The sequence below is a fragment of the Rhineura floridana genome, chromosome 8 (assembly GCF_030035675.1).
Source record: "Rhineura floridana isolate rRhiFlo1 chromosome 8, rRhiFlo1.hap2, whole genome shotgun sequence".
In the NCBI taxonomy this organism is placed as follows: domain Eukaryota; kingdom Metazoa; phylum Chordata; class Lepidosauria; order Squamata; family Rhineuridae; genus Rhineura; species Rhineura floridana.
In genome coordinates this window covers 9614947-9758084 of record NC_084487.1, presented here as the reverse complement: position 1 = coordinate 9758084, position 143138 = coordinate 9614947, and the positions used below count along the sequence as shown (strand labels likewise).

General features: G+C 43.7%; 5 protein-coding genes and 1 long non-coding RNA gene across 16 annotated transcripts; 3 read left to right on the top strand and 3 right to left on the bottom strand.

Moving 5' to 3' along the window:
* Nucleotides 1-9980: 9980 nt before the first annotated feature.
* Nucleotides 9981-19496, top strand: ZBTB45 (zinc finger and BTB domain containing 45). Of its 5 annotated transcripts, none has more exons than XM_061638166.1 (3): nucleotides 9981-10563; nucleotides 12456-14083; nucleotides 17460-19496. In XM_061638166.1, the coding sequence occupies exons 2-3, from the start codon at nucleotides 12562-12564 to the stop codon at nucleotides 18014-18016; spliced, it is 2079 nt and encodes a 692-aa protein (XP_061494150.1). In that variant the 5' UTR covers nucleotides 9981-10563; nucleotides 12456-12561; the 3' UTR covers nucleotides 18017-19496. The 5 variants fall into 5 exon arrangements, with proteins under 5 accessions (XP_061494150.1, XP_061494146.1, XP_061494149.1 ...); XM_061638162.1 differs by having other exon boundaries at nucleotides 9981-10618; XM_061638165.1 differs by lacking the exon at nucleotides 9981-10563 and adding an exon at nucleotides 10721-11069.
* A 22777-nt stretch (nucleotides 19497-42273) lies between these two features.
* LOC133363273 (zinc finger protein 22-like) lies at nucleotides 42274-52695 on the bottom strand. Of its 2 annotated transcripts, none has more exons than XM_061582664.1 (3): nucleotides 52312-52695; nucleotides 49421-49509; nucleotides 42274-43894 (listed from the first exon to the last, which is right to left on the bottom strand). In XM_061582664.1, the coding sequence occupies exons 2-3, from the start codon at nucleotides 49497-49499 to the stop codon at nucleotides 43209-43211; spliced, it is 765 nt and encodes a 254-aa protein (XP_061438648.1). In that variant the 5' UTR covers nucleotides 49500-49509; nucleotides 52312-52695; the 3' UTR covers nucleotides 42274-43208. The 2 variants fall into 2 exon arrangements, with proteins under 2 accessions (XP_061438648.1, XP_061438649.1); XM_061582665.1 differs by having other exon boundaries at nucleotides 52607-52695.
* A 182-nt stretch (nucleotides 52696-52877) lies between these two features.
* Nucleotides 52878-100580, top strand: LOC133390161 (ATP-binding cassette sub-family D member 2-like). 5 transcript variants are annotated; one of them, XM_061638156.1, is made up of 10 exons: nucleotides 52878-54106; nucleotides 56366-56546; nucleotides 60032-60153; nucleotides 67861-68029; nucleotides 72623-72717; nucleotides 78446-78591; nucleotides 89532-89677; nucleotides 93436-93520; nucleotides 95805-95930; nucleotides 96584-100580. In XM_061638156.1, exons 1-10 carry the CDS (start codon nucleotides 53123-53125, stop codon nucleotides 96792-96794), a joined length of 2265 nt encoding a protein of 754 aa, XP_061494140.1. In that variant the 5' UTR covers nucleotides 52878-53122; the 3' UTR covers nucleotides 96795-100580. The 5 variants fall into 5 exon arrangements, with proteins under 5 accessions (XP_061494140.1, XP_061494141.1, XP_061494143.1 ...); XM_061638159.1 differs by lacking the exon at nucleotides 52878-54106 and adding an exon at nucleotides 54243-54302; XM_061638158.1 differs by lacking the exon at nucleotides 52878-54106 and adding an exon at nucleotides 55644-55682.
* On the bottom strand, nucleotides 67841-83265 carry LOC133390162 (uncharacterized). The gene is made up of 3 exons (XR_009764325.1): nucleotides 83079-83265; nucleotides 79761-79837; nucleotides 67841-68687 (listed from the first exon to the last, which is right to left on the bottom strand). It is a non-coding gene; the product is annotated as an uncharacterized LOC133390162 (long non-coding RNA).
* Nucleotides 100581-107052: 6472 nt separating the features above from the next.
* On the top strand, nucleotides 107053-120509 carry LOC133390160 (growth hormone-inducible transmembrane protein-like). 2 transcript variants are annotated; one of them, XM_061638153.1, is made up of 9 exons: nucleotides 107053-107155; nucleotides 109311-109470; nucleotides 111083-111182; nucleotides 113122-113233; nucleotides 113371-113512; nucleotides 115801-115909; nucleotides 117936-118124; nucleotides 118958-119135; nucleotides 119771-120509. In XM_061638153.1, exons 2-9 carry the CDS (start codon nucleotides 109345-109347, stop codon nucleotides 119856-119858), a joined length of 1044 nt encoding a protein of 347 aa, XP_061494137.1. In that variant the 5' UTR covers nucleotides 107053-107155; nucleotides 109311-109344; the 3' UTR covers nucleotides 119859-120509. The 2 variants fall into 2 exon arrangements, with proteins under 2 accessions (XP_061494137.1, XP_061494139.1); XM_061638155.1 differs by lacking the exon at nucleotides 107053-107155 and adding an exon at nucleotides 107168-107282.
* Nucleotides 120510-134703: 14194 nt separating this feature from the next.
* LOC133363272 (endonuclease domain-containing 1 protein-like) lies at nucleotides 134704-138480 on the bottom strand. The gene is made up of 2 exons (XM_061582662.1): nucleotides 138196-138480; nucleotides 134704-135263 (listed from the first exon to the last, which is right to left on the bottom strand). The coding sequence occupies exons 1-2, from the start codon at nucleotides 138478-138480 to the stop codon at nucleotides 134718-134720; spliced, it is 831 nt and encodes a 276-aa protein (XP_061438646.1). The 3' UTR covers nucleotides 134704-134717.
* Nucleotides 138481-143138: the final 4658 nt, after the last annotated feature.

The window sequence follows — 143138 nt, the reverse complement described above, 5'->3', positions numbered from 1 at the left end:
TGCAGAGACCCAGAATTCTACATCTTTTATAGTATGGTTCCAGCAAACGACATGTGCACAGCCTGGAATAGTTTTCTCAATAGCATGCACAATGGCTGCTGCTCTGTCTGTGACTATCACAGTGGAATCATTGTTGATCTTGGGCACACGTTTTCCTATAAATAAAAAAACCTGCTCATGCACATTTGTTGTGCGCTTATCATGGATCAGTATGGCCAAAGGGATTGCTGGGTTCTCCTCAAAGAAAGCACACTGGAAAATTAAAGGTGACACATAGAAGTCTCCAAGCTGAAAGGTTGTGTCATAAGACAAAAGTGTGTTTGGCTTCAACATTATCAGCTCTTCAAATATGCTAATAATTTCTGGAAGTGCCAAAATTACAGACACTTGAGGGACAAGAGTGAATTCACATACAAACCCTTCCAGAGCATAGAGAAGCTCATACACACCATATAAATCATCTTGGCTGATTCTGTTTTTCTGTTTCTCATACTTTAGTTTAATTTTTATTTGTTGTGTATCTTTAGGCAGTATTACTTTCATATGTTCAGCTGAAACTATTGTTGTTGCTATTTTATGCTGGTAAACTTTGCACAGGCCAAAGTGTTTCTGCCCCATAGCTTCTGACAATACAGAAGGCATGGTACGTACATGACATCTCATGGGATATTTTTTCATATTTTCATGAGGCACAGATGGTTCAGGTCTCTCATCCTGTGCAAGGTAATGGACAATTACTCTGCCTACACTTCCATCAGGCACTTCATATGCGTATCTGTGAAACAACACTTGCTCTGCGTTAAATAGTCTTTAAAAGTATATCTTTCGTACCAGAGGATCCCCCCTTGGCAACAAATGCCTTCCTTTTTGAATCCATTTGTACTGATCACATCTCCAGTCATCTTTTTTATGTTTGTGGCCTTCGTAGCTATAGACAAACAGCTGCCCACATTTTAGCTTAGCAGCTGGGAGAGTTGATATTTTCCCTGCTACTGGGTTTTCCAAAATCTCAAGAGCTTCAAATGGTGAAAGTTGCTAAAACGTACGCATGTATACTACACTCATGGCTTCTCTGCTGTAGGGAATGAGAGAAGACACTACTTGCTGCCACTGAGCCACCTTCACAGTATAAATACAGCATACCTGGGCTGCTGCCTTTTTGGTCTGAAAAAAGAAGGGATCATCCTGTCTCTGCAGAGACCAACAGATCTTATAGTGCCCCTAGTGGGAAGAAGGGTAAACTGCAGCTATTCTCTAGCACCAAAAGCTATCTGTAGTTGCATTCAATACTAGTATAGCTTACTACAAAAACCTTGCTAGGAAAGAAAGACGACAATGTACTATATTGTTTTCATACACATACCTCATTAATCATTACTAGAGCTGCCAACTAAGTAATAATATTTACTGGAGCAATGTGTTTTGCAGTTAAATTTTCATACTATCAACATTTCATTCAGGATGTTTTGTGTAGATGACTGTATAATTTATAAATAAACACTACCGCTCGTTGGAATGAAAGGTCATCTTTAATATATATTACAGTAATATAAGAGAATCAAAGTATTCCCAAAAATACAGAAGTGTGCCCTTAACTTTCAGCAGTACCAATTTAAAGTTGACATCATCAAATGAAATTTGTCTCTGTTGTTAAATTAACTGAAGTTATATTTGGCTATATACCATTGAAAACAATTGGAGCGCATAGCACAAATCTTTGCTTGTGTGTATGCAAGTGAAAGTGGTTGCTGTGAAAGCTTGTGGCCCAGAGCATTGACTCATACAGTTATGCATGACTGGTGCATTTGATTGACTTGGCTGGTTCAGAAGTTGTTCTGGGCTCTGCTCAGAAAGATGTATTATTGCATGGAACATGGCTTATGTGGAAGTTTTGTGTCTTATTGCATGAATCCCATGTAGTCATGTGGCACTGGTGAATTTGGGAGGTCTGGCTCGCTGGGAAGTCGCTATTCCAGGCTGTTTTATGTAAAAGCGTATTATAGCCCAGAATGGGTATCGGAATGTGGTTTTTGTTGGAGGTTTGTGTCTTATTGCATGCATCCCATGTAGTCATGTGGGACTGGTAAATTTGGGAGGTCTGGCTCGCTGGGAAGTCGCAGTTCCTGGTTGTTTCATTCCGTTCCGGAGGGCATTTTGGTTGTTAAAGGGTTAATAAAAATCCCATCGGAATGGTTTTTGTTCCTGAATGTTGTTCTCAAGTGTCTCTAACACATCCCAGTGTTTTTGGCATCAATTTCTTTTATAAAGGGCCCATTCTGGCCTGTTCTGTTCCGGCTTTTACACCGTCCCCTTTTCAGATTAAAATTGATTGATTTGCTTCGGATTTAAGGGAGAAAGCAGCGACTTTCAGCCCAAGAGAAGGCAATGTCATGTAAATGCAGCGAATTTAACAGGCATGTGAGTAGCACCGATCTTGGAGTAAGTCCCCATGTGAACGAGCCCTTACTGCTAACTGTCAGTTAACCCTCTACTGCCTGCAGTCAACCAGAAAGAATTGACCTGATCAGGGCCCATCTAACAGAATCTTAAAGCGGTCATGTCTCTCATCTCTCAGAACCTGTCACCAAGCAACCACTGCCAAGTAGGCTTGCAACAGTGAACTAAAACAAAGCCTCATGGCAGTCACAGAAACATTTTTAAACACAAACATATACAGCATTTCTCCACACTGTTACTCAAACCAAAATTAGACCATCACACACACCCTTCTCTCTCACACACACACATGCACAAAAACACACACACAGGATTGCTTTAACCAGACCTGGTAAGTAAGGATCCCTCCCCCAGTGTCCATGCAAGAGGTTGTCACAATTATTTTCCCCAAGCAAATATGGTTATTGTAGCCCCAAACCATCCTCAAAATTGGGATAATCAGCCAAGTGGGTGTAGGAACCTTGTTTCAGGGCTGATTGCCTTCATTCGGTAATAAAATAAAAACTGTTTTCTCTTCTACATTTTTTAAATTGCTAGGCGTTGTTCAGTTGAATGTTGAAGATCAAAGAACACACTTTAGGGTTTAACCACAGGTTTTTTTTGGGGGGGGAGTCTTTATATATTGCAGCAATAGCCTTTAAAGTGGCACATAACGTATTTATGCATATTTAAGTTCAGGGACTGATCGCAGCGGCATCACTAAAAGGGGGCGGACCGCACCCGGGTGACACCATGAGAGGGGTGACACCCAGAGCCGCCCCGTCACGGGGCAGGGCACCGTTGCCCGGCAAAAGAGCCGAAAAGCGCTCTGGGTCGGCGTCGGAGCAGCCAACTCCTCCTCAGAGGCAGGCAGGCAGGCAGGCGGGCGGGCGAGACCAGGAGCAGCTTCGGCGGGGGCACGCAGTGAATCAGGTTGGGCGGCTTGGTGTCTATGACGTATCCTGTCTCCACCCCCAATGCCATATGGGCGGGAAGAAGGGGGGAGAAGACAGAGGCATCAGTCATGCTTATCCTGTTGGATTTGTTTTGCACAGTTTTGGCTGCAAGCCTGAATATCAGAAAGGGAGTCTGGCTGGCTGCTGGATCGGGTCAGTGGTCCATCTCGGCCAGCATCTTGTTCTCACAGTGGCCACCCAGATGCCCATTATGGGAAGCACTTCCTGGGGAGTACGCCTCTTTGAGTACAGCGAGACTTGCTTCTGAGTAAATTTGACCAGGATTGCACAATTTGGTCTGAAATATAAGCCCTTCCGAACGCTTCAAGTTGCAAATCCGTAAGCACACTACCTGGAGAGTAAATCCCATGGAATGTATGGGATTTTCTTTTGAGTAAACCGGCTCAGAAGTGCTCTGTTACAGCTCAGTGCCCATCGGCTCTGCAGGTTTCACAACAGCCCTGCAAAGTGTTCACTTAGGGATGTTTGCAGTTTGCAGGAAATCTCTGGGTCGGCTTGAATCTTTGCCATGACCTCAGTAAGTGACCTTAAAGCAATCTCCCTGCACCCTAGCGGCATCAACAGGCACACACATCCAAATCTGCAAAAGGGGGATAATTAAAGAGGCCTCCCTTACAGGACTGTTGTACACCATTTTAAGCTCGCAAGAAAGGTAAGGTATAAAATATGTTATGAATAAATAATAATTATTGTTAATGGTAGTGACATTACTGATGGTGGTGATGAGAACTATATTTTGCTTCTCTCACATTTGTCATTGTGTAAAGTGCTTTATGCTACAGTCTGTGTTGTTATTATCATTATACCTGCCTTTCACCCTGAGGTCCTAAGGTGGGTTACAACAGTTTAAAATACTTAATTGGAAACAACTAAAAACAACTTCAAATTGCACACACACTTAGGCTGCAATCCAATACACACTTACCTGGGAGTAAGTCCCATTAAACCCATGGAGCTTACTTCTGAGTAGACATGTATTGGATTGCAGCCTTAGTTGGGAGTAAGGACTATTGCACTGAAAGGGTGCATGTTGCTATGTGGGCACACGCATAGCTTTTAACAGAACAGTCCTATATCATTTGTTCAGCCCTTTCAGATGAGGCTGCTCAAGTTCTACTTTTCTGCCCGCTCCTACTCGGTCAAGAAAAGAACCCAGGCATCCTAGTGCTATCCTTTCAGTGGTAGAGACATCAAGGCTCCCTGCTCTAAGCAGTCTGAAGTCACCGATTCACATCATACATTTTAAAGCACATGACTTCTCCCAAAGAATCCTGGGAGCTGTAGTTTGCTAAGGGGGCTGAGAACTGTAGCTCTGAGAGGGCAAACTCCAGTTCCCACCAACATGTGGGGACCCAAAGGTTGGGAATGACTACATGGTGTGCATGTTGTAGCTTTAGTCTAAGCACTCATGTTGCATAAACACCAACATTTAAAGTGCATCACTCAGCATCCTGAACAAACTACACTTCCAGTATTCTTTCTCCTCTCACTGTGGCTGCATACATACCATGCATTTAAAGCACATGGGTTCCACCAAAGAATCCTGGGAGCTGTAGTTTACCCCTCAGAGCTACAATTCTCAGCACCCTTAATTTCCAGGATTCTTTGGGGAGAAAATGTGCTTCAGATGTATGGTGATACTACACTGTCTGTCCAGTGTAAATCTTCCCTCACCATGTACAGACAGGCCAGGGATTCTAGTTCCTCTTCGCCGTCAAACTCCACTACTCTTAGGCTGTGTACATGCCATATGTATCCTGGGAACTGTAGTTTGTTAAGGATGCTAGGAATTGTAGCTCTGTGAGGGGTAAACTACAGCTCCCAGGATTATTTGGGAAAGCCATGTGCATTAAATGTATGGTGGGTACACAGCCATAGCGAGATGAGAAAGGGACCCAGGAGCAGGGGTGTAGTCATCCAGGGTCCGAGGAGGTCTTAGACCCTTTACTGTTTGGGGAGCAGGGTCTCAGTAGGGTCTTCAACATCCTATGAGCTAAACAGCATGAAAGGGGAGTGTGTTAGCCACTGAGAAGAGTCTTCTAACATGCTTCCTTGTCCTTCCCTGCTGATTGGAGCCAAACAGGGTGAAAGGAGGTGTGTCAGCCACTGAGAAGACTCTTCTCAGTGGCTGACACACTCCCCTTTCATGCTGATTAGCTCCTAGGGAGATAAACGTGTAGACACTGAATGCAGTAATTCAAGCAATATCTCTGACTGTAAGAAAGGACAGTCAAACGAGGACAGCGATAGAGAAGCAGAAAGTGGCATTCGAGCCTGGCCAGATTATTCCAGAATCTTAGAAGGGGGTGTGTGCTGTGAGGGGTGCATGACTGTGACCATTTGAAGGGACTTTGCACTTCTGGATTTGTCACTACACGACTGCCCAGGAATCCAGATTCCCCTTCTGCCACTTAAGGCTGGGGCTGATGGGAGTTGGGGGTCTGGCAACATCCGGAGAACTGCAGACCTCCCCTGTCCTGTTGCAGGGAACAGCCTGTATTTCCAAAATGGATCAAAGTGTATGTCAGAAATCGTTTACTTCTAGCACATGAGTTGTGACTTTTGTTTACGAAATGGATGTTTTTGGAACTGTCCCCTTTCCAAAGTGTAAATTTCATAGAATCACAGGATGGTAGAGAGTTGGGAGGGCCTTATAAGGCCATCGAGTCCAACGCCCTGCTCAATGAAGGGTTCCGGATTAAAGCATACCTGACAGATCTCTGTCCAGCTGCCCTCTTGAAGGCCTCCAGGGTTGGAGAGCCCACCACCTCCCCAGTTCATTGGTCCCATTGTCACGTCGCTCTAACAGTTATGAAGTTTTTCCTGACGTTCAGTCGGAATCTGGCTTCCTGCAGCTTGAGCCCATTATTCTGTGTCCTGCACTCTGGGACGATCAAGAAGACATCCCAGCCCACCTTTCAATACTTGAAGAATGCTATCATACCTTGTATGGGAGGAGGTCCATGGGGGTGACACCATGAGTTACTGCACCGGGTGACACCAACCCTAGTGACGCCACTGCGTGTAATTTTTTTTTCTAAAAAAAGGGGGGTTAGACAGGACAGCATGCAAGTAACAGCGAGTTAACAGTTTCCGCATTCAAAACTGTACTGTTTGATTTAGGAGGAAGGTCTGAGGAGACAAGGTAAGTAATTGCAACCTGACCTGAGGGGCATTTCGCATGTCCCATATTTGAAAAAAATTCAAACCTGTTTTTTAAAAAGTGTCCAAACCTGCCTTATCAGCTCCACTTGCAACCATTAGTATTAACACTGGATTACACTGCAAGGTTGTTGTAAACCTGTTTTAGCCTCAGCCTGACTACCAACTTGCAATACTGACACGAGGCTACATTTGCAGGGCGTTCGTAAGTCCCTCTCCCAGCTTCAGCTTTCCAAACCAGCAGTATGGGGATAATGGACGGTACTGGTGTTGTAATGTGGATAAGCATGGCTATTCTTAAAACTGTTAGAATGTTTACAGATGCTTCCAAAATTATGTGTTCCACACGTTTAATTGTCCTGAGTGAAAAAGAGTAGGAGCATCTCTACTGCTCCCTTTGTTTCACGGGGTGCTGGTGGAGATGCTAGAGCCCAATTGGAATTAGCTAATGTTAAATCTTTTCCCAATGATTCTTAATTCTGTTCCGGAAGACATATTCTTCTATGACAACCCGGAAAAGATCTATACAAACGATGAGATGTCTCTCTAACCATTTTTTCTTATCTCTACTATGGGTTTGACCAGGGAGCACATAGACTTGAAAAAGTACAAGACATACTTCTGCTGTCTGAATAGTGGACTTCCTCGATACTTTTTGATGCATTTCTCCCTTTGCTAGCGGGTTACAAATGACGTCTGCCCGTATGGAAAATAAACAAAAATTCAGAATAATATGCTCTGACTGGGCAATAATATTTTCCCATCCCCAATGCTGTTTCCAACTCAAATATTATTATGTGGGGGAAATGTGGCAGGCAGTGTCTATACGACAACCTACACTGCAATCCAGTGTCATCCCAATGTTATAATTTAGAGAGAGGTGCCTACAGGCTACATGTCTTACGGCAACCTTGCCCTGCTTTCTAGCCCAGCGTTATCCTAATAGTCTAGGTCGCGAGGGGGTGTGGGGAGGGGGCTAGCGTGGGAGTGGCTTGTGACTACTATGTAATGTAGTCCAGTGTTCTTGATTGAGGTGGGGCTGGAGCAGGGAGTGACTCCTCAAATGTTGTCTAACATAGGCTCCACATACATTTAATTTGCACATGGCTTCCCCCAAAGAATCTTGGAAACTAGTTTATGCCTCACAGAACTACAATTCCCAACACCCTTAACAAACTATTATGCCCAGGATTCTTTGGGGGAAGTCATGTACTTTACATATGCAGCCATAGAGAGAACTAAGGTGGTACACGCTGCCAGCTGTTGTACTACAACTCCCATCAGCCCCAGCCAGCATGGCCAATGGTCAGAGATGGTGGGAGTTGTAGTCCAACAACAACTGGAGAACATCACGGCGGCCATGCGCAAGAGTCATGCGGCACTCTCGTGGACCACAGCCCGCCTTCAGCAGATGCAGGGAGCGTTGTCCGATGGGACAGACCTGGCTGGTGGCAGAGTGGAGATTGTAAATGGTCAGTGGGAAATAAAATGCAGGAAGTAGTGAAGGGATAATCATGTTTTTTAGAGTGGCCGCGTTCACAACAAAAAGATATTGGTGATGGCTCAGGCGCCACTGACAAGAAATATACAACTGCCGTCCCTTCGTCTAACTGGGAACTAAATGGTGCTTAAATGGCTCATTTATTGCTGATCTTTTAGTGATATGACTTGTTACTTTGGTATTATTTGTTAGTCATTTGGGGTCATTTCTTCTGAAAAAAGTGACTAATAAATGCAATTATTGTTATCAACAACAATTCACTCCTGCCAGAGGTGAGAAGGCAAGAGTAGCACTCAGGGACTTAATTGATTGGATGTTTTGTTTTCTTACTATGTTGTTGACTTACTTATGTATTTTTAATATTGTATTTTTACTCTAGTTGTAAATCTCTTCTGGACTGTTGCAGTGGGATGTGATATATAAATTTAGTAAACCAAACCTAACCTACTTGTGGCAGTGGGAAAACCTGTCTTTCCTATCTCAACACTGAGAGATCCGTCTCCATTTCTATGCATGCAATAGGATTTCACCTCTCACAGCCCTACCGCCTATTATAAGGACTGGCATTGTGCTAGTCTGTAAAAATATGATGCCACACAACATGACTGCAATTGTAAAAATGATTCAATATTTACTGTAATTGTAACATCTAATAAGCAAACTATAAATCCTGGTACCAAGAACTCTAGAACATGACAGCTGAAAGAAATAATTTCAGGATTAAATTCAAAGTGACTATTCAAGAACAATTTTTTTTCTGATTGTCAATATATAATCATTAGGGGCCTATCCAAGAAAAGTGGTTTGAAAACAGCACTCATAAACAGTCAGCAAATATAAACCATTGCAACTGGTACTAGACTGACTCAAGTCTACTTAACAGTATGACTAATTAAGTACATCAACATCTTTCCAACATGTCCTCTGCACTGTTTCATTCATTACTTATGAGCACTCATTGTTGCTCAGTTTGTTATTATGGGCAAAGACAAAATAAAGCATCATGATACTGCAATTTCAGTTTCTGATTTCTTAAAATATGGCAATTTTGTGAGCTTAACTACAGTTACAGGTGATTACAAAAGCAAAGATGTCTGAGGATAAAGAGGATCACTACCATTATTCTAATACCATTATAATGAAGTACATTATTATATTGAAGTACAATTTAAATGTGGCTGGGAAACCTTTACAGAAGTGTTGGTAGTTAAAATTCATTGATGTTTTATATGAGAACTGTTTATAAACATCCTTGCAGTCTCCCATTGCACTCAATGGATCTTATAGTAGACAGCACACTGAGGACTGCAGCCTTATTGTAGACATTCAACTATTTGGGAGACCAGGGTTCAAATCCCCACATAGCCATGAAGCTCACTGGGTGACCTTGGGCCAGTCACTGCCTCTCAGCCTCTTGAAAACCCTATTCATAGGGTTGCCATAAGTCGGAATCGACTTGAAGACAGTACATTGACATTTTTATAGTAATAAAGAAACTTAAGCATAAAGATATCACATACAGTAACATGAAGCACATCAGTCATTATTAGTTTTTTACAAAATGATTTAACAACGTTGTAACATATAAAATATGCAGTCAAAAGGAGGAATCATTTTACGTTTTCACAAATTTTAACTGAAAGGTTTAAGACAAAGACAGAATTAGGAATATGCTCAATAAAACAGAAGGGGAGAGGGAAACTATAAGGAGGAAAGGACGGCACCTTCCACCGTGGAACCACCGAGCACTGTTTTTCCAGCAACCTCAGCCCGTGATTCCTTTCAAGGAGGGCAAGGGTGGGAATTCCCACTGCTAGCTGCGAGTGGTGTCCCTTTAAGAGTACGGGAGCTTTCTCCAATTCTTACGGCCCCTAGAGGGCTGTCCTGTTCGTCCGCTCCGAGTCACCTGACTCTGAAGAAGCCACAAACATGCGAGGCCTGTGAGGAAAGAACAAGAGCTAGCAAAAGAAAAGAGAGCGCGCCGGGGGGTTGTGTATTACATGCATCAAAGCGCGGGTCCCGGGGCAACTGCCCCGCTTCCCGGTGCCTAGGGGCGGCTCTGGGTGTCACCCCCTCTGATGGTGTCACCCGCTGCTGTCAGCACCTCCTGCACACCCCTAGTGACGACGCCACTGCTTAAAACTGCGATAGTGTGTAAGCCATAACAACAACACAAACACATTCAGCAGCATCTGATCACTTTCTGCCTGTGGTTATTCAGAGCTTCGGCTAGAACAACGCGCCACCGACCCACCCACTGAAACAAGACACCCCCTCAGATCGTAGCAAAGGCCACTCTACTCAGTTGGCCCCCTCGCAAAACCAGGGGGCTCTATCGAACGTCGGGCACTCTTGTTGATAAGAACATAATTATAAAGAGCGGCGCAGAAATATTTCAAAGGAACGGAAATAACAAGAAGCGCCTGCCATTGACCTGCCAGGAGCGCCGCTAAGCACTAGAGAGCGCGTGTGACTCAAGCCTTTCGCGTGTGTGATTCTACCTTTCTCTCTATGGGCGAGCGGCGCCTCGCAGCGCTCTGCGGTGCGGAAGTAACGGGAGGAAGGGGACGTGTGCGGAAGGGGGTCACAGGGAGGGAAACCGGAGGTGGTGGGTAGTCCTGACGGGAGACCGGGGAGGTAGGTGACATGGGCCCCGCCCCCAGCTCTGGCACAGGCCATGCCCATTCGGCCCTTGCCACGCCCCCTTCGCTCCCGAATGCCCGTGTTCCCAGGTGGTGGAGGGAAGCCCGGACTCCTGGGTTCTCTTTGAACAGGGGTAGCTAGACTCAAGAGATCCGAGGTTACGGAATTGTGGAGCGGGTTGAGAGGCTGGGCGTATGCAATCATGAGAAAGACGAGAGTGCCTCTGAGCATGTGTAGAGTACATTTCAGCACCAATTAACACCACCGCCTTTACATATCTGGGGACAGGGCTTTGTGGTGTGAAGATGTAGCTTTTAGCCAAGCTTGAAGCCCAGCAGCCATTTTTTGCAGTGAGTGGGGAAGAGTTAATTGCTCCTGATAGAACTATGTGAGTGGCAGAAGTCCATTTTGGTTCCGATGTATTTTACTGCAGTGAGAAGTGATTCCTGATAAAACAGGGTGGCAGGGCCCAGCTGCAGCTTCTGGAGAAAAGAATCTTCTCTGCAGTTAGGACCTTTTGAACGGCCTCCAATCCGCCGGCTCCACTCCCCAATCCTTTCCTTGTGGTATTATACCATCATGAGCTGCTGGTAGTGGGATGTACAACACTTGGTTGTCTTTCTGTGTAGGATCAGGAGGGATATTCCTCTTGTTTTTCAACATAGAAAAGTGGAGGGGTGCGAGTGTGGCAGTCACTGAGGAAAAATCCACGCACTATCCTGCATTAGAGAAATTTGAAGTGGAGTTTGGCCGGCTCTCTTGTTATGCACACTACATAGATTCCACAGGGCCTGGAGTCAGTTGTATCTCCTGTTATGATTTCTGCTCAATGCTTTTGCATTTTGGTGAGACTGCTTTACCCTGGTACATCTTACTTTTGCAATACAGTTCTGTGGAAGAATCTGAACCAGTCTTGTCACCTGCTTTTTTAAAAACAAACTGGCTTATTTGGTCAAGCTATTTCATCCTCTGTTTATTTGGATGGTTTGCCCCACTGATCCCAGGTTAAGTGCTGGTCAGGGTACTGTTACTCAGCCCCTTGATAGGGCAGGCAATTTGTTTAAGTAAGTTAATATGTATGTTGCAATTTGCAGCAGCAGCACGTCTTCAAAAAAAAGAAGAGTAACAGAGGTTTTGAAATGGGAGGGCTATGGGAAGATTGAGATCTGGTGGTTTCCTTCATTTGTTTTATGACCCTCACTTACTTCCGAAGCCTCGTAAATCAGTCATAGATGGGTTGGAATGACAAAACCAGGACAGGAACATAAGAAGTTACTTTATAGGTCTAGCCGAGTATTGTCTACTCTGATGGGCAACAGCTCCCCAGGGTCTCAGGCAGAAGCCTTTCATAACATCTACTACCAGATTCTTTTTTAAAACTGGAGATGCTGGGGATTGAACCTGGGACCTTCTGCAAAGCATGTGCTGTGCCACTGAGCTACAGTCGCTCACCAGTGGAAGGATAACGTTTTATGTAGCTGCTTATCCAGTACATCATGGCAGTAGTGGTGATGATAGGTGTCTGCCTAACCTGGCCACAGCTGTAACCCTACATGAAGTTAATAGTAAGCTGCGCTTGGGATCGCACAACATAATTGTGTCACATAGCCCTGAAACAGTGAAGTAACTTGCATTAAAAGCTCATGCATAAAAACCTTGCAGTTACACAATGAACTAATGTGAACCATGCTGTACTATTGATTTGCTCATATTCCCCCCCCCATGTTGTGTTTCAGGATTTGTGCAAGAAGAATTTGTTGTTTGACTGGCCTGCTTGTGATGCAAGCTGTCCTGTTGAAGGATCTAGGGCTCCGGATGTCCCAGTGAGGGACACGGGACAGCATGGCTGAAGCTGTCCATTACATCCATCTTCAGAACTTCAGCAAGTCCCTTCTGGAGACTCTGAATGCGCAACGCCTGGGCGGACATTTCTGCGATGTGACAGTGCATATCCAGGAGGCCACACTGCGTGCCCACCGCTGTGTGTTGGCTGCAGGCAGCCCCTTCTTTCACGATAAGCTGCTGCTGGGCTACTCGGAGATTGAGGTGCCCCCTGTGGTCCCCAGTCAGGTAGTGCGCCAGCTGGTGGAATTCATGTACAGTGGCTCTCTGGTTGTGGCCCAGTCTGAAGCTCTGCAGATCCTCACGGCCGCCTCTATCCTGCAGATCAAGACAGTCATCGATGAATGCACCCAAATCATCTCTCAGAGCCGCAGCCCCAAGCCTCCCACTGTCCCACCTCCGGTAACCCTCTCACTTCCCAGGGTTCTCTCCACAAAACCCCAAGAACAGCCGCCCAAAGAGATCATTGGCAGCGTCTCACGGCCTGGAGACCTTGAAGCTTCCCACCTTGAACCTCCTAAGCTGCTCTGTGCTTCAGAGGTGCGCTACAAGCTGCGCGACCTGCTCTCTTCCCAGCACAGGGAAGCTCGGACAGCCACCTGTGAGGGGGGCATAAGTGACGGGGAGACGGGGGGACCGTACCTGCACCCCACTGAGGCAACTCCCAGCTGTCACAGCCGCAAGCAGCGCCAACCCGTGAGGCTTCAGCTGTCTGAGACGATGCCTGTTATCATCAAGGATGAGGAGGAGGGTGGCGGGGAAGGCCAGGAGGGGGGGGTGGAAGAAAGAGAGGCCAAGCTGAGCTGTTTCCCTGAATGTAGTGGGGGCGGAAGCTTCCCTGCTGGCTTCAGCGATGAGGCAGAAGCAAAGGATTCTGGGAACGCTGGCAGGGCCAGCAGGAAGGAGAGCCTCCACTTGGATTATGCCACTGCCGAGGGCCAGGATTTCTTTGGGAACCAGGATGTCTTTTCAGAGTCTTTCATCCCATCCTGGCAGGGGGAGGAAAGCGGCGAAGAAGCCGCAGCTTCCACCGCACGGGACAGGGAGAAGTTCCACTCGGATTGCAGCTTGGAGACATCCAACCTGAGGAGCTTGGCAGGCGAGTTCAAGCCGGACTTGGGTGGCCCCTCCTCCTCGGCATTTGCCCCTCGCAGCAATAGCGGCAGTGGGGGCTTGGCTTTTGTCTCCCCACTGGGCATCCAACGGGAGCTCAAGGCGGAGGTCAGCAGTGCCAACACAGCCGCCAGCACCACCAACATCTTCCAGTTCCACATGCCCCAGCCTGCTGGGGTGGCCCAGGGCTTTTACAGCATCCAGCAGCAGCAGCAGCAAGATGTGGGCGCCAGCAACATGGTGCAGCTCAGCCCCGGTGCCATCGTCACGGGCCCCCTGCACAGTGGCGAGCAGCAGAGCCAACAGCCAGGTCCCTCGCGCTGCGCAGAGCCCTCCTACCAGTGCAGCCATTGCCAGAAAACCTTCAGCTCCCGCAAAAACTACACCAAGCATATGTTCATCCATTCAGGTAATGGGGACCGTGAAGCTGAAACACCTGGGAGGCGATTGTTGGGGGTAGGGTAAGGTTGGGTCGAGTTGGGAGCTCTTTTCAGCTGGAGGAGGACCACATTCCCTTTGGAGCAACGTTCGGGGGGAGCTGCATACCAGTGTTGGGTGGGGCCAGAGGTAAAAACGGGTGGAGCTAGAAAGTGAATTTTTACCATTGTCCAAAGTAGACTTATTTCTATACACAGTTAAACCCTCCTTGCTGTGCTCCATCCAGGCAAGCAAGCAAAAAGCATCATCAGCGTTCAAGGACTTTTTCCAGTCAGGCAAAAGCACTCAGGGAGGGTGCAAAGCAGGGCCAGTGAGGGGTGTGGCCTGAGGAGAGGGTGTGGGCTGGGGAGAGTGGGTGTGGCCTGGGGAGAGTCCTAAGGCCTGGACAGAGAGGCCCAGAGTGCCACATTCAAAGCTTGGGCCAGAGGTTCCTCACCCCTGCTTCCAGGAACAGGGTGAGAGCAGAGCTTGGAAAAGTTATTTTTTTGAACTACGCCTCCCATCAGCCGAATCCAGTGGCCATGCTGGCTGGGGCTGATGGGAGTTGTAGTTCAAAAAAAGTAACTTTTCCAAGCTCTGGAGAGCAATGCAAGATCTTGAAAAACTCTCCCCTTTGACCCTTACCAAGTTGTTTGGTTGTTACCTGAAGAAGGTTAATATTGCAAAATGTGTTACAAGGTGGATAAAAACATAAGAAGAGCCTGCTGGAACAGGCCAATGGCACGTCTTGTCTAGCACTCTGTCCTCACAGTGGCCAACCAGATGCCCAGGGGAAGCCTGCATGCAGAACCTGAGCACAACAGCACTCTCTCCTCCTGCAGTTTCCAGCAACTAGTATTCAGAAACATGCTATCTCTGGCCGGAGCACAGACATCGTGGCTGGTAGCCCCTGAGAGCCTTATCCTCAATGAATGTGTCTAATCTTTTAAAGCCATCCAAAAGATCAGTGATGAGAGGGCACAAAAGAGCTATAGCTGGAAAATAACTTAAAAGTAAGGGTGGTTTTTTTGTTGCCATTGCTGATTTCATAGGAAATTGCCTTATACCGGGTCAGAATATGTGCCCATCTAGCTTGCCCTTGCTTTCTCCAACTGGCCGTGGCGCTTCACGATCTCATGGTCTTTCCCAACTCTTGCTATCTGAGACCCTTCTTTTTTCCCCTTTCTTTTTATTAATTGGAGTTGCCAGGGATCGAATCTGGGACCTTTTCTGCCTACAAAGCACTCACAGGTCCACACCATGTGTTTAAAGCACATCCAACACACATTTAAAGCACACGACTTCCCCCAAAGAATCATGGGAACTGTTTGTTAAGGATGCTGGGAATTTGTAGCTCTGTGAAAGGAGTTCCCAGAATTCTGTGGGGGAAGTCACGTGCTTTACATGTGCATTGGATCCGCATTAAATGAATGGTATAGATCTAAGTCTCTATTCCCCATGTGTCCCTGAAGTACTATGTATCAGAAAAGGATGGGCAGATGATCTCGTACTCGAAGCTCCTTCAGGCCGCCAGATTCAGCCACAGGCTTTCTTCCTTATGAAAGGTAGATGCTCAGGCAGAAAGACATATAGACGGAGACTTCAGACAGTACAGATAAACTTTGCTGTTTTATTCGGAGGGCTTCATTTTGGAGCAATGAACATATACCCCATGGTATCTGAAAAACACACAAGGCAGCTGTTAGGTTACATATTAAAATGAGATAATTAGCTTGCAGAAAGCAGGTTATGAACATTATTTGTGTATTTATATGTATTTTCTCCAAAGTGGCATACGTGGCTCTTCCCCTCCTGTAATCCCCACAACAACCATGTGAGGTAGGTTAGGTTGAGAAGCAGTGGCTGGCCCAAAGTCACCCAGTGAGCTTCATGGCTGAGTGGGGATTTGAACCCTGGTCTCCTGGGTCCTAGTCCAATACTCTAACCACTAGCTCTAGAGAGTGTTTTGTCAGTGTTCAGATGCCTAACGGTGAGATGACCTTCAGCCTAATCCAGACATTGCTTTTGTAAAGAGTTTGGGGGAAAAACGTCATATTCTTGAGCGAGAAGCCTGTACAGTATCTTCTGGTATGTTGGGAGTTGTAGTTCAGCAACATCTGGAGCACCAAAGGTTCCCTAAACCTGATGTAGGGCAAAGAGTCCACCTCTTTAATTCGCTGAAAGAAAGGTTTTAGGGAGGAAGTCCAGTTTTGCGTTTTCTTCCACAAATATACTTTTGATCAGTGCTGCAAAGGACAGCTTGTTGGTTTCTTCACAATAGTAGCTTCCGCAAGAACAGCTAATCCCTCTCCAGCAAACAGTATCCCCAAAGAAACAGACCATAGGTTTGCATGTGGCCGATGGAAAACTCCTAGCATCCCGCGTAAACCTTTCAACAAATAAAAGATCCGTTTTTAAAGACTGAAGCCAGGCTCTTACAGGACTTCAGTACCAAATGTAAGCATTCCTTTTCTTTGCAATGTGCAGGCTGTGGGTGCTGATGCTTCTGTAGCCAAAACAGCACCGCGCACATACAAGAAGGAGGTATCAGCAGGCTTGGGGAAACCCCTACTAGGTTTGCAGACGTACAAAAAATCTTTAGGAAAAGGAACCTTAAGGAGGGGGACAACCTCCAAAAACAGCCCATTGAGGACTGAGTAGGGTCAGTAGCCACGGGATGCTGACTTGATTGTTGGGGGGGGGAGAGAAAATGGGAGGAGGTGGTAGAGTGACTGGAATCCTGAACAGCAGCAATCCGCAGGGCCACGTTTTGTTGCAGGTCCCACTTATGACTGTGGCCTCATCTGCACCATACATTTAAAGTGCCATCTTACCACTTGAAACCGTCAGGGCTTCCTCCCGCAGAATCCTGGGTAGTTTATTAAGGGCGGTTAGGAGACTGCTCTTCCCCTCACAGAGCTGCAGTGCCCAGAGTGGTTTAACAATCAATCCTTTTCCCCCGAGGAACTCTGGGAACCATAGCTCTGTGAGGGGAGTAAGAGTCTGCTAACAACTCTCAGCACCCGTAACAAATTACAGTTCCCAGGATTCTTTGGGGGAAGCCATGACTTGTTCAAAGTAGTATAACAGTGCTTTAAATGTATGGTACAGATGGCATCTCTATACCAAAGGGATATAAAGAAAGACCTGCACTCGTATGCTAAGTATAAATCTAGAGGGGCCCAGCTCACAGTTTTTGGGCTGTTTGATTCATAGGTATCCTTTATGGACACCTTTCTGTATCCTCATCAAAGAAGAGATGTCCCTTCAGTCCAAGGCTGCAGGGCAGTTCCCCCCCCCCCCGAGTCCAGAATTCTGCGCTCTCTCTGTTGAACTGTTGTGTCTTTGACTCTTTCCCTCCACGACAGGCGAGAAACCCCACCAGTGCAGCATCTGTTGGCGCTCCTTCTCCCTGCGGGACTACCTGCTCAAGCACATGGTGACCCACACCGGGGTGCGGGCCTTCCAGTGCTCCATCTGCTGCAAGCGCTTCACCCAGAAGAGCTCCCTCAACGTCCACATGCGCACCCACCGCCCCGAACGCTTCCAGTGCTGCATCTGCAACAAGTACTTCTCCCACCGCACCCTGCTGGAGCGCCACATGACCACCCACACGGCATGGAAAGGTGGGCAGCCCGACACCCCAGGGGCCATTGCAGCCGTCACTGCTGCTACTGACTGGAAGGAGAAACCCACCACTACCACCGCTGCTGGAACCGAGGGTACCATTGCCGTTACTGCCGCGGCATGGAAGGCAGGGGAGCCGTCCACTGAGACTGCCATCGCTGCATGGAAAGCAGGGGACCAGGACCCTGGGGAAGGCAGTATGGTGGCCTGGAAGGGGGAAGCAACTGGGGAAGGGCCAGTTTCAGCCTGGAAAGGGGACCCAGGCTCAGAGGCAGCCATGCAGACTCATACAGCCTAGGGCTTTCCCCCTCCACCCCTCCTCTTTATGGATTTTCCTTGTCCTGCACTTGTTGCTCACAGAGGTGGTGACTGAATCACTGACTGCAGGAAGGTGTCTGTTCCAGCATCCTGCAAACTGGAAAGGCTGTCCATGAAAGGCTTAGATTTCTCCCACCGACAAGGCAGCCCTTTGTGGGCTGCCGTGTATGCAAGCCGAGCTGTGAGTTCTAAAATGGAGAGCCGAGGCGTTGCTAGGGGAACCCTTTCCACTGGGCCGTGGGATCTGCGGTCAGAGGAGGTGGCCGGGGACAGGGAAGGAGCTGCATTTACAATCCTGTTGTCACTTCTGTTCCCAGCCTGGCTGTAACTCACTGGCAGAGCCCAGCCTTTGCATGGAGGGAAAAAAAGGCATCGATTCAATCCCTGGCATCTCCAGTTACAGGATCTCAAGCAGCAGGACAGGGAAAGACCTTTGCTCGAGACTTTGGTGAGACCTGGCTGGTCTGAGCAGACCAGGGATGGGAGAGATGTGGCCCTCCAGATGTTGTTGGACTCCCAACAATTGTCAGGCCCAGCCAGTATGGCCAATGGTCAGGGATGACAGGAGCTGGAGTCCCGTAACATCTTGAGGGCCAAAGGTTCGCCCATCCCTGCAGTATACAGTACCAGGGCAGTTGGGCCAGTGGTGTGACCTAGGCTGAGGCAGCTTGATATCTCTATATTTCACCATAATAGCTAAATGCCCATGGTCGGAGGCAGGATGCCCGTGAATGCCATTTGCTGGGGGCTCCAGCAGAAGAGAACTGTTGCCATGCTGCCCTGCTTGTGCCCTGCCCATGGGCTTCCAGGGGCATTTGGCTGGGCACTGTGGAAGGTGGATGCGAGATGGATCGTTGGCCTGATCCAACTAGGTTGCTCTTATGAAGGATCTCAACAGTAAATGGGGAACTCTTTTTTGTTGTAGTTAAGATTTTTTTTTAATTAAGTGGGCAAGCTTGAGTATGTCATCCTTATAGCTTACCAGCCTTTCCCAACCAGTGTGCCTCCAGATGTTGTTGGACCACAACTCCCAGCAGCCTCAGCCAGCATTGCCAATGGCCAGGAAAGATGGGAGTTGTGGTCCAACAACATCTGGAGGCCCACTGGTTGGGAAAGGCTGGCTTATACTGTTACTGTCTTGCATTTCCAAAGTGGCTGGATTGCAGGAATGTTTTTCTCAAAAATGGATCAAAATATCCGAGCCCGTTCTGTCTTCTGTTTCTCCATCCGTTATTGGAAATAAAGCAGTATATGTGTCTGCGTCTGTTTCTCAGAACCGTAAGGGCTTTTGACGAGATTGCTGAAGAGGGGCCTCAGCTCAGCTGGAGGCAGATGGTTGCAGGTTCAACCCCTGGTACCTCCACTGGAACAAGATCAGGTGATGGATGGAGAAGGCCCTTCCCCTGCCACAGACCCTGGAGAGCCACTCCGAGCAGACAGTACTGGACTCGGTGGACAAGCCGTCTAATCTGAGATGAGACGGCTTCCTATAAACTTTGGATCTGATCCTCATTCGCAGTGGAGGCTGGTCCATTAGGGCAAATGGGGCACTGCCCCACCAACCGCGTTCTGCCCTCGGCAGGCCCCCACCTGCCTTCCATCTTACAACCAGTCCGGGGAGTGGTTCTGGCGGTCAGCATCCTCCTCCTCGGGCCACATCCACCCTATACCTTGAAAAGACTCATCCCACTTCAGCAGTCATGGCTTTGCCTCAAGAATCCTGGGAGCTGTAGTTTGTTAAGGGTGCTGAGAGTAATTGGGAGACCCCCTCTTCCCCTCACAGAGCTACAATTCCCAGAGTTCCTGGGAAGAAAAGTTGGTTGTTAAACCATTCTGAGAATTGTACGCATTTGTACACAGAAGATACACATTTTCCCCCTAGAGGACAAGCAGTATTAACTGGAGGTAGGCTGCAGATCGCTATGCAATTGGACACCTGGGCAGATCTCTTCCTGTGGGATGGCTTTCTCCCTCCTGTGCTTGGCAGAATCCGTCACCATTGAGAATAGTGGCTTGCCTAACATCGACTACTGTGCTCAGGGGTGAAGTGTGATTGGTACCAACTTGCCATGCCCGCTCCTCTCACATATGTCATAGCGCCATATATCTAAAAGATCAGGATTGCCAGTTGCCTAAGCTAACAGACGCAGCACCAGTCCCTTGAAAACCTACGTAGATATTCAGCAGATGCATCTTTTCCCTGTGTCTGCAGTTCCATGATGGCACATTCTGTTGGGATATACTAACAGCCTTGTACCCAGCTTGGCTTGGGAATTCTGAAACAAACAAAAAGTTTGAAAGGTTCAGTCCACCATCTTGATTCAAAATGGGGTCCAGTTGTATCCAAACGTATGAAAACCCGCTCCTTGACCTCAGGAACTGTAATTTGGTTATGATATCTTAGGTGTCCAAATGCATAGCGAACAAACAACTTATATATAGCAGATATATGAAAAGATGGTAGCTTTGCATGCAGAAGCTCCAAGATTCAATTTCCCAGCATCTCCAGGTAAGGCTTGGATATTCCGTGTGAAACCCTGTCAGCAATACTGAGCTAGATGGACTGAAGATCTGACTCTGTATAAGGCAGCTCCTATTTTCATGTTCATAACTGTTTTAAAAATAAGTCCAAGATCTATTATACCTTCATTAGTGGAAGTGAGGTTTGCATATCTCATTGTGTGTGTGTGTGAAGCTTAGCTCCACTTGAAGTCATGTCCTATTAGCTGGTAGTCATGTTTATCCCTTCTGTTTACTGAAAGCATCTCTGCCCACTAATAACTGTTGCAGCATAATTGTCTTGGGGAGCGTTAATGCTCACCTACCCCATAATTTGAAATTTCTGGAAATACATAGTCCTTGCATATTAAGCTGGTCGTAATTGCTTACCATGTTTAATGTCCCAAGAGCTTAGATTGCCCACTCGCTGTTTTAAGACTTGCTCTGCTTCCAATATTCATTTTTTTGCATCAAGAAAATCAGTTACACAGGCCCTGCGTCTCCTGGGAGCTAACCACCAGCCTCCAGCCATCTGCTCAGGCCTTGACAATGCACAATGCCTTTGCTTCAAAAGCAGAGCAGAGCGCAAGCGGGAGGAGATGTCTTGGCAACAAGCCTTCATGCGCCAGCTGCCTCGATGGTGTCTGGAGATGCACCTGTCGGAGTATAACTGGTCTCAAAAAAGTAGAAACTTTTAATAGCATCCAGCTTGGGCCACAACTGGCTGCCTCCCAGGTAGGAGGGGGTGATGTTGAACGCTCTCCTCCCTTGGAGCTTATTTACACTCTTAGGCTGAGAAATGACTGGAGATGCCTTTTTAATCAATCCCAAAGCAAGTTGCGACAATTAGAGCCCATTATCTACAGTTCTCCAGCAGGCCTGTTTCCCTTTGGTGGGATGTTACTACCGAGACGGCAAAGAGAAAAAAAGCTCTCGGGGATGTTAAGTAGCCTGTCCCCATGGAATCAAATCAAATCAAATATATTTATTACGGTCATAGACCAAAACACATACATACAGATTAATACACAGCAGTAACAATAGCAAAATACAATAAACATCTAAAACTCTAAAATTCTTAAAAAAGCAGTTAATCGATTAAAAAATTCAGTTAAAAATTAAGCTGCAAATGTCTCTACCTCGTGGTTATCAGAGATCTTCTACACAGAATAGCAGCAGAACAAACCTGGCAACCTTAGCTGTTACCGATGGGGAATGCTCAGATAGAAGATAATCTACATAAAAAGTTTCAGACCTACCAGGGAGATCTTGCAGAATGGGAGAAATCAGGTGAAGTCTAAGATCTCGGTAAAAAGGACAGAAGAGTAGTACATGTCCAATCGTTTCTACTTCTTCATTACCACACGGGCATAATCTATTTTTATAAGGTATTTTTTTATAACGCCCTTCCAGTAGAGCCGATGGGAGAATGTTAAACCTAGCCCACGTAAAGGCTCTTCTAAATCTGGGTAAGGTTAAAGTGTTCAGATAAGGAGCCATTACAAATGGCCTTGGATTATATCTGCGCTTAGTGATCAGCAGCAGATGACCCTGGAGATCTACATCTCGTATCCGTTGTGCTATGACTTCTTTAGCTTTTATATAACCCAAACTAATAATCATTGGCAGGGAAAATCCTAAACTTAATATTTTAGCATTGATCATCTTCTTCCACTTAGATTGGAAGGCATCCGAGAGTGTGAGTGGTGTCAGACCCACGGGGGTGAATATAATCTTCAGCCAGGAATTAATTCTATATGACCAAAAACGTGATTCAATAGTAGGGAGCCCTACCTCTAACCGGAGAATATTACTGGGGATACATCGAGGGGCAGCCAGCACAGCTCTAAGAAAGCTATTTTGTACTGCTTCAAGGGGAGAATAATTCTCATAGGTACTGGCTTGAGCCCCATACAATAGCTGAGGTATGATCTTCATAACAAATACCTTAATTGCTGCAGGAAGGTATTGACCGCCCCTATTATAATAAAAGGAGAGAAGAGCTCTCGTGGTTCTTTGGGCATTGGATATAGCAGCTTTTAAATGTGGGCCCCAGGATCCCTTAGAATGAAATATCACTCCCAGGTATTTAAAAACATCTACTTGGTCAATTGGGTGCTTCTGAATCCACCATAGATGTTTAGGCTTTTTGTTGGAAAATACCAAGACTTTTGTTTTGTCGTAGTTAATTGACAGAGACTCAGTATTGCAATAATTTGCAAGTGCTGCCAGAAGACGTCTCATGCCAACACTTGACCGTGATAGCAGGGCTATATCGTCCGCATACATAAGAATGGGTACAAACTTCTCATTCAGATTTGGTGAATGTGAATGCACCCTGTGCAGACTGCCTACTAGCGAGTTGATATATAGATTGAAAAGAAGGGGGGCTAGTATGCATCCCTGTTTTACCCCCTTATAAGTAAATATAGGTCTTGTTAGATGACCTGCCTTATTACACCTGACACGTAGACAGGTATTAGCATATAGGCCACGTATTAAACATAGTAATCTCTTATCAATATTAGTGGCCTCTAATTTCTCCCATAGCCGTTCCCTAGATATAGAGTCGAAGGCCGTCCTAAAGTCTATAAAGGATACATATAAGGAGCCTCCTGAATAGGCAGTATACTTATTGGCTAGATGCTGTAGAACAAAAATATGGTCTGACGTAGAACGCCCCGCTCTAAAGCCAGCTTGTTCCTCTGCTATATTATTGTCCTGATCGACCCATTCTTTTAGTTTGTCATAGAGATGGATGGCATAAAGATTACTAATAATGGTAAGTAGACTGATCGGCCTATAATTAGATGGATTATCTCTAGGGCCTTTTTTATGTATGGGAACTATTATTGCAAGGCCCCAATCCGGTGGAATTAAAGTTGACTGATCTATCATAGTAAATAGCACTGCTAATATTGGGGCCCACCAATCAGGATTTGCTTTGAAAACTTCTGCCGGTATATTATCTGCACCTGGGGCTTTATTAGATTTTAATTTAGCTATAAGAGAAATAATTTCCTTTGCGGAAACTGGTGACCAGGCTGGTAGGTCAGACCTAGTCAGTTTGGGCACGAGGGCAGAGTTCTGATTTTGCATATAGAGTTTAGCAAAATAGTTCTCCCAGGTAATAGCTGGAATGTGGCAATCTACATTGGAGTAATCAGTTGGCCATCCCTGGACAACCAGTTTCCAAAACAGAGATGAATCCTTTGATTTTGATGCATTGATCAAATGTTGCCAGTTATCCCTCAGGGCAAGTTTCTTTTTCTGGGCTATAAGTTGTTTAAAACATTTCTTTAATTCTAGATATTCTAAAAGTGAGGCATACGAATTATTGGTTTTATAGTTCTTATAAGCTGTTATTAAATATTTTTTCTTCTCTACACAATCAGAATCGAACCAAGGCTTTGATTTCGAAACCAAATTCAATAATTTGTGGCTGTGAGTAGGGAGCAGTGTATTTTGTAAAACAACAAAAAGTTGCTGAAAGGCCTGGAACGCAGCTGTGACTGAAGTTGCATTAAGCAAGAGTTCTCGAAGAGATTTGCACTGGCTGGCATTTAGTGTGTCTCTTAAATTTTTCTCTGTTTTGGGGAGCCATTTAATACGTGATGGGCGTATTTCCAAATCCGCATCTATAGTTGGCTCTAGATCCGCGTAGATTTGTTGGTTACTTTCCAGTCGGCTCTCAACCGAACACAGTGATACCGCCCGGAACAGGCCCTGGGATATAATAAAAAAGTCAATTGTTGAGCCTCCCCTGCTTGCATGATAGGTAAATTCTCCAGTATAATCTCCATTCACCCGACCATTCACCAGTATTAAGTTCATTTTAGTTAAAAGTTGCATAAGACAGAAACCCGCATAATTGATACCCTTGTCTCTCGAGCATCTATTTGGAATGGATGCAAGAGTATTCCCCAAAGGAGGTACCACATGGAATCTAGAATAGAGGGTTATATCATCCGGGCCAATTCTAGCATTAAAGTCCCCCGCTATAATTACCAATGCTTCAGGATGTTGTACTGACAGACTAAGTAAGTATTTACCAAGCTTTTCAATATTGGCTTTGGCTGATTTTTTTGTTTGAGCCGGAGGGAGATACACATTGACAAGAAGAAGAGTTGACCATGAAAATTTAATAATTAAGGAAGTTGCAAGCTCCTTAAGGGGATTCAATTTGATTATGGACGCATAAATTTTAGTAGATATAAGCGTACATAGGCCACCCTTGTATCTACCTCCTGTATTACTAGGTACAGCCTCTAAGCAGTGGGCAAAGAAACCATTTAAGCCTAAATCTCCTCTAAGCCACGTCTCTTGGAGGAAAATAATATCAACGGTTTTAAGAAAATTTACAAATGATGGATCAGATATTTTGTTTCTCCACCCAGCAATATTCCAAGATAAAATCTGGACATGCGAGCACATTTGCTTAAGATCGTGTCAGGGAAGAATGGTTTGATGCGATGATACAGCATCCTGACATGAGGCTGTAGAAAGTGGCAGGTCGGAGTCTTGCCAGCATTCAATTTTATCTAGTAGTGGATCATTTCTACTAACATTGGAAGTTATTGGGATCAGCTGTCTAGTTGGGTGACTCATAGACTTGGCAGGTTTTGGCGGGGAGCCCTCTTCATGAGGAGCAAGCCATCTCATAGCTGTCCACATAGCAGTAGTAATTTTGGAAGCATCACTAATGACAACATTTGAGGGCACCTTCATTGATGGAGAACTTTGTATCAAGGACGGAACTAGTAGGTTAATTTCTACTTCAGTTCGAATTGGGCCAACGTTATTTTTGACAGCAGGCTGTTCTAAGAGTGGATTCCCCGAAGGGATGGGCCCATCCACATAAGTTGCCGTAGGAGATTTATAGTCATAAGATTGGGCGTTTGCTTCGTCTCCAATCCTACCAGTCGTCGACATTCTTTCTAAAGTAGCTATTAGCTTATATATTCTTGCAAAGATGTCTGCTTGTATTTGCATAGGTAGAGTAGAAAATCTGTTAAGGAGTTTCTGTTCCTCTTCAACAAACTGCTCCTGATCCTCCTTTGTTTCCAATGCCACAGTGGGCAGCTCAGTAGATTCCACCATTTCCAGGTTTGGTCGAGCCAAAGCGCTTGGTAACCGAAATTGGGCTGACGTTAGTTCCGAGTTCAGATCAATAAGGTTATTATCCAAATTATACCCAGAATTTAGAGAGTGCTCCGGTATTCCAGCTTTGAGAGGCGGGGCTATCCGAAATGGCGGCGCTATATTCTCAAAAACTCTTACTATAGTAAGACTCTGCAACAGAAATAGGTCTTTATATTTAAACAAACGCATTGCTTTACCTGGGTCTATAAACGATACAATGGCACGTGCATTAATGTAGTTATAGAATAGGTAGTCTATATGAGATATATCATCCACAACAACCCTATTTGGAATGATATTCTCCAAAAGATTTTGAAGATGCGTCCTGCGCTCCTCTTGTGTAGCGCATCCAGCTGGTTTTGGATAATTAAGTATAGCTAGTTTAGAACGATTCAGAACAAGAGACCATTCCATATTTCTTATCTGTCTGGCAGGAGGTTTAGAGTCTTGAATCCTTATTGACCACGGATCTTGTAGGTCCAGTTGCTGGTTTTGTAGTATATTCTTGGGATATAGACGCAAGGGAGAGATTTCCAGAAGAGCTTGTGCAGGTTTTCCACTAATAGGCTGTTTCGGTTCTTTCTGAGGAGCTCTTTTCGGTTTTGTCTTTTTGGGCTGTTCCAGTAGAGGCTCAAGTAGTTTAAACAGCTTTTTAAAATTCATATTACATCTGCAGTGTCTTTTTAAGTTTTTAATATTTTTACTCTTCTTGGCCATTGGGGTAGCACACAGTCTCTTCCTCTTAATTGTAGCTCTCTTATTTTCTCTTCTTACAGGACATTTGGGTTGAACACTCTGTTTTATGACCAGTGTTAGAGGGGGGCTTGTAACTTTCTCTCCATGGTTTAGGCCTGTTTTTATAAATGCTTCCGTTAAGGTTGTTAAAAGCTGATTAGTTTCTGCTAGAAACATTAAAATCCTCTTCAAAATCGTCGTCATTTCAAAAAGCCAGAGTTCGTTTGGCTCTACATTTTTTATATTCCCAACAAATAGTTCTTTATCCATCTCCTCATCAGCTTCCATTTGATTAGACTGGGTCAGATCTTTCTTTTCACCATACTCTTCAGTTATGCTGGTAAACTGGGTAATACAGCATTTATTTTGTTCAGACTTCAAATTTTCCTGGGGTGAAGCCAAAACCCCCACATTTATTGCCTTCTCTGCCCAGTCTAATTCCTGAGCCAGATTTACAGTAGATGGATCAACATAATCTACATAGTCATAGTGCTTGTCTGAGCAGTTATTAATTCGCCCGGACCGGAGCAGCTTGACAGGGGAGTTCAGGAGGGGCTTCTGTAGCTTCTCTTATTTTTACTTTTACTGCTTCACGAGCTGTCTCATTAGTGAAATAGAACTGAGTAATTTTTGCCTGCTTAATTCGTGAGAGGTCTTTGGAAAGCTCACTTAAAGGTTCAATACCCAGCTCCTTGTATTTTTTCCTCGTTAGCACCATACTGGTTGTCAGCTAAAACTCCTACCTCTTTAAGCATTAATATGCTAAGTCATTCAATGGGGATATGCCAGGTCTATATCTACTCGCAATGAGAGATAGCAGTTGTTTCTCCTTAATTTATTTAAAGTTCGTAATAAAAGTTCATGAAGAAAAAATAAAGAGTGACTCACATAAAAGGGGTCTCTCTTACTGGCTCTCCTCAGCAAGCGCAGATCAAAGGAGCAGAAGGACGTAGAGATAAATCAATAACTAACGACAGAGGAGGAGAGGAAATACAAGAAAGACAGCTTTCCAAGTCTCGAAGGAAATGTAGTTGATGTAAAATTCTCAGCTGAGGCAAAACAGGTTGCTTAGCCTTGAGATAGGAACTCTAAAAGTTGATAGAAAGCGGAGCTCCAGGCTTAGCATCTTGCTAGGTCGCCATCTTGCCTCCGTCTCCTCCCCATGGAATGTTTTTGCGCTAGACACAGGTTCGAAGATGCAGGTCTTGCCTAGACTCAGGTACATTATGAAAAGCAAAGCGATTTGCAAAAGTGTTATGGAAGACAGAATGGGCAACACGCTGAGGGGAAATAGAAGGCCTCCATTTGTGTGCTGGGATGCCTTCCACTGGTATTTTATCATCTTATACGTAGCATATTTTCTGTAGTGCTTTCAACTGTTGAGAGAGCAATTTGCACACATTCTCACAATCCTTACAACCTTTTAGACAACCTTAGTTGCTTCAAAAGCACCGAGAATGTTTTTTCTGGTTGCATTTTGAAGCAACTCTGCCTTCAGCTGGACACACCACACTTCCCTGCTGCTGACTTCAGATCTTTCAGGACAGCCCATAGCAAAGTGTTGGGCCAGTCACTGTCTCTGCCTGAGTCTGCAGCAAAACTTTTCCATTGACCACACCTGGAGGGGCAACGAGTTGATCTACCAATCAGTAGTGAAAGCTATCTGAAACTGACTTTTTTAAAAAAAAAAAAACCACTTGAGCGGATCTTAGCAGTCTCAGAGTAAAAGGGGTGGGGTTTGACTAGCGTTGTGTGCCTGTTTTCAGAAGAGAGAGGTGGAGACACACTGAAACTGGCACAATGGTATGTCAAGATTTTTCTGTCATGCTCCGATTGTCGTGCTCCGATCTCCCCACATAAAACAAATTCACACACAGGTGTCTTCCAAGCAAAGACCTTATCTTGGAAGACAATCTTACTCAGCCACGAGTGATCGCCAATGAATGAATGAATGAATTATGTTGAACATCTCCCATCAGCCCCAGCCAGCATAGCCAGTGGTCAGGGATGATGGGAGATACCCCAACAACATCCAGAGGGTCACATGTTCCCCACCCCTGCATTAAAACATGGAGATTTTATTGAGTAACCTAGGTAAACGTCATGTGTCTGTTGACACTGCAGTCCTGTGCTCATTGACTTGGGAGTAAACCCCATAGGACTCAATAGGCTTACATTTGAGCAGATTTGCATAGGATTAATATCTTAATCAGATTATAACCTTAAAATATTCTTAATGGGGACGGGGGAGAAGTTAAAATAGTATTTTTTGTGGGACAAGATATTGTCATTTGAGTCCTTGAGAAGTATGATATGCCAGCAATAATTATATAAGAGAAGACATCAAAACCTTATGCAAAAACTGGGTTGTTTCCGTACATTCACTGCATACAATAAAATCCGGAAAGAGTTAGTATATAACCCTTTACTCTCTGAAACCTTCTCGCCATTCTTCAAGAAGAAAAATGCTGTGTAATATAAAATGTAGTACAATCTTACACCTACAGAAGTAGATGAATGATAAAATACATGTTCATTGTTTGTGTGGCTTTTTATTTCTTGGGGACACCACTTTAACAAGTTCATTAAGCCCTTGTTACAATCTGTCTGGAGGATGATGTAGAGCTTGACGGCGACCAAACAGCTATGCCTCCCCCTAGTGGGGATAATAGGAATGATCACAAAACAGGATTCATTGAGTGTATGTGATATCGAATTACACACTTGCTGTTGATCTGGTCTGCAGCTCTGTTTTCTGAAGGTGGAGACACACGACGCTAGTCAAACTCCATCCTTTTTCACTTCAAAACCAAGCATGCATTGCAAGCCTAATTTTACCAGGGGGAAGAGTAGGGGTAGAGGACCCTGTGGACCCAAAGGAAGGCCTCTGTGGGGCACATGTGCATCCACAGACACCATATTTCTGACCCCTGCACTGGAAGCATAAAGTTCCCTTAAAATAATTCTGTCCTTCCTTGCTTAACAGGAAAGGTTGCAGACTAGGTATCAGGGACTGTGCTGACTACTGCCACATGTGGCAAGTCCGTATCACTGCAGCTTCTCAGTAAAAAAACGGAGTCCACCAAGGCTGGCCATTGGTTCCAACTGGGCAGGAAGGAGTATAAGAGGGCTTCCTTGGCCAGTGGAACTTTACTTGACCAACAAGGTGTATTTCAATTTTGGTCGTGTGTTTCTTGCACTTTGACTTGGACTCCTAGGTCGTTCTCTGTGTCATGCCCCTGCTAGACGAGTCCTTGTCAGCGGAGGACCTGATGGTCCTCAAAGGGAACCATACACAGGAGCAGGTGGGCTCAGTCAGCAGGAGCAGCAGCAAGGCAGAACCAGGACTGTCAGGCCTTACTGCACCCTAATCTATCTCTGCTCCCTACAAAGAGCCTTTCCTCAAAAGCAGAGACGGAGGCTCAGCTGAGCCATTTCCAAGCCCAAGAAAGTGCAGGAGCAGGTAGGAGCCAGGAGCCAGAGCACTCGCTTGAAAGCTAAGACCTTCTTGAGAGTAACAGTCTACTTGTGAGGGCCAGCTCCCAGGTTAGCTCGGGTGACCAACAGCCATGGGGCTTAGAAAGCTCTGGAACAAATCCCTTATTTGAGCTCCTTGATGCACCTTATTGTGAACCCAGCTTCAGCTTCCCTATGTGTGACATAGCAGACTGTTGTTGGACTTTGTCTTTCTTGTTGACCCACCACCACTTGACTTTGGACTAGGAGCTGACCTCACTCTCTGGATCGTCCTGTGGGTGGACTCTGGCTCTTGGCATCTTTATCCCCTTAAGCAGGACACTCTGGCTTGCCTTCTGGCGCCGATTGCACTTTGGCCCTGGCTTCTCGTTCCAGACTGCTGCCCATGGCCCAGCCCTGACACCCAGCAAACCACTGCACAGTCACTCTGACTCTGACTTCTTCTGACTTCTAAGAGCTTGTGGCCTTCCAGATGCTGTTGGACTCAACTCCCATCAGTCTTGCCAGCATGGCCAATAGTCAGGTAGCCCAGACGTAATCCAGCAACATCTGGAGGGTCGTAGGTTACAAAGCCCTGTCTAAGCCACTAGGGCAAGGCAGGAAATAAAAACACACCCATTAAGTGTATGATTATCTCTCTCTCATACCCACACACCAGAGACAATAGTTCCCTCCTCTTTTCCCAACATGCCATATGCACCACTTTTTTGTTGTTGTTGTTGTTCCTGGCCTTGTTCTTGCCATTTGAGGATGCCCGGTTAAAACTGTATTCGCTGCTCAGAGTTGTCATTCTTTAGGTTTCAGCTCCCTCCACAGGAACTTTACTCTAGAAGTTACATTTCTATATGGGGAATGGCTGCATCTTGCCTCTAGTATACGTGCATGTCCATTGGTTGCATATGGACCTCAAAGCACCATGCAGCATACTTCCCACCATGTTTACTCTCCAGATGAGTATATGAGGGGTGGTAGGTTCTCGCTCGATGGAGGTCTTTAAGCACAGGCGGAACAGCTGTTTATAGGGGATGCTCCAGCTCTGGATTTCTGCACTGATGTGGGTTGAACTAGATTGGGGGTGGGGGTGGCCCATTTTCTTCAAACCACAACCACATGGCGTAAACCTGACATCATATGTGGCATCAGGTGTGGAGCAGGTAAAGATGTGACTACGAAGGAACAATCAGGAGCTTAAAGTGAGTTCCTAGTTGTTCCTTTGCAAGCAGGGCTTTCTGACAGCACCAATCAGCTGATTAGTGTTGACAGAAAGTCCTACCGGGATCAGCTGTACTAAGGAATTCTCACATGCTGATTAGCAGTTACAGTGCGCCCTTTTGAACTCTGAGAGGTGGATGGCCAGTTGGCTCATGGGTGTGTGTGGGAGGGACTTTAAGAGTATGGCCCACTGGCTGGATCCAGTTCCCCACTGCTGGACTATCGTACAAAAGTTAAGTCACATCCATTGCATCTGGCCCTACCCACTGCTGGCATGCATCCCCTGGAAGGTTGCCCATGAGAGAGAATACATCCCTTGGGCTGACAGAGGTTCTCCACCCCTGACTTGAGTGGTATCCCAAATCCACCATCTGAGATAGCCACCTTATCTTACCTCCCAGTAGAGCTGTCTCCAACCTCTGGTGCTTCTAGCAGTGCCTGGTCCTGATCACGTGAACAGCAGTGACCAAATGCATGGAGGCGGCCTAAGATCTGAGCCATGTCAAATCATTGTGGTTTGATAAGGGTAAGGTACAGATCAGCTCCAAGGCTGGTCCTTATATACCACACGCTTCATCAGTTCAGTGGCCCTGTGGCTTCTTTTGAGTTCTTGGCCAGCAGCGAAGGAAACATATCTCACTGTACCTCCAACTGCTTTAGGATTTAGCTCTTGACAGGCATATTTTCTCTTTGAAAGAGAGAGCTGTAAATGACAGCTAAGAGCACTGTGCCCCCCTGACCCCTCCCCCTTTGGCATCACACTATCAGACTATTATGATGTGGTTCAGCCTGGGAGATGGCCTGTGATTGTGAGGCAATGCTAATCTTCTCCAATGAAAGCTCACCTTTGAGAACTTCTCTCTCTACCTATGTCCCAGGTCAAACCATCTCATCATTCTCTTTCTACCCAAGAAAAACACCCTGGATTTTACTGTGCGACTCCCACAACAGTCTTCCACCTTACCTACTATAACATATGTTTTCTTCTTTAACCTGCTCTCCATCACAGTGTGGAATTGCATATTACATGTGTATGTGTAGAACAAACTACCACAAGATGTGATAATGCCAACAAATTTGGATGGCTTTCAAAGGGGATTAAACAAATTCATGGAGATAAAGCTATCAGTGGCTACTAGCCGTGATGGCAATGAACTATTTCCACTGGCTGAAGCGGTATACCTCTAAATGCCAGTAAGAACATAAGAACATAAGAAGAGCCTGCTGGATCAGGCCAGTGGCCCATCTAGTCCAGCATCCTGTTCTCACAGTGGCCAACCAGGTGCCTGGGGGAAGCCCGCAAGCAGGACCCGGGTGCAAGAACACTCTCCCCTCCTGAGGCTTCCGGCAACTGGTTTTCAGAAGCATGCTGCCTCTGACTAGGGTGGCACAGCACAGCCATCATGGCTAGTAGCCATTGATAGCCCTGTCCTCCATGAATTTGTCTAATCTTCTTTTAAAGCCATCCAAGCTGGTGGCCATTACTGCATCTTGTGGGAGCAAATTCCATAGTTTAACGATGCGCTGAGTAAAGAAGTACTTCCTTTTGTCTGTCCTGAATCTTCCAACATTCGGCTTCTTTGAATGTCCACGAGTTCTAGTATTATGAGAGAGGGAGAAGAACTTTTCTCTATCCACTTTCTCAAGGCCATGCATAATTTTATACACTTCTATCATGTCTCCTCTGACCCGCCTTTTCTCTAAACTAAAAAGCCCCAAATGCTGCAACCTTTCCTCGTAAGGGAGTCGCTCCATCCCCTTGATCATTCTGGTTGCCCTCTTCTGAACCTTTTCCAACTCTAGAATATCCTTTTTGAGATGAGGCGACCAGAACTGTACACAGTATTCCAAATGCGGCCGCACCATAGATTTATACAACGGCATTATGATATCGGCTGTTTTATTTTCAATACCTTTCCTAATTATCACTAGCATGGAATTTGCCTTTTTCACAGCTGCCGCACACTGGGTCGACATTTTCATCGTGCTGTCCACTACAACCCCGAGGTCTCTCTCCTGGTCGGTCACCGCCAGTTCAGACCCCATGAGCATATATGTGAAATTAAGATTTTTTGCTCCAATATGCATAATTTTACACTTGTTTATATTGAATTGCATTTGCCATTTTTCCGCCCATTCACTCAGTTTGGAGAGGTCTTTTTGGAGCTCTTCTCAATCCCTTTTTGTTTTAACAACCCTGAACAATTTAGTGTCGTCAGCAAACTTGGCCACTTCACTGCTCACTCCTAATTCTAGGTCATTAATGAACAAGTTGAAAAGTACAGGTCCCAATACCGATCCTTGAGGGACTCCACTTTCTACAGCCCTCCATTGGGAGAACTGTCCGTTTATTCCTACTCTCTGCTTTCTGCTTCTTAACCAATTTCTTATCCACAAGAGGACCTCTCCTCTTATTCCATGACTGCTAAGCTTCCTCAGAAGCCTTTGGTGAGGTACCTTGTCAAACGCTTTTTGAAAGTCTAAGTACACTATGTCCACTGGATCACCTCTATCTATATGCTTGTTGACACTCTCAAAGAATTCTAATAGGTTACTGAGACAGGACTTTCCCTTGCAGAAGCCATGCTGGCTCTGCTTCAGCAAGGCTTGTTCTTCTATGTGCTTAGTTAATCTAGCTTTAATAATACTTTCTACCAGTTTTCCAGGGACAGAAGTTAAGCTAACTGGCCTGTAATTTCCGGGATCCCCTCTGGATCCCTTTTTGAAGATTGGCGTTACATTTGCCACTTTCCAGTCCTCAGGCACGGAGGAGGACCCGAGGGACAAGTTACATATTTTAGTTAGCAGATCAGCAATTTCACATTTGAGTTCTTTGAGAACTCTCGGGTGGATGCCATCCGGGCCCAGTGATTTGTCAGTTTTTATATTGTCCATTAAGCTTAGAACTTCCTCTCTCGTTACCACTATTTGTCTTAGTTCCTCAGAATCCCTTCTTGCAAATGTTAGTTCAGGTTCAGGGATCTGCCCTATATCTTCCACTGTGAAGACAGATGCAAAGAATTCATTTAGCTTCTCTGCAATCTCCTTATCATTCTTTAGCACACCTTTGACTCCCTTATCATCCAAGGGTCCAATTGTCTCCCTAGATGGTCTCCTGCTTTGAATGTATTTATAGAATTTTTTGTTGTTGGTTTTTATGTTCTTAGCAATGTGCTCCTCAAATTCTTTTTTAGCATCCCTTATTGTCTTCTTGCATTTCTTTTGCCAGAGTTTGTGTGCTTTTTTATTTTCTTCATTCGGACAAGACTTCCATTTTCTGAAGGAAGACTTTTTGCCTCTAAGAGCTTCCTTGACTTTGCTCGTTAACCATGCTGGCATCTTCTTGGCCCTGGCTGTACCTTTTCTGATCTGCGGTATGCACTCCAGTTGAGCTTCTAATATAGTGTTTTTAAACAACTTCCAAGCATTTTCGAGTGATGTGACCCTCTGGACTTTGTTTTTCAGCTTTCTTTTTACCAATCCCCTCATTTTTGTGAAGTTTCCTCTTTTGAAGTCAAATGTGACCGTGTTGGATTTTCTTGGCAATTGGCCAGTTACATGTATGTTTAATTTAATAGCACTGTGGTCACTGCTCCCAATCGGTTCAACAACACTTACATCTCGCACCAGGTCCCGGTCCACACTGAGGATTAAGTCCAGGGTTGCCGTCCCTCTGGTCGGTTCCATGACCAACTGGTCTAGGGAATAGTCATTTAGAATATCTAGAAACTTTGCTTCTTTGTCATGACTGGAACACATATGCAGCCAGTCTATGTCCGGGTAGTTGAAGTCACCCATTACTACCACATTTCCTAGTTTGGATGCTTCCTCAATTTCATATCTCATCTCCAGGTCTCCCTGAGCATTTTGATCAGGGGGACGATAGATCGTTCCCAGTATTAAGTCCCTCCTGGGGCACGGTATCACCACCCACAACGATTCTGTGGAGGAGTCTGCCTCTTTTGGGGTTTCGAGCTTGCTGGATTCAATGCCTTCTTTCACGTATAGAGCGACTCCGCCACCAATACGTCCTTCCCTGTCCTTCCGATATAGTTTATATCCAGGGATAACCGTATCCCACTGGTTTTCTCCATTCCACCAGGTCTCGGTTATGCTCACTATATCAATGCTCTTCTCTAAGACCAAGCACTCCAGTTCTCCCATCTTGGTTCGGAGGCTCCTAACATTAGCGTACAGGCACTTGTAAGCAGTGTCTCTCTTCAAGTGTCTTTGGCACTTGTGGTTAGGCCTGTGGTAATTTTGCTCTTCTGAATTTATATCCTGTGCCCCTGCTCTCACAATGCCTACTTCTAGGCCTACCCCTTTTAAAATTTCATCATTTCTTTGGTTTTTATCCCAGGGGGGAGGTTTATTCCGAACCAGACCTTTCTCAGCACCTGTCGGGTTTCCCCCCTCAGTCAGTTTAAAAGCTGCTCTGCTACCTTTTTAATTTTCAGTGCCAGCAGTCTGGTTCCATTCTGGTTCAAGTGGAGCCCGTCCCTTTTGTACAGGCCCGGCTTGTCCCAAAATGTTCCCCAGTGCCTAACAAATCCGAACCCTTCCACCCGACACCATCGTCTCCTCCACGCATTGAGACTGCGAAGCTGGGCCTGTCTGGCTGGTCCTGCGTGTGGAACCAGTAGCATTTCAGAGAAAGACACCTTGGAGGTCCTGGCTTTCAGCATCCTACCTAGCAACCTAAATTTTGCTTCCAGGACCTCACGGCTGCATTTCCCCATGTCGTTGGTGCCAACGTGCACTACGACCACTGACTCCTTCCCAGCACTGTCTACCAAACTATCTAAACGACGGGCGATATCCGCAACCTTCGCACCAGGCAGGCAAAACACCTTGCGGTCTACACGCCCATCACACACCCCACTGTCTATGTTCCTAATGATCGAATCACCCACTACAAGGATCCCTCCACCCCCTGGAGATATATCCTCGGCACGAGAGGATAGCTGCTCATCCCCCAAGGAATGGGTCCCTTCTAAGGGATCGTTTCCCTCTTCCTCAGCTGGATGCTCTTCTTCTCCGAGACCATCGTTCTCCATGATAGCAGGAGAGCTATCATTGTTGGAGTGGGACACAGCTATAACGTCCCTAAAGGCCTCCTCCACACACCTCTCTGCCTCTCTCAGCTTTTCCAGGTCCGCCACCTTGGCCTCAAGGAAATGAAGTCGTTCCCGGAGAGCCAGGAGCTCATTGCACCGAGAGCACACCCACGACTTCTGTCCAACAGGCAGATAGTCGTACATGCTGCAGGCGGTGCAAAACACTGGAAAGCCCCCACACCCCTGCTGGCTTCTTACCTGCATAGTTTTGTTTAAGGTTTATTACGTCAGTGGGTTGGAAACTGTGGTTTAGTTGAGGTCAGGGAACAGATGGGCAGAGTGGGGGGCCCTGGCCTCCTCGCCCTGCTGCCGAACTCGCTCTGCTGCTTAACTCGCCTTGACGCTTCGTCAGCTGGGGCTCCCTCTAGCTCGTGGAGCAGGCTCCCTCGCTAGGGTGCTCTGACTTTATATGTGTGGCTGGTTCCTCCCAGCTACTGCTGCCAGCCAATGATGTGTTACTTGAGGCTGATGGCTATCAGCTGGGGCTTAACTCTTTAGTATTCTCTCAGGCTTCCTTCCTTCCTGAGCGAGGGGCAGGGCTGTTTAAGCTTTTGGCTGCTTTTAATCTAATCAAGGGGCTGCGCCTTCCAGGCAAGTCTTTTGTGTTTGTTGTTTTCCCACCTAGAACATAAGAACATAAGAAGAGCCTGCTGGATCAGGCCCGTGGCCCATCTAGTCCAGCATCCTGTTCTCACAGTGGCCAACCAGGTGCCTGGGGGAAGCCCGCAAGCAGGACCCGAGTGCAAGAACACTCTCCCCTCCTGAGGCTTCCGGCAACTGGTTTTCAGAAGCATGCTGCCTCTGACTAGGGTGGCAGAGCACAGCCATCATGGCTAGTAGCCATTGATAGCCCTGTCCTCCATGAATTTGTCTAATCTTCTTTTAAAGCCATCCAAGCTGGTGGCCATTACTGCATCTTGTGGGAGCAAATTCCATAGTTTAACGATGCGCTGAGTAAAGAAGTACTTCCTTTTGTCTGTCCTGAATCTTCCAACATTCAGCTTCTTTGAATGTCCACGAGTTCTAGTATTATGAGAGAGGGAGAAGAACTTTTCTCTATCCACTTTCTCAAGGCCATGCATAATTTTATACACTTCTATCATGTCTCCTCTGACCCGCCTTTTCTCTAAACTAAAAAGCCCCAAATGCTGCAACCTTTCCTCGTAAGGGAGTTGCTCCATCCCCTTAATCATTCTGGTTGCCCTCTTCTGAACCTTTTCCAACTCTAGAATATCCTTTTTGAGATGAGGCGACCAGAACTGTACACAGTATTCCAAATGCGGCCGCACCATAGATTTATACAATGGCATTATGATATCGGCTGTTTTATTTTCAATACCTTTCCTAATTATTGCTAGCATGGAATTTGCCTTTTTCACAGCTGCCGCACACTGGGTCGACATTTTCATCGTGCTGTCCACTACAACCCCAAGGTCTCTCTCCTGGTCGGTCACCGCCAGTTCAGACCCCATGAGCGTATATGTGAAATTAAGATTTTTTGCTCCAATATGCATAATTTTACACTTGTTTATATTGAATTGCATTTGCCATTTTTCTGCCCATTCACTCAGTTTGGAGAGGTCTTTTTGGAGCTCTTCGCAATCCCTTTTTGTTTTAACAACCCTGAACAATTTAGTGTCGTCAGCAAACTTGGCCACTTCACTGCTCACTCCTAATTCTAGGTCATTAATGAACAAGTTGAAAAGTACAGGTCCCAATACCGATCCTTGAGGGACTCCACTTTCTACAGCCCTGCATTGGGAGAACTGTCCGTTTATTCCTACTCTCTGCTTTCTGCTTCTTAACCAATTTCTTATCCACAAGAGGACCTCTCCTCTTATTCCATGACTGCTAAGCTTCCTCAGAAGCCTTTGGTGAGGTACCTTGTCAAACGCTTTTTGAAAGTCTAAGTACGCTATGTCCACTGGATCACCTCTATCTATATGCTTGTTGACACTCTCAAAGAATTCTAATAGGTTACTGAGACAGGACTTTCCCTTGCAGAAGCCATGCTGGCTCTGCTTCAGCAAGGCTTGTTCTTCTATGTGCTTAGTTAATCTAGCTTTAATAATACTTTCTACCAGTTTTCCAGGGACAGAAGTTAAGCTAACTGGCCTGTAATTTCCGGGATCCCCTCTGGATCCCTTTTTGAAGATTGGCGTTACATTTGCCACTTTCCAGTCCTCAGGCACGGAGGAGGACCCGAGGGACAAGTTATATATTTTAGTTAGCAGATCAGCAATTTCACATTTGAGTTCTTTGAGAACTCTCGGGTGGATGCCATCCGGGCCCGGTGATTTGTCAGTTTTTATATTGTCCATTAAGCTTAGAACTTCCTCTCTCGTTACCACTATTTGTCTCAGTTCCTCAGAATCCCTTCCTGCAAATGTTAGTTCAGGTTCAGGGATCTGCCCTATATCTTCCACTGTGAAGACAGATGCAAAGAATTCATTTAGCTTCTCTGCAATCTCCTTATCGTTCTTTAGGACACCTTTGACTCCCTTATCTTCCAAGGGTCCAATCGTCTCCCTAGATGGTCTCCTGCTTTGAATGTATTTATAGAATTTTTTGTTGTTGGTTTTTATGTTCTTAGCAATGTGCTCCTCAAATTCTTTTTTAGCATCCCTTATTGTCTTCTTGCATTTCTTTTGCCAGAGTTTGTGTTCTTTTTTGTTTTCTTCATTCGGACAAGACTTCCATTTTCTGAAGGAAGACTTTTTGCCTCTAAGAGCTTCCTTGACTTTGCTCGTTAACCATGCTGGCATCTTCTTGGCCCTGGCGGTACCTTTTCTGATCTGCGGTATGCACTCCAGTTGAGCTTCTAATATAGTGTTTTTAAACAACTTCCAAGCATTTTCGAGTGATGTGACCCTCTGGACTTTGTTTTTCAGCTTTCTTTTTACCAATCCCCTCATTTTTGTGAAGTTTCCTCTTTTGAAGTCAAATGTGACCGTGTTGGATTTTCTTGGCAATTGGCCAGTTACATGTATGTTTAATTTAATAGCACTGTGGTCACTGCTCCCAATCGGTTCAACAACACTTACATCTCGCACCAGGTCCCGGTCCACACTGAGGATTAAGTCCAGGGTTGCCGTCCCTCTGGTCGGTTCCATGACCAACTGGTCTAGGGAATAGTCATTTAGAATATCTAGAAACTTTGCTTCTTTGTCATGACTGGAACACATATGCAGCCAGTCTATGTCCGGGTAGTTGAAGTCACCCATTACTACCACATTTCCTAGTTTGGATGCTTCCTCAATTTCATATCTCATCTCCAGGTCTCCCTGAGCATTTTGATCAGGGGGACGATAGATCGTTCCCAGTATTAAGTCCCTCCTGGGGCACGGTATCACCACCCACAACGATTCTGTGGAGGAGTCTGCCTCTTTTGGGGTTTCGAGCTTGCTGGATTCAATGCCTTCTTTCACGTATAGAGCGACTCCGCCACCAATATGTCCTTCCCTGTCCTTCCGATATAGTTTATATCCAGGGATAACCGTATCCCACTGGTTTTCTCCATTCCACCAGGTCTCGGTTATGCTCACTATATCAATGCTCTCCTCTAAGACCAAGCACTCCAGTTCTCCCATCTTGGTTCGCAGGCTCCTAGCATTAGCGTACCGGCACTTGTAAGCAGTGTCTCTCTTCAAGTGTCTTTGGCACTTGTGGTTAGGCCTGTGGTAATTTTGCTCTTCTGAATTTATATCCTGTGCCCCTGCTCTCACAATGCCTACTTCTAGGCCTACCCCTTTTAAAATTTCATCATTTCTTTGGTTTTTATCCCAGGGGGGAGGTTTATTCCGAACCGGACCTTTCTCAGCTCCTGTCGGGTTTCCCCCCTCAGTCAGTTTAAAAGCTGCTCTGCCACCTGACCTTTCTTTAACCTAGGGAAACAGAGCTTGTGGTTGTGTTTCAGGAAGGCTGAAGCTGCCCTTTTTAGCAAGGACTGAGCTGACTCTCTCCCTGTATGTGTCGGTGGAGTTTCCTTTTCCCCCTTCTCTCCGACTGGAATTTAGCCTTGTTTACAGTGTCCCCTGAAGCTTTCCTGCTAGGGTGGTGTTGAAAACTAGCTTTCTATGGGCTTCCTTCTCCTAGGATCTGTCTCCTAAGATATAGGTTCTTTCAGGATTTGGCTCCTAGCTCAGGGTGACCTTGGGCTGCCCTTATTACTTATTGCTCTGAGCTGTTTTACTTCAATTTAATAATGGAATAAATGGGAGCTACTTACCCTCTTTTCGCTCTGCTGCTTAACTCGCCTTGACGCTTTGTCAGCTGGGGCCTTGACGCTTCGTCAGCTGGGGCTCCCTCTAGCTCGTGGAGCAGTCACTGGGATTTGCAAGCTGGGAGAGTGCTGTTGTGGGCTTCCCGTAGGCATCTGGTTGGCCACTGTGAGAACAGGATGCTGGACTGTTATTGGCCTTTGTTCTGATCTGGCAGGGCTCTTCTTCTTAAAACCCTGATGGCTAAGCTGAGGACGAGGGACACATAGACCAGCCTTTCCCAACCTTTGGTTCCCCAGATGTTGCTGGACTACTACTCCTATGAGCCCCAGCCAGCATGACCAATGGTCAGGAATTATGGGAACTGTAGTCCAGCAAGTTCTGGGGACCCAAAGGTTGGAAAAGGCTGACATAGACCTTAACATTTCACTTCAAATTCCCTTGCCCATCTCACGCCCAAGCTTCTTTCCACAAGCAAGGTAGGTAGCAGGGCTTTGTTACATACATATTTGTGCGACGTGTAGTTAGGCCCACAGGGGGTTATCAGAATGTCTAAAACACTTTTTGCTGCCCCAAAGTAGCTGCACTGCAAAATCTAAGCAGTGTTCCCTAGCCCCTTCTATGACATCACAAAAGATGACATCACACAAGGGTGTTTCACCACTGCACTCTCCTATGGTGTCACACCTAAAACTGTTTGTTTACAAAACTGATATCCTACCTTTTCCTTATATGATCTACCAAGGTGGCTTGCATCAGCATTAAATAGTCAAGCCAACAGAGAACCGTTTCAGCAGCAGTAATGAAACATGACTAAAGGAACGAAGAGGAGCTGGAGCTATCAATCCACTGCCCCAAGCGCCTTCCAAGATAGCAAGTTTTTAACACGCTGCCTAAAAGCCATTGACAAAGAAGCCAGGTGAACCCTACCCGAGGAGTCTGGTGCTTCCAAAGTCATTCTACAGAGTACAGCATGAGTGTTCCGGGCCCCAAGGCTAGGCTGGGTGAATGGAAAGTGGAGGACAGATGTTGGGGACAACATTGCCAGAACTGATGATGGAAATGAGGGGATTACAGAAGGGTTATCTCCAGAAGCCTTAAAGCCCGCTGCTAGAGTTGCTGAGGAAGGTTCAGCTAGCCTTTCCTTGTCTCAGCCAGCTGCTGGGAACTTCCTGCTGCCATCAAGGCCAGGGACAACCATTAAAGAGATAAGTCCTAACCAACACTTTGGAATGTCTCTGGCAGCAGAAATGAAAATAATTCAGCAGAGGCAGAGATTGCCATGCCCCCCCTCACTGGATGACCTGCCGCCTTGCAGCTCGTGCTGAAAAGAGCCTGAATTCATTCATAGTGTTAAGTGCCCACCCTTTTTCTGTATATAAGAAGTAGCATGGGTTGTTATTGGTGTTGCAACAACTCATCTGCTGTTGCTTCCAAAGCTTAGTATCCCTGTTGCTGTTTGAATCCTGGTTTAGGCCTAGCATGAGATGCTAGATCTTTGTTCTAATTTCTGGAATAATCCAGTCTTTGGGTCCTGAATCTGCTTCTTTGGTTGGGAGCGAGGACAGCGTGGGTGTACAGCAGGGATGAGGAACTGGTGCTCCCCCCCCCAATGCTGTTACACTAAAGTTCCCATCATCTATGACTATTGGCCATGCTGGCTAGAGCTGATGCAAGTTGGAGACCAACACCATTTGGAGAGCACCAGGTTCCCCATCCCTACCTTATATTTCTCTGGTGTGTAGCATACGGGACAACCCTTCCATATCAATGCCCCATGGTACCAAGAAACAGAGCTAGGGCCGACCTGTGTTTATTTTTTGCTGGCCTAGATGAATTAAAAAATGTTATGGTTCCCCACCCACATCTTAATGGATGCCCCCTGTAGCACAATTAAACGATCAAGAGTCAACTTGGATACTGTTATTTTTATTTTTAATCTTCATACTTTTTTTTAATTTCCCCCTTTTTACAACTGTGTCCTGGATGGCTGGTGCAGATTGTGTCCCCTGAACCCTTATAGGAGGGGTATCAACCCAGCTGCTGATCTGCTCAGCCTCCTCCAGAAGTGCACGTGACAGCTCTTCCCCCCAGGGCATTTAACCATAGCTCTGTATATCTAACACTCTACTCACTGCCTAGGTTGCCTTTATGGTTAGGCCGACCCTGCCCAGAGCACATGCTGTAGTGTTTGTGCCAAGGGGTGCATCTCTCCTGCTGCAGATTATCTGGAGTGTAGCAACCTCCTGTACATGTGGTATACCCCGAGCATAGTGTCATAGTAAGCAACGGCACAACATCCAGGATGATTTTTCTTGCACATAGTACAGTCGCATAGGTTGTTATGGTGTATTTTGCACAACCCCAAGTGCTCCCTGCCTTTAGATCAGGAGTGTGGAACGTGCGGCCCTCCAGCTGTTGTCGGGCTCCAAATCACCCACACCGCACCAGAGCTTGTCTCCTGTTTCGACTACCATTTGGTGCTTTATTCCTTCTTCGTTCCTGGGCTCCAACTCCCATCAGCCCCAGCTGGCATGGCCAATGATGAGAGATGACAGGAGCTGGACTTCAGCAGCTTCTGGATGCCACAGGTTTCCCATCTTTGCTCTAGATTCACTGAAGCCTGGCAAGATCTGACCTCACATTGCTACTACACAGTCAGTCACGAAGCTTTGTTGGTGGTTGCCTCTAGGCCAAGGAAAACGGGTCAAATCCCTGCAGACCCTCCTTAGGTTCTGCCACGGTGTTCCAGCACCAATGGACATAAATTCTAGTTGCAGTGGGCATGGCGGTGTAGGAGGAGGGTCGCACCCTGGCTGCAAGGGAAAGGCGGTTGTTCCTCCTCCGTGCCTGTGACCGAAGCGTGGTGGTGCTGGTGGCGGGCGAGGTGGGAGCTCCGGCTGAAGCACTTGCGACAATGCAGGCAGACATAAGGCCGTTCACCCATGTGGGTGCTCTGGTGCTCCAGCAGCCGGGCGCTCTCGCAAAAGCACTTGCCACACTGGATGCAAGCGTACGGCTTCTGGACGGTGTGGAGGCACCAGTGCTGGGCCAGGTTGGAACTCCAGGAGAAGCACTTTCCGCAGCAATCACAGGTGTAGGGGCGCTCCCCAGTGTGCATGCGCTGGTGCTGCTGCAGGTTTGACAGCTGCGTGAAGGCCTTGGGACAGTCCATACACCGGTAGGGCTTTTCCCCAGAATGTGTTCCCAGGTGACGCATCAAGTGCGAGCTTTGGCCAAATCCCTTCCCACACTCCATACACTTGTATGGTTTCTGGCCTTCACTAGAGGAGATGGGGACAGGTTTGGTGGGAAGCACCAGTGCAAAGTCTCTGACAGCCAGCTTGCTGTGACTTAGTTCCAGATCAGGGCTCTGAGACTCAGTCCTCGCAGGTTGTTCTCTCGACATCATCTTTTTAGCAACAGAGCTTTCCTGCTCATGTTCCTTCCTGACATCTGTTGAGACAACATCAGTGAATCTTAACTTCAGGAAAAAGTAACAAGGTGTGCAAATTACGCACAGAGAAACATTGGGAGACTGCTTCACTTAAGGACACAAAAAGAGCCCTGCTGGTGGATGAGACCCAAGGCCCATCTAGTCCAGCATCCTGTTCTCACAGCGGGCAACCAGATGTCTATAGTCTGCAAGCAGGACCTAGTGCAACAGCGCTCTCTCCACTTGTGATTCCCAGCAACTGGCATTCAAATGCATACTGCCTCCTATCTCTCATTTTATCTGAAGATTTTCTAAAACTGCCCCTCATCCAACTGGAGCCCAGGCACAAACAAATCTTCATAAAACAATATCTAAAAGACAATGGCTAAACACCAAGTGCAGCACCTTTAAAAATCCTGGGCAAGCAAGGAAGTCTTAACCTGGTGCTGAAAAGATTGTAATGATGCCAGTCGAGCCTGTTTAGGAAGGGTATTTCAAAACCTGGGAGCCACCAGAGGAAAAGGCCCTGTCCTTTGTGTAAGCATAACACACTTCAGCGAGCAATAACAATAACCCTGGCTTGCAAATAGCCTCTCATTTGGTAGGTTGTGGCAAGCAGGAATTATCTCTAATCAATTGGAAGACAAAATTTCACCCACCTCCTTTTCAGGCCACCCACAACCACAAATTGCTAATAGGCATGCATGGGCACAACAATTTGCAATATCATTTCTGTAACTAGTAACTTTTGTGGCCTTATTTCATGGAATCATAGTAGAGTTGGAAGGGGCCTATAAGGCCATCAAGTCCAACCCCCTGTTCAATGCAGGAATCTAATTTAAAGCATTCCCGCCAGGTGGCTGTCCAGCTGCCTATTGAACACCTCCAGCATTGAAGAGCCTACCACCTCCCTAGATAATTGGTTCCATTGTTGTACCACTCTAATAGTTAAGAAGTTTTTCCTGATGTTCAGACAAAATCTGGCTTCCTGTAATTTGAGCCCATTATTCCTTGTCCTGCACTCTGGGATTATACAGGAGAGATCCTGGCCCTCCTCTGTGTGACAAACTTTCTAGTGTTTGTAAGGCTCTCCTGAACTTCAACAATATTGTGGTACTTATGGCTCACATTTTGATAATAAAACAAAGGAATGGAAGGATCATAAACAGGCAGCTGCAATTTTGCTCACACTACTTGCCATGACAAATGACGCATGGGGCTAGAATGATATAGATACAGGCACTATTGGACTGGCAATTAGGCAGGATTGTAGAGATTGTATGTGTGGGGTGGACAGCTCCTAGGGCACAATAAGCCTGGATGGTCAACCAAGTGGTAAAATGAAGTGCGCTTTTGACTTGGACTACAAGAACTAGTTAGGCCTCCTCTTGAATACTGCATCCAGTTCTGGTCTCTGCACTTCAAGAAGGATGCAGACAAACTGGAACAGGTTCAGAGGAGGGCAACAAGGATGATCAGGGGACTGGAAACAAAGCCCTATGAGGAGAGACTGAAAGAACTGGGCATGTTTAGCCTGCAGAAGAGAAGACTGAGGAGAGATATGATAGCACTCTTTAAGTACATGAAAGGTTGTCACATAGAGGAGGGCTGGGATCTCTTCTTGATCGTCCCAGAGTGCAGGACACGGAATAATGGGCTCAAGTTGCAGGAAGTCAGATTTTGACAGGACATCAGGAAATGTTAGAGCCATACGAAAATGGAACCAATGACCTAGAGAGGTAGTGGGATCTGACACTGGAGGCATTCAAGAGGCGGCTGGACAGCCATCTGTCGGGAATGCTTTAATTTGGATTCCTGCATTGAGCAGGGGGTTGGACTCGATGGCCTTATAGGCCCCTTCCAACTGTACTATTCTATGATTCTAACTCATCAGCAGGCCTGTGCAATTCTACACATGTAGGATCCTGCGTGAAATGAGATACAGGACACAGACAATGACACTCATGCCCTCTTTGGCTAACCAACTTGGCGAAATACTGCTCTTTGTAGCGAGCCAGAATCGTGTAGAGGAAAGGAGAAAAGTGTTCAAAGCCTTTCGGATGTCTTTGGCCAATGGGTCCCAAACTCCTCCCTGCCCCATAGACCACTTGAAAATTTTGGAGTCTTGGCAGACCACTTAATGATTTTTCTGCTTGTTGTCGCAATTGTAATGCACTGTGCTAGATGCTGCAAGAGTTTTAATTGTATTTTATTGTTCCTTTTATTTCTATATTGTATTTTTTCGTATTACACTTTGAATTCTACAGTGCCTTGAAACAGTATTTGCCCCGTCGGATTTTCTGCATTGTTGCTTTTTTTTTGGCACTGAATGTTGTCAGATCTTGAACCAAAACCTAATATTAGAGAAAAGGGAAGCTGAGTGAACAAACAACACAAAATTTTGATACTTATTTATTTATTAAAGAAAGTTAGGCAACACCCAACGCCCCTGTGTGAAAAGCAATTGCCCCCCTATTAACTCAATCCAATGAAAGGGATTATTAGGGCCAGAAGTTTGAATACCTTGGTAAACAATCAGGCCTGATTTGGGCCAGCCCTGCCCAATATATATCTGACTAACTGTGGCTCTTGCCATCAGATTGAAGTTGCCAGCACACAGGTTCCAAAGCCACATCATGCCATGATCAAAATAAATTCTTGAACACCTCAGGAAAACAGTTGTTGATGCATATCAGTCTGGAAAGGGTTACAAAGCTATTTCTAAGGCTCTGGGGCTCCACCGAATCACAGTCAGAGCCATATTGACCAAATGGAGAAGGTTTGGGACAGTAGTGAATCTTCCCAGGAGTGGCCGTCCTGCTAAATTCCCTCCAACAGCAAGGAGTAAAATCATCCAGGAAGTTACAAAGGACCCCAGAACAACTTCCAGGGATCTGCAGGTCTCTCTCAGCTCAGCCAAGGTTAGTGTTCATGACTCCACCATCAGAAAGACAATGTACAAACATGAGATTCATGACAGAGTAGCAAGGCGGAAACCACTGCTCACTAAGATGAACATAAATGCTCGTCTAGAGTTTGCTAAAAAGCACCTGGATGATCCTCAAGAGTTCTGGAACAATGTTCTACAGACAGATGAGTCAAAGATGGAATGTTTTGGGCAATATAGGCTCCGTTATGTCTTGTGAAAACCAAGCACCGCATTCCACATGAAGAACCTCATACCAACAGTCAAGAATGGTGGTGGCAGAGTCATGGTTTGGGGATGCTTTGCTGCATCAGGACCTGGATGACTTGCCATCATTGAAGGAACCATGAATTCTGCTTCGTCTCAGAGAATTCTACAGGTGAATGTCAGGCTATCTGTCCATCAGCTGAAGCACAACTGTGTCATGCAGCAAGACAATGATCCAAAACACACAAGCAAGTCTACATCAGAATGGCTGAGGAACCAGAAATGTAAAGTTTTGGAATGGCCTAGTCAAAGTCCAGACCTAAACCCCATTGAGATGTTATGGCACGACCTGAAAGGAGCAGTTCATGTTCGAAAACCCACAAATGTCACTGAGTTAAAGCAGTTCTGCATGGAGGAGTGGGCCAAAAGTCCACCACAGTGCTGTGAGAGACTGATCAGGAACTACAGGAAGCGTTCAGTTGCAGTCACTGCTGCTAAAGGTGGTGGAACCAGGTTTTGAGTCTAAGGGGACAATTACTTTTTTACACCAGGGGCATTGGGTGTTGCCTAACTTTCTTTAATAAATAAATGAAATATCAAAAATTTGTGTTGTTTGTTTGTTTATTTATTATTTAATTTGTATCCTGCCCTTCCTCCCACCAGGAGCCCTGGGCGGCAAACAAAGCGCTAAAAACACTTTAAAACATCATAAAAATAGATCTTAAAATACATTAAAACAAAACAGCATTAAAAACATTTTTTTTAAAAAACAACTTTAAAACAGGGTTAAAGACATAATTAAAAAACATATTAAGCAATTCTAACGCAGGCACAGACTGGGATAGGTCTCAGCCTAAAAGGCTTGTTGGAAGAGGAAAGTCTTCAAAAGGTGCTGAAAAGATAGCAGAGATGGTGCCTGCCTGATATTGTTCATGCAGGTTCCCTTTTCTCTAATATTAGGTTTTGGTTCAAGTTCTGACAACATTCAGTGCCAAAAATATGCAACAACGCAGAAAATCAGATGGGGACAAATACTTTTTCACAGCACTGTATATGAAATACAAGAAATAAAAGAGGCAATAAAATGCAATTCAGAATCAAAGAATATATAATAGGATGGATGTGCTCCCTCCAGGATTCAACTACAAATCCACACTCTTGCCACAGACCACTTCCATGAATGAAGCTCAACACTGGTGGTCTGCGGGCCACAGTTAGGCATCCCTATCTTATGCACAGATGGCCAGAGGAAAATAAAGATGTAGAAACAAAGTCGAATTTTTCAGGAAGGCACTCCAATACACAATACCCTGTTACAGCATGTGCTCTTGGGAACCTGAGTGTGTGAACTTGCCACCCCCATGTCCCATGAAACACACCTCCTTGAGAGGAGGGGTATCTTTTGTTAGGGATAAGAACAAGCGCTTTGCCCTGAAGTGTGCCTAAATGGTGCGTATATATTTAACCCAAGAAATGCAGGTCCAAACCAAAATAAAGCAAAGCTTTCTTTTATTGAGAGAAAGAGTAGAATAGCACTACAGAATTACTTGGGTGCGTGGCAGCTTAATCATTAATATCCTAACCCATTCATAACTTTACACTAAAGGAATCAAAGGACCCTATTACTATAAGAAGTGAAAGATAGGAATAATTACCTCTCCCAGACCCTGAGTGGGCAACAGAATAAAGCTGAAGCTATGTGAAAGAGCTCTGATTCAAAACCAGGAAGGAATCTCTTGGTCTCAAGAGAGTGTCTCCTCGGTTCTGTCCCTGCAGTCCTTCGATGTGTTCCTTGAGAGCGTAGTACACCTGTTGGAGCTCCGATCACCCTGCGCCCCCCTCCTTCTTCACTAGATTCAAGCCTCATTTTAAAATACTTTTTCCTCTCTCCCCCCCTCCTGCCAAGGAGGGGTCTGGGAATCTGGTGATTTTATGTGTGTGTGTATCTGCATGTATATTTCTAACTGACCCTGAAAAACTAAGTCTCCTTCTAATGAACAATGGGATTCACTGTGGGTGAGGGAAGTCTGCCAAAGAAAAGATAACATTTATGCAGTAGCTTTTGGTTTCTTAACTTTGCCCTTGTTATTCTTCGCACAAAACCTCTGGAATGCATCACCAGCCATACCATCGGGTGGGGGTGTGTGAGAATGGGGATGGGAGTATAGTTCTTGGCCTTGCACCTCCTGGGCTCCATAACAACCCTTCCAAGGGAATGAGAGGGGAGAAAAAATCTAGACATATCTAGAAGCTTTACCCACTTCCTGTTGTGGATGTGGAAGTGAACTTCCTTTCTTCCACCACACTTCATAGCAGCTGGACTTTCACAGATATGCATGAAATGGGGAAACAAGCCAGATACATTATACAAAGAATTCCCAGGTCTCAAACACCAAAATTCTGATGGCCTTACCCAGGGAAATGAGGGTCTCATAATTCTTCTGCATGATGTCCACCCACCAAGACAGAGTCCTGCATCTCCTGGGGTGCATAGGGCTGGGCCTAAGAGAAAGGTAAGGACACAGAGAATTGTACACAGTGGGGAGGAGAGCCTGGCTGGGAGTCCAGAGTCTGCGAGTTCAAATCCCCGCTCGTGTCTCCTGGGTGTCAAGGGCCAGCTAAAGATCACCCCCACAGTGAGTGGCTCAGAGGTTACGTGCCCTGCCACCTGTGCAGCCGTGGGCAAGCTGCAGAGTCCCAAGGAGCCCAGTTGCCCCCCAGCTGGCAGTTGCGGACAAGGAAGGGGCTGGCTTGTGCAGCTGTGGCAAGCTGAGCAGGCCCTAGCCAGCTGGGGAGGACTAGCCTCAGAGGGAGGCAATGGTAACCCCCCTCTGAATACGGCTTACCATGAAAACCTTATTCATAGGGTCGCCATAAGTCAGGATCGACTTGAAGGCAGTCCACATGTTTCAGATACAAAGTTCTTTACAAGTGGGTTTGCAGCTGTTATTCTTTAAAATCTGGAGTCTCGCCACACCCTGAAGGTATGGGCCACATTTCAGACCACAGCAATAAAATACATGAAAATACCAGAATAGAAATCATGCAGATCAAGCCATTCAAAATGCCCCACAGCTCAAGGCCGGGAACACACTAGTCGCCTACAGCAAAGCGTTTCCATTAGCCACACCGGGAGGGGAAATGGGTTGATCTGCTGATCAGTTGAGAAATCAGTTGAAATAAAACAAACAAATAAATAAATCTCTTTGAAGCTGATTTTAAAAAATGCGCACTCAAGCTGCTCCCCCCAGGTTTACAGTAAAAAGAGATGAGGTTTGACTAGAGTTGTGTGTCCTCGTTTTCAGAAGAGAGAGGTGGAGACACACTGGAACCGGCAGAACAGTGAGTGTTTTCCTACCCTAACATACTCAATCTGAACTACCTTCACTCTTCTTCTTCTTCTGAGTTTTTAACTTTTTTGTTTTTTTACAGAAAAAGAAAGATCTACATCTACATTGACTCCGCCTCCACTCTTCTAGATAAATTGCAACACTAGGGAGCACTTCCTAGCAACTCTTCTTCTGGAACCAGAAAGGCTTTTAATCCAACTTCCTCTCTCATGAGAAGATAAGAACTGTATTGCTGAATGAGCTGAAGGTCAATCTAATATAGCCCTCTTTTCTAACAACAGCCTGCCAGGTGACTCTGGGTCCTCACATGCACGGCATATGAATGCCTTAGGACGGGCTCATGAAGCACATCTTTTGCATGCAGAAGGTTGCAGGTTCAATTCCCAGAATCCTTATTTAAAAAGATCAGATAGCAGGCAACAGAAAAGAACTCTGCCCTCAAGGGTTTCTGCCACAGTCGAGAATGGGCTAGATGGCAAAATTGTCTGGGGAAGTATGAGGCTGCTTCCTACATTCCCATAAAGGGAATAGGCATCCTGTTGTTTGCCCTTGGATCTGATATTTCAAAGAGCAGGAAGAAACACTTTTGGTTGTGCTTCCCTTCCTCTTGGTTTAGTGCTGTATCACACAACAGTCCAAATTAATCCCCAAATGAAAGACTAATATATGGCAATGGGATGGAGCCAATAAACACGGGATTATCTATACTATTTTTACTTCCTTACAAGTGGGTCCTATAACAAGATGTTGCAGTGTGGAGTGCTGCTGTACAGGATTCCAGCCCCTCCATGCCATTCCTCTCCCCTGCCCACGTTTCCCCTCCTCCCCGCCCCCTGTCCAAAAAAGTCAGCCAGAATGTTCAGTCTTCACTGAACTGGTTTTTAAGAGGGTGCCCCCTTAGGTCTCTGTGTGCGTTTTGTATTTCTTCGGTCCTGAGGTTTCCCCGAGCATGCCAATATCTCACACCTGCACGTGGAAGGACTGGCATTTGGAGAACTGAGAGTGCTGTTAGTATATACAAGCAGGACCCAGCTGCAACAAAATGCTGCAGTGTGACATGCATTTGTTCACTGTTCTAGTTAGACTGCCATGTCCTCTGCTGTGATACTCCCTTCCATTCCTCCATCCCTCACTGGTTTCTTTCATGACCCTCATTCCTCACTGGACTGTTATTTGAACTCCCCCCACCCCCTGCTGTCCCCCGCTTTTTTGTATTTCTGCAAACTTTGGGCTTCCCCAAGTCTACTGGTACCTCCTTCTTGTTCATGGATGGTGCCATTTGGGCTATTAAGTTAATGGCACTCATAGTTTAACATCAGGACTAGAGGGGCTATCAGAGTGTATGGTGCTTTATAGAGTACAGGTATCTGCCTTGAGAAGCTTCCGACTTAAAATTTGATGGACAGGAAACACAAGAGGGGGGGGAGTTAAGACAGGGGTAAGCAGGGAAGTAATTCAGGGTTGTTTCAGTTCTATGTCATTAGGTTTAGTTTCAGATTTATGGACCTTAGGGGAGTACTTGTTTTTTTGGGGGGGAATGCTTGGATCTGTGGAGCATCAATTTTAATGGAACGGAAGGTGTCTTTTCTAAGAGTTTTATGGAACTATACAAAAACTCCTCTGGGCTTGTGCAGAGTGCCTTTCTTTCATGACTGAATAAATGCCATTAGCCCTCAATAACCCACCTGAAAATTAGGATAGGCATTTCCAGGCAGCATACGCCACCAGCACAAGCTCACACGCTTTGTACTCATCATTTCATTTCATTTCATTTCATTCATTCATTCATTCATTCATTCATTCATTCATTCATTCATATACCGCCCCATAGCCGAAGCTCTCTTATTTCATCAGAAGTACCACCATCCATTGGCTGCTCTAATAATGAACACAGAGAGCTTAGAAGCCTGACTTCACCCATCTGCGCGCATTTGAGGGATAGAGGAAAACGCACCTTCTGAGTCCGACTGTGTGTGACTACAGCAGGCCAGAGGTTATCGCTCAAAGGCTTCTTTCTTCAGCATTACTTCTTTGCATTAAACAAGCAGCCACAGCTGAACGGGTCCCTTCCCTTAGCAATCTGGAGCTGCCAACTCTGTGTCAGCAGTGCCCATACACGCACATCCTCCCTTAGGGAAGAAGAGGGTATGCACAAGCAACCCTCCCCCTTGAAAGCATATAACAAACAAAAACACCTCCTCCCACGACAGAAGCATGTGAGAGGCAGTAGATCCCTAAAGAGAACGCACTGAGATCATCCCATGCCACCGCTGGGGAAACGCACACACTGAAGCGACAGCAGCTGTTGTCGCCGTTACCAACCCGGCAGCGAAAAGGATTTCCGCTGCCTGGATTTGGAGTCCCACTTTTAATCGAGGGAGCTTTAAAGGACAAGAAAGAAAGCGACGTCGCTAGTGAAGGATTTCCCAGGGCTTTGCGGCCAATGAGCGGGCTGCAGGGGCGTGGTTTGCGGCGGCGGCGGCAGGAGGAGGGGGGAATTATTGTTGAGCGGCGCACTGGGCATGGAAGGAAAAGCATCATCCTGGCGAATCAAGAGTCATTCTGCATATGTCACCACCCCGATCGACGTGGGGGGATAAAGTGGGCCAGATGATGGGTCGCCCCGGGCCTCGATGAGGAGCTCCCGTGCTCAGATTTTTCCTTCCTGGTGGGCATAAGCCCCTTCGCGCTTCCTTGTGAGGCAGGAGTCTTAAAGCCGCCTCCCTGGAGGGGCGTGGAAGGGAGGGGTGCTCCCGCTACTGAAAATGACCCCCATGCTGAAAGCTGCCACAGGGCAAGAGAAATGGATCAGGTCGAGTGCAGCTAAGAGGGCTGCGTGCTTGCTGGCTGCGGCATATGGGCTGAAAATCCTCTGCCCGCTCGTCTGCAGGCGGCTCAGGCAGGCTGGCTGCAAAAAGGACTTGCGGCAGCGGCATGTCGCCAGCAGCAGCACCAGCAGCCGGGTCGAAGGGGGGGATCTTCCGAAGGAGGTGGTGGAGGAGCTGCTGCATTGCAATGGACTCCCAGCAGGCACAGCCTCGCCGGCGGCCAATGCGAAATTTTTCCGGCAGCTGCTGGAACTTCGCAAGATCCTCTTTCCCAAGTTGGTGAGCCCGGAAAGCGGCTGGCTCTGCCTCCACTCGGTGGCCCTGGTCTCCAGGACCTTCCTCTCTATCTATGTGGCCGGCTTGGACGGGAAGATCGTGAAGAGCATTGTGGAGAAAAAGCCCCGGAGCTTTGCCCTGAAGCTGATCAAGTGGCTCATGATCGCCATCCCGGCCACTTTCGTCAACAGTGCCATCCGCTACCTGGAGTGCAAGCTGGCCCTGGCCTTTCGCACCCGCCTGGTGGATCACGCCTACCAGACCTACTTCGCCGACCAAACTTACTACAAGGTGATCAACATGGATGGCAGGCTGGCCAACCCCGACCAGTCCCTCACCGAGGACATCATGATGTTTTCGCAGTCGGTGGCTCACCTCTATTCCAATTTGACCAAGCCCATCCTGGATGTGGTGCTGACCTCCTACACCCTAATCCAGACGGCCCGGTCCAGGGGGGCCAGCCCCATTGGGCCGACGCTCCTAGCCGGGCTGGTAGTGTATGCCACCGCTAAGGTGCTGAAAGCCTGCTCGCCCAAATTTGGCAAGTTAGTGGCCGAAGAGGCCCATCGAAAGGGCTACCTGCGCTACGTCCATTCTCGAATTATAGCCAACGTGGAAGAGATCGCTTTCTACCGAGGGCACAAGGTAAGAGGACGAGAAGAGGTAGTAGCTGGGGGAAAATCTGAGACCGAGGGACCTCTGAGCTGCTGATGCTGTAGTAGTCTGCCATCTCTCTAGGATCCTGGAGCATATGCTCCCTGCTGCTGCTGCCACTACCACCCCCAGCCCTGAGAGAGTTGAATTCCTTTGACACTCAGACCTGTTTACAGTACAGACTCCGGTAAATGAGCTCTTGCATACTTGATGTTTTAGCAAAGGAGCCTTGTTTTTTTGACTAGCAAACCCTTTATCTGGAAATGGCTAGGGCAGGTACTGGTAATAATTGCTTAACAATCAGTAGTTTTATTCCTTAATACATACTAAGCACCCTTTCTTCATACAACTGGGTGAATTTCAAAGGGTGCATTTCCATTCTGTTTTACCAGTAGCTACTGGAAATCCTGTGGGTTTTTTATTAATATATAAAGAATAATTATAATAATAAGTATGAGATTGTGAACCCCATTCACCAGTGTTCCCATTAAATGGTCCTTTAATTGTCTGTTGATTTTCCAATTTAGATTGCAGTCCTATGCACACTTTGGAATAAGCCCCATTGAATTCAGTGGGACTTATTCTTCTGAGTAGATATGCATAGGATTGCCCTGCTAGACACTTTTTTAAAAAAATGCTTCTCTCATTCAGATATTTTCTTTTTCTTCTCCTCACTCAGCCATTTGGATAGCTGATGGTGCCATTCTATACATTGTATTCAGTGGGACTTATTCCCCATATAAGAGGGCCAAAGCCTGCAATCCTAAACCCTTACTGGTAGTGAGCAAGTCCCATTGATCTTGGAGGGATTCACTTCTGAGAAAAAGTGTAGGATTGGATGTTAAAATGGCTTTATTTTCATGCATTTCTTATGGTCCTTTAAATATTCTTCTAAATGTATTGCTTACAAGAGATCCCCTTCTGTCCCACCCTGATAATGTAGCACTTTCACATGGCAGCCTGGAGAAAACTTTGTTCTTCTAACCTGAACAGCCTTTGACACTGATCTGCCGAGCTAAGCAGAGATGCAGTCCTTCAAAGTCTTTAACTAGCATAGGTTATAGTGATATTGTGTTTAACAACTAAAGTTACATAAAATGAATGAGCCTTTTAAAAATCAGTGACAATCATTGTAATGCAAATTTTAAAATTTTGTTTTTATATGGGAACAAACAGAGTGTTCCTCCATTGTTAAAATCACCCCCTTCTTTTTTACCTAGTATAAAACTAGGGTTGCCAGGTTCAGGGCCTGAGACTGATCCTGTATCTTTAGGAGAAGAGAAAGTCAGCCAGGTGCAGATGTTCATGCAACATTGTAATGGGAAAAACCACAAGGTGGAATTCTCCCTCCCCCCTGAACAACTTTTAAAGATACAGAAGACCTCTTGGTTGCCAGGCCTGGCCTTCTGTATCTTTAAAAGTTGTGCAGGGGGAAGGGAGAATTCCACCTTGTGGTTTTTCCCATTAGAGTGTTGCAAGAACACCTGCACTTGGCTGACTTTCTCTTCTCCTAAAGATACAGGATCAGTCTCAGGCCCTGAACCTGGCAACCCTAGAGGGGATGGAGGTTAGTGTAGAATATATATGGAGTCCAATGCTCCAACCCCTTGTATTTCTATATGGGTTAAGAAGCAGGGCTGGGATGTACCTCTGTCAAATATATCCTGGAAGTCTTCTGTCAATAAACATTGGTAGAGTTTGGGCTACAGATACTCTCCTCATGGAGCTGGGGTTGGTTGCAGGTTCCTGGTGGATGTATATACAGTAGCACACCTTGATTTACTGCCATGTAATATGTCAAATAGCCTGCATCGGGTATATTGAACCAGATCTCCACATACAACAGTCTATTTATGTGACCATATTAATACAAAAGTTGCCTTTCTGGATGGTTTCTGATGTGACACAGCACAGAAGCGTGAGTGAGTAACTCTCGCACCTTGCTCCCGCATCTTATCTGAAGCTTAGAAATGAACATACCTCCCTTCCAGGAAGATATGTCCAAGCCATCCTGTTTTGGTCTGTTGAGGGGATTACAGCTACACAGTATACACCAGCTGAAACTCTGCCTGACAGCATTAATAGGGACATTCAGCTATTGTGCGCTAAGACCCAGCTAGGAATATGAGCCTTATGTCTCATCACCTGATATATTTTTAAACATCCCTTATCTGGAGATATCTGATTAAAGTACATACATAGCCATACATAGCATGCTGTATCAGTATTTACATTTTTTTAAAACTATAGGCAGAAATGAACCAGCTACAGAAAAGTTACAAAGCTCTAGCAGACCAAATGAACCTCATTTTGTCCAAGCGTTTATGGTACATCATGCTAGAACAGTTCCTGATGAAGTATGTCTGGAGCAGCAGCGGTTTGATTATGGTGGCTGTCCCTATCATCACTGCGACGGGATTTGCAGATGGCGGTAATAGCTTTTTATTTAATTTGAAATGTTTTGTGTGACAGTTTTATCCCAGTGGGATTCTCTGGAGGAAGAAGCAAGAGAGATATGTACATATACTCTGCTGCAGCAACGTTGTGTTTGTCCAGGACTGCGTGCTTCAATAGCTCTAGCAGAAACTGAGTGATAAACCAGTGGGATAAAGAAAGGAAAATGTAGTGAAACTATACACTTCAGAAATGGGGGTTGTTTTTCCAGATAACATTTAGATTGCTTTGGCTGGTTTAAACTACTAGAAAGAGCCAGCCCAAGACAAATTGTTGTCTGAGGCAGAATGTTAAACCCAGATCAAAGTCAAGGTGCCTAATACCCAAGGCAGGTCAAGTTATTTTGGCAGCTGAGGCAAATAATCCCACAATGCCTCTCCCTGGGAGTAAAAGTACAATAATACTAAATTAAACAACTAGCAATCTGCTGCCCTTTCAAGACACCCAACATCATCCAACTCACATTTTGGAGCACACAAAATTGGTAGTGATGTAGCTTGGAAAAGAACTTAATTGCAGGTGGGTCCAGTTATTGCATGAATGTAATCTTTTATTAATTGCTTGCAAGAACTATTTTAGCATATCATTCAAGACCTTTTTTTGTACATGCAAGCAGGCATAAAACCTCAGGAAGAAAGAGAAAATAAACTCAGCTAGAGACCATTGACAGGATTTAAGCCAATATGGGGCCACTGAGAAATAAGAAGAGGTATCATCATACCAAAAAATCTTTAGGGGAAAAACCCCTAAGGGGTAACTTCCTCCAAAACTAGTCCAGTGACTGAGCATGCTCAGTGACCACAGAATGCCAAGCATCTATTGCAGCGGGGAAGGAAAATTGACAGAAGAGGGAGAATGGAGTATCCAGGAAGAACACATGTCTAGCTGGCTGTTCAACATTTTGTTTCAGATCCCACTCATTACAGCTTATCTCCAGTGTTACAGAAGGATAGGTTATAACTAAATGTTGCAAATAGTAATGTTTGCACAAGTCTGTTTATTTAATGTATTTATTACATGATATAAACTAGTTAAGATTTTTTAGACAGAGCAATTGGAACCTTCAAGTGATGAACAATATGGCTGCCAAGTGTTGGTGGGTGATAGGGGTCAATTGATACCTAAATTGTACCAGGTGCACTCATTGCTGATGTGTTTCTGGGCCCAATTTAAAGTATTGATATTAACCCTTAAATCCTTGGTTTGGAACTACGTTACTTGAAGGGCTGCCTTCACCCATAATCAGCATGCCAACACTTTGAGGTCATTATGCGAAGCCCTGTTCACATGCTCGACTGTAAAAAGAACTAGGCTGATGGCTACAAGGGGGAAGGGGTTGCTTTACCAGTGACCCCCTCAAGTGTGGAATGCTTTTTCATGGGGTTATATCAGGCCCTATCACTGAAGGCTATAAAGGCTTGAAAAAGGCTATAAAGACATTCTTGTTGTGTATCGCATTGTCTTAAACAGGTTTTCATTGGGTTGTTAAATTTATACATTGTTTTAGTTATAATTATTGATTGGATTTTAGTGCTTTTACTGGGCTGGATGTGTTTGATTGCTTTTAAATATTGTTATTTAATCTTATTTGTTATTCATTTTAGCATTATGGTTTTACTGTTTTTGAAGACTATTGTTATTTATGTGGCATATTGTTTGTATGAAGTCACCTTGGGAGAGTTTTTACCTCAAAAGGCAGTTTGTAAATCCTGTAAATAGGTAAATAAAATTCATGTGTACAGAAATGCAGCCTTAGGAAAGCTCTGCTTTCATGACTTTTTTTTTATGCACATAGTGGAATTTGTGATGTAGAAGACTTTTTATTTTAACGATAATCCCTCCAGGATCATTTTGCATGATAAAAAGCAAGAATAGGAATATTGTTAAATTAAATAAATTAATATTTGTAAGATGTCCAAAGATCAATCGTGGGGCAGTGGGTGACATATCATAGGGTGATAGGCTCTGGCTGAGGGCAAAGGCAAACACCACCATCACTATTTGTTTACTGCTCTTACACAGTTTAAGAACATAAGAACATAAGAAGAGCCTGCTGGATCAGGCCAGTGGCCCATCTAGTCCAGCATCCTGTTCTCACAGTGGCCAACCAAGTGCCTGGGGGAAGCCCGCAAGCAGGACCGCAAGCAGGACCCGAGTGCAAGAACACTCTCCCCTCCTGAGGCTTCCGGCAACTGGTTTTCAGAAGCATGCTGCCTCTGACTAGGGTGGCAGAGCACAGCCATCATGGCTAGTAGCCATTGATAGCCCTGTCCTCCATGAATTTGTCTAATCTTTTAAAGCCATCCAAGCTGGTGGCCATTACTGCATCTTGTGGGAGCAAATTCCATAGTTTAACTATGCGCTGAGTAAAGAAGTACTTCCTTTTGTCTGTCCTGAATCTTCCAACATTCAGCTTCTTTGAATGTCCACAAGTTCTAGTATTATGAGAGAGGGAGAAGAACTTTTCTCTATCCACTTTCTCAATGCCATGCATAATTTTATAGACTTCTATCATGTCTCCTGTGACCCGTCTTTTCTCTAAACTAAAAAGCCCCAAATGCTGCAACCTTTCCTCGTAAGGGAGTCGCTCCATCCCCTTGATCATTTTGGTTGCCCTCTTCTGAACCTTTTCCAACTCTATAATATCCTTTTTGAGATGAGGCAACCAGAACTGTACATAGTGTATTTATTTTTGTATAAAAATTTCTATCCCGGCCATCTAGTTCCTATTTATTTATTTATTTGTTATATTTTTATACCGCCCACTAGCATAGCTCTCTGGGCGGTGTACAGCAAAAACACAATTTTCCATGCCTGACCACAATTTCCCCCTCATCCTCTTTTTTTGCCCCACTGCAGCAGAAATCTATACCAGGTACTTTGCCATGTGATCCTGATGAGATTGGTAGGGGGAACATTGATTTTGCACCACCACTGCTACCAAATTACCAGAGGTCTTTAGGGGCAACAGGAAATAATTTTGGGGGCCATATCAGACCCCAAGGCCAAGGATTAGCCACCCCTGCTTTATGGTTTTAAAATAATTGCCACACTTTGAATTGTGCCTGGAAGCAAATGTCATATCAACTGTTACCATTCCTCCCAAACTATTCCTTCCTACAGTCCCCCCCCCAAATCCACAATTGCCCAAAGTTTGTTTGAGGGTGCTCTTGTATATTTAATGATTGCATAGCGGGGTGACTTAAGGAAGGTGCAGCATTTTCCTTTGCTTTAATGCACTGGCAGGAGAAACTATACTTGTCAAAGGTTCCCTGCCAAGTTGCTACTGCAGTCAAAGGACTGAACTTTGGAGTGGGATTTGGCAACCATATTTGAGTGATTCTGATTTCCTGACATGAACATTGCCCACCTCTAACTTTCTTATGGAGATGTTTTTCTTTTGTGGCATAGAATATTCTTCAAATATGTTTGCTCTAATTAAGGTTTCTTGCTTGCTTTTAGAATTAGAAGATGGTCAGAAACAAGCTATGGTCAGTGAGCGAACAGAAACCTTCACAACTTCACGAAATTTATTGGCCTCTGGAGCAGATGCCATTGAAAGAATTATGTCTTCTTACAAAGAGGTACTGTGTGAACTTACTCTCGACAGCAGAAATGATAGATAAAAAATAGTATAGGAAGTCTAAAATGTTGTTGTTGTTATGTGCCTCCAAGCTGACTACGTCTTATGGCGACGCTATGAATCAGTGACCTCCAAGAGCATCTGTCATGAACCACCCTGTTCAGATCTTGTAAGTTCAGGTCCTTTATGGAATCAACCCATCTCTTGTTTGGCCTTCCTCTTTTTCTACTCCCTTCTATTTTTCCAAGCATTATTATCTTTTCTAATGAATCATGTCTTCTCATGATGTGTCCAAAGTACAGTAACGTCAGTTTCATCATTTTAGCTTCTAGTAATAGTTCTGGTTTGATTTGTTCTAACACCCAATTATTTGTGTTTTTCGCAGTCCATGGTATCCGCAAAGCTCTTCTCCAACACCACATTTCAAATGTGTTGATTTTTCTCTTATCAGCTTTTTTCACTGTCCAACTTTCACATCCATACATAGAGATCAGGAATACCATGGTCTGAATGATCCTGACGTTAGTGTTCAGTGATACATCTTTGCATTTGAGGACCTTTCCTAGTTCTCTCACAGCTGCCCTCCCCAGTCCTAGCCTTCTTCTGATTTCTTGACTGTTGTCTCTATTTTGGTTAATGATTGTGCCAAGGTATTGATAATCCTTGACAAGTTCAATGTCCTCATTATCAACTGTAAAGTTGCATAAATCTGTTGTCATTACTTTAGTCTTTTTGACGTTCAGCTGTAGACCTGCCTTTGTGCTTTCCTCTTTAACTTTCATCAGCATTCGTTTCAAATCATTACTGGTTTCTGCTAGTAGTATTGTATTGTCTGCATATCTTAAATTATTGATATTTCTCCCTCCAATTTTCACACCTCCTTCTTCTTGGTCCAATCCTGCTTTCCGTATGATATGTTCTGCGTATAAATTAAACAAATAGGGTGATAAAATTCCCCCCATGTCTCACATCCTTTCCGATGGGGAACCAGTCGGTTTCTCCATATTCTGTCCTTACAGTAGCCTCTTGTGCAGAGTATCGGCTGCGCATCAGGACAATCAGATGCTGTGGCACCCCCATTTCTTGTAAAGCATTCCATAGTTTTTCATGATCTACACAGTCAAAGGCTTTGCTGTAATCTATAAAGCACAGGGTGATTTTCTTCTGAAATTCCTTGGTCTGTTCTATTATCCGAACTTATGTTTGCGATATGACCTCTGGTCCCTCTTCCCTTTCCAAATCCAGCTTGGACGTCTATTTCTCGCTCCATATATGGTAAGAGCCTTTGTTGTACAATCTTGAGCATTACTTTACTTGCATGGGATCTTAAGGCAATAGTTCGATAATTACTGCATTCCCTGGGATCCCCTTTCTTTGAATTGGGATGTATATGGAACTTACTCTCGACAGCAGAAATGATAGATAAAAAATAGTATAGGAAGTCTGTAATAGAATTGTATATACCCAAAGGCGCCATTTGAGGGAGGGTGGGAACAGGAAGAAAGGGCAAAATTCTCAGGAAGCTTCAAAATCTCTTGGATGTATTCAATATCATATTGCAAGGTTGTGTAAAAGAGCATTTGTTGTGGCTAATTTTTATATGTCTTATCATGACCATAGATGTAGGTCTTCCTGAAAACTAAACACAGAGGCTTGAATCCTAAGTTGCTCCTTTGTTCACATAAAGAGGGTAGATTTTCACCAACTTCCCCTTCCATCAGAAGTCCCCTGCAGCATATTCCACACTTTTCTCAAGGGTCCCCAACCACCACCACCACCACCACCACCACTACCCTTGGATCACTGGGAGTGCAGAGCGAAGGGGAAGATATGAAACTGCTGCTAAGTGAATGTAAATCCTTTGAGGCTTTTAGACTGTATACCACTTAGAGGTTTTTGATAGTTAGGATCTAAGTTACAGAGACTAAAATAAGGCAGGGGCTCCCAAACAGTGGTCCACGAGCTTCATTCGGCTGCTCTGTGGCGTGTCCGCGTTAAATATACATATTGATTTTCAGTTGTGTTTTTCTTGCTTTTATTTCTTAAATTGTATTTCATTGAATTATAATTGGAATTCTATGGAATGTAACTTGTAATACTCTAAGATATAATATAAGAAATAAAAGAAGCAATTAAAATACAATTAAAAGTCATACAGCATCTAGCATGGCGCATGACAACTGCTACAACAGGAGTAAAACATCACTAAGTGGTCTGCCAAAACCATCAGCAGTGTACAAGTGGGCTGTGGGGGGAAAAAAGGTTTGGGAACTGTTGAAATAGGGGGAAGAGGGAATTGCCACCCCAGATCTCTAAACAGTATCCCTGTGCATACTATTTGGATATTGGTAAAAACACTAGGTCAGGTGTGGGGAACCTTTGGCCCTCCAGTTGTGGCTGAGCTACAAATCCCATCAGCCCTAGCAAGCATGGCCAATGGTCAGGGATGATGGGAAATGTTGTTCAACAACATCTGAACGCCCAAAAGTCCCACACCACTGCACTAGGTATTCTCCTCTTGAGAGCAGAATGGAGAATTTGGTCCATTATTATTCCATACAGGCAACATTTTAACATAACATCGATTTGCGACCTACAAGTCCAGACTTAAGCACCAGATCCAGGTAACTGTGTGTTGTTTCCCAGGTAGTTTTATATTTCCGTAAGTTCTTGCTGTGAAATATTTGTCTATGCTATTATTATTATTTATTCATGATGAAAACAATACTATGCAATGTAATACTATAGCTACACATGTAGGTTTACAAATATTTTCCTTTTTCCGAAAGGCAAGTATGTTGACAGCTTAACAAGTTCCAACATCAAACTTGTATGTTTGTGCCAGAATTATTTTTGAAGCCAGGTTGTTGGGGGTAAAAGGCAACTTGAACTCTCATCATGAACTGCCAATGTTTCTGGCAGCTTCAATACGATTCGTTGTGAATATTTTTTAAATGTTTTTAATTTTTTTAAAAAAATATTATTTAAAAAAATTGCCTTCCAAACTTCCTTTGGAAGGAAGGTCAGGATAAAATAAATAATAATAATCTTAATACTAAACACAAACATTTGAAGCAAATACCAACTCCAGTGCCTTCTCTAGTCGTGTCTTAGATTATATATTCATACATGACTATTTACACCAGAATGTGGTAGGGCATGCATTCAAGTGTACGTTGGAGCACGTATTTCATTGAAAACACTGCAGCATAGGGCCATTTGGTTGAGAAAGCGAGTAAGTGGGTACACGATAGAGCCCACTGCCAATCACCTGATGTCACTATGATGTCAGGTGATCCATTTTTCCTTTCTAGTGTGATGGGCTGTGCTGGAAAGGATAAATCAAGCCCTTCAAGCTCTGCTTTCTGCAGGGGAGAACTAGTGTGGTGCAGTGGTTAGGGTGTCAGTCTAGGACCTGAGTTCAAATCCCACTCAGCTGTAAAGCCTATTGGGTGACCTTGAGCCAGTCACTATCTCTCAGCCTAACCTACCTCACAGGATTGTTGTGAGGATATAATGGTGATGGGGTAAGTATGTATGCCACCTTAAGCTCCTTGGAGGAAAGGTGGGCTATAAATGTCATAATAAATAAATAAAATACTAATATCTTTCACCCTCCAAAAAAAAAAAACCACTACACTTTCAGGGGCAATTTCTGAAGTGCTTTTTGCAGGGAACGTGTTGCCAATTCCAACAAGTTTGAGCTTCAGTCTGACCTCAAGCTCTGCTTTCAGCTGGAATTGGCTGGCTACAGTAATATCTGTCAGCTGATAACAGATCCTTTCTTTAGTGTTTTAATGTCACTCCCTGTAATGCTAACAGAAGCTCCTTCTCCTTACCTCCCCATCTCCTCCTGTGTTTTAACTGGCATCTTTTCTTTGATATAAAGTGTAAATTAAAGTGTCCAAGGGGGAAGAAGAAAGGAAGCCAGCCACTGCCCTTACAGATGGGGGCACTTAAATGTGTTTTTTAAAAAGGAGTTGCTGCTGTGGGCCACCACTAAGGTAAACACCTCTGCTCCCACCCAAACTGGCAAACCACTTTGGATCCCTACCATTTGAAAAGGCCACTTTCCATGTTTCAGGGCACAGAATATAGAGCTCAGTACTGAGGATGAAGTCCAAGACATAGAGTAATTCTGCCAGCCCTAAATTAATTTATGGAATTGGCTGCAAGAAGATCTGATGATGCTTCAAATGCATGGAGGATAAGGCTATTGATGGCTACTAGCTGTGATGGTTGTATGTGACCTCCAGGTTTGGAAGCACTATGGCTCTGAATACCTGTATGGGGGAGCAAGAGCCGGAGAGGGCTATTGTCTTCAGTCAAGCCTCTGTGGAGTTCCAGATGGCATCTGGTTGGACACTGTAGGAAACAGAAAGAATGCTGGACTAGAGGGATTTTTTTCTCTGATCCAGCAGGGTTGCTCTGATGTTCTTAGTATGCTTCATACAGCACAACTAATGTTTCTCTTTCTTAACTGGTCTTAGTTGGTCCAGGTGTTTTGGTTTACTTCCTTTATGCCAACAGGTGAAGATGGCACATTGCACTTTAGGGATGTCATTATCTGTTGATTGGGAACTTGCAAGCCTTCAGAATCCTTCCCCCCACCCCCCACTTTCTTCATAAACTTGGGGGTGACTTCCTGTGTTTTTTGAAGACAGGCTGAACAAGAGCTGGTGCCAAAGACATAGGAATAATTCCACCCACCATCTATAACAAAGATATCTCTGAAGAATCAGATAAGATAGTGAGGGCCTGAATTGAATGAGCCAACCTTATTGGGGGTGGGGGAGTGGGACTTATGTTTAAACATTTTCCTAGACACACAAAAAGCAGGCTGTTTCCACCACATAATCTTTCAATGGAGTCAACACCCAGCTGAATGATTCTGCCATGAAATTGGTGTGTGTATGTTGCTTCCACATTAAGTTTTTAGTGTGGCATTGCCATGATTTGTTCGCCCATACATACCAATTTATGCAATACTTATACTTTTTAATGATACCCAAGTATAGAAGAGCTGTTCTGCTGGCATGTTTTAACAAAGATGTTAGAGGGCAGATTTGCTAAAGTTCCTGTCAAGGATTATGTGCTGTCTGCATAATCAGCTGGAACTTTGAACAGTTTCCTATGTGTTTTTTTAATGTAGATTTTACCAAGGGGTCAGAGAACATATAATCTACCCCCTTTTGAGGCAGTTTGCCAGTTGATCCTTAGCGACTCTTCTGAATATTTTCCTTGGGGGAGTCCAATGTATTCATTACTGAACAGGCAGTAATATTTCTGAATGTAGTATTATCTCTTAGACATTCAATGACTGTTAGTTCTTTATCTTCACCTTTGCTATTTTGATTTTGTGACTATGTATTTATACAGTTGTATATTAATAGTTTGTTGACTGCAATAAAAATGTTATTTGCTTGTTGTTTGAACCCATGATTTGATCCCATGTTTAATGGCGCACAATACTGTCATGCAATCAGTCATTCAGTATTTTCCCTGTGGTTCTTCTGTCTTTTCTCGAATTTCAGGAAGTCTAACTTTAAAAAGAAAAGAAAAAAAGGAAGAAAAGCAGAATTTCCACAACTGTGGATGCCTTTAGTGCTATTCACCCATCTTTTTAAAAGAGCAGGGTTTTGATAGGGGCAGGGGCATATTAAGAAAGTGAACTTATCACCACTCAACACACATTCATTATCACCTTTGGGTGGGGGCCATTTCATGACCCCATTTTTGTTCTTGTAATCAGTCTTTTAACTATAACTAAAATGCTTTTTTTAGATATGAATATAATTGTAAGGAAAGGAGGTATAGCACTATACGATCATAATGCTGTGGCATTATTTTAATATAGTGTTATAGCACTATGGGATTACAGTAATACCTCAGTTAACAAAGTAGATGTGTTCCTGGACATTACTTGTTCAAAAGAAACTTTGGTACCAGAGGTAGGAATAACATGGAAAGAACAGGGATAGGTTCCTGCACCCGCTCATAGATGGTGGGGACAGCTTCAACAGGATGCCTACCTGGCACCCACCCACTCCTCCTTCTCCTCTTCTGAATCATATTGGATCCTTCCCTCCCCAGCCTTGGGAGAAAGCAAGAGATCTCTTTAATGCAAAGCAAACACTGAGACTTGTCAGTTTCACCTAGCAAAGCAAAAGCACAGGCTTGAAAATTTATCCATAGCAAGGCAAAGACACAACAGGCTGATCAGTTTCACCTTAAAGCAAAGGCACAGACTTGAAAGTTTATCCATAGCAAAGCAAAGTTTGCCAGTTTCACCTCTTAAAAAGCCTTAGTTAAAAGGAGCTTCATTCCTGGAGGATTCCTTCACTGAGGTATTACTGTATGCCAGCCTTTCCCAACCAGTGTGCCTCCAGATGTTGTTCGACCACAACTCCCATCTTCCTGACCACTGGTAATGCTGGCTGAGGCTGATGGGAATTGTGGTCCAACAACAGCTGGAGGCACACTGGTTGGGAAAGGCTGCTGTATACCATGGTGTTATAGCGCTATTACACCCCCTTTCTAGCCCACGAAGTGTTTTACAAAAAATTAAAAGATCAATTAAAATAGTAATAAACTGGGTCATAAAGTGGTGCCAATCACAAGGGTTCTAGTGAATGTATGCTGACCTGCAGCTGTGTTATGCCCACTGATGCAGGCAGATCATAGCAGAATGTACATACAGAAAAGACAATAGTGTGGAAAGTTCACTGCAATGCCGCTTGTAGCTTTCAGTGGAAGACCAATGACTGGGTATTGCGGGAGCCACATGTCTGGAGACAGTGTGTGTGTGTAGCAGTAGCAGTCTGAATGTATGTATGTTTGACCTGATATGTGAGCACACACAGAGAGATGTGTGTATACATACATGCAGCCAGATGAAGGGAGACTACAAGATCCACCTTCGATCCAAGTGCAAAATCTCTACTCAAAATAACAACTTAAAACAAATATTTTTGTGATGGAAAGAGGGAATACCTCTGCTAGTTCCTTATCCTAAAAACAGGCAAATAAATACGAAAGCCTATTCTTTTAAAATGAATCAAATCTACTGGTTGGTGGGTGTCCTGACACTATCCTAGATTCTGATGTTTATAAGTACATCTGAAAGTCACCCTAGGAAAGTATGTATGTCTGTGACAAATACTTTAGATCTAGAGTTGCTTTCAGTATTGGTCACCAGGCAGTAGGTGATGCCAACTGAATGACATTACATGTCTTTAAGAGGTTGGCACTGGAAATGAAAGAGAGAAGGATAGTACTTATTTATTCTTCGATGTTATCTATGGCAACCTTATCCTTTTTGCAGATGAGCATTGTTTTCTGCAGTGCATAGCATACATGCGTTTGAACTTGGTCCACAACTCACATACATCCAACTTGATTTTTTGTTCAGTGCCCCAGTCCTAAAAACCAGCTGCTGGAGATTCTGCTGTCTTGCCATCCTGTTAATTGTGGGTGACATCATCATCATTACTTACAACAACAGGGAAGTTGACCTTCATTCGTCTGTTCCTCTCTATTGGAAGAAATATCTGATACATATCAAGACTGGATTCAGAGCTTTCTTTCTCATGAATAACACATGACATATAACATGGAAGAATATTTGGTAGAATAAAAGAAACACTTGCACCAATAATTCATCCACACAGTTCTTTTCTAATCTGCACAATCATTTATCATATTGCAGGTCACAGAGTTAGCTGGCTACACAGCTCGTGTATACAACATGTTTTCAGTCTTTGATGAAGTGAAGAGGGGCATTTACAAAAGGATGGCTTTTTCCCAAGAATGTGAAAACAGCAACAAGAAGAGAGAGAAAACAGAACGACATATTGATGGCCCGTTAGAAATCAAGGGTAATTAATACTACATTTATTTATTTTTTAGGATTCTTCTTTAACAGGGTGCAATTTAAAATTTAAACACTGCGGCACCTATTGAAACAAAAATATTTGTTGCACACTTACGCCATTCGCGTTCCTTTGCACAGGAGGTCCTGGTACCTTCTGCTCCCAGCTATGTATATTCCTCGCCCAACTCTTTGCTTTTATAAAGTGCTGTATAAGATGCTAAGGACTGGTTTATGTGTTCAGATACATCACATGGTATGCCGGTTCCTGTGGCTGTACCATTTCTGATGTGATGTGGTATATCTGAATATTTGACCACATCAGAATCTCCCTGTGCACAGAAAAATAGCAAATGCTATTCTAGTTTAGCCTTCTCCTTAGCATGCTTGTTTTAATGTGGCAGTGCGTACAAACTTTCCCTTCTCCACCTTGGTTCAATCCCAGGAGCTGCGTAAGTAAATTAGGCAAAGGTCTTCTGCTAATGATGGCATTTCAATATTTTCCTTCCAAATCTGTGTCTCCCCCTTTCTCTTCATGCCTGCTAGTTCCCTCTGTATGGGATGCTGCTTGTCTTCCATTTCTCCTCTCTTTGGACATCTTGGTGATTCTTCACAAGCGATGAGGACAGTTCCAGTTCACTCTGTGTTTTGGAGTGTTTTCGGACCTATGAGTGGATTGGAATGTAGATCTGTGGATTATGTCCCATAATCAACAAATCAAACTGCACATGGGTCCACACTGTCCTTATAGGTGGTCTAAAGACTATCTTATTCTTCCCTTAACATTTAAAAATCTGTTATAAAATTCTCCTAGGAAACAACTATACATCGTAAAGTGCAGTCCCTCCTGTGGAATTGTACAGAGCAAAAAAGAATACTGCTGCCCACTACCTGTTGAATATCCATCTTTTTTCCATACAGAGCCCCTTGTAAGGCTTCCAGGGACACTGTGCAGAAAAAAATATGGCTGCATGATCTGAATCAGGGCCCATGCTCCTGCTGTTTGCATTGGGAGGAAAGCTCTGATCTGAAAGCCCCCAATGGGACTGCAGTGATGGGGAGTGGGGTTAGGGGGAGAGAGGTTGAAGTCTTCCAAACTATCAGGTCTTGATCCAGGTTGAGCTGTTAATTATTTGATTGCTAATTGTGTGAATAACATGGTATCTATTTTGGCCCTCAAACTGCGAAGCACTGATGGATTGTGCCTTTCTGTTGAAGTGAATAGGGACACTTCTTTTAGCAAAGATTTATGCTAGAATTTGCAAGCCATTTATTCTGGAGTTGCCTTGAAGCACTTATATGGATTATGGAGAAACTCTTCCAGAGTCAAGGGATTGAAAATTACAACCTCTCTATGTAACATGTAGACCATGAAGGGGAAAATCTGTACTAGATGTTCCTAACTATATGTCAAGTTGCTATTATTTTTCCTTTGGCTCTCATAAGTCAGTCATATAGCCCACTAATGTAGTTATTGTAATCTGCCAATATATTGGCATAAAAATGGGGGATGAAGGAAGTTCACTCTACAAACATATTGTCCAAGTGTGACTGTAATGTGGTGGCACTGCTGAACTCGTTCTTTGGTTACAAATCTGGATTATTTAAAAGCATATCAGAACTCTTTTTAACCTTTGGAGAAATGCTACCAGACCTTATAATGAATCAATTGTTTCATTTACTTTGGGAACAATTGTTGAATAGTATTCCATTTTCATTTGGAATGGTGTAAGTCTTTGATAAAAGATATTCATTCAGCGATACATTCTTGCTATGAAAAAAGATTTTGGTATTTAGGTTAGACATGTGGATTGATAGAAGTAAAGAAGTCAAATGGCCCTGCTTTTTTACTTTCTAAACACTCTGTCCAGTTTCTGCTAATTTGTAGCTGAGCATGCTTTATATATTGAAATACAGTGACTATAGATGCTAGAAGCTGGTTTCAGGGTAATGTTTAAGTTTAGATACACAGAAAGCAACAGTTGTGAGACTCCTATGTAACATTAGGTAAGGCAGTGCCCTTCATATCCAACCAAAAGGAGACAAGCAACCTTTTCTATGGCCCAGCACACTACAGTGTATTCCAGCCAAATGCTGTTCACTTGAGAAAGAGTGTTCATGCTCCATCTGCTGGGGCTTAAAAGAGACAACCATGCAATGTGCTTTAATGCTCTTTGTAAATGTACTGCCTTCAAGTCGATTCCCACTTATGGCGACCTTATAAATAGGGTTTTCATGAGGCTGAGAAGCAGTGACTGGCCCAAGGTCACCCAGCAAGCTTCATGGCTATGTGGGGATTTGAACCCTGGTCTCCCAGGTCATAGTCCAACACCTTAACCACTACACCACACTGGCTCAGAATTTAATGTTCTTTAATCATCCCTAATACCATTCATTATCTCTAATGCTAAGTGCCGGTTTAGCCAAGGAGTGTTTGTAGACATAAAAGATTCTGAAAGAAGGAGACTGTTTGGGTGCATCCACAACCTCTACTGTATAATAGCCACTTAGGAGATTTACAGTACACTGGCAGGTGACCACATAGAGCAAGGATAGCCAATGTGATGCCCTTCAGATGTTGTTGGATGACAACTCCCGTCAGCCTCAGCCAGCATGGCCAGAAGTCCGCACAACATATGAAGCAGACCTTTAGTGTTGTGGCACCTACCCTTTGGAATTCTCTCCTTTTAAATATTAGCAGGCACCACCTCAGTTATCTTTTGGGCACCTACTGAAGACCTTCCTCTTTCAACAAGCCTTTTAAGTAGAGACTTTATCCCAGCCTGTGTTGGTATTACTTTTTAAGATGTTTTTAAAGATGCTTTGTTTTATTATGTTTTAAAGTCTTTTGTTTTTAAGATGTTTTATAATGTTTTAGTGTTTTTGTTTGCTGCCCTGGGCTCCTTCTAGGAGGAAGGGTGTGATATAGATTTAATAAATAAATAATAAATAATAGTTAGGGACAGGGCTGGCGCCAGGCATGACTAGGTCCTTGGGTACCAGCCTGCTCCGGGCCCATGGCTCTGTAGCGCAGCACCCTCCCCATACAGGTGGTGTGGGGCTAATAAGCCTGCCCACACACCCCACCTACCTCTTGTGTCATGTGAATGACATGAACGCATAGCGTGCTTGCTTGCCATCACCCAAAATGGCAGTGGAGGCATCAGCCCCTCAGGGAAGCCCCTGCTGCCAACTTGGGAGTGCATGGCATTCACACAGATGGGAGAGGTAGGTATTGAAGTCTGCACTGTCTGTATTGGGGGGGTGCATCGGAGCACCCTTTCCGCAATCCACAGCAGGATTGGGTTGTAGGACCCAGTGCTACCACAGATCACGAAATATGAGCACCACCCTCCCACGCTAAGGAAGGGTCCTTCAGGGGCTCCTCTGGACTGAAGGGGCCCTTGGCCAGAGCCCAGCCTGACTGCCGTCTGGCACCAGCCCTTATTAGGGCTAATGGGAGTTGAAGTCCAACAACATCTGGAGGGCACAGCTTTGGCCACCCCTGAGATAGAGACTGTCTTCTCCAGCCATGTGGCAAGAGGAGTGCTGCTGTGTTCCACTAAAGGGAAGCAATAGGGGGAAGGTCCAATATTTTGATTGCTCCTAGCCAGAGGCTACAGGTGGCTAGTCCCTGAAGTATTCAGAGCTAACACATTAGATTTTTAAATGGCCACCATGTCGTAAATGTTCATGTGCATCTAGCCTCACTTAGGAGTTGACAGTGGCATAATGGAGATGGAGCAGTTGCAAACTGCTTGTAAAGGACCCTTAATGACTGTTACTCAAGCATAATTCCATAGAAGGGAAATGAGGAAACTCCCCCCCCCATTTCTGCATTCTGAATGAAAGTGGACCAGATGGCATGAACATGGGAGTGATAATATCAACCATATGTGGATCAAGAAACTCTAAGGCTGTGCACACACCATACAATTAAAGCATATGGCTTCCCCCAAAGAATCCCAGGAACTATAGTTTACCCGTCACAGAGCTAAACCTCCCAGTACCCTTAACAAACTACAATTCCCAGGATTCTTTAAGGAAGTAATGGGATTTAAATGTATGGTGTGTATGCAGCCTAGAGAAGGAAAATTCAGATTCTAGACACAACTATGAGCAGAATTTGAACGTTTATTTATTTATTTATTAGACTGATATCTAATAATATGTTATGTTTGATGAAGCATAAAATGCATGTTATTAAAGAAAAACAGTTTCAAAAGTGGGCTTTCTCTTTCGTTCTTAAAACTTCCAGAATTTAATTTTATAACATGGTATCTTAATTAATATACATTATACCCTTTGTAACTACTACACAAGACATATTTGCAATTGTTATGCTTAGGGTATGTCTGACATGAAGGAAGGTTATTAAGATGGTTACCGATTAAGTAACAAAGATTTAACTTTTCATATCATCTAACATCACTTCAAGTGTGGAGTCTTTCAGTGGATGCAATTCACATGCAAGTTATCCAGCTATGAGCATATTTGCATGAATAAGCCCCCCTAAGACTGACAACTTTTTGTCTGTCTGCCTGTACATGTGTGTGCTCTACTAATACATATTTTGCTTGTTGTTGTTTTTTACTTGTAGGAAGTGTGATAGATGTTGATCATGGAATTATCTGTGAAAATGTTCCTATTATCACCCCAAATGGAGATGTGGTGGTTTCCAGGCTAAACTTCAAAGTAAGATGATATGCAAGACTCTTCTAATTGTTGCCATCACCATTAGCACAAACACAGCATGTACCTTATGTTAACTGAATGGACGAGAATATGGAAAAGAGGGGAAATCAAGAAAGGTAGGCATAGTGGCTCAAACATAGAGGCAGATGTGCACCATTTATCCCACTTCGGGAGACAGAGAGATAGGTCTCAGGCTGTTGTCCACACATTCAGTCAATGAGTGGAGAACAGGATTCCACACATCTGTTGGCCTTCTCCGTGCCTCCACCACCATTGTGCAGAATATGAGAAATGGCTCCACATGGATACCACTGTTACACATGCAGGGTCAGTACTTGTGATAGGGAATTTGGCCATGCACAAGGACCCTCTGTTAGTACTCCCTTTTTTCAAGTTCCACCCAGTGAGCTCCATCTGCTACAATCTCACTGCCCAAAGTGTTGACGTGTGTGCGTTGTTGCGTGAAACAGCATACATTATGTTGGAGTTAAGTTGAGCAAGAAACTTCTTCAGAGCATTAGAGCATGTTAAGAGTCTTTATTAAGACATTATGGCCAAAGGCTTAAGAGTAAATACATGTAGAGTTTCTTCAGTCACCCCCCCTCTGGTACATCTCTCTTCAAAGGTAAACACAGAAGAGAACCTCTCAGTTCAGAGGCAATACACAGAAGACACAACTTACAGACTCTGTTAGAACTTTCCCAGTTGCTATCTCACGTTACCATGACAACCGCTGGCCTTGGATGTCTGCTCACTCTCAGGCCAGGAGATAACAGTTACTTCTCCAAACTTGCAGGCTTTATGGAAAACAACTAGAGACAGTAATGCCTATGGGTCACAGCCCAACACAAAGTGCATTGATTTCAAGGTATGAACTAGAGAGGGAGAAGAGGACCAGACTGTGAGAATGATATGGTTGTGTTACGATGCCATCTCCAGGCAAAAAACTTGCAATGGAATGTTCCAAGCACCCAGGGCCACTCCAGAGTTATGTTGCCTTTATTACAGTACAGTTGCAGTTAGATGTTTAGCTTTGCTTCCTAAGTGGACAAGTAATGCTGCTTCTTGTATTACAAACATCATCAAGTCAAGATTATTAAAGCTGGGCAGCTGCTATGTTCTTAATACATCCTTCAGACTTCAGAATTCATGATGCTGAAGGGACTGTAAATGCAGCATGTGTGTACACCGGGGGTAGACAACATGGTGTCCTCCAGATGTTGTTGGACTTCAATTCCCATCAGTTCTAGGTAGCACAGCTAATGATCAAGGGTGATGGGAATTGTAGCCCAACAATATCTGGAAGCTGCCATGTTTGCTTCCCCTCATGTACGAAGATAAATATGTCCATCCCACATATTGTTGATGACAATGCTAAAGAGACAAGTTGAAATCAAAAAGGCAGATGGGTTTTCATCACAGTTTCATTCAGTAGAGTCAGAAAATGGATTTCATTGAAGATTTTGTCCTAGGGCTCTGCATATCCCTGATAAAAACGCACATCTTTTGCTATTTTCAGGCAATTTCTCTAGCCATGTCTTTCATTGCTTAGAAAGAGAAATTAAAGTAAGAAGCATTTTAAAATATATCACTTGCTTCAAAGTCCTTTGAGACTTAGGATGGAATCCAACATTGAGCAGGAGAAGACTTTTGCTCATGCAGCAGGACTTCGCCTTTCTCTCCTCCTACTTGTTGTCCTGTGAGCACCCCAAAAATTAGCTCTGGGGGCCCCCTGATTCTCCAGAGCAGCTTTTGAGAATGGGTGGGGGTTTCGGGGGGAGGAGAGGAAGGTGAAATCCTATTGTGTGAGCAGAAGTCTGTTCTGCTCGTACATAAAAAATGTGAGATACAGCCCTTAGCTTCCTTGATTTTTTGAAAGGCTCCTAATGAGAGTCTCTTACATTTATTTACTTTTGTGACACAAGAAGTGACATTACTGGATCATTCAAAGCTGCACAATTAATTAACACTGGATGCAAATTAACACTGTAGCTAAGGAAAAAATTGGCATGAAGGTGCTGTACTACCATCACTTTGTGTCTCTTTTCCTTGTAATATCTTGCTTGGCGTACTGTGACATTACGCTGTCCATCCCACAACATTGACTGTTGGCAGTGACAGGACTGGTCAATGTTGCATCATGTGTTATGTTAAGCCAGAGCTTGGAAAAGTTACTTTTTTTGAACTACAACTCCCATCAGCCCCAGCCAGCATAGCCCATAAAGACAGAATAGAAAGTATGCTTGATAGAAAGCTCGCGGGGGGGGTGGTATTAACAGAACCCACTGAGTTATTGTGTTTTTAGTTACAGAAAATAATTTTAACTGTTTGTAGTTGTTTAATCTGTCCCATCCTTCTGGGCCAGGTGAGGGCATACATTCAATAAGTATCTTCTGTTCCCAGCTTCTTTACTTCAGCTACATCCACACCATACATTTTATTTATTTATTTATTATTTGATTTATATCCCACCCTTCCTCCCAGCGGGAGCCCAGGGCGGCAAACAGAAATGCTAAGAACACTTTAAAACGTCATAAAAAGACCTTAAAATACATTAAAACAAAACAACATTAAAAACACTTTTAAAAACCTTTAAAAACATTTTTAAAAACAAAAAAAGGGTTAAAACATATTATTAAAGAAAACATATTGAAAGCAATTCTAACACTGACACAGACTGGGATAGGTCACAACTTAAAAGGCTTGTTGAAAGAGGAAAGTCTTCGAAAGGCGCCGAAAAGATAGCAGAGATGCTAAAGTTCCAAAGAATCTTGGGAACTATAGTTTAAGGGTGCTGGAAAATGTAGCTCTGTGAGGGGTAAATTAAAGTTCCCAGGATTCTTTGGGGGAAGCCCTGTCCTTTAAATATGCTTGGTGTGAATATGACTCCTTCACATAGCTTTACTGCAGGGAGTTAGTTTTTCTTCACATTGCCCCAGCCATCTCCATAGAGAATAAGGTGGCCAGATTTTATACGAGACAAGCTCTCAGCCTTCTTTATGCAGTTATTACAACAACTATAGGGTGGATTTTTAAAAATACGCTGTAAGAGAAGAAATATATTCTGAAATTCTCCCTTTTCTAGAACTGTTAAATGCATAAAGCTTCTAAAGAGGCTGGGCTCTGGGAATCCTTCCCTGACTTTTTGAAAGCTCTAAACAAGGATTGTATATCAGTAAACTGATCCCGTTCCTATTAAAGTCACTAGAAACCTCCAGGATTTGAAGCATGGGTTATGTCCAACTGAAGGTCTCCAATGGACGTTAAGGTGTAAAGGAGCCAAGCAAATGTGCATGCTATAGAATTGCAAACTTCAGAGGGTGAGCAGAATCTCAGAAAAAAAATCTCTAGGAAACTGTCAATAGGGAGGGAATTGATCTTTAATCTTCCATGTTCTTAATGCTGTTTCCTGATCCTGACTTGAGCATCAATATTAGCCAACAGTTCCTCTGGTTTTCCCATTCATTTCAGTACAAAGAGTCAGTCTGCATCCACTGAGATGAAACTGGAGTCACCTGAGCACAGTCATTAATGGCAGAGTACCAGTGATGAAAGTCGATGATGTGATTTTCCAGATATCCCATAATCTTTGCTAGAGGATCACTTTGGGGACTATCTTCACAGTAAAGACTAGGAGCACATAACCTCTGTCCCTGCATGATAACATCTTATCATACGCATATATCATCAATATATGTAATTGACCCCCCCATTCCTCATGTGGTGAGGGGTCATTACCCACTATTTTACCAAGTGTATAATGCGGCTGGGTGGTTGAATATGCAAATCAGCTCTCAGCCAATTAATGTGATGCAATACATTGTATACATTACCTGGCTGAGAGCTGATCTACATATGCAACCAGCTGGCAATACTATATGCTTGGTGAAGTAGTAAGTACATATTTATTTCTGACATTTTCCCTACTGAAAAATGCACATGGAACACTGGATTTCACCACACAGAGAGACAGAACAGCATGGAAAGTGCTTGTCCATGATACCATCTTGTGCCACTGGGGAATGAATGCTGATATGGCAACAATGTGAGCAGGACTGATTATGTGCATATTTCTCACTTGATCAGCGCTTCACTGGGTAAGAGCATAGATCACATGGGAAAGACCCAGGGCTTTTTTTGTGACAGCACCCACAGGTATGGAGTACCAGCACCTCTTTTTGTTGTTGTTGCCCATTGCAGCCATTTTGTGCTGGCACCCACAGCACTTTTAGCAAGATATTAGTCCCAGCACCTATTTTTTTGTATTAAAAAAGTACTAGAAAGACCCACTCAATTGGCCTCATCTGTGCAGTTACAATATTCTTAAACACACTCCTCAGTAGTATGAGACTGTGCCATAGATTAGCAGCTCCCACGTACGCGCGCGTGCATGCGCATGCGTGTGTGTGTGTAGAGTTGTTGGGGGTCTATTTTTTTATTAGTATTGTAGTGCTCCTAACTGATGTAATTACTGTGTGTGGTCTCTTATGAAAGAGACACGTTCTAACTTGCAGCTGGGGAAACCATTCTGAGGAATCATTTCCATCTTATATATAGTTTTACTTCCTCTGTTCTAATATTCATTTTGATCTGCGTCCCCAAATATAAGAATATGTATTTTCACTAAAAAGAAATTGCTACTCTAGAATGAGATCCTACAGATTCCACATTAATCTCACACATGGTGACTGCAAAACTATACACACTGTGGAAAACAACTGCTATGAATTCAACTTTGCTGTGTGCAAGTTACCTGAGGAAAAGTTTTGTCCTGGAATTGTAGGCTCAGTCTAAGAAATACTGGAAACTGGAACTTGTTGTTGAGGATGACATGTGGTGTGTGGGCATATTTTTCACACCCCTGTTTTCATAGAAGCCATATGTTCCTACTTTGGCTATAATCTAACTGCAGTTTATTTTTACAATCAAGGAAGCTGACAGTGATACAACACAAACTGTGATCTAGGTATATGGAGCTCCTGGTGTTGGTTATGATGAATGGAGCTCCATATATATGTTTGGGCTGTTTTTCTCTGCTAAAACCAGCAATGGGAGGACCCAAGACTGGTTTAAGAACCATTTTTTGCACATTATTATTCGTAATCCACATGATTAACCTTTTCTAGAGAAGCTTCTTATAATGTGTGTTTGGAAAATGTAGAATGACAGTGAAGCAGAATGCGGATGTGGCTTTATTTGAAAAGTTTGTTACACTGTGCCCAATTTACACATGATGCTAAACCGTGGTTTGACATTATGGAAACAAACTGCAATGAGCGTTAAACTTACACCCACTCTCACCTCACCTCACCTCTTCCAGCATGGCCACGACAAGATTGGAATCTTCCACTTCCATGTTATGTCGTCCAAATCCTAAACTGTTGTTAATCATAACTATTGTTACAACTTTACTTCATAAACTATAATCTGAAATTGTTTTGTTTCAACTAACTGTAGTTAAGATTAACTACAATTTGTTTAGGTTCAGACCACATGAGTAGCTACAGTTTATCTAAAATACAAGTGAAATCTTCCAAACTCCTCTTGCAGCTGTGCCAGAAGAGAAAGGTGAAAGGGGAAGGGCACAGACCCAACGTTTGCTCAGGCTCAGTGTCATAACACTAAACTATGGTTTAGTGTAATAGCCAAACCAACCCTATGTTAGAATGTTGGTGAAAATAATTACCTTCTAAAAGATTGTTGTGTTTCTCTTTTTTATAACTTGTAGGTTGAGGAAGGAATGCATCTTTTAATCACCGGACCCAATGGTTGTGGGAAGAGTTCTCTCTTCAGAATTCTAAGTGGCTTGTGGCCTGTCTATGAAGGAGTTCTCTACAAACCACCTCCTCAGCATATGTTCTACATTCCTCAAAGGTTTGTGATTTTGTTTGTTTGCATTTCTTTTTATAGCGCAAAACAATGTATATGTACATATCTAAAAAGATTTGCATCCTCTTTTTCTGCCACACAGTGCTCAAGGAAACTTTAAAAAACCCAACAATTTAAAACAATTAACCAATACAAAATAATCAGAAGTGTACAAGTAGGAGGTTGGCTTGTTGGATTAATGGGATAATATTTTTTTGTATCGATTTCAGAAAAATGATGGAAATGCCATAGTAAACAACTGTTGACAAGCCTTTTAAAAGGTTACAATCAAAGCTTCCACTACAGTTAGATAGCGGAAACGGTTCAATTTTTGTAAACAGGAAAAATCAAGGGAGAAATTATTGAACTTTTCACACTTTTCATAGGGGGTGGAAAGAGAGGAATGGAGAGGAGTTGCTCATCACCAATGACATTAGATGCAGCCACAGTGGAAGTTCCAATTTGAAGAGCAATTAGTGTGATGTTCTAACAGAGTATTGTGGATCATATCTAACAAAGTGTGACTGCTCGACAAGAGATGCTCTATCCTGACAAAAGTGGAACTTTTAAAGATTTTTGGATCTTGTGCAATTGCTTGGTAAAAAATGCACATTCCTAGCATGAAGACACAGTCTTATCTAGCCAAACAGACTCATGACTGTCCTGCTGAAAACAATGGAAGAATTGGTTTCATTGATTTCAATGAGAGTTGATTATGAATGGCTTTTACTGGACTGTAAGCATCTTTTAAATGGAAGGGGCTAATGCAAGAAATGGCTGCAATCCTAATGCATCTGGATTGCAGCCATTGCCTGCAAAGGTCCTACCCACATTATCTGGATTGGCTTGATTCTTATTCAGAACAGTTTGTAAATGCCACTATTTTTATTGGATTTCTCTGAATTATTAGATTTACCCTTCAAGGCAATATGCTGTGTTGTCCAATTAAATGAAACCCTAGCTGAATTTACCCAGTTAAGAATAGGGATTGCTTTGATTCTGTGTGGTTTAACTGAGGATTTTGCTTGTCTTTATACATAGTTTATACATAGGATACACTGATGACCTTAAAATACAAAAGGCTTTTGTATTGTTGTCTATTCATATAGCATAGAAGGTGATTAGAGAGGTGCCAATATAATTTACTGTTAGAAAATGTATAGGAGTTACAGTACCTGGGCAAGACTCCAGAAGGGAACATTGGCTTTAGAGATTAGCTGTCATTTTCTCCCCCACTATCCAAGGCAACCTGCTAATTGGAAACAAGGCTTAGAGTTAGAGAAATCCCAGGCAGGGATCATTTTTCTTAAAATACTTTGCACAATGTTAAAGTTGATATTGATAATGCCCCTTGCCTGGTGGTTTTGAATGACAGAGGATTTGTGTTCTAAGGCTTGTGTAAATGCCACTTAATACTTCTTAAACTTTTTGAATAAAGACTGTGTGTATTACATCCAGAGCAAACACAACGTCCGCAATTTTGCTTTCTTCAGTTCATTGATATTACAGCTTTTTAAATACTTTGTTATTATTGCTTAACTGCATTCATCTCTCTTTGGACTCTTCCTTTGGATTTAGAATAAAGAGTCCTGGCCCAAATTAGAGATGACCCACCCTGAACCCTCTACATTTCCAACAGCATATTTGTCAGACACAGACACATCCATATCTGGAAGGACTTCTATCAGTTTAGAAGTTGCATTGCTGCTGACAGTAACTGGCAGATAGAGTTTTCCTCACCTCACAACTGGGAGAACTATTCCACTTTTGACTCATTCACCTGCCCTGTTATCTACCTGCTGGGAATCCTCCAGTTCCATAGCCAGTGGTGGCCCTGGGCTGGAAAAGGAAGGAGAAGGAAGGCTACAATACCAGCATTGTCAGCAGCAACTCAAAATGGTTTAAATGAGCCTATCTTGGTTTAGATTTTTTGGGCTCCTGCTGGAAGGAAGGGCTGGATATAAATCCAAAAATTAAGTAAATAAATAAATGAAAAAAATACGTTGAGTAGCTGTGACAGAGCAACCAGTGCATGGACATCCCCACCAAACAGCGGTGAGGCACACAATACATTTTAAAAAGGAAGTGTTTGCAACTGTGTACTGAATCACACTGGTGGGGACTGTTAAGAACTGCTGTCCAACCTTCTGTTTCCATCCAATTCTCTTGCCATAGCTCAGCAATAGAGCATCTGCTTTGCATGCAGAAAGTCCCAGGTTCAATCCCCACATCTCCAAAGAGAACCCAGTGTGGAACCCTGGAGAGCCACTGCCACTCAGTGGAGACAATATTGAGCTAGATGGACCAATGGTCTGACTCAGGATAAGGCAGCTTCCCATGTTCCTAAGGTATCCAGTCCCAATGTAGTCACACTTGTATGGATAGATCCTCTTATGGGTTAATAACCAACCAAAGGACAGGAAGCAGATAGTAGGAAGAAACATACAGTTCTCACAATTGCGGGATTTAAGAAATGGGGTCCCACAAGGATTGATATTTGGATCTGTGCTTTTTACACTTTTTTCGTAAATGACCTCTAGTTAGGAATAAGTTGTGTGGCAGCCACGTTTCCTGACAATACTAAATTGTTCAGGGACTGTAAAGAGATCTCCACCCTAGGTGAATGGGCATTGAAATGGCAAATGCAGTTCAGTGTAGTAAGTATAATGTGCTGCACATTGGGGGGGGGAGTCCTAACCACGCATACACTAATGGGATCTGCATTGGCGGCAGTAACTAGCCAGGAAAGAGGCCATGGTGTTGTAGTGAAAATGGGGTCATCAATAAAAATGTCGACCCAGGGTATGGCAGCTGAATGGTGAATGGCATGTTAGAGAGAGGGATTGAAAATAAAACTGCCAATATCATAATGTTGTTATACAAATTTATACAAATCTTTCTTGTGACTGCATTTGGAATACTGGCTCCAGTTCTAATTGCTTCACCTTAAAAAAGGCAGAGGAGGAAAAGGTTCCAAAAGGAACAACCACAGTAATCAAGGGGCTGACACAACTTCCCTGTGAGGAAAGGTTACCAAAACAAGCAAGGGAAGACATGATAGAGGTATATAAAATTATGCATGGCGTGGAAGAAGTGAATAGAGACATGTTTTTTTCACCCTCTTTCATAATACTAGAACTTGGGGCCATCCAGTTAAGCTTAATGTTAAGAGACTCAGTGAAGACAAAATGAAGTACTTCTTCACTCAGCACATAGATAAACTCTAGAATCTGCTACCACAAGATATAGTAATGATCACCAGCCTGGATGGTTTTAAAAGGGTTTAGACAAATTCATGGAGGATAAGGCTATCAATGTGTGCCAGTTCCTGGGCAGGTACCTGCACTATCAGAGGTGGCATTCTTCTGTATGTGCTAGAAGTGGGGAGAGTGCTGTTGCAGACTCAGGTCTTGGTTGCCGTTCCATTGGCATCTGGTTGGCCACTGTAAGAACAGGATGCTGGACAAGGTGGCCCTTTGTTCTGATCCAGAGGGCTTGAAACTTCTAGTGTTACAGTGAATTTGACTACCACTTTTAATTGCTAGTGTCATGTATCGCAAAGATGCATGTGTAGTGCTCCTGTTATTTCATTTTAGTATCAGATGTTCAGACTTTGTGTTGTTCCGATCTTTTCCTTAACTCTGTGGTTCCTTCATTTGGCATCTGAGCCTTACGCAGGAAGCGTCATGAAGGGCAGGAAATGTCCCAACAGCTGTTTGAGATTCCACAGTGCTGACTCTTACAGTGATTGGCAGTATGCACCCCGCTGTGTCTCCCCAGTGGGGCTTGAATCCCTGATGCAGGCAATTTTTGGATTGTGCTCTTGGGCTCTTTTGCTGTGAGAGAGCCAAAAGGATTTTCATGAAACTGAGCCATGCTGCTTAACCTGGCTTATTGTTTATTCACTGCTTCCTTTCCAGATCAAGGATTTGTGCACTTTCTACAGCTTGGAGTTTATTGTGCAATATTTTTGCCTGTGACGGCAGCTTCTAATTATGCATCCTGCTGGGGAAGCTCGATGTTCCATGCCCCTTAAAAACTGTGTTAGCGGGTGTAAGCTCATTATGCTCAGGCTTGGTAATTGAGCTCCTTGAAATATTTAACAGACTCCTGGATACTGGAGAGGAAAGCTTACTGTTGGTTATTTTAGGCTCAAATCAATTATTTATATCTTGAGAGAGTTGTGGAAACTGCAGCTTGCCCTAAAACACCCTTGAACTTATTTCACTGGGGTGGGAGAATCCTTGAGAGAGGACATTCTTTTTCAAATATATCCACCAGATGAGTATATTTTTAGTAGTATAGCCAAACACATATAATGGAACTTAACGTCCTGTAGGGTACATCCACAGTGCTAACTTACGGAGTTTCATCAGAATTGTAATCTGGTAAAGATGCTGATTCTTGGTTAAAGACACCTAGGCCCTGTCCTTACACAGCTGCAGTTTCCAAAGTTCCCAAGAGATGGGGAATAACTAGGGTTGCCATATTACCTGGTTAGCCGGGTTTCACCTGGATTCCTTGCATGCCACCTGGCGCCCGGTTAGCCCCTTAGGTGGCCCGGATTCTCAGCTGTAATTTTAAGAAAAAAAAATTTCTAGGTGGTCCAGTTCTGAGATATACATAAAAACGTCAGCCACCCCCGACTGTTAAATCTTTCTTTAAACACTACTGCACTTCGTAGCTTTAACCCCGCCCGTTCAGGATTGCAGCCAATCAGTGAAGCCAAGGTTGTGTTTCAGTTTGATTGACCTGAGGAGGTGTCTAGATTAGAAAACCTCACTGCAATGCCTTTGCATACGGACTGATAGGAGATGTGCCGGCAGGGTAGTTGCTGAGAGGTGCGTGCGCACACACGGCTCCTTCCCTTTGGCGGCAAAGCAGCCTCATTTTTTCTCCAGGCCTGGAAAGAAGCGCGACCATTGCATGAGGGCAGCGGGCAGAGGCTGCTGAATTACACAGAGGAGGAGGGTGAGTCCTGCCTACCCTATTTGTTTAACATTAAGTGTCAGCCAAATACTTTTAAAATCAACCAGTGATATTCCTGGTTTGCTTTTTGTTATTGCTGTTGTTGTTGATGATGATGATTTTATTACACATTTTAAAGTCTCTTCACCTCCCCCCCCTTTTATTTGTATTTATTTTATATTTCCCCAATATCTTCCCCTGGCTGTTTTTATGTACTTTAAATATTTTAGTAATTTTAGTAATAAGAGCAAGAATACAGTCTTTTAATACAGCAAGTTGCACTAGTAAGTTGAATGCCAAAATATTTGATGATTCCAGAATTGCTGGTAAATTTGGCAGTTGTAAAACAAAAACAGAAGCCATTGTCTGTAATGTTTTGGCCCCTCATACTTTAGATATAATAAAGAAGGATTTAGAGAAAGTCTTATTTGTGGGCATTTCTACTGATGCCAGGAACCACAAATATCACAAACTCTTCCCTATTGTGATACAATACTTTGATGTAGAGAAAGGCGTTTAAACAAAGCTTGTTGAGCTGGAAGAACTTGAAAATGAATGTTCTGAGACAGTTTTCAAATATATTTTGTCAACTTCAGGGGAAAATGGCATAAGTTCAAAAATAATACCATTTGGAGGAGACAATACAAACCCAAACTTTGGGGGAGTTAATAGAAGAGAAGGGAACAACATTTTAACAAAGCTAAAACATCAACTGACTCCTAATCTGTTTGGTATTGGTTGTCCTGCGCATGTTCTGCACAACGGAGTTCAAACTGCAGCAGATTGCCTAATGTTTGATGTTCAGTGTCTCATTGTTAAGATTTTCAGTTATTTTTGTATATATAGTCTAAAGGTTTTTTGTGAATTTGTTAATATTACATACCATGATCTTTTAAGCCATTCTAAAACTAGATGGTTAACGCTCTTTCCAGCTATAGAAAGAGTTTTGCTAATGTTTGAAGGACTGAAATCCTACTTCCTATCTCAAAAGACATGCCCTAAAGTTATCAAGGACTTTTTTGAGCATCCATTGGGTGAAACATACTTATGGTTTATGCATTCTCAAATGAGTCTATTCCAGAAAGGCATACTGAGGATTGAGAAAGAAAAAAATTCAGTTGTTGAAGTAGCCACTGTTCTAAAAGAAATTAGAGATTATCTGCAAGAGAGAAAGAATACTTCTTTTCTGAGCCTTAAGGTAAAACAAATTTTAAGAAACTCTGATGAATCTGAGGTACACGAGTTTAAGACAGAAGTAAACCAGTTCTATGAAAACTGTAGTAATTACTTGGACACATGGACTGCCTGCTTTCATAATATAACAGAACATTTTTCGTGGATGACTCTGAGCACAATTCCAAATTGGGAAGATATACAGAAAACCTGTGAATTTATATCTCAGAGAACTAATGTAGCAATTGATGATACTATTTTAATTAACCAGTATGTTGTTTGAGAGGTTACTTAGAAATCAGTCTTGAGAATGGAAACCAATTAATGGCACATGAAAAATGAGTGAAGTTTTTCACCTCATGTGTTAGTTCAGAACAATCCAGTGAATTTCTAAAAATAGCTCAGTATTATTTTGCTATCCCCAGTACTAATGCTAATGTTGAAAGGATTTTTTCACTTATGAATGCTCAATGGACAGATGAACGAAATAGGTTGCAGGTACACACAGTACGACCTATACTTCTTTTGCAGTACAACTTTGGTAACTTCAGTTGTTGTGACTTTTATGATTATGTAATTAAAATGCCAGCAATACTACATGGTGTGTCATCCTCAACCAAGTATGACTGGCACAGCAAAAAACAGAAAGGTGATGAAGGAACTAGTCAAGAAGGTTAAACTAGACAGTTTTATAATCTAGCTAAGCATGCTCTGTATATTACTGTGCCTGGATGTTCTGACAGGAGTGTTCAGAAAATATAAAGTTTGACGGACAAAACGTCAGTGTGGTTTAGGGGCATATGTTCCAACTATTTTATGCTGGATTTTTTATACTGCTGCTCTGACTCATTTTAGGTTTGTTTCTATTTTGTGTTTTATTATGTTTTATATTGATTGTGTATTTTTATTGTTTTTGTAAGCTGCCCTGAGGGCAGGATATAAATCCTCTAAATAAATAAACAAATAAACGTTCCAAAGTGTTGGGGGGAAAAACAACAACTGGACAATCCAAATATCAATATGCAAATAATATGCAAACAATTTGCATAATATTCAAATAATTTACATAATATGCAAATTGGCCTGCCCAGATTTGTGGAACTGGAATATGGCAACCCTAGGAATAACTATTTACACTGAGGTCTGTGGTGTAGATATGCCCTTAGTGCTGTTTCCTATTCTGTAAAAGCCTTCTGTTGTGTTCTAATGCTGTGATCATTATTTATCCAATAAGCATCATGGATTCCAGTAAATGTTAACTGAAACATTATTTTACAGCTGTGAGACAGAGTTTTTGAAAGGCTCTTATATTAGCCCAATCCCCATATTGACCTTATTCCTAAATTCTGTGGGAGTGTCCTGCAGAAGCAGCAGAATTAAATCAATACAGAGGCCTTTTGAAATGGCCACCAACAGTAGCTGACATTGCCCAGTTGTTTGTCCCAGTTCTGAGTCAGTGTTTTAAAAACACTTTTCAAATCCAGTCTCCTATTTATACATAATTTATATAGCACTTTTAAAATGCAAAGTGCTTTATAATCCACAATTATATCATCATGACTGGCCATAATTATTTCTAGTTCAGCCTTTCCCAGCCTTTGGGTCCTCAGTTGTGGCTGAACTACAATTCCCATCATTCCTGACTATTGGCCATGCTGATAAGAAGGTAAGGAATGCCACTTTTAAAAAGGATCTCGTTAAACTAGTGAGTCCATAGGTGAATTCAGCTTGAAACCCACATTTTCCAGGTTCAAGGGTGGCACTTTACCAGGCCACACTGTCTGTTGTCCTGTTCAGTTAGATTCAGTTCACGCTGCTGTAGACATTCATAATTGCTATAGAGATTCTAATAAGGAGAAAAGTATAAGCAGACAGTGGACTCAAATAACTTGCTAGGTGTTTCAAAAAGCTAGGACTTTACAATGGCAAAATAAAGTACACACTGTTATGCATGTTGAAGGCCCATTCATTCTTGAAATAATGTCCAAGCAAAACTGCATACTGTCAGTAGCAGCTGCCTAGGAGGTGGTGAGGTGGGGCTCTGTTGCTCTTCCAAAGAACACAGCAGGTCATTGTTGCTGACCGCAAAGGCCAAGGTGTGAAGAGTTTGGCAGGGTGCAGTGGCAGGAGCACGCCACACTGAACTCCACATGTCTTGGCCCTCTCCTCCCCCTCTTCCTCCACATGGTACATGAGGAACTGTGAATTCACCAGGAGCTCACTACATGTGGGAACTGGAGAGGATATCCTCCACAGTCAGAGGTTAACTTTCTGTTTGTACTGCAGCCTTTCCCACTGCGGTGAAATAGGCTTGTTTCTTCAACAATTGCTGTGGCAAAAAAGAAATAAAGCAAAACTGCTGTTGTGCATCTGATTACTCCTCGGGTCTCGCACATACACCTTCATGGGTGGGTGAGAACTGATGTTTTCAGTGTAAGATTATCAGTAATAAATTGTGGTACTATTACCCTTCTGATATGGGAAAACCTATTTTCTACTGTTCAATGTAAGCAAGCATTAGCATTTCTTAAAGGACATGTTGACATCATTAACATCGCATTAATAGACAGTCACTGGGCATTGTAACCAGTACTGTAGCGCAACTAAACTAAGCTGAACAACTGAAATTATAAGATTTTGCATTCCACATGCTGCCTCTAATTTCCACAGTGAGTTGTCAATGTCACTTGCTATGTCACATGTGACAAACGTAACGTGTCCACATAACACAGAGAAGGAAGTATTTTTAGAACATGGAGTATCAGTATTCAATGAATACAATTTTCTTTTTAAATGCCCAGCGCAAATGAAGACATCTTCTAAGCCACAGCAGATCTCCATTCTATCTTACTCTTTCTTACCACATCCTTAATTTTTTTGAATCCCTGTCCAACAGCTGTACCTTTATCTTGATAGTATATTTCATTATTTATTTAATTAAAAGTATTTCTAAAGTGCTCAATATTTTAAAAATTTCTAAGTGGTATACACTACGCACAATATAAAAACAGTATCTATTAAAACACAACCTAAAACTAATAAAACCACGTAAAACAATGTGCAAGAATATAAAAGTGAATAAAACAGAGATCTGGGGGATTCATACACATAAATCAGTCCAAATGGCTTATGATATTTGCTCTCTCACTTCTGTGTAGCACTCATGTAAAGCCAAGCAAGTATTCACTGGTGCTTTGGCCCTATCCTGATATGTCTTTGATAATCTAAAATACATGCCTTGATCTTATGTTTAATGTTGGACATGTTCATCCATTCATGTAAGTATTGCATCTGATCCAGTGAAAATGTATTTCGATATAAGGAGAGTAATTTTTCAAATAGAAACAAACAAATATTGGGAACTCTAAATCAAATTCTTACAAGATTAAACCTCAACCTCTCAGATATCAGCACAAAACCAATTACCCCTTTCATTCAAAAATATAACCACAAGCTAGGCTGCCCCTGTGTTAATTTAGGAGAATCTTGCTTGGCAAACTGTCCTGGCAATTGTTTTTGTAGTGGAGAAAAGGATATAGTCAGCACCCATAAACCCATAAACAAAGGTATTTCTTTGTAGGCATCCAGCTATGCTCCATAAGCAGAGAATGAATGAAGATAGTGAATCATAGAATCATCTAGTGCTCATGTACTCCTAAACATTTGTAGCAGATTCCCTGAATTATGATGTGAGAGTAGGGTGGTTAGTGTATCCCATGTGAAAAACCTACTTCTGGCATAGAAAGTTTTAGGGTCAGGTAGACTATCCATTTTTCAGTCTCTTTCATTATCTGAATGTGAAAGAGGACATCCAACATTGACAGGACTGAGCCGTGGGCACCTATCAGTGAAGCTGGAAACCAGAACTTGTGCACAGAGGTCAGGGCTGAGAACTCAGAAATCAATGCTGAGGAACAAAGCCAGGAAAGAAAGCTAAATAGTAATCCCAGGATATACTTTTATTTTTCTTTTATTACATTTATACCCTACCTTTCTTTCACCAAGGAGCCCAAGGCAGCATACACGTTCCCAGTGGGCCTCCTATCCAGACACTGACTAGACCCAATCCTGCTTATATTCAGCAAGGTGGTGGCCTCATGTGCCTTCAGACCGTACCCTGACCAGAGCCAGGTAGGCTGTTGTTGCCAAGGCAAAGTCCTAGCCCAAACAGGAAGCCTTTCATAGCCCTTCCTGTTTAGGAGGATCCAGTGGTCAGCCTGGGTGGGCAGGACCAGTCTAGCACCTAAGAACAAATACTGCCCAGAAAGATGCTTGCAACTTTAGTCTGGTGACTTTCCATAGAGGGCAACACAGAGCTGAAGGTTTCCTGCTCAAGCCTTGTGAACTCTTGGTAAATATGTACCAATGATCAGTCTTCTGGGAAAATGGGGGTGTGGGCAATGTGAATTTGGAAAAAATCATAACTTTTGAATAACTGATGTTCAGCAAATGAGAGTTCCACTGTGTATCTACTAGAGATTGAAAAGAAAAATACCATTCCTAATTTAATATACTGTTTTATGCACTCAGGCAAGGTGAACTTTGTGCAAGAAATAACGTATTCATCTTTATCAGGTACACTATTCTTGAGCCAGAGTTATCCATGTTGCTACAGTCTAATCAGTTATTCTGTAAACAATGCATTGTTCCCTAGAGTACGTTTAAGAAAACAGTCATCCTCAAATAATTACAGTATTTAGAAACACAGCATTTAAAGTATTATACACTGTTCAAAGAACCCTAAATAGCAGGGTTGGGATGTGACGCCACATGATATGGCTAATTTTCTTTCTGCTGTTTTACAGGCCTTACATGTCCATTGGAACACTGCGGGATCAAGTCATCTATCCTGACTCTGTGGATGACATGCATGAAAAGGGATACCAAGACCAGGATCTTGAGCGTATACTGCAGATAGTTCACTTGAATCACATAGTTCAAAGAGAAGGAGGTAACTCTTATAGGTCTCCTATTCAAAGTCTGGCAAATGAAGGGCCAGTCAAAAACATGTCTGACACATCCTCCACACCGAGAGAAGGTGGAAGGTAGATAGGGATCTCTTGGTAGAATTCAGGCTGATTTGCCTTCAGTCTGGAAGGGTTTCTAATTTTACAATTATTTAACAAAAACAAGAAGTTGTTTTTTCTGAATTATGTGTCATGTTCTGGTCTGTTGCCACATCCCACAGAGAAGATGGCAGGGCAGAAGGTGCAGGACCACAGAAAGCTCCAAGTAAGCAACTTGCTCCAATGGAGAGCAGACTGAGCCTTTTTTAAGCTCCTGCTCTCAGACTACCTCCCCTCAGGCTCTTTCCCCTTGTGACTAACCTTAGATTCTTAAACGGCCAATCCTCTGATCTGAATATAGGCACTCCTCCTTTGTTCCCTAGCCTAGTGCGATGCTGGACTGGTGACGTCCTGGAGGAGACATTTGGTTCCTCAGGCTCCAGGCAAGGTGCCCGTGATCGTCAAGGCTCTGGCCCTAAAGATACAGGAGGTTCTTCTGGGGGCTCATATTCCTCAGCCTCAGTTATTTCCTGATCCCAAGCAGCAGGCCTAGAGCCCTGCAACTGGCCTGGCTCCTTAACTGGAAAGTCTGCAGCTTCTGGTCTTGACTGCTGCTGGACTCTGGAGTCATGACACCAGGCTACTAGAAAGAAGCAGGAGAGGAAACCAGGACTGGCTTTGTGCGTGCAAGGAAAGCGTGGCTCTGTTGCTGAAAATAATGCCAGAATCTTTTCTGTCATAACTCAGATGTAGATTTGTACTTGTACACCAGGGATGGGAACCCTCTGGTCTGGGGGCCAAATGTGGCTTCTGGACCTCTCTATCTGGCCCTCCTGACTCTCACCAGGCTACATCCATTCCCAAACCATACCCCCCTCACTGGTCCTGCTCCACATTGTCCTCAAATGCTTTTGCCTGGCTAGGATGTGTCTTTGAGCTCTTGATGATACCTGAATGGAGAAGTAGATGTGCTGTATGTCTGATTATTGTGTGGCCTATTGTACAAAGGTTAAGAGTCACGTTCAGTGCTCTACCCACTTTTGCCAATGGCACCGCCTATCAGTGGCATGCAGCCCCCGAAGGGGTGCCCTTGAGGGAATGTGCTGAAAAAGGTTCCCCGCTCCTGCTGGAGATGCAAGTTGTTCCAGTGCATGGCTCAAGGGGTGAAGTAGGTCGTTTGCCCCCAAGCCACTACTTTTTACCTGTGTCTGCAAGAGTTGGAAGGCAAAAACAAAAACGGGAAAGAACTCCTGGGGCTAGCAACAGAAATGACTGTAGGCCCAGTGTGTTTTGGAAAATTCCTTCCTCAAGGGCGTATTTTAAGAAAAAGCTTTGTTATCCAAGGTATAGTCATATAACTTCTGTCCAGTAGCAGGAGTTACAGCAGTGTGCTTTGGGCTCCTGGTGGGAGAAAGGGCTGGATATAAATCAAATAATAAATAAATAAATAAAATAATAAAATGTCAGAAGGAGACCGGTGTGCAGATTAAAATCAGATATTGACACAAGAACTTATTTGCCAAGAAGTTGCTCTAACAAAATTAAAAGTGCCCTTAGGTTCAATAACATTCTCGTCTACCGGAAGAACATTGACAGATGTTTGTGGCAAGAAATGATGGTCAGCCCCATACAAGCCCATCTTGCATGGGTTCCTGTGAGGTTGCAAGAAGACAGCGGAGAGAGAGCAGCGGGCAAGCTGTTGGTGCTTTATTTTGAACACCTTCGCCACTCAGGACCTGTGCTGAACAGAGTTACCGGCAGAGTTACCAGCAGAGGTGCAGTTGTACCACCTGTATTTTCTAAAACTCCAGAGCTATCAAACACTGCCTGCTCATCTGCACCACTGCGTCTTCCTTGCTGCTGCCCTCCCTGCTGGGATTTTTGATATCCAGTTTGGTGGAGGGGCAGCTGTGCCACCTTCACCTTTGCAAGCCCCAGAGCCACCAAGCGCAGCCTGCCCGTCTTCACCACCGTGTCTTTTTTTTGCTGCCGCCCTCTCCACTGGGCCTCTTGTTGTCCAACCCAGCCATGATGGCAGACCCATACCAACTCTCCAATGATATGAGCTCTGGCGCCGGGGCCTCCCCCATGGGCGGATCCATCTACGCCGAGCAGGCCTCCATCCCTTTCCTCTCCTTTCCTCTCAGAGCCCGTCGTTTCCACCTCTTCTGCGGGCAGACCCACCCCCGCCGAGCAGGCTTCTACTTCTTTCCTCTCCTTCCTTTCCAAGCCCGTCGTTTCCACCTTTGCAACGACCTACGAGAGCCAGAGCGTGGACCGCTTCATCCCCGTGATCAAGTTGAAGTACTGCTTGCCACAGATATTGTCTATGTTGGCAAAAAGCTGGACTACTGCTGCTCCTTTTCCTGTATTAGGACTGGCAGATGCAGGACCAGCAGGACACCTCCGTGGTATTCTGTTTTGATGTCAACGTATCTATGTAAGAACTAGTAGACATTGTCTAATTGTTAGGAATTTGTTAGGACAGTGTTAGGAAAGTGTGATTTGTTATTGTATTTTCATTGAAAGTTGTTATTGTTGCTTTTTAATAATGTTATTACCTTGTTATTTAAGTTTTGTAAATTGTACTGTTTTTATTGATATGTATTTCTATATTTGTGTTTATTTTTTGTAAGCCGCCTTGAGGGCTTTTTGGCCAAAAGGCAGGATAGAAATAATAATAATAATAATAATAATAATAAATTTGTTTCTAAAAATACAGTCATGAAGAAGGAATTTTCAAAACTGTATTGGGCTTATAATAAACTACATTTCTAGCATCTAGAATTCTCCCCCCACTCCCTTGTTTGCCTGCAAATTGTGCTGTCCTAGCGGCTGTCTTTTTTGCAGAGGTTTGAGTAAACCAGTTAGGGCCTATAAACCTGAAGTCTTCCCATCTCTGCCCTATATGTTACAGGGTCTCAGTAAAGAGAAAATGTGAAATAATATGGCTGTGTGAGAGAGAGAAATACATTTATATATATGAAATAATTCAGGGTATAAAGTTGTATCCTATGTTACTTTGCATTCTATTGCTGGGCATTTGTCTGAAACATGTCATATTAGCTGTGCAAGCGGGACCTGGAACAAAATGTTGCCCTGCAGAGTAGTCCCTGTTTAGGAGTCTGGATTCTCCATTCTCCTATCTCTGTTAGCATTCCAGAGCTACTGACCGTGATCCGTCCTCATCAGACTGGTTTGGGGTTCCCTTCCCCTTAGTGGGTTCTTCACCCCCCATTTTTTGTACTTTTGCAAACCTTGGGGTTTCCCTATGTGTGCTGATACCTCCCTTTTCTGTATGGTTAGTGCCTAAATAATGACACTTCCTTTGAAGACTGGAATATGATATCATTTTATATCACTATTGCTGCATAGTGCTAACCCTTCGTATTACTCATTTTAAAATATATTTGTTATAACAATTTTTTAAAAACCCCAAAAATTATAAAAATACCAGAAATACAGTTCTGATATAGTTTGATACAAAAATGCACATTGGTTATTTAAGGCTGCAATCCTATCTCGTTACCTGCAAGTAAGCCCGATTGAACTCAACAGGACTTACTTCTGAGCAGGCATGTTAGGATTGCACTCTAAGCTGACCTTATAAAGGCAAAATGGAGAAAAGATTTTAAAAAAAGAAAGATTTGAAAAAGCAAGAGAGACAGAATAACACATTTTCTTCTCTGATGTCTCTTTGAAGGGTGGGATGCTGTTACAGACTGGAAAGATGTCCTGTCCGGAGGAGAAAAGCAGAGGATGGGCATGGCTCGGATGTTTTATCATAAGCAAGTCTGACCCTTTTTGTTTTTCAAGCATGGATAGGATGGACATAGTTAGAAAGTATTGGTACCACTCAGGGAGTTAAAGGCAGAATAAGGTGCATGAAGCTACAGGGGATGAGGAAGAGTCAGCAGTCAGCTGGCATGGGATCCAGTTGGGAGGGTGGTAGGCATGAAGCCCAATGGGCTGACAGCTGGATTAACACACTGAACAGCAGGGATTACTGAGAAATATGGGGAGGAGAAGGTATACAGTGACCAGTTGGTGTTGCCAAACAAAAGAAAATGCATTGCCCAAAAAGAGGACCCCCAAAAAAGATACAGTTTTGCATAAAATTTGTGTATGCTAATTTATATGTGTAGGTGCTAATTTAGGAATAATTATTATAATTTAAAAAATATAGTACAACTTACCATAGGGGAAAGAGTTTGACCAGATGACCCATGTGCATGTTCAATCAGCTGTCCAGGTGTTAACTATTGATGGGCATCTTTAAAGTTCCTGATTTCTTTTCTAATGGTTATTTGTCATTATATTGGGCATATAGCAGACAGCCGCTCAAAGACTCTATCAAATAAAGGACTGTCCTCGGTAAATTTGAATGATTGTCCACCTTGGCTGAGAGCCTCATAAACCATGTGTGTGAATGTCTATAAAGGAAGATCTGTTATCACCCAGCACAGTGCCGTAACTAGGCAGGTGCAACAGGTGCACAGGCCCAGGGCCCAGGATGAAGGGGGCCCTGAAATGGAACTGACAAAAAAAATTGTCAAATATAATAATATTTTCAAATTTTAAATTTTGCCACCGTGCTCTGCTGTGTGGTTCAGATGTCAGTGAACCGAGTGCGTCGAGTGAGCCCAGGCAGCCCATTGTGTTATTTAGCGGATTGGCGATTGGTCATTGCGTCGCTCAGTCCCTGGACGCCCTCGACGCCCTCTGCTCACCAACATCTGAATGACTGAATCGCAGGACTGATCGACGCACGCGATGGGAGCGAATGTTTATGTTTATGTCGTGGTTTATGCCACTTTTCACCCAACGACCACAGCTGAAAATGTTGTTGACGCTGTTTGTTAACTAGTCTGACTTCGACTTGTGATTTGATAACGAACGAATTACTTTGTTTTTGCGTTTATGTGTTATTGCGGAAACAGGTAGGTAAGCTTTATTAAATAATAAAAATCTCAAAAATACGTTCGTATATTTTAAGGTTAAGGTGGCGAATCATCTATTTGAATTTAGCTATTCCCCCCCCCCCAATAAATTAAAGGGCCCAAAAATAAAACCTTGCACAGGGCACATGAAAAGCTAGTTACGGCACTGACCCAGCAAGTCACAGAAATGTGGATAAGAATATAAAAAGCATGCTAGAAACTCAGTAAAGTAGGCATTGTCCATGTGCTGTATGTCTGCACCAGACCCCCTTAGTTGTTCCTGTGTTGCTTTTTGTGCATTTAAAGTATGTATGTACAAAGAAGGATCTAGTCATTCTGGGGTGAAAAACAATTTTTTTTAAAATTACTTAAGAGTAGGTCCAGCAACTTGTCTTATCAAGCGGTACATGGACAGAAGCTGTGTTCAAGTAAATGTACTTGTGGCAGGTAGCCCAGCTTGCTTTGATGTTAAGGGACAGTCCATACAAATACCACCAAACATACTGTGAGGAAAATAGTGCTTAGCTGAGGTACTAACATTCCCAGAAAAAAACACAGAAGTAGCGCCCTAATGAGGGACAACATTTGGATAAACACTGCACCAACTGCTCCCTGTGTCACCCAAGACATCAGGAAAAATACCTAAAAAGAGTCTCTCTCTCTCCATACTTCATATAGTCACTATGGTGGCATTTTGGAAGATTAATTTCACCTTTCTGGAAGAAGATAGTTGCAACCATTTTGAAGGATGCCCATTTGCTTTGCTCATGGTGGTCATGAGAGGAAACAATCACATTTGCATTTCATAACAATTAAGTCTATTTCAACTTCAAATGGCTAAATGTTCTCATGGATATTCACAGCTTGAATGTTCTTAAACATCTAACATAATGGTATATAATATGACTTTTTGTTTAGCTTGGAAAGCTATCTGGGGCAACCTACCTCATAAAAGCCTATAAAGTGCATCATTTTGAAGCCAACACTTGAGTGCACATGTGGAGGAACCAAGTCACATATGAATGCAATACATTATGCATGAAAATGAGCATCCTTGTTAGGCTTCCCTAAATCATACCACTTGTTGCTCCAAAAAGTAAATGAATAACCATTTGTTTTCCTACGTTACAAGGCCCAAATATGCATTGCTGGATGAATGCACGAGTGCTGTCAGCATTGACGTTGAAGGAAAGATATTCCAAGCTGCAAAGGGAGCTGGCATATCCCTGCTTTCAATAACGCACAGACCATCTCTTTGGTGAGTTCTTAAGCAGCGCCACCTTTTTTTGCAGCCAGGTAATGGGCATAGGTTCCACCAGGTATTGTTAAGTCAATCGCCTTTTTCGAACATTCACCTCATGATTGTAATGCGTGGGGTTCCCAATGACAGGGAGAGCCTTACAGCAGACTCCCTTTTACAGCACAAGGCATTCCTTCAAAGATGTTCCTTCCCCCACAACATGTGGATGGCTAGGAATGTGGCCAGTGGAGCCAGCTTCACTCTTCCCCTTCATGCAGTCATGATCACGTGGAAGTAAATGCTCCAAAAGGTCTCCCATTTCTGATATATCTATTTTGCCTCAATATATTAGAAAAGCCTTTAGCATTGATTCTCTCCCTTTTTGTATACCAACTGATTTGTACATCATTTGATTTCTCCACATTGGGGGTGGGGGAAGAGGTGATATGGGAGGATTGGAGAGGAGGATGAAGCCAGCTGATTGCCTCCGCAATATTTACCTCCATGGACGTACCATTTGTTTTTAAAAGTTGTAATTCTTGCAGATGCCAGGCTTTAAGGAACCTGTTGTTTCTGACATCTTACCGAGAGTCTGCCCGCTCATCACGGCATTCATGTGAAAGTTCCAAATCCTGTCACTAAATTCCTGTGTTTCTCTTCTTGTCATGCAGGAAGTACCACACGCACTTGCTACAGTTTGATGGGGAAAGAGGCTGGCGCTTTGAACAGTTGGACACTGCTATCCGCTTAACCCTCAGTGAGGAAAAACAAAGACTAGAATCCCAGCTTGCCGGAATGCCAAAAATGCAGCAGAGACTCAACGAACTTTGCAAAATCTTAGGAGAAGATTCCGTGCTCAAAACGATGGATAAAGAGGAATAAATGTTTTTAGTTTTTTTCCAGTTTTTTTAAAGTGATAAATGCACTTTGATTTCTGAGACACTATGGTTTGCATGCACTGTGATTAGCTTAGAGTGTAAGGAAATATAGTTGGCCACAAACTAAATGCTTCAAAAAGCCACCAATCTTCTAGGGTTAAAGAAGAAAGAGGTTCAACCTAGTGCTGTCCTGAATTTTAGTGAGTTTTGATTTTCAAAGTGCCTCTTGCAAACCCTTCTACCTTAGTGGTCTTCCACAACTGTTTATGCCTGTTCTGATGCTGCTTTGATGCAGTTTTTAGCGCTTCTTTATTTTTCACTCCGTGACCCCAGGCACAGCACCATATAGCAAATCAGAGATGAACAAGTGACAACATGGCAGAAGATGGGCAAAGCCCTCCCATTTCCCGGTTGGGGAGGGAACACAGTGATTGTAGACACTCAGTACTGAGCTAGATGGACTAATGGTCTGATTCAGTATAAGATAGTTTCGTATATTCCCTAGATGTAATGCGCACAGTAAATCTGTGTGGCAAGATGTTTCCCTCAATCTAGTTCTAGTTGTGCATTCTTATAATTGACTATTTGGAACAGAATGATGATGTAGGTGTGCTCAAGATATACATCCAAATGCAGATTTCATTGACAAACATCTACACTTGGATGTGCACCCAACTGCACATATCATTGTGGATGTCATCCATCCATGCTGCATTAATTTCAATATATGCATTCAGATATACATCCAAATGGTTGTCCACACTCTGTCCCAACTAACCAACAACATACGGCTCTAGGACTGTCTCCAGGGTGAGCAGGCTCTGAGCAAAGTGCTGCTGTGTCAGCCATTTCCTACAATGGTGACCCTAACGTTTCTGGCGGCCCTGGGAGACCTTTCTTGGTGGCAGCCTGCAACAAAGAGCCACAATGCTCCAGAACAACTAAATTTCCAGGATATTGTTGGAAACATCAGTGGCGTCCACAAGCCACCATCTGCAATCTTTTTGGATTTTTTTTAAGTGCCCATTGCAGTGGTCAGGAATGGACCCACTGGGATGTTGGAGCCCCAGCTGATGCTGAGCTTGCTGGACTTGACCAGGGGAGGATCCTTCTTGTCCCCAATACCCACAGCCTTGGGAACAGTTTGACCCTTTTTTTTGCAAAGAGGTACAAAACATTCACTGAAAATAGTAGGGCTTGTTTCATGGCAGGACAGTGGTGATGGTAGTGGTAGGAATGTTTACAAAACATGTTTCTTCATTTTGGCTCAGCACTGGTTTGAACTCTGGAAAGTTAACAAATAATGCACTGTATGATCAGTCATTATACCTTACAGTAGCTCCTAGTGTGACAAACTCATGTTGCTCCTGGAAAGCTACTTGTGTGGTTATATTATCATGACAGATTCTTGCTTCAAAACCAGCATGTAGAATACTCTCTCCCACCCAACTGCTGTGTGCATATGATTTGCCTGGTGTCTTACCCAGGCATGGAGCAACATAAGGGCAGGGATGTGGTGAGTATGCAGGTGCATGTGGGAGGGGGGGAATCTAACCCAGATGGAGGGGGATTGTTTGTTTAACAATCTGTATAAAAATGATATTTCCAACTGATAATGTATGCATGTCATCAGCTATACTTCCCTGGTAACAAAATGACAGGCAACTTAGAAGATAACTGTTGTTGCGGCCCAGTCCTTTCCATTCCATGCACAGACAAGTGAAAAGGTAGACATACAACTTGCATAAATGGCAAACATGCTACAAGGAAGACTTATTTCCTCTCTTTGAGAGGTATGCATCTCTGTCCGATGAACTGATTTCAGTCCTTATCCCTTTTATGGATCTATTGTATTATCTGAAAAAGGCTAGATCTGCCTAGTACATCAAGAGGGAACTAGAGGACATTGTTGTAAACAAAGATGGTGGCCAAAAGCCACTGTCCACAGTGGTTTAAGTGCCCGAGACAATGGTCAGAGGTGGATCCAGTTGGCAAAACGGAGGTGGCTCCAACGAAATAATAATGGGGTGAGCAAAGAAGAGCAGGGCAGGTTCTGGGGAGACTAGTTCTATCTACCATATTACATCTTCCCAAACAAAAGAAATTGTATAACTCGCATTAATAGTCTAATCATAATTCCATTAAGTTGGAATCAAACCCTGTTTATTCCTGTTGGGCTTACACTCAAGTAAAAGATTTTTCCTTTAGCCACTTAACGTTAGGGAAATAAGTGTACTTTATCCAGGAATCCATTATGGAGAAGGTTGCATCTTTTGAATTTTCCCCCTGTTAATATAGTGGCTAAGCCTAGAAGGGGTGTGTTGGGGGAACATTTGGGTCATTATACGGAGGTAATCAGAGAGATATCACACAATGAGGCTGTCTGTCATCTTCTCACATACATTCTGGGAGGCCATATTCTCCCATTCAGGCAAAGCTCCTTGTTAAATTTCAGTAAGCTGCAGCTTTAGTGCTATTTTCTTTTAAGTTCCCTTCTCCCTAGTAATGTCGTTCTCACATAGTGAATCAAATTTGTTCACATGAGAACATCACAGGGAAAATGAAGGCAATGCAGAATGAGGACAATGCTTTTACTCTGAATTAGCTGGTTTTGCTTTCACTGATGGGATGTCACTTGTTATTAGAAAACAGGCAAATTTAAACAAAAAGGCACCAAAACTGCAGCCAATTGGGGCTACAAACACCAGCAAGCAGGCACAAAATAAGTGGTGCAATACCTACAACACAAAGATCTTTAATGGAGTTAAAATAAACACCGCTTTGCATCAAGAAACTACCCTATATAAGTAAGCAGATACATTTTCTCCACCAGAGGGCTGGAGGTGACAATAAAAAGCCAAGGGAATTCAATTCCTGCTATTTTCATTTGTATCTCTATCCCGTTTTTTCTCAAAGGAGCTCAAAGTGCTATACATAGAGTTTATCCCATTCATTTTCACAACAACCCTGCAAGATTAATTAGGCTGGAACATTTGCTTAAGGTGCTTCTCTCTCACACACATACACAAAAGCTTCATGGCTGAGACAGAATTTGAACCCAGGCCTGGTCCAAGTCCATCCATTACACTTCACTAAAAGGATATAAACTGGATTGTAATGGATCCATCTCCTTTCCAGACAGTTTAAATTTATATTTCTTCAACAACTCATGAAGAAATACTTAGGAGAAGTTCCATGGCTCATTAACAAGTATAGGCAAAGCCACGTAATCTTGTCCAGATGTAGCCAAAAGCCTCCAGTCAAGTAGGCCCAAAGCGTTGAGATGGTGGCAAAATGATTGTTTTTGGAAATACATTGCATGGTGGAATCCAGAGTCCTGTACATGCCCTTGTTGTTTGCATCAGTGAGATAAATGTATCTGCAACATTTCTTTGGCCATCTCCTGGCTATGGGCATTTTATTGAGCTACCTTTTTGCAGATGGCCTGCTGCTGTTCCTTCAAAGTCATTTCAGAAACCAACCTAATGGATTTTTCAGGAACTGTTTATTTTCAGAGGTAGATTCAGAGAATGCTAAATTAAGCATATTTGTGCTTTAGTCACATCAAGTTGGTGCAAGAAGTTATACAGAGCACTGGAGCTTCAGCTCCTTGGACAGCTCCTCGAAAGATTGGGCTAAAACACAGTGCAGATTCACTACCCCACTGACATTGGTGCTGCCAGTCTCCACTGACTCTATTTAAATTTGGCTCTCTTCTGCTCCCTCTCCCACATTAACATGAGCTTCAAAAGCACTGTAACTTTTTTGTGTGCAAATATTCTAAGATTCCTATGCTGTTTTATTAAAAAGTAGTTTTCTTATGACTGTCAAAAGAAACTCAACTGCAATTTTTCAACTGCCAAAGGCACCGGGCAGCCTAAAAATGCCATCCATGCTTACTGACTATTTATGATATTCTGATAACCTTTAAGTGTCAACTTTTGTTAAATACTTGCAATTGCCTAATGTATGTTATTCTCTAGGGAAAAATCCAAGAGTACTACAATGGCTGCTTTCACACTGCACTTTATTCCATTATTCTGACGATTTATTTCCTGTTAATTTGCGCATAAAATTTGAGCTTTCACACGACATAACGGGTAGCTCCGGAATTCTGGTGGAATGTAGTGGAAGTTTTGTGCTAAATTCCGCAATAAATGATACCTGAAAAATTCCGATAGCAAGGCCAGGGACACAGAAGATTGCGGGAGTTTTGCGCTAGCTGCCGCTGCTCACGTGACAGCCATCCCAGCAGGCAGTGCATTCCCGCTCTGTCGCGCCGCCCTTAGCAGCAATTCAATGGCAGAAAGGAAAGGGAAAGTGGTTTCATGGTGACGGGACGAAATACTTGACCTCCTAAACCTATGGGGTGAAGAAAAAACCCAGCTGCAATTCAAGAGCAGTCACAGAAATATAGATATTTTTGCAGACATTTCAAAAGAAATGAAGAAAAGGGACCATAATAGATCTGCTGTTGACTGCAGATCAAAAACCAAATGTATGAGGCTTGACTTTAAAAAGGCAGCCCACAATTCATTGTCTGGACGTCAGCGGGTGACATGCCCATTCTATGATCAGCTTCAGGAAAGGCTTAAAAACATATTAAAAAGCAATTCCAACACAGACTCAGACTGGGATAAGGTCTCAACTTAAAAGAACAAGTTGAAAAAATAAGTTCCTTATCACTTGAGGCTGTAGTTCTCTGCACACTTCCCAGTTTGAGTAAGCCCCATTGAATACATTGGGACTTGCTTCTGAGTAAACAAACATTGGATTGCACTATAAATATATTTAAAGATTGTGTAATTCATAAGCATATTTGAGAGTCATGTTTATATAAATATTTCTTCATACTGTGTCCCAATAAGTATTTGATTTCACACTATGGTGGTAGATGATTTTTTCCTCTACATTTTAAGTGTGCCCTTCTTCCTGGGGGTGGTCATGGTTCTCCATTGTTTTCATCCTGAGGGGAGGATAGGCTGAGAGATGGTGAGTAGCACATTTAAGGTCTCTTCACCTCCCCCCCCCTTTTTTTATTTGTATTTATTTTATATTTCTTCAGTATCTTCCCCTGGCTGTTTTTATGTATTTTAAATATTTTTAGATTAAATAAATAGGAAATCATAATTGTGAACCTCCCTAAAAACAATTTACCTATCCTTATGTTTTGGCAAAGTGATGGTGTGAAGGCATGCTGGTAGAACAAGAGACCATGTTTGAGGCATGTTATAAGGTGTTTGAGGACTTTGTCACACATTACTTTTTGAGACCTGTAGATTCATGTTGGAAAGAACACGTGCACGTATTGAATGGTGGCTTGGGTGCTGTTTTTTCAGTCTATGCTGCATGCGTGGGGAAGGTGATACATCATCTGGCAGCTAGCTTCATAACGTGAGAATGAAAAACATTTGGATCACCATTCACTTGTTTACTTTTCTCACTATTGAGACCACTTCATATATTACTTTTTCATACACAGAAATTTAATCTTTGTATAGGAAAAAGTATTTTGTAAAATATGAAGGACAGTGGCTGCCCAGTCAGTATAACCACTGTACAAGATCTACTCAGCCACTGTAATTACCTTCTTGTTTTGAGTGCCCTTTTGTCTGGGTCTTGGTTCAGGTGTGTATCCAACTTTGATGTGCTTATGGAAGGGGTGTGCAAGTAGTGCCCCCCCCAAGTGTGGAGGCTTGGACAAACATTGTGTTATGGAAAACCAAAATCTGTGTGAAAGTACATATTTGGGAATGCCATCAGTGTAATCCTAAACACATTTAATAAATAATATCAAACTTGCACATCACAAAATATATTACGGTCATGTCCATAAGCACCAGAAGGGTAGTCGCCCAGGGGATCTTAGTCCCTCTGCTTTTTTGGGATCAGGGTCCCTATGTCTCCAAGCATCCTACAGTCAGCATGAAAATGGAGTGTGTTAGTCACTGAGAAGAGTCTTCTAATATGCATGCTTCCTTGCTTTTCCTGCTGATTGGAGCCAATCAAAGAGAAAGGAGGTGAGTCAGCCACTGAGAAGACTCTTCTCAGTGGCTGACGCTCTCCACTTACATGCTGATTGGCTCCTAGAGATGTTTGTTGTGAGAGAATGCATTAACAAAGATCTCATTCTTAATCCAGGAGCAAAAAAGGGTGTACGTGGCTGTAACTATCATGAAGGGACCCTGCAGCTCTGAATTTTCTACTAAACAACTGATAAATACCTATGTAACTTTGTGTCTGGAGACATTATTAAGAATCACTTTCCATAATTGTAAGGAGGTATGTCCACACGCATGCATCCCAGGCACCTAAATGAGGGGTGAGAGCAGCATAGGGACATAAGCAGATGTCTTATACCAGGGATTCCCAAACTTTTCTTCTACATAGACCACTTGAAAATTGCTGAGGGTCTAAAAGTATCTGAAAATTTACTATGGGCATATGCAAGATAATTAACTCCCATTAGTGATAAGAGCAAGAATTTGGGCTGTGCGTATGATATTGTAATTTAAAGGTGTAATTTTAATTTTGCTAGTTGTTTATGTCACTACTATTGCCATTACATTCAGTGATATATGGGAATTACGATTTACGAGTACAAAAAACATTACTAAGGATTCTGTGTGGTCTGGTACGGGAGGAGGTCCATGGGGGTGACATCATGAGTTACCGCACCGGGTGACACCAACCCTAGTGATGCCACTGCTCCTAAGGTGTTTATTGGTGTGTACGGAGGCAAGGAGAATCCTCAGCTACACTCCTTTTTTGACAGCAGTGCAGGTGAGACAGGCACAGGAGCTCTGAGGGAGCAAAATGTTGGCTACTCAAGTACACAGGGGGGAGCCAGCCCAGCTTCTCCAGATTATATATTCACTTCCCCTCAGCCTCCCCCTCCTCCTGGGCTCCTTCCCTCCATTCTCCCCCCTCCCCCTGCCTCCTTCCCCTCAGCCACCATGTCCTTTTGTGACATCACTGGCAGTCCTGCCGACAATAACAGCACAACCTCCCTCGGCCTGACAATGGTAAGGACACCTCAGCAGTGATTTATTCATTTGTTATTAACATATTTGTAGCCTCATGTATACTTATGGCTTCATGTATACTGATACCAGGGAGGGGCACACTATAACACTCTGGGATTTGATCTCCCATTATCTGTTTTTGAATAAAACAAAGGACTCCACAGGAGATGAATACAAAAAAGCATTTTATTTAGAAACAAAAGCTGGCTTCTTTAAGCCTTGCAGTCCTCTTTATTGCTTTCACCGGTGGTCTCTTCCAAAACCTCGCCAGCTTCAGAGACATCCCTGGAAGGAAAAACCACAATGAGGGGGATGGCTACCATCCAACAGCCTCACCCAGGCACCTCCACCAGCGTCTGCCTGGCAACTTCATCAGCTAGCTTCCACCTGCCAACATTCACGGGTTTCATCTATTCATGAATATCCACTAGTTTGTCACATTCACACACTTACACACACCCCTTGACCGCATCCTAAACTCCACTCACACACACACATACGGCCAGCCAACATCCATGAAGAACGCCAGCGGCAACATCCACCCCTCTCTCCCCCCCCCCATCCATTCACATTCGTGCCCTGGCTTCAACCCACAAATATCCACCTTCCGCTAGGTCCATCCCTAGACATCAGCCAGCTTCAGATGTATCAGCCACCTTCAAGCCGCGATTCTGCTCAGCAAGTAAACTTGCCTCATTATCGCTCCATGATGGCATCCCGCAGCCAGATGATCACCTCCTTGCATTTGCCAATTCGCCTCCTCCGAGTGAAAGAAGACCAGGCAATGCTTTTGCCTCAGTCCACTGGCTTTCCACTTGGCCCAAATTACATATCTGGAATATGTGTAATAATAATGGGAAGAGTGCCTTTGAGCATATACACAGTAGGGTTGCCAGGTTCATGTCCTGAGACTGATCCTGTATCTTTAGGAGAAGAGAAAGCTTAGTGCAATTGTTCTTGCAACACTGTAATGGGAAAAACCACAAGGTGGAATTCTCCCTTCCCCCTGCACAACTTTTAAAGATACAGAAGACCTCTTAGAGGCTGGGCCTGGCAACCAAGAAGTCTTCTGTACGTTTAAAAGTTGTGCAGGGGGAAGGGAGAATTCCACCTTGTGGTTTTTCCCATTACAGCGTTGCAAGAACAATTGCACTAAGCTTTCGCTTCTCCTAAAGATACAGGATCAGTCTCAGGACATGAACCTGGCAACCCTACTGCACAGTGTCTTTCATCACTTGGGCTCCATCTGCACTATACATATAAAGCAATACAGTAATACCTCGCATTAACGTACTCAATGGGACCAGACCGAGTACATAAACTGAAAATGTCCTTAAAGTGAAGCACTACCTTTTAAAACTTTTTTTACCTCTTCTTCATGCGGAGCCTGAAAGCCCCACGCCAAAGCCTCTGCTGCTGTGCTGCCGCCCCTCTTAGCTGATCGCGATTGCGCCTCCCAGCTGATTTGCGGTGGCGCAATTGCGTGTATTTCCACCCCCACGTGCTAAAGCCTCTGCTGCTGCACTGCTGCACCTCTCCCTAACCCTAACCCTGTAAGCGGTTTGCTAGAGCATCGCGTTGCATTTCTGGAGAAATACAGGCATATGGAGCATGTACATTATAGCGAGGCTACGTTAAGTGAAGCGACGTTAAGCGGGGTATGCCTGTATTGTACCACTTTAAACAGTCATGGCTTCTTCCAAACATCCTGGGAACTGTAGTTGTGCAGGTTGCTGAGAGTTGTTAGGAGACTCCTATTCCCTTCATTCCCTTCCATTAGAAGCTAAAATGATGAAACTGAGGTTATCATACTTTGGACACGTAATGAGAAGACATGATTCACTAGAGAAGACAATAATGCTGGGAAAAACAGAAGGGAGTAGAAAAAGAGGAAGGCCAAACAAGAGATGGACTGACTCCATAAAGGAAGTCACAGACTTGAACTTACAAGATCTGAACAGAATGGTTCACGACAGATGCTGTTGCAGGTCGCTGATCCATAGGGTCGCCATAAGTCATAGTTGACTTGAAGGCACATAACAACAAATTCTCCTCACGCAACTACAATTCCCAGAGTTCCCTGGGAAGAGGGAGTAATTATCAAACTACTCTAGAAATTGTAGTTTTCTGAGGTATCTTGAACTGCTTTAAATGTATAGCGCATCAGTAGAGAATTAGCAAATTCAGAAGTGCAAGGTCCCTTCATGTTAGTCACAGCATGTTAGTCACAGCCATGCCCACCCCCTTTTTTGCTGCTGGGTTGAGAATGAGCTCCTTCTCCCACAAAAACAGACATGCCTAGGAGCCAATAAGCATGAAAGGGGAGAGTGTCATCTACTGTGAAGAGTCTTCTCAGTGGCTGGCTTACCTCCATTTACTCTGATTGGCTCCAATCATCAGGACAGAACAAGGAAGCATGTTAGAAGACTCTTCTCAGTGGCTAACACTCTCCCCTTTCATGCTTATTGGATCATAGGATGCTGGAGACAGGGATCCTGCTCCCAAAAAAGTAAGGGGTGTAAAACCCCTGAGACCCTGGACAACTACACCCATGGTGCAGTTGGGGCCTAAGTAGCCAAGTAGGGTAGCCAAACAGCCAGAATGTTTGCCTCCTTTCCAGTTGCCATGGCAATAAAGCAAGAAAAAATGTCTGTGTGTAGTGGAGGGGTTAACTACAATTTATCTTTTTTATATATACGATAAAGATACCCTTTTAAAGAAAGAAACACAAGATTGCAGTCTTCTATGTACAACAAGCTCAGAGGAGTTTTATCCTTATATCTGCGGGTGTATTTTTTTTTAATGCTGCTTCCTAGTAGAGAAAAAGACACTGCACATGCTCAGAGGCACTGTGTTCTTTAGACCTCGTTTTATTAAAAGTTGGTTCAAAGGGAAGACACTACATTTGTCAAGAAAACACTTTCTGATTAGTTCCTTTCCTAGGTGCAGTTCTAGGCACATTTAACTGGGAGTAAGCCCCATTGCACGGATAATACCTGCCGGGACATCACTGCGGGCTCTAAATTTTGAAGCGACGCCCCCCTTGTCTTCATCAAACATGGCAGCTCTCAGCTTCCTGTGCCAGAAACCAAGATGGCTACCCCCTCTGTCCCCATCCATGCAGCCAAGATAGGAGCTCTAGAAGTTTCCGTAACCCGCTAAGCAGCAGCCGGCAAGGAAACTTGTTTCGCCCTCAGTCAAAATGGCCGCAGCAAAGCTTGCTTTCCCATGCCACGTGAGCCAAGCAGAGCCAATGAGAACGCGGAGCTGGGATTCTCTTCTGCCCGGCAGGCTTTGCTTCAAGTTGGTCGGAGGTGCGCAACAGACGAGCGGGTCGGAGGTGAGTAACGTCGGGACTGGCCAAGAAGTTGGGGGCGTCCTTCCCGCGGGATGGGTCCCACCAAGCGGCCGCCGGCTCTTCCTCCTCTCCTCAAGTCTTCCTTATTGGGGAGGTTGCCTTAAAAGGGGTAACTGCATTCATAGAAAGACGCAGCAACCCTCGCCTCTCTCTCTCAAATTAAGAAGGGTCACCTTAATCTGGGGAGGGGGTGATTGAAGGGAGTCTTGCTTAGGCCTCCAGGTTGTTATTGAGGCTCATGGTGCTGGGCAAAAAGTGCCAACGTCGGGTGCTCCCGTTGTCTTTTTTGCATCTTTTTTTTTAAAGGGAAAAAAAAGTCTGTAAGCCTTCAGGCTGCATCCTTATGGTAGTGGCAGCAAACCTGAGTTTGTGGCTTAAGTGTACCGTTTGATAAGACAGGTGAAGATGTATGCAGTGCTGGATAGCTGTACGATAGGCGTGCCTGTCGTGTACATGAAGTTCTTGCGCATGTTTCTAAAATATCCCTAATTTCAGGTGTACATATCCCTAATTTCAGCTGTACAGCAAATTTTTTTATTATTATTATTATTACACAGCCCTTCACCCAGAGGTCCCAGGGTGGGTTAGAACAATTTAAAAACACAATTAAAACAGTTAAAACAACCTGAATGACATCACAAAAAATAGGGTGGGTCCCAAAAATATACATCTCATATGCGGTGATCCTAAACCATCCATAGATGTTTGGAATTTTAGGAGGAGTTCTTTGTGTGTGTTTTCCTGGTCCTTTTGCTTTGTATAATCAATGTTTAATTATATAATACAAAATGATTAGGAATGAAACTTCTTAATCAATGTAATACAACCATTGAAAGTAATATTAATAATTGGGCTGAGAAATGAGCAGGCCTTGCTTATCTGTGTGTTTGATCTGGAAGTATAAAAAGCATTCAGTGATCTTATGTTGGTTCATATTTGCCATATCAGTTTATATTAATCTCTGATAGCTTCTTTTGAGGTTTAAAAGAGACATGGTAGATTCTTGTGCGCATGGCTTTCTTTTACCCATTATGACATCATACAATTTTGACTCAGCATTTGCATGCTGTTAGAAGTGATAATAACTATTGCCTTCCTTCATCGGTAGTTGTTCCCTCTTCTCTTTTGAAGATCTCTGGGTAAAAGCATGCCAGGTGTTGGTGCTTTGAGAGATCTATGCTTGATTCCTTGAGTTTTTGCAGGATTCTGCATTTAGGCCACAAAAACAAAATGCATGGGTACAGGATGGGAAATACCTGGCTTAGCAGTAGTGCGTGTGAGAAGGACCTTGGAATTGTAGTGGATCGCAAGTTGAACATGACTCAGCAGTGTGATGCTGCGGCAAAAAAGGCAAACGCGGTTTTGGGCTGCATAAACAGAGCTGTAGTTTCCAGGTCGAGGGAAGTAATAGTCCCACTATATTCTGCATTGGTCAGGCCTCATCTGGAATACTGCGTTCAGTTCTGGGCGCCTCATTTTAAGAAAGATATAGACAAGTTAGAGCGGGTCCAGAAGAGGGCGACGAGGATGATAGCCGGTATGGAGAACAAGTCTTATGAGGAAAGGTTGAGGGAACTTGGCATGTTCAGTCTGGTGAAGAGAAGGCTGAGGGGTGACATGATTACACTCTTTAAGTACCTGAAGGGCTGTCACATAGAGGAGGGTACAGATTTGTTCTCTGCTGCCCCAGAGGGTAGGACTAGGTCTAATGGTTTTAAGTTGCAGGGGCATAGATTCAGATTGAACATTAGAATGAACTTCTTGACAGTAATGGCGGTTCGGCAATGGAACCGACTGCCTAGGGAGGTGGTGGGATCCCCTTCACTGGATGTCTTCAAGCAGAGGCTGGACAGCTATCTGCGGGAGATGCTCTAGCTGTGGATTTCCTGCTGTGAGCAGGGGGTTGGACTCGATGGCCTGCAAGGGCCCTTCCACCTCTATGATTCTATGATTCTAAGCACTGCTTCCAGCCAGTGTAGACACTACTGGGCTAAACATAACTGGATAGATGATGTAAAGCAGTTTCATATGTCCAGTTGCTTTTATATAAAGATGTTAGCAATTCATCTGCTGCTCCACGCTATTATTTGCAGTGCAGTTTCTGCTGGATAATCCTCTTGTTATGTTGTCGTTGCAGGTAACATTTTGCCATTGATTTCACTGCCCCAACCATGTTGGCAGCAAGGTTGGTGTGCCTTCGGGCTGTCCCATGTCTACGCCCTGCACTCATTCAGGCATCACCTGCTCTGAGGAATACCACTGTAAACACAAAATCATGGCTCTTGCAGCCTTACCAGGTAGGTGTCTTTTTGGAATCTAATACTAGTTCTGAGATTTCTTTAAAAAAAACATTTTATGTGCAAGTTATTCATTTACTACCTAAATCAAGATGTGATATAAGCAGCCTGATTTTTGCTTCTTAAAAATAAGGTGCATGGTTCTGAATCATAATCCTTATAAGCCTCGCATGCAGCTTTGAGCTGATAAGATACCAATTTGGTATCTTTTTTTCTTAGTGTGCCTGCTTGAGGTACAGCAGAAAGAAGCGGTCAAGCCCAAGTGTGTTTCTGTGGTGACAGGTGATGGGCTGGCCTATTTCAGACAAACCAAGAAGCCATGATGTCCTCCTGTGTGAATGAGCCTGTCCAAGCCCTGGACTTGCATGTATATCCTGATTGCTTTAATTGATCAGAATTTAAACAAGCCACAGCTTTATTTATTCGACTTATTAGTCGCTTATCTGGCTGAATTGTCAGCCACTCTAAGCGACGTACAAAGCAGAACATGCAAATATCAAAACATTAAGAGACTAACAATAAAAACTAACAATAACGGAAAAGCTAAAAAAACAGGAACAGCAAACCAAAAACATTCATCTTCCTGGTAAAGGACAGTCCCCAAACAAATGTCACTAAGAGCAGGGGTGGGGGGCAAGGCAAGTGGAAATGCTTGCCCCTTGATGGTCCCAGCACAGTCTCATCCCTGCAGCAGCACGACTCAGCCTGCAGCTCCTCCTGATATGGCCCAGGCAGAGGGGTGGGGCAAGGCAGGTGGAAATGCTTGCTCCTTGATGGTCCCAGCACAGTCTCATCCCTGCAGCAGCACGACTCAGCCTGCAGCTCCTCCTGATAAGGCCCAGGCAGAGGGGTGGGGCAAGGCAGGTGGAAATGCTTGCCCCTTGATGGTCCCAGCACAGTCTCATCCCTGTAGTTGATATTTGCAGATAATAATCTGATCTAGATTTAAACACTTTGGTCCTGCAAACAGGTGCTACCCTCCATCTAGTATATGATGGTAAGCTTGATCAGATGTCACTGGAAACTGTGGCTGGTTAAAAATGGGAGATGATTGGGTAGGAACGAGGCATGGAAGAGGCCTCACCTGCATGACTGCATCATTCATTTGTATGCTGGCCATGTAAGACTGCATCAGAGAGAAATGTGTGGTATTCACTGCTAGTCCTAATCACAGTAGGTCCACTGAAGCTAATGGACATAATTAACTTAGGTTCATTCATTTCAATGGGTCTGCTCTGAGTGGTTTTCTGCTATGAGCTTGCATGAGCTTCAGGTTCGTGCACTCTCCCTCTCCTCCCTTTTCATGCACCAGGAGAGATAGAAATTTTAATGTTGTAATTCTAATTTTTATGTTGGCATAATTCTGATTAGAGCTCATGGTTTTAATTAGTTTCCTAGTGTCTTTTTGTGTGTGCCCATGCTTACATACATGACACATGGGCACAGAAAGTTAACTCCAGCTACCTTTCCCCAGTGTTTAAACTACTTCTAATAGGGTCATTGCCCTAAACTATACTATTTCTCCAGATTAACTGGAGACACATTTGTCGTCTATATTTACTTAACAGTAGTCTAGTGTTTGGTTTTCTTTCCTTGTTTTTTGTCGTAACAGAGGTATGCCTCCAAAGCCAGGATTGGTATACGCCGGGGGAAGACTGGTCAAGAGATTAAAGAAGCTGCCTTTGAACCATCAACGCAGAAAGCCTTCAAAAGTATGTGTATATGCTTTTCCCACTTCACTGACTCTGGTAACGAGAGACCAAGCAACACTCAAAAGCAGAGTGGATACAAATCAGTGATTTCCTGTATTATTTAATTTCAACATACCTATTTTAAAAGAGCCACGTTATAGTGGAAGCGTGTTAAAAAAAACAATTGTCAATTTTTAAATTGGTTTATTTTAGAACTGAGTTCAAAACCTAAGTTTAGTACAAACAATATATCTTAAATTTAATTTGTTATGTGCCTCCAAGTCAACTACGACTTATGGCGACCCTATGAATCAGCGACCTCCAAGAGCATCTGTCATGAACCACCCTGTTCAGATCTTGTTCTGACCTGGGAGTCTCATCTTCCAGCACTATCTCATGTTGCATTTTGGATACTCTGTTCATAGGGTTTTCGTGGTAAGAGATATTCAGAGGTGGTTTACCATTGCCTTCTCTGAGTTTGGATGCATCTTAGTCTGGTGTCTCAGCTTTAACCATTCCGCCTTGGGTGCCCCTGCTAGGAGTCTAGCCTCTTGGTCTCCTGACGGCATTGCTCTCAGCTTCTTCAACACTCTCAAACCCCCTCACCATGTTAAGGTGATCCTCAATAAAATTATTTTATTTGTTGCATTTACAGAGGGTGATATCCAACAAAGTCACACTGGAGCAGACCCATTGTAGTCGGTGGCCTTAAGTCCATTGACTTCAGTGAGTCTACTCTTGAGGGCAGATCCCCATTATACATTTAAAGCACACAACTTCCTCCAGATAATGTTGGGCACTGTGGTTTTCCCCTCACAGAACTACAAATTCCCAGTGCCTTTAACAAACCACAAAATGGGGTGTTCCGAGGGGAGGGGCTGAGCTGCCCTGGGATCCATTGGATCCTGAGCCAGTTTCACAGCTGTTGTGCTAGGGCACCAGGCCCGATTGCTATAACAGCCCTAAGCTGGTGCAACAATCTTCCTTGCCCTCCCCCCACCCCCATTCCACCTTATCTGCTGCTCATGGCAGGGCTGTAGATGTCGCTGTGGCTCTGTCGCTCCATCATCGGGGTTTGGATTGGGCCGTTGTTTGGAAAAAACGTTTGTAGTTCTAAACGATCAGTACTGAAGACAGAAGATGATAGCACTGAGCGAAAAGTGGCAGTTCTCACAATTCTGTGGCCACAGGTACATTGTGAAGAAGTAGATGATTTCCGTGCTAACAATTGGCATATGCATTCAGGAAGGATAAAAATGAAATCTTCTGAAGGTGTCATCTATCAGTGAACTATAACATTAAAAATTAGGTTTTGCCTCTTTTGAAATGCTTATGATTCAGTGTTGGAACATAATTCAGAACATTTAAGCCTAAAATGTTTTACGTACAGGAGAGCCAGAGGATAGGCTCTTAAGTGCAACAGTATGGAAGAGGCAACAGGCTATGGGCTCTGATCTCTAAAAAATCAAATTTTTAAAAAGGCCTGTGAGACAGCTTGTGATCTGCCAAATTGAATATAGCCTACAAGGTTTTGCTGCCCCACTGAGACTGCAAAATTAAGAAGAGGGATAGTCAACCCCCTGGCAAGGCAAAATAAATGGCTGATGAAAATGTGTGTAGCATGGCGGAGAGAAAGTTGCACAGACCAATTCTGTATCCTTAAACTTATTCTCTGAACTCTCTGTAGTTTTCTTTTTACTCCGCAGCATCTCCATGCCTGAACTGCAATTGCATCTGATCACAAGTTATGCATTCTAATGCAGATACTCATTCAAATATGGGCTGCTGCTGGGAGGAAGGGCAGGATATAAATCACATAATAAATAAATAAATAAATAAAATATGAATGCTTCACAGGAAAACAAACACTACTTACTACAAAAATTAGAAAACTGCATCTGCACTATCCCTAAATGGGAAAACCATTTATGGAGTATAATTATTGTTTTCTCTTTACCAGTTGATCAGATGGGAAGATGGTTTGTTGCCGGAGGAGCTGTTGTTGGTCTTGGAGCCGTTTGTTATTATGGACTGGGGATGTCCAATGAGATCGGAGCCATTGAAAAAGCTATGTAAGCAAAATGCTTAAAATGTGTCATAGTTTTTAGTAGCGAGAGCAGTTTTTAATTCCTTGTAACTGAGAACTGGCTACCTGCCATATGTATTTGGTGAAATATTCATACCTTATGTATGTTCTGTTTGTTTCCAGTATTTGGCCACAGTATGTGAAAGACAGAATCCGTTCCACCTACATGTATTTTGCAGGAAGCGTAGGTTTGACAGCATTGTCTGCTGTACTAGTCAGTAGATCTCCTGCCCTCATGGGTCTAATGATGAGGGGCTCCTGGCTGGTAAGTTCATTATTTAGTGTTATCTGTATAATGTCAATCAGAACACATCTCTCCACACACTTCGTCAACCTGTCATTGATTGAGTTAACTTTTCTCCTAACCCTGCAAGGGCTCATTAAATTGCAGTTGATGAAAAGACTGGTGTATAGGCAGTGTTGGATAAATAGGTTTTGGCTTCAACCCTATTTGAGTGGTGTAGCTTCCCTGAAAGAATCCTGGGAGTTGTAACATAGGCATGCTCAGTAGCCTGTGTTCGACTTCTGCTTGTGAAGTGAACAATGAGATAAGGGCACTTGTCACTTTCTTTATGTGTGTGAGACTGATTCTCGACTGAGGCACAGCTAATAAAGTGCACAGATCCAGGATGAACATTCTCATCCTGCATTGTTAACGATTAACATGGGTGAATTTTCAGTATTGCAGTTGAGGTCTCTGTTCCTACAGAGTTGGGCAGGTATTGGCGTGCTGTTCCTCACGCAGGCCCATGCCAATTCCAGAAACAAAGAGATCTAATTCCTTGTACAAATAGGGTTTATTTTGTCAGGGTTGGTACTTGGTAGACAACATTTCTGTGCTTGCTATAGATTAATCGCCTATTAACCCAGCCCCTTTAAAGCTTATCTTCCTAATTTGCTTACTAGCATTGTGAAGCAGGAGAGCATTTTGTGGTGGAACCAGATTCCCCAACTACTATAAATTGAAGGGTTGATATACAGTTGCAAACTGAAGCGTTTTCAGTAGCACACTAAAGTGGTGGCTGGCCAGAGTGCTCTTTCATGGTGTAATTAGCTTCAGTGTCCTAACTTTCTAGCCATGATGATAGTAGTGCGCTACAGAGAGAAAGTAAGGCTACAATCTCAACTCCAGTTATGTGGAAGTAAGCCCTATTGAATTAAATAGGGCTTACTTCTGAGTAGACATGGATAAGATTGTGTTATAAGTCTCAAGTTGCATGAACTAGCCCTTATGCAGAAAGAGTTGCAAGAAGCTAAATGTTCAAAGCAGAGCTATAATTTTCTCTTTGAAATTTTTAATATAGGGTAGGTTTAACCATACTGCAGCCACAGTACTGGATGCCTTTAGTAGAGAGAAGAATGAGAAGTTGCTTGCCAAGTCTCACTTTTTAAAATACCCAATGTTTGGTGTCTTGCCAGAGAAATGACCGATGATCCATTGCGTCCACTAGAGGGATCTGTGGCTAATTTAGTAAAATACTGCCTTTATGTAGAAGGGTGTAGCAGTATAATGTACTTAAATGAAAACGAAATGCATGAAAACCTTCAGTGGTAGCCGCTAAGCAGTAATTTATTTATTTGTTACATTTATATACCGCCCCATAGCTGAAGCTCTGAGCAGTTTACAGCAGTTAAAAACAATAAAAACAAATATACAAATTTTAAAACACAAAAAACAATTTAAAAACACAATTTCCATTTATTCACCAAATGGTGGTTTTGTAATAATGTGAAACTGCTATCACAGTCCTGGAGTGACTTGTCCTGCTACGTAAGAAGGCATATGCTTAATAAAACAATAGAGCAATTCTGTGGATAGCTCTCTGTAAGGCTTCCCCTGAGTCGGTTTTTCGCTGGTCCAACCAGTAAAAATTTGTTTTGATCAAATAACCTGAAAAACCAGTAAGAGTTCGATTTTGCTAGTCTCAGTTGCTGAGCCATAATGCGCTACCTGTTAAAAGTAGCAGCCCTGTTTTTCTACAGACTTTAACTTTATTGTACTCAAAAACCAGAGTATGCACTGTTTGTGTGCTGTCTTCCCACTCCATCACTACTATGGTTGAGTGCAAATCTAAGGCAATGTAGAAAGAGTTCAGCAGTTTGGAGGGCAGTTTTAAGGTAGGGTATGCATGTAAAAAACTGTGAAGAAGGAATTGTGTGAGCTGTTTCAGATGTTAGCTATTTTCTTTAATGTGGGCACTTTTTAAAGACTCAGTAGCTTCAATCCACACTGTGGGACGGACTTCCAAGTGTACACGTAGAGGACTATGCCATATATTGCTTTATACCTGTTTGAGTTGTTCTGGTTACAACTCCTTCCTGTGTGAGGAATGAAACACACAGGTTTGGAAACAAGTCTATTGCACAGGTATACCCAGTGGAGAAGCAGAACTGGATTGGAACTCTTGAGTACCTTTGTTTGCTGCCATTTTATCTGGGGAAAGGCCCTGAGTGAATATTGCAATATTATAAGTGAACCTTAGACAGCCGTAAGGCACAGAGTAAAAAAAGCTGTAAAAATAATTTGCTAGTAGTAATAATAATCTTTTACAGGCAATAGGTGCAACGTTTGCAGCAATGATTGGCGCTGGAATGTTGGTTAGAGCAATAGATTATGAACATAGCCCTGTCCCTAAACACCTGGCATGGATGCTGCATGCAGGTATGTGGCTTTTCATTTTCCTGAACAATTATATATTTTTTAATTTATCTCAAAATATAACGGGCATTGAGAATTTTCCTGAACCGCTCACCTGAATACATTTATTGATTCACTCAAGGTCACATCGTTCTCACTTGTGGTCAAAAACAGACTTGACAATCAAGACTCTTCAAACTTGAACTGAAAGCTTAGCAATTAGTTAATCAAGTGATTGTAAGCACTCTGCAGTAGAGGTTCTCAAACTGTTGACTGTCCCCCTTTCAGGCAGAAAATCTGGAAGGGGATTGCAAAGTTCAGGGAATGATTATTCTGAGAGCCTTTCTCCCTTGCTCACCTGCATACCCTCAAGCAGTGAATTAGAGACTCTCACGCTGCCCCATTGCCTCAATCTGATTTTGGAAAGAGCTAGTGTTTCCCTATATATAGTTCTAGGAAGGATCAGAGATGTCTTGTTCTTTTCCATAGAGTTTTGCACACAGCAGCAAGCTGCAGCTACCCAACTTTTTACATGTATTTCCACATCTTTGGCTACAGAATGCTTGGATGATGCAGAGTGAGGGAAGGTAAAAATACATTTAGAGGGGAGCAGCCAAAGTTAAAAGTGTTTGAGAAGCACTGGCCTTAAAGGCACATCCTTAAATATACAATGTCCAGAATGCAAAGCACCATGCGTGTAAGGAAATCTTGGCTACCCCCTTCCTGAAGGCATTTTGTTGTGCCCTTCAAGAAATACCTTTCACCTTCAGGGTGTGGGTTCTTTTAGAGCAGCACCCTAAGAGGGACAAGGGATGACCGCTAGGAGTCAGGCACTCTTCATGCTTGCATGGAAGGTGATTTGTGCAGAGGCCCCTCTGGATCCCATCTCATGAAATGAAACTAAAAATCTGCTTCAAAGGAATCCCGTCAAATTATAACTAGAGTATAATCTGAGAACTGGTATAGTGCGGTCAGAGCTCAAACTATTTGCTGGGAAGTCCCAATCCCACCTCGGAGGTGAACTTGCAGAGGACTTTAAAACAAGGTGCTACCTCTCTCAGCTTCATGCAATACAGAGATAATACTAGCCAATTTGTACAGGGTTCTTGTAACAATTGCTAAGATAATATAGGGGAAGTACTTTGAGAACTTAAGAAAAATGCTTCATTGCGGCCTTTTTAAATAGGCCCACAAAAGCTAAAATCCTGTGAGGCTAGTAGCCTGTGCTTCCATGCTGGTCGTGGAGAAGGGAAAGCCCCTTGCTTCACGGCCAGTACTCCTATCTTTTTAGGAGGCTTGTTTATTTAAATAAAAGTGCCTTCTGTCCATGCTGGGTGTGGAGGAAGAGACATTTTTTCCTGTGCAGCTAGGCTGGAGCAAAACAAGCTGGCCAAGGAGTCCCCCTTCTTCCAGCTCGCTTACTCTCCTGCATGGAACTCCTATGGCTACCAGGTGAGTTGTTAGGTGCCAGTCTGCTGTGTCATATCATTTAAATTAAGTTTTTATTTTTTATGTTTATTTTTTAGTCGACTCTTGGGGTTACTTCATGTTGTAGGGTGGAGAACATTGTTGTACATTTAGTGAAATCAGATCTTCAAGGCTTCAGTCTTAGGAGTCTTCCCCCTAGTTTTATACCTTTCAGCTCTGCAGAATTCACATTTCACCTAGCATAGATCTAGATTGCACGTGACTCACAAGGGAGTTGTAGAACTCTGCTTGGGGTGACTTCAATATTTGTGCTTGGGGACATTCTTGCAGTTGGGCCAAAATGCGATTGCCTCGCTACTAATCGCTAGTTAACCTACAGTGTACTTATTTTTATTTATGTAATTCATATTCCATGCCTACAACATAGACTTGTTCCCAGGACAGATAACCTAGTAATAAAAGGAAGCTACAAACTGAAATGGCAACAGTCAGTCTAAATAGATGGTAAAGCCAAAGTGCTATAAGCCAAATGATGTTTCCGTTCACAGTCCTTAAAAGTCTTAATGTGTCTTCTATGCAGATAAGTAATTAAATTAATATGAGTACCTCTTTCTTCACTTAGGTGTTATGGGTGCTGTGGTGGCTCCTCTGACGCTTCTTGGTGGCCCCTTGCTCATTCGAGCTGCTTGGTATACAGCTGGAATCGTTGGTGGTCTCTCGACTGTGGCTATGTGCGCACCAAGCGAGAAGTTTCTGAACATGGGAGCGCCTCTGGGAGTAGGCTTTGGCCTTGTGCTGGCTTCTTCAGTCGGTAAATGGATTGTGTTGTGTTTAGAATTTGATTGAACTGCTTACAATCAAGCTTGTGTGATGTATTCATCAAGCTTTATAGATTCCGACTGTTCAAAAGCAAAGCTTGACATAAAAAGGTTCTCTGCATATTTGTGATAAGTGCAGTTCCATTGGAGCCACGCAGTTGGCCATGTACATTTCTCACCATATTAAAGATGTTTAGTTTGAAGTTGGTGCTACCCACGTTTGTATGTAGCTCTGACTCTTCTTTTTCTAGTGAACTCATAAACAGCAAATGTCAGACATGTAAAGTAAGAAAAAAGGAGGCTGTTAAAATCGCAGAATAGTAGTTTTATGGTATGGACTGCCTTCAAGTCGATCCCGACTTATGACGACCCTATGAATAGGGTTTTCATGGTAAGCGGTATTCAGAGGGGTTTTTACCATTGCCTTCCTCTGAGGCTGAGAGGCAGTGACTGGCCAAAGGTCACCCAGTGAGCTTCATGGCTGTGTGGGGATTCGAATCCTGGTCTCCCAGGTTGTAGTCCAGCACCTTAATCACTACAATACACTGGCCTATAAGGCCATTAAGTCCAACCCCCTACTCAATGCAGGAATCCAACTTAAAGCATACCTGACAGGTGGCTGTCTAGCTGCCTCTTGAACGCCTCCAGTGTTGGATACAAATAGCATGTCATAGTGAGGGTCATTCAGTGATCTCACCGTTTTATTCAAATAATTCTTTCCGTTACATTGTGCATGTGGCATGTGAAAGCACCGTGCATCTGTAGCATAACTGCATTTACAAAAACATGTGTTTGGTTCTTGATGGCATTTGTGTGTATCTTCCAGGTTCAATGTTCTTTCCTCCAACAACTGCCTTTGGCGCTGGCCTCTATTCCGTGGCTGTTTATGGTGGATTGGTACTTTTCAGTCTGTTCCTGCTCTATGATACTCAGAAAGTTATAAAACGTGCTGAGACTCAGCCGCTGTATGGTATAGGGCTGCAAAAGTATGACCCCATCAACTTGTAAGTATTTCCTCTTGGTAAACAGAGCACAAAGTCTTGGAATAGATTTAGAGAATATCAGTCTTCCAGAATGCAAGCAAGCTAAAGTTGATGTTTGTGTGTCCTTTGTTTAGGTCGGCCTGAAATTCTATAATTTGAGTTGCAATAAAGAGTTTCTTGTCGTTATGGTCAGTGTTTGCTGCCTGGAAGGCAGGGAAGACAATGAACTGCTACAGTAGGAGGCTGAGTGGAACCTCTCGTTTTATTAGCTATTGCCAGTAAAACAACAGTTGGTGTTAAAGGCTTAGAAATATCCATTTACCTGGTTGAGTAAGACCAATTTCCATGCAGTTAGGCAAGGAAGCTTTACATTGGTACTTCTTGAATACAGTAGAAGTACAAATGACTGTTGAAGGCATATGTGGGCAGGTTGACTAGTATTCATTGGTGTAAGCTAGTAACTTCTGTGGACTTAATTTGTAATGCTCTTGTAACATCACAATGAATGGACTTCAGTCAACGTTAGAGTGCTTTGGCAACTTAATAGCATTATCCTTTTTTATACTGGATGACCCAAACTAAATGCTGAATTGCAATGAAAGGTGTTTTATAGCTAATGTATGTTGAACCTAATGGCTGCTTCTCTTGTGTTTCAGGTGTATGGGCATTTATATGGACACACTCAACATCTTTATCAGAGTGGCCACCATGCTTGCCACTGGTAGTGGCACCAGGAGGAAATAGATCGCAACTTCCTTTTAGCAGGCTGAATTGATGATCACCAAACACTCTGGCTTGTCTGCTTAGTGCATTATAATAAAACAATTGTTGTGTGCAAGCAGTTTCCATGTTGAAGTCAGATGTTCTAAGCACTTCAACATGACCTTTAAGGTGTTTTCAGTGTAGTTCAGCTTGGATCTTAGTTCACTGTTTTAACAAAACAGTTGAGTGGAAACTAGATTGCTACATACCATTCAATTATTTCTCCCTACTTTTTTTGAAATTGGGAAAGAAGTTTATTTTAATATATGTATATTTGTAGCAGCTGTAAGTTTCCTCCTGTACGAGGTGAAGGCGTACAACATGCTGTGATCTTGCTTCACATATAGGGGAAGCCCAAAAGAGCACTGTGTCTAAACCAGAATGGGTTTCAGAGGGAGCTGAATGCAGATGTATATTCAGAAGTTATTTGCAAGGAGTAGAAAGCAGATTGTGCTGAATTGCAGAATACGTTGGTAACAACGTAGCATGATTGATGACAAATACGGCGAAGTTATTCAGAAGTTATTTGCAAGGAGTAGAAAGCAGATTGTGCTGAATTGCAGAATATGTTGGTAACAACGTAGCATGATTGATGACAAATACGGCGAATAAAGTCAAACTCTAAAAAGATAATTGTTAGGTTCCTCTTTACATTTTCCTTACAGACTATGGGGGAACTTACCAGCAAGATGTATTTGTGCTACTCTTCCATAGCTACTGTCATGCCCCTGAGCCCCTCAAGGCACCAGAAGTCATGCTTCAGACCCAGTTCCCACCCTTAGGGTAATTGTTCTGGAAACCAACTGTCAAATTCTTCCTTGTCAAGGTTGTGTAAACTAACACCAACCCTGCAAGGTAGAACGTAGGCTGCCACCACCCCTGTTACTGGTTCCACTCAGAGCTAGGGGAACTCTGAGCCCAGACAATAGGTAAACCAAGGTCCTATGAGACAAGAGCCAAACTTACGCTCCTTGTCAGGAACCTCTGGTTAAACACCACAAATTAGAATTAAGCTTTTAACTCCTTTTTCCCTCTTTGGTAGTTGCGTAGCTGAGTTGGTCAAGGTGCTGAATTCAGAACCACCCTTTCCCTCAATGAACACACCAGGTTAAATAGAAGTAGCTTTATTTAAAAATATATAAGTGCACATTATAATACAGCAGCAAGTAATCGTTTAAGACCATACACCCAAACGGGTTAGGTACACTCAAGAGAGTTCATACACACAACGAGAAAAATAACAACCTTTCTAACCTAATACTTACACATGAGGTAGATGGTTGAAGTAGCGTCTCTCCTAAGAGAGATTGGCATCAATCACAAAGCAATGGAACCCTGCGTAGGTTGCCTCCCATAGGCACCAGTCAGAAGGAACCTTACAGAACCTTCCTGAGGGAACAAAGGCTATGGGTCTCTAGCCCTATACTTGAGGAAAAGAATCCCAACGGTCCAAGATTAATTAACCAATCAGGAGTTTTCTGATGTAATCCCTTTCTAGATGTTTCTTCACTTTTGCGTGCCTTTCAGGCCCCCCTCCCAAATGGTGTTTCAAACTTCACAGGCCAGGATGGCCTTGAGTGCCAGGCTCTTGCTAATCAGCACAGATAGCCAGGTGCTTCTTGTTTAGGCTTCCCTTAACCGTCTTCAGCTGGAAACCGAAACTTAACGTTTTACTCTTTCAGAGGCCTGTCTTTTTTAACGGTTGAAACTCCCAGAGTTCCTTGCTTGAGCCAAGGTATTGCATACAGTATTTTTAATAACTCATGAACATAGGCAGGTTCATGACAGCTACCATCACCTAAGTGTTGTTTCTCTTTGAAGAGATTGCAGGAACAATGTTGAAGTCTCAGTAAATAGCAAATGCCCAGCAGAACTGGCAGGTCTTAATATACTGCCTAAAACTATTTAATGGCACAGACTGCTGACCCAGAAAGAAAAAATTGCCCAGTTTGGTTGCTACTGCTTCTTGAAAGGCCAAGTTCTGGAAGTTTGCCAAATGTGCATTCCGCTGGTGAGGTATCGTAGGCCTCTTAAGATCATTTGTAACAGGATACAATGCAGAGTGCTTAACGTCCAATATCAGGAGTGATGTAGCATTTTAGTTTTCTCTGCCTTGGGACAGGAGCAAATGCTGCAAAGCCCACAATTTGCAGCAGGAAATGACAGGCCTCCCAAGAACCTTGGGGCGTTCAGCACCTGCGGTTACAAGCAAGGTCTGACTTGCCCTCCGTTGACTACTCAATTGGCACATCTGTAGAGGCGAGCCTGCTCTAGGTGTGCAAGTTTCCTGGGATGTGGAAACTTGACCGCTCAGGATTCCACATCAAGGGGGAGCCTGCATGCACGGAATCAGTGCTGCTCTCAGTGTCGTGAGGGCGGAGGCATGGCCATTAAGCATGGGCTACTCTGCACATGATTATTCATGGGAGGAGGAACAATGGAGTAGAGCCAGATTTGTATCTAATGAGCTGTTCCGTGATTATTGTATTTTTATACCGCCCCATAGCCAAAGCTCTCTGGGCAGTTTACAGTACCTAAAAACATTAAAAACACATATACAAATTTAAAACACATCTTTTAAAAACAATTTAAAACACAATTTAAACATTTAAAACAATTTTTTTAAAAAACATGCTAAAATGCCTGGGAGAAAAGGAAAGTCTTGACGTGGCGCCGAAAAGATAACAGTGATGGTGCCAGGCACACCTCGTCAGGGAGATCATACCATAATTTGGGGGCCACCACTGAGAAAGCCCTCTCGCTTGTTGCCACCCTCCAAGCTTCCCTCAGAGGAGGCACCCGGAGGAGGGCCTTAGATGTCGAGCTTAGTGTATGGCTTGGTTCGTATCTGTGTTACCTGTTCCCATTTGCAAAGGTACTGTTCCTTTGCTTGGGAAGAGGTGCCAGGATAGAAAAGTTGGTTAGCAGCAGAGACAGGGGAGCAGGAGTGTAGTCATGCAGGGCCTCAAGGGGTCTTAGAGCCTTTATGTTTTTGGGAGCAGGGTCCCAATGGCTCCAGCATCCTACAACCCAATCGGCATGAAAGGGGAGTGTATTAGCCACTGAGAAGAGTCTTCTAATATGCTTCCTTGTCCTTTCCTGCGGATTAAAGCCAGTCAAAGTGAACGGAGGTGAGTCAAACACTAAGACTCTTCTCAGTAGCTAACACTCTCCTCTTTAATGCTTATTGATTCCTAGGCACTATCAAGGATCTCATACTGTTAAAACAGCTAGACTGGTGAGGACTAGGGAGAGGGCTTTTTCAATTGTGGCCCCCACTTTGTGGAATTCCCTCCCAAACGATCTCCGCCATGCCCCCTCTATGATGAGCTTCCGCCGGGCCTTGAAGACCTGGCTCTTCGGGCAGGCTTTTGGTGTGGGTTTGGCTTTATTATTGCTGAGATTTTTAATGTGTTAATGTATTGGTATGTTTTTATTTTGTACATCTCCCAGAGTGGCTGGACAGCCAGCCAGATGGGCGAAATTTAATAAATAAATAAATACTGGACCCCACAGCAAAAAAACTGGGGAGGAGGCATGGCTGTGGTTAACATGAGGGGACCCTGCACTTGTGAATTTGCCCCTGTGCTACTGCAGGGGAGACCCCTGTGTTCTGGGCAAGGGGATCCAAAGTCAGTTTTCCTAGCTCGGTGGGGTGGGGAGGAACTAAACTAAAAGGGATCTGGGGCCTAACAAAATGGAGTGAGGCTTTTAAAACAGGGTAAAGTTCATCTTCCTATTTCAACCCACATCCTTTGAAATGTGGCCCCATATCTCTCTACCCCCTTAGTATATTCAGTTAGGGTTATCATCTTTCAGATGCCATGTGAAGACCATACCCCAAGCCCCTGTGTGTACATGTTCCTGTTGCAGCGCGTGTTGGTACGGTCCAGAGAGGCGGTACTGAAGCAGGTTCGATCAGAAATAATACAGGCCAGGCAAAGTACTTTGTAAGAGTCTTTTACTGACATTAGGTTCTCAAACGCAGTCCTCCTTCCATACAACATTCCCCCACACCAGAGCTGCCGTGAGTCCTGTTCTTATCAGAGCTGTTGCCCTTGCCAACCAGCTGCTGGCCTTGACAGACCTGGCATTCTCCCTTGCTCTGGTTAACCAGGTTTCCTGAACCTCTTTCTGTGAGACACACAGATAGCACAACAGGCCAACAGCCCCCACCTGTGACTCACAGAAAGCAAAATACATTTATCCTATTTCATTTTTACAATACAATTTCAATTCAATAAACATATATACATATCATTTTTGTTATTCATTACTTTGATTCAGTCTCTATTTCCATTTCATTTCTTGTTTTTGTTTCTTTATTCATACAATTCATACAGCATGTTTGTTGATTTTATTTTACAGCATTTTTCTCAGTGTCATTTACATTTCATTCTTCAATACAGTACTTCCACATTAAATCCATTGTTTCTGTGTCTATTGGCCCTTCTTTTACCCATTCTGTAGGATATTCATCTGTCTCATCTTCCTTGTGTTGTGTTACATTAAAAGTGAATCTATGTGGCGGTTTTCCCTTTGTTGTTCTCTCAGAATGTCTGACACTGTCAATTTCCATTGCTTCTTCACTCTCATCTTTTATTGTTCCTGCACCTGAGCCTGCACTTGTTCCTGGCACTTCTGTATCCTGCATCACTTTGTCCTCACTCCTCAGTCTTTTAATGTTACGTTTGCCACCCTTAATCAAATCAGTTAACGCATCTCTTAAGGGTATTTGAGGACCAAAAGGAATATCTGCTGCACCCTGTTTGCTTGCATCATCAATCACAATTGTTTGACTACTTTTCCATGGCTGATCTACTACTTTTATGCTTCTGCTAAGTACTACTTGTTGCATTTCAGGTACCCAGATTCTATAAAACGCATTCTGAAATCCCAAAACACGACCTGCCTGAGCTCTTGGGGCCATTTTCCCATGTCTTTTCTGTCTAGCAACATGCACCCAGCACTTTGCTCCAAAACGCTCAATATGTGTTAGCCTGGGCTTTCTCCCTGTCAGCTTTTCGTAGGGAGACATTCCAATCATTCTGTGTACAAGACGGTTTTGTATGTATACAGTATATAAAATACATTCACCCCAATATGTATTATTCAATTCTGCATCTGCTAGCATGGCTCTCATTGAATCCTGCAGAGACCTGTTCCTTCTCTCTGCTGTCCCGTTGGAAAATGGGGAGAAGGGAGCAGTGAGACTTTGGGTTATTCCCTTCTTTTCCAGATATGTTTTCAATGCATTACTTGTAAATTCGCCCCCCTGGTCTGATTTAATATTTTTAATAACAACCCCATGTTGTGTCTCTGTTCTCTGTGTAAATGTGCGTAATTTATCCTCCGCTTCACTTTTCTTTTTCAATAAATACATGTGCATAAATCTAGAAAAATCATCAACAATCACTAAGTAGAATCTTGCCCCTCCTTTTGAACACTGTAGAGGTCCTGCTAAATCAACATGAATGAGCTGATAAGGTTCTGTGGTAGTGCTTTCAACGCTCTTATTTATGGGTGCCACTGTCATTTTTGCTTTATAGCATGCATCACACTCATCTACATGCTCACAACTTGTTAACTTTAAGTCTTTACTATGCTTTGGGGTGTTTTTAATTTTCTCGAAGTTGGCGTGCCCTAATCTTCTGTGCCACTCATGAATGCAATTTTCGTGTACGTTTTTATTAACTCTTAACCAGGCACATGTTGGTTCAGCATGCTCACTCTGTACTATAAACCAGAGCTTGGAAGTAACTCGTTATTTTTAACGAGTTACTTTTAATTCGTTACAATTTTAAATAACGAGTGGGTAATTCCATTACATTTGGCAAGTAACGGAACGAATAGTAATTTCCCTGCTTTTCAGCTTCAACTTTAACATTTCCACGTTAGGTTGGACATTACTTGGGGGCGGGAACAAGGGGAAGTCAGCTCCTGGCTGTGATTGGTTAACACAAGACATGTGCCTCACACTGATTGGACCTCTGCGCAGACTGTCTCTTCCCTTGTGATCTGTGTTAGGAGGCACGAGGGAAGAGATGAATAGGCAGGGGGAGCCTGCTAGTGTCTGACTCTGAGAGGAAAAAATGGACGCCGGAGGAAAAAGCCAGGGCAAGGACAACAACGGAGGAGAAGGCTGCAGCAGAATGGCGAAGAGCTGTGGAGGTGAGTGACGATGATTTGTGTGTGTGTGTGTGTGCCCCGGTGTGTGTGTTTTCGGCTGGAGTCTTTGGTTTTTTGGGGGGGGCTCCGGCTCTCTGGCTACCACCCCTTACTCTCTGGACTCTCCGCTTCAATTTAAAAAAAAATTAAGTTTCTAGGTGGTGTAATTCCCGAGATATACACCAAAACGTAAACGCCCCCTGCACAACTTTTTTTTAAACAGATCATGCTCTAGCTACAACTCCCATCAGCCCAATCCAGTGGCCATGCTGGCTGGGGCTGATGGGAGTTGTAGTTTAAAGTAACTTTTCAAAGCTCTGGCTGCAACCCCGCCCTTTCATGATTGTGAGTAAAGTGCAGACTTGTGTTTGTGTTGTAAATCTCTCTCCCTCCAACCCTATTTTTAAAGAAATTAGGCAGGGTTTATCACAGTTTTTATTATGTAGGAAACTAATACTCATTTTTTAAAAAAATGAATGAAGTTTATTTATTTATTTTTATTATTTTATTTATATCCCACCCTTCCTCCCAGTAGGAGCCCAGGGCAGCAAACAAAAGCACTAAAAACACTTTAAAAATCATAAAAACAGACTTTAAAATATATTAAAACAAAACATCTTTAAAAACATTTTTAAAAGCTTTAAAAACATTTTTTTAAGAAAAAGTTTAAAAACATATTAAAAAGCAATTTCAACACAGACGCAGACTGGGATAAGGTCTCAACTTAAAGGACTTGTTAAAAGAACAAGTTCCTTATCTTGAGGCTGCAGTTTTCCCTGGTTGAGTAAGCCCCATTGAATACATTGAGACTTGCTTCTGAGTAAACAAACATAGGATTGCACTATAAATATCTTTACAGGTTATATAAATAAACATATTTGATAGTCATGCTTATATAAATATTTTCATAGAATCATAGAATAGTAGAGTTGGAAGGGGCCTATAAGGCCATCAAGTCCAACCCCCTGCTCAATGCAGGAATCCAAATCAAAGCATTCCCGACAGATGGCTGTCCAGCTGCCTCTTGAATGCCTCCAGTGTCGGAGATCCCACTACCTCTCTAGTAATTAGTTCCATTGTTGTATGGCTCTAACAGTTAGGAAGCTTTTCCTGATGTCCAGTCGAAATCTGGCTTCTTGCAACTTGAGCCCATTATTCTGTGTCCTGCACTCTGGGATCATTGAGAAGAGATCCTGGCCCTCCTCTGTGTGGCAACCTTTCATGTACTTGAAGAGTGCTATCATATCTCCCCTCAGTCTTCTCTTCTCCAGGTTAAATATGCCCAGTTCCTTCAGTCTCTCCTCATAGGGCGTTGTTTCCAGTCCCCTGATCATCCTTGTTGCCCTCTTTTGAACCTGTTCCAGTTTGTCTGCATCCTTCTTGAAGTGCAGAGACCAGAACTGGACACAGCACTCAAGATGAGGCCTAACCAGTGCTGAATAGAGGGGAACTAATACTTCACATGATTTGGAAACTATACTTCTGTTAATGCAGCCTGATATAGCATTTGCCTTTTTTGCAGCCACATCACACTGTTGGCTCATATTCAGCTTGTGATCAACAACAATTCCAAGATCCTTCTTGCATGTCGTACTGCTGAGCCAAGTATCCCCCATCTTATAACTGTGCATTTGGTTTCTTTTTCCTAAGTGTAGAACTTTTACTTCCACCCAGTTTTGTCATGCTGTGTCCCTATAAGTATCCAATTGCATACTATGGTTGTACAATACTTCCTTTACATTTTAAGTATGCCTTGGGGTAGTCATGGTTCTCCATTGTTTTCATCCTGAGGGGCAGATAGGCTGAGAAATGGTGAGTAGCCCATGGTCACCCACTACACTTCATAGCTTATTTTCATTTTGAAAAATTAATTAAAACAATTTACATGCAGGCAAAATTTATTAAGCGGATTCACACAATATGTGTAAAGCACATCCAACTCGCATTTAAAGCGCATGACTTCCCCTAAAGAATTCTGGGAAGTGTCATTTCCCCCTCACAGTTATAGTTCTCACCACTCTTAACAAACTGCAGTTCCCATGATTCTGTGGTGGGATTCATGTGCTTCAAATGGGTGTTGAATGTGCTTTAAAGGAATGGTGTGGATCTGCCCTAGGTATGATGTTCATTCAAGAGTGAATTGAAAAGAACAATTTTAAAAGATACTTCTTACTCTTACTCATTTTTCAGACCTCTTTCTGAAGTAAAGGGTCAAATCTGTAAAAACATTTGGAGCAGCCACATTAAAAGATAAGGGCAGGGTATTCCAGGCAGGGGGTTGCCAACCCTGCTTGGATATGGATGTCTTTGCAGAAGAACCCTAGTCAAGGTTTACCAACAGCACAGTCCAAACTATATCTACTTAGAAGTCAGTCCTGTTGAGTTCTATGGGGCTTAATCCCTTAGTAAGTGTGTTTAGAATTGCAGCCTTCAGGAGCCTCCATCTTTACTCCCCAAAGCTCCCATCTAACATCTCCACAACACTAGGCTCCTTTGTCTCTGCTGTGGCCTTCTGGTGACTGCCCTAGCCTGAAGGCACTTAACCCTTCTTGCTGAAAGTAAGTAGGCTAGATTAAATGTTCCCTACCCAGGCTTATATATATAAAATATAAACGGCATTTTGTCAAAAGTATTTTTGTCTACATTTTATACCTCATCCTTGGTTTTCCAAGCCTGGCATGGAATGCTTCTCATACAGAATTAATTTGAAATGCTGCATATTTATTATCATAATCATCATATTCAAAATAAAAAATATATGTACCGCCTTCAAGTTGATTCCAACTTATGGTGACCCTATGAATAGGGTTTGCATGAGGCTGAGAGGCAGTGACTGGCCCAAGGTCACTCAGTGAGCTTCATGGCTATGTGGGGATTTGAACCCTAGTCTCATTTTGTTCTCACAACAACCCTGTGAGATAGTAGGTTAGACTGGCCCAGGCAGGGTTATTTAGTGAGCAAAAATGATGCAAATAGGATCTCTTTTAATTGTGCTATCGACCTGCTTACTTCCACTCTGACTGGGGCATCTTGCAGCATAGGGAAGAGATAGGGGCACATCACAGCTGAAGTTCACCCACATAGGAGCATTATCTCTTGTTTATTACAGAGACGCCTGTTGCAGGTTTTGCTGCTGAGAGCAGCAGTCAGTTAGTGCGGCCACTTGAGTCACAGCTTGTTGATCCTGAGGAGGCAAAACTAGAAAGTGAGGTTCAGAAAGGAGGCCCTGTGCACGAGGAGGAGGAGGGCATGAAGCAGTGCCAGTTGCCCACAGCCACATCTGCAGAACAGCAAGTACCATGGTTTGGCTTTGAGAAAGCTTGTACATTTGTGAGCCAGAGTGGGAAAAATGTTGTTGTACGATGCAATTACTGCCTTCCAAGGATCAAAAATCTGAGATCAGCTGTTTCCTCCTCATCCAATGTGAAGAAACATTTTGAGGTAAGCCTTTGTCATGCTGGTCCTCAAAGAGTGTCCATTGTCTATTTATGTTTAAATTGTGAAGTTCTTCTTCCATTTTTTCTTGGATTCATGCTTTGTTCTTCTTCCTCAGAGGGCACACCCTGAGAAGCTGAGAGCAATTGAAAAAGCAATAAAGGCAAGGAGACGTAGCCTTCCTGAACCAATGCATGACACCCCTCCTCCCAAAATGCTGAAGCAGCAGCAGACAACCCTTGAGAGGTGGGGATCTGGCAGGGATCTGCTTCTTCTGGCAGCCTGCGTACACCCTCGCTTCAAACTAGATCGGCTGGAATCGTGTCAGGCCACCACCCATACTAACAAGTAAGAACATTAGGGAAGCCCTTTGGGTGGATTACTCCAAGGGAAATGTTGTCTCAAGGGAGGCATCAGAGGGCTTAAGGTGGTAGGCAGGGACTGGGCCTTTTCTTCCTGGGGCTCCTCATCACAACCTTGGGTTGCTGCAGGTAATCCTTAAGGGTCTGCTGTGCTGCCCCATGAGTGTGGTGACTTGGTCACCTTCCTACCTTCCATGTCATCATCCACAGGCTCAGGCTGGACCCTGAACCAGGGGACATGACAAGCATCAGGAAATGAAGAGCAGATGATGGTTTCCTAACATATATGTGTTAACATATTCTCTCTCTTTCTTAGATACACAATGGAAGCCTTGTTGAAAGCTGAAATAAAGATGGGTGTACTTAATGAGGACAGTGATCAGTCTTCAGATAAAGACCAGGAAGGAGATGACTTAGAAGATGACTTCTTTAACTTTCTGCCCCAGGGCAAGAAGTCAGCAGTGGACACTGCTGAGGAGGAACTGGTGAGGTACCTGAGGTCTCCCAGCAGGGAAGTGTCATCACTCCATGGCTTTCCACGTGTGCTGCGGTGTTTTTTGCAGCACAACACAGGCATGCCTTCAAGCGCCGCAGTAGAACGCCTGTTCAGTACTGGTGGCAACGTAATGACTGTAAAAAGACATTCCTTGTCTGACATGCTCTTTGAGCATCTTGTTCTTTTGAGACATAACAGAAACATTATAAAAGCATTTCAAGTGTAAAATCTGATTTCAAGAGTTGGGGTATCTTCATTGCTTGGGGGGATGTGAGATTCTGTTATGCCATTATGTTAATCTTAAGGATAATTTTTTTTATTCTACTACCCCCTGTGTGTGTGTGTTTATTTTTAATATTGTTTTAGGCTTCTTAGATGTGCGGCAGCCAAGGCCAGCACCTTGTAGGAGTTTTTTAAAAAAAGTAACTGAAATGTAATTGTAGTGATTACTTTGGAGAAAAAGTAAAGTAATCAGTTACTTTCAGAGCAATTGCAATTGTAACGGTAATTACTACTTTTTGGGCCAAGCAATTGTAACTGTAATTTATTACTTTTTAAAAGTAATCTTCCAAGCTCTGCTATAAACATTGAGTCCTGCAACTTCCCCTGCATACATATTTCATTGCCTTTCTGCACAATGCATCTATTTCCCTCAAAAGACACTTTACAACCAAGTTGAGTTAATTTTCTCACTGAAAGAATATTACATTTTAAATTAGGAACTAAAAGTACATCTGTCAATATCGTTTTAAGATTATTCAACCTGATAGTGCCCCTGGCAATCGCGTCCCGTGTCGATCCATTGGCTAGATAAATCTTCTCTTGAACAGGCTTTGAAGTGTAAAACAAACTTGCGTCAGTAATCAGGCAATTTGACGGCCCGCTATCCAGAAGCCATTTAGAGCTAAGTGTTTTATTGTCCTCCTCAGTAATAAAGTTTACACTTGGTTTCTGCCATCCATAGTCCTTGTTTCTTCTTTTCTTACTCAAACAATGTCTTTGTATATGTCCCTGGGACCCACAAAAATAACATGTTTTATTTTCTTGCCTGTTTCTTGAATAATTCTGTTGTGCTGCTTCAGCCTCTTTAGACTCAGTCCTTTTACTCTCCTGTCTTCTGTTCCATTCCTGTTGCAGCTTTTGCTCTACAAAGTCCAAATTTAAAGTCCCATCAAGTAAAGTTTCCAAAGTTGTCACCAAATTGTCCCATTTTTGATCAAATGATGATAAAATGATATAAACCATTTGAATGTCACTGTGATTCACTCCTCTATCTTGAAGATCTGCAAACAATCGACGAAATTCAGCAAGATGCTCACCCATAGTCATTTCATCTGTAAAACACATCTGATAAAGTTTCCACGCTAAACACAGCCGGCTCCCTGCTGTTTGCTGCACATGATTGTCATGGCCCCGTCAGAGGACTCCTCAGATGAGGATGACTCGGGAGTAACAGCAGCAGACCCAGGAGCAGCAGACTCAGAAGGAGACATGGAGGAGCCTCCTGAGAATCCAGCTCCTTCTCCCCCTCAGCTGCAGAGCACCCCAGATACAGCAGAGGCCCTGCAGCCAGACACAGACAGTGCACAGGATACTCCCCCCTCACCTGCAGAACGTAGACAGCAGAAGGTCAGGCAGAAGAGGGGCAGGCCTGTCTCCTTAAGGACCAAACGCTGAGGGCTCACACCTGCTGTCAACCCTGCTCTTTATAAGGCACACCTTGGCTGCCGCTTGTTGCTGACTGCAACGTCAGGCGTGGCTTGTGTGTTCCTAGTTTCCTTGCAACCTCTTTTGGACTGACCCCTTGGCACTTGATCCCGGACCTCTACTGACCTCGCTTCTGGACTCCTGACTCGGCAAGTACGCTTCGGACAAGCCTGGCCCTTATCAGCTCCCCTCCTCCTAGACCTGGCAGATTTATGGCCAGACTGCCGGCTAAGGACTTTGCTTCCCTGCCAACCACCCAGGAATTCCAGCCCCCACCGGCACTGCTGACGCAGTGTAGAGCTGACAATGATCAGCCCTCAACTTTTCCCACATTTCATGTGCTGTCGGCTCATTCCTTACGTGTAGCAGTTGAGAATCAGACAGCCCTAGAGTAATAAATGCTTTCACTTTCTCGTCTCTCTTCGTCCACGCTGCTGAGGGAGCGGCCGGAGGGGGATTTTCCACCACGTCATATAAATCTTCTTTGACCAGAACTGCTTTCATTCTCCACTTCCAACTGGCATAATTAACGGCATTCAATCTTTCCATCGGCATCCCGGTAGACAGGTTTATCGCCATATTGCTCACTCTTTTACTTGCCTCTCTTTTGCTGCTTCCTTTCACTTCAGCAACGGATCAGAACAGCACCAGAACCTCCTGCTTTGGACCGTATGCTGGGCCCATAACCCGTGTTGCAGCGCGTGTTGGTACGGTCCAGAGAGGCGGTACTGAAGCAGGTTCGATCAGAAATAATACAGGCCAGGCAAAGTACGTTGTAAGAGTCTTTTACTGACATTAGGTTCTCAAACGCAGTCCTCCTTCCATACAACATTCCCCCACACCAGAGCTGCCGTGAGTCCTGTTCTTGTCAGAGCTGTTGCCCTTGCCAACCAGCTGCTGGCCTTGACAGATCTGGCATTCTCCCTTGCTCTGGTTAACCCTTTTACTTCAGGTTTCCTGAACCTCTTTCTGTGAGACACACAGATAGCACAACAGGCCAACAGTTCCCTGCTCAGGAGCATGTCTTTATCAACAAACAGGCCTTTTACTGATGTGAAAAGACAGTCTTTGTAGGCAAGAGAGCTGTGTGTATAATCATTGGAGCTTTTGTGTATGCAAGAAATTCCTGAATCGAAAAGTAAAGGAAACCCTGGCAGAGGGGAGATCTGGATCCACCGGGGCCCACAGACCTGGGTCATGCACTGTATTTGGGAAGGACTATCGCTCATGCTTTGGATGCGAAAGATCCGTGCTTCAGTCTGTTACATCTTTTAGGAAGAGTTGGGGAAAGATTCCTGCCAGAAAGCTGATCATAGTGGCCTCAGTGGACCGAAGGCCTGACTTGGTATAAGGTCGCTTCCCATGTTCCTCCGATGCACACACACAAATATTTCACCATTTAAAAATGCATGCAGGTTATTTAATCAGCTAAGATTTCATAAATTGGATGACAGCCCAGAGCAAAATGGCCACTGTAGCTGAGTGGCAGAGCATCTGCTTGGCATGCAGAAGGTCCCAGGTTCAATCCTCCAGGTAGGGCTGGGGAAGATTCCTCTCCAGAACCATGGACAGCTACTGCCAGTCAGTGTTAACAGACCAGAGGGAGCAATGGTCGACTCAGCATAAGGAGCTCCTTATGTTATGCTTGTCACACATCCTACATACCACTGGCTTTTGTCATCTACATTGGAAGCTAAAAATTGCCGGGAAAGAATACTGTTGAGAAGAGACAAACTACAACTTATGGTAGTTACAGGATTTGCACTTCAGGGCATGATTGCACGCATACGCTGTGGGAGGGCTAGGGATGGAAAGTTTTGGTTCTCTCGGTCTCTCCTTTGTCCAATCTTAAATTCAGTTCTCCACATTTCTGCAGCAATTTGCATTTTTTAAAAAAAAATCCTCATAAAATTATCCAGCATTTTAGTGTGAATTTCTCCTAATAAACATAGTTTTGTAGGCAGTTTTGACCTAACGCTCACATTTTTGCAAGCCATTTCTCCTAATATAATGCGTGTTTGTATGTTATTTCCATGGATATATTCATTTTTATGCACAGTTTGCCCTAACATATGCATTTTTGTAAACATCCTTCGGTTGCAGAAGTGCATCGCAAAAGATAAATAAGTGCAACCTTTGCAGGCTGGCTGTGTTCTGGTTCTCATGTGGTTTGAGAAAGTGCAAATTTGATAGATTTGGCTTGAAATGTGAACTGAATCAACATTCTCCCCCATTCCCAGTGAGGGCCCAAAACCAGATCAGAACCCTGTTATGGTGGTTAGGGGAGCTTTAACCCTTTCCTCACTGCTGTGGTCCAGATTCACATGGGCTCCCCCACACCTGCTATTGGAGTGAATGGGAGCTTTATCCTGATGTAAATAGTAGGCATGGAGCATGGGGCAATCTGGATTGGAAGCACAGTGGGGGCAAATGTCTGAAGCCCCCTTTACCCTCCACACTAGGCTCCTGACCTGGATCAGGGGTGGCAGGAACATGCTGAAATAATTTTCTTTGTGGAAGAAAAGCTCTTGCATTTAAGTGCAAACCTTGTGACTAATGTAACGGGAAAGTTGACTCTGGGGACTAACATAACATGTAGTTTGACTCTGGGCTCAGCAGGCACTTGGGAATCCACCAGATTCATGCAACATGTCTCAGTGTGTGGACAATGTTTTATTCCCGGGGACAGTCACTATCAAACAGAAAGATGTCATTCCGATTATACAACTCTGCAAGCTTTCTCTCGAGCTCCCCCAAAGTGAGAGTGAGCACCACGTTCTCATCATTCCTGGCAATAATGGCCCAAGATCTCAGGTGATTGTTGTCTATGACACAACAGGCTGCAGACCATACATGGCTGGGCTTGTTGACCCTCCCTTTGGCGATGAAGTTGTTTCCTGGCACCGCACCCACCACAGCAAATGTTTCCTTGCATCCCTCGGTCTTGCTTGCCATTGTTGATTGTTCATAGTTGTTCCAGGCCCCACCATTGAGGTTTATGTGTTGTGGCACAATGTTGGTCAAGGTGAATGTAGATGATTTGGCATCCAGGTCAGGCTGGTGGCTGTTGGGGTTCAGGTGGCCCCTGTTGAAACCGGAAAGGTTTTTGTAATCTCGCAAAACAGCCTGGCTGCCCTCAAGAGCTTCCTCATGGGCGCTATGTTTCTGCAGGAAGGTCCATTCCGTTTCCATGTCAGGTTGAAATGTCAAATCAATGAGCTTTAGAGAAAACAAGACAGAGACATGGGGTGAAACACAAATGAGAAGGGGATCAAATGAGAAGGGCCACTGGCACTGTCTTCATTATGCTGTCTCCACTTTCCCCATTGGCAGTGCTTTTTTGCTTTTTTCTAAACATTGGTTGGCGAACTGCATTGTAAAATTTGAAAAAGTGCAAATTGCAAATGATGGCTGTGTTTCAGTTCTCAGATTGTTTTGGAAAGGACAGATTTGATAGATTTGGCTTTAAATGAGAACTGAATTTAATCCTCCCCCCCAATCTCGGGGGGGGGAGAGAAATATGCTATATGCAAATATATGCAAAGGAATATTAGCCTTTATTTGTCAATTCTAATGGCACTTCCAGACTGTCCCTACATTCTGGTGGGGTTCAGTCACATACCAGCAAATTCAGATTTTACCATTAGAGTTGATTGGGAAGACTTGCACAGCAAACCCTCTTTCCCCAAAAGATCAGGCCTTTTGTGATTAGGAAAGGGACAGGAAAATGCAATGGAAAATGTGGAATAATACTTGCTTTGATGCCATGTGCATGGAGCACACCACACATTTAAAGCACATGGCTTCTTCCCTCAAAGAATCCTGGGAACTGTAGTTTACCCCTCACAGAGCTAAAATTCCCAACTCTCTTAACAAACTACAGTTTTGGGGGACGGAGAATGTGATTTAAATGCATTTTATATGTATGGTGTGTACGCAGCAGTCATCTAACCTCCCTGCAAACTAAACAGCATCAGTGCTCTTTAAATAGCCAACACCTCTAATCTCACTGCAAACAAAGTAGATGGATGCTCTGCCTCCCCAGCTGGAGGTGGTATGCTTCTGAATTAACCAATTGCTGGAAACCACAGGAGCAGGGAGTGCTCTTGCACTCAGTTTCTGCTTGGGGGCTCCCCATGGGCAACCAGTTGGCCACTGTGAGAACAGGATGAGGGACTAGATGGGTCATTGGCCTGATCCTGCAGGCTGTTCTTATGATGCTCAATAAACCTGTCATCTGGAAGTGCCCCAAGACTCTTGCCAGCTATTGCTGTAATTGTAAGGCAGCTCAAAAGTGGTAGTCAACTTGAAGGCACATAACAACAAGCCTTCAAGTTGATTACGACTTATGGTGACCCTATGAATCAGTGACCTCCAGTAGCATTTGTCATGAACCACCCTGTTCAGATTTTGTAAGGTCAGGTCTGTGGCTTCCTTTATGGAATCAATCCATCTCTTGTTTGGCCTTCTTTTTCTACTTCCTTCTGTTTTTCCCAGCATCATTGTCTTTTCTAGTGAATCATGTCTTCTCATTATGTGTCCAAAGTATAAGAACCTCAGTTTCATCATTTTAGCTCCTAGTGACAGTTCTGGTTTAATTTGTTCTAACATCCAATTATTTGTCTTTTTCACAGTCCATGGTATGCGCAAAGCTCTCCTCCAACACCACATTTGAAATGAGTTGATTTTTCTCTTATCCGCTTTTTTTGCTGTCCAACTTTCATATCCATACAATTTAGACTGCTTTAAAAAGGGATTAGACAAATCCATGGTGGGCAACGGTATCAATGGCTACTAGTCCAGGATGAGAGATAGCACGCCTTTGAATACTGGTTGCTGCTGGGAATCATACGCATGAGCCTGCTATCACCCTCATGTCCCATATGTGGGCATCACGGAGGCATCTGGTTCACCACTGCAGGGAACAGGCTGGCCTCTGTGGGAAACAGGCCTTGTGATCTGATCCAGCAAGGCTCATCTGTTCTGAAATCTGATAGGAAATCCATTGTAGTGAGTTTCTTGTACATCGCTTAGAAACGAATGTAATTCAGTGGCATAGAAATTGTCAAAATAAATCACACTAACATAATCATGTTAGCGTTCACATTATACTATCAAACAATTCTAGGAATAACAACAGAAACTAAAAGGATGCAACAAGCTGTTTTATCAAGTGGCCCATGACATGATTACCAATCCTTTGTCATTTCTGAATGTTTGCAGGAAGCCACTTTGGGCACAGCCTGCTGCGGAAATCAATCAATCCCCGCCACCACCCCTGCCTCAAACTATAGCCAGAATTTGGACACAGGGACTGCTAATCCCTCCCACCACTGATAAATACCAGAAGATTCTGGTATTTGATTCTGATCTCAGAAGAATCAGATACCAGAAGATATCAGAACAGACTTATTGACATCAGGCAGGCAGGCGCCTTTGCTGTGTTCCTTCTGGCACCTGCTTAAAGCTTTTCTGTTTAGGCAAGCCTTTCCAGACACACAGATGTTGATTTGTTTCAATTTTTTAGTTAGTAGCGGTTTTAATCATTTTAAATACATTTTAATTACTTGTTTTTAACGGTTTCATTGATCATTTTATTGTTTTTTTGTAAATCACTTACAGGTCTTTATGTTCCAGCAGTATATAAACTTTGTTAAATAAATAAAATGAATAAGATTCTAGCCATCAGTGAGGCAATGATGCCACACATTTTCTCAAGCAAGGTGCTTAGTATTCTGACTAGCTTGAGGCTCTTTCTCCGTTTTGGGAGGGCTGGGAAGAACAAGAGGTGAGCCAGCAACACCACTCAAGAGTGGAGCCACACCAGCTAGCCTTGTCTGTTAGGGCAGCTGGGGGAGAGATTTTGAACAATGGGAACCATTTTCAGCCATGACGGGAAGGGAAGGGCCATAGCTCAGTGGCAGAACACCTGCTTTGGATGTAGAAGGTCCCAGTTCCAGTCCCGAACACTTTGCAGGTAGGGCTGGGTCCTAGGAATGTCACCTGGAGAACCACTCAATGTCAACAATACTCAGCTTAAAAGGACCTGTGGTCTGGTGCAGCATAAGGCAACTTCTTTGTTCCTAATGTGTCTCACAGCTGTTGGTCCTTGCCTGATCAGAACCCTACAGTGCCCACCTTGTCCTCTTACCTGAGGTTCTACCGTCCACGTGCTTGGCCTCTTCGCCGTCCCAGGGTTGTAGATGTAGGCCGAGTACACCGGGATGCGATTGTCTCTGTCGTACAGGGTGGCGAAACGATACTGGTTTTTATAACGCTGGCAAATCCGAGCTGGGCATGGGGGCTCCAGCCCAATACTCGGAGGAGTTTCTCTGAAGAAGAACTGGGGGCAGGCATCTTTGAAAGAGGTCACCACCTCACCATGCCCAGGCACATTCTGCCAGGCCAAGCCTGCCAGGAGCAGGACCAGCAGCATCGTGTGAGCCTCTCAAGGCTGGCTGAGCTAGTGTATGGAGAGAGAGGCAACAGGGTACTGTCACGTCATGCTTGGGCAGGGGGAGTGTTTGGGGAGGGGGTCAGTTGGCCAGAGAAAGTGTTTTTGGGAGCTGCCAGGCTGTCACGAGATATAATCCTATGCCAGCAAATTCAGGTTGCACACTGAAAGCTGATTGGGAGGTCTTGTGCAACAACAAACCCACTTCCCCCAAGGATCAACTTATTGCAATGAGGGAAGGAATGGGGAAATGCACCGGAAAGGATGAGGTAAGCTCTCCACAAACAAATCCGAATGAATTCTCAACAAATAGTCAACACTGCCCAAACTCCCTGCCCCCCCCCCAAAAAAAACCCACCCAGGATGAATGCTCAATAAGCAGGTTATCTGGAAGCTCCCTTTATCCCTGATTTTCCCCAACAGCAATTGGGCATCAGGATGCAACATCACAGGGCATCTGCCAAGGCTTGTACCCAAGCAGGGGACCCACCATGACTCCCAGTGTCCCCCAGCCCTACTCCATCTTGCTGTTGCTTTCTGCCTGTTCACATTGCCCCTCCAAGTACATGAGTAGTGAGAAAAGGCAAGAGGGAGAAGCAGGATTTTCTGCCTGCCTTGCCCTCCCATTTCGCGTGGGATGTGTGTGAATTGGCGTGAAAGGGAGGTTGCAGGTAAATGGATGGCGGCATGAGTGGTGAAGAGGTGGGCCTGCTCAAGACATCTTGACTTCCCACAAACAAAACCCCTGGAGACAGCACTACAAAGATCCTGACTACATAATATTAACATTCATTGTGTCAAAAGTAGCCAGATGTAAGGCAGGCTCTCACAGCTGTGATTTCTAAGGGACAAATGGCATAAGGTGTAAAATGGATGGGTCAACATCCCTTGTAATGTATTAAATATATATATATATATATATTCCTCCCATACCAAAAAGCAGCTGGCCATTTTCATTGGGACTGCAGTGGGGGGTGATTAACTCCTCTCCTTGCATGCTATGGGGCAAGGCTGTAGCTCAGTGGTAGACCACCCGCTTTGCATGCAGAAGGTCCTAGGTTCGATCCCCGGCACATCCAAGGAGGGTTGGGAGTGTCCTCTGTCTGAAGCCTTGGAGAGCTGCTGCCACTCAGTGTAGGAAATACTGAGCTGAAAGGACCAGTGCTCTGACACAGCGTAAGGAGCTGCCTATGTTCTTACTTGGCTGTCTCAGTCCTGACTGAGCTCCTCATCAGCTTCGATTTACAGTAAAGAAAGATGTCATGTGATGTCAAACAAGTATTTTAATGTCACACGCAGAGCTTGGAAAAGTTACTTTTTTTAACTAAACTCCCATGAGCCCAATCCAGTGGCCATGCTGACTGGGGCTGATGGGAGTTGTAGTTCAAAAAGGTAACTTTTCCAAGCTCTGGTCACACGTGTAGTTTGGTCCTAAAACGTCCCCTGGAAGAGGCAGAGAAAGCTGGCCTGTAGAGCCACTGGCTGCCTTTCTCACTGCTTATCTTCTCCTCTAGCAGTTAATTGTCTCCAGGGGGCTGGAGGAGGAGGAAAGGGGGACAATCTTTACGCCACATCCACACCAGACATTTATTCCAATTTAAGCAGTCATGGCTTCCCCCAAAGAATTCTGGGAAGTATAGTTTGTGAAGGGTGCTGAGAGGTGCTAGGAGGCAGTTATTCCCCTCACAGAGCTCCAATTCTCATGATTCCTTTGTTCAAGTTCAAGTTTATTTGCATGGCTATAAGCTGTCGCAACATACATAAAACATCAACTCACATCATTACAACCAGCAGTATACATGGATGTCTGAAATAAACAAAGTATCAAAGAAACAAAAAAAGGACAACGCTATAATGCATTCAGTGAAAGCCCACTAACCACTAACCAGGTAATAGATTATGTATATATTATTGCCCCTTGGCGAGCTCCAATTCAGCAACACGTTTGGCCTAGAGTTTTTGGGCCGCTAAGGCAAAATGGGCAACCCTATATGTGACCACAAAGTCATTATCAGATATAAGAAAGGGAATAAGGTATGTTTTTTGCGAGGTTCCCTGATGTGTTAACAATTCACTTAAAAATTTGGTCCTAGGATGCAAATATAAGGGGCATTCCAGCAAATAATGGGGCAAGTCTTCCACCACAGATGATCCACAGATGCACCACCGTTGCTCTCAGGGTATCTGGTGGTAGCGTCCAAGCAGGACCGCGTTCGGCATCGTCTGAAATCTGAGTGCCGTAAAAGCTTGTCTCAGATGGACTGATATAGGATATGTCAAGTATCTCGCCCGCATGTGGTCGTGTTTAAATACACCAAACCACTTGGAGAATTTTGTGTTAGTAATTGCTAGTCTGTCCATCCATGAACAGTGCCCGTAAATTGCTTCCCGCAGCTTAATTCTATTGAATGGAGTTAGAGCCTGGTCTGAAATGTGATACTGCTGATGGACATTTGTAAGTCTAGAAGCCCAGATCTTGTCAGCAGAAGCTACATCATAACAAGCTTTCACAACTATCTTTGATGGTGACTTTGTTTTGGTTCCCCAGAATGTAAGTAGGGTACAATGGACCCGAGCCCTAACTGGGGGTAGGGCAACCTCAGCATGAAGAAGCTTCTCGGCCTTTTGGCTAAGATCGAGTGTAGCAGGATTTTCTGGTTAGAAGGGCTGACTGTTAAACTCCCGTGGCCACTGGAGCTCTGCCAGGGGAACAGGGGTCTCCTAATAACAACCAGCACTCTTCACAAACTACACTTCCCAGGATTCTTTATGGGAAGCCAGGACTGTTTAAAGTTGTCTGGTGTGGATGCGGCCTAGTGTGGATGGTCCCACATATTAAAGCACAAAGAGACAGGTAAGAGAAGTGGCAATAAACAACAGACTAGGAAAAGAAAATTAGCCACACCTGGAAGGGGAACGAGTTGATCTTGCCACTCAGCTGCGAAATCTCTTTGAAGCCGAATTTTAAAAAATACACACTCAAGCTGCTCCCACTCAGTTTTACAGCAAGAAGGGGACAGGGTTTGACAAGCGTCACCTGCCCGTTTTCAGAAGAGAGAGGTGGACATGCCCTGGAACTGGCAGAACAGGGAGTGTGTTTCTACCCTCATTCTCTGCGTGCTGATTCTTACATAGGCGAAATGTACCCATTAATGCAGATGAAGATATCATCAGGCTTGGGAGAATCCAAATGGTTGCCCAGGTGCAAAACATTATTTAGGCAAATAATATAATAATAATGGGGAGAGAGATGACTGAGCATGCTCACTGGGCACAGAATGCTGATTGATGGGGGGGAGAGAGAGGAAAACCGTGGGGTTGAAAGGGAATGGAATATCCAGATAAAGGATGTGGTGGGCTGGCTTAATAGAAGGGCTGCAGCTCAGTGGCAGAGCATCTGCTTTGCATGCAGAACATCCCACTTTCAATCCCTGGCCTCTCCAGGTTGGATTGGGAAAAGAATCTCATCTGAAACCAGTCAGTGCTGCCAGTCAGTGTAGACAATACTGAACCACCTTCTCAGTGGTGGCCCCCAACTTATGGAATGACTTACCTGACGAGGTGCACCTGGTGCCAACATTGTTTTCTTTCTGGCACCAAGTCAAGACTTTCCTCTTCTCCCAGGCATTTTAGCGTGTGGTTTTAAATTGTTTTTATTTATTTAAATTGTGTTTTTAAATGTTTGTGTGTGTTTTAAAATTAGTTTTTATTGTTTTTAATTGCTGTAAGCCGCCCAGAGAGCTTCAGCTATGGGGCGGTATATAAATGTAATAAATAAATAAACTAGATGGACCAATGGTCTGACTCAATATAAGGCAGCTTCTTATGTTCCTGTGCTTCTAATTCTGAAGAGGGGCACTCCACAGTGCAACATTTTGTTGCAGCATGTCCCACATATTCACTGCAAAGAGGGAAGTAAGAGAAGCGGCAATAAACAATAGACTAGGAAAAGAAAAGAAAAGGTCAGGTGGACTTTATCCCCTCCAGCCTTCGTTGCCTTTCTCTGAGAGGGCTTTCCGAATTCTCAACAGTCAGGGCCTGGCTCTCACCTGGCTGCTTTTCACCTGAGGATTGTAACACGTCGCCAAGATCTGTCCTGTGTGCCTTCTGTCCTCCCAAATCTGGGGTCCAAGGCCGCTCAAAGCAGCAGCTCCCTGGGTATCTCAACTGATGAATAGAAATGCATTTATGGATGTGACCAGATAGAAGACATAATTCATTACCTGTGGTATTTTCCCTTGTATGAGGATCCCAGAAGGAAATTCTTGTCATATTATATTCAGCTATACTCAGATAGACCAGCCCAGGAGCTGGCAGTGGAACTTTTAGCAGACAATTTTAAATAAGTAACAATCCCAGTCGCCAAATTTGCCCTGGCAGCCAAGAAGCTGTGGGCTAGCTATATTAAGAACTATGAAGTATAATTAGTTTTAAATTGGGTACAACCAGTCCTGCTGTTGTTTTCTTTGTATTGGGATGTTTTATTTATTTTACATTTTTTCTCTCTGTATTTTGCAAAGGTCTGCAGCTATATGCAATAAAGTTCAAAGTCATAGAGTCAACAGCTCCCTGCTTCAGGAGTCCAGACAGACATTTTGAGCAGGTTGGGCCGAATGCTTCAATGCCACTTTAACTAGTCT

Excerpts from the sequence above, each read along its gene's own strand:
- ZBTB45 (XM_061638166.1), top strand. The coding sequence starts at position 12,562 with ATGGCTGAAGCTGTCCATTACATCCATCTTCAGAACTTCAGCAAGTCC. Across the intron at positions 14,084-17,459 it reads GCATATGTTCATCCATTCAG|GCGAGAAACCCCACCAGTGC; the intron begins GTAATGGGGACC and ends CCTCCACGACAG.
- LOC133363273 (XM_061582664.1), bottom strand. The coding sequence starts at position 49,499 with ATGCACCCCAGGAGATGCAGGACTCTGTCTTGGTGGGTGGACATCATG. Across the intron at positions 43,895-49,420 it reads TGAGACCCTCATTTCCCTGG|ATGTCAGGAAGGAACATGAG; the intron begins GTAAGGCCATCA and ends TTGTCTCAACAG.
- LOC133390161 (XM_061638156.1), top strand. The coding sequence starts at position 53,123 with ATGACCCCCATGCTGAAAGCTGCCACAGGGCAAGAGAAATGGATCAGG. Across the intron at positions 78,592-89,531 it reads ATGTTCTACATTCCTCAAAG|GCCTTACATGTCCATTGGAA; the intron begins GTTTGTGATTTT and ends GCTGTTTTACAG. Across the intron at positions 89,678-93,435 it reads CATAGTTCAAAGAGAAGGAG|GGTGGGATGCTGTTACAGAC; the intron begins GTAACTCTTATA and ends GTCTCTTTGAAG.
- LOC133390160 (XM_061638153.1), top strand. The coding sequence starts at position 109,345 with ATGTTGGCAGCAAGGTTGGTGTGCCTTCGGGCTGTCCCATGTCTACGC. Across the intron at positions 111,183-113,121 it reads AACGCAGAAAGCCTTCAAAA|TTGATCAGATGGGAAGATGG; the intron begins GTATGTGTATAT and ends TCTCTTTACCAG. Across the intron at positions 115,910-117,935 it reads GGCATGGATGCTGCATGCAG|GTGTTATGGGTGCTGTGGTG; the intron begins GTATGTGGCTTT and ends TTCTTCACTTAG.
- LOC133363272 (XM_061582662.1), bottom strand. The coding sequence starts at position 138,480 with ATGCTGCTGGTCCTGCTCCTGGCAGGCTTGGCCTGGCAGAATGTGCCT. Across the intron at positions 135,264-138,195 it reads CGTGGACGGTAGAACCTCAG|CTCATTGATTTGACATTTCA; the intron begins GTAAGAGGACAA and ends TTTTCTCTAAAG.